Source organism: Marmota monax, unplaced genomic scaffold (assembly GCF_021218885.2).
Source record: "Marmota monax isolate L192 unplaced genomic scaffold, Marmota_monax_Labrador192_F-V1.1 WCK01_AAM20220418_F8-fsc00074, whole genome shotgun sequence".
NCBI classification, from domain to species: Eukaryota; Metazoa; Chordata; class Mammalia; order Rodentia; family Sciuridae; genus Marmota; species Marmota monax.
In genome coordinates, this window is record NW_026694232.1 from 5539277 (window position 1) to 5683455 (window position 144179).

The window sequence follows — 144179 nt, forward strand, 5'->3', positions numbered from 1 at the left end:
TTTCTGTATGTATATTGGGGAAAAAAGACTAGGAAGATTGTGCCTAAGTAATGATAACTACCTTTTACATTTTAGGAAGTCTTTTTCCCCTTTAAATATTTGTATTGTTTTATAATAAATGTTTATTATTTTAAAAAGAATAAAGTAACATTTGAGTGAAGATTTTATACAAGTACATTTGTCAAAACAATACTTAAATAACAAAAATGTTTCTATCTTATTATCATGTAATACTAAATATCAGGAAAGATATTGCTGAAATGTATACTCAGACTACTGAATTACCAAAGTAAAGAAGAAAAAATGAACTTGCACATTCTTTGATATTCAGGTCCTTCTGTTTGGGGGTACATTAAAAATCACTTGGTTAAGTTCAAATTTTTATATTACCTCACATTGAAATATCCTTTCCTTGCAAATCTCATTATCCTACCCTACTTACAAAATTGGCTGATTAACTATGAGAGGATTCAAACACAAAAGTCTTGCTACTTCTTAGAAATATTTTAATTACAGCATGCAAATCCTTGGGCTATACTGGGGCATTAGTACACTACAGGATTAATTTCAACCATTGCTACTGAGCATAAGAAAATTAATCTCTTTTGTGGTCAAGGTCAAAATTTGCTTTCTTGGAAATGTTATTTTTTTTAATACAATAAAACTGGTTATTCTTTCCTTAAGAGTTTCACTCTATAAAAAATATCTGCAACATATAAAAATCTCAGCACACAAAAGACATTTGTAAATCAGATAATCAGAAAACAGGAATTCATGAAAATAAATAGTTCACTAGATAGCTCAAATAAACTCATAAATTTTACTTGTAGAATTTATTCTACCTTATGTTAAAGAAAAACTATTTGCAAATGACCCATTTCTTCACTCCAGAATAAAATGTATTAAATTTGGTCATACTTTTAAGAAATTATATGAACTTGCACATTCTTTGATATTCAGGCACTTAATTGTGGGAGGCCACCTTATCACGTGACCAGCATTTTTCCTTTCCTGATTGGTTGAACCTCTGCTGGTCATCCCCCCCACACTCCAATGATCTGGCTACTCTTAAGTTGCTGAAGACGGTAGGCCCAATCTTGAGGGTAGAAATAATGCAACCAAATGTATCTTCATGCATGGGCGTGCCTTCCTACATTCCCAGGGATCAAGCTACGCTCACCTGTTCCTTTGTGATATTACCCCTTGCCCTGTTTGGGATAGAATGTTCCATGTAAATGTCCTTTGTGTGTCCTCTTCTCTTACTCTGCCCTTGGGTGTGGCCTTCCTAGATGTCAGTCAACCTGCTGAGAGCAGACATCATGAAGCTAGACTCAGCCCCTTAAAACCTGACCCCTTGCCTCATTTGAATGGCTTCTCCTCAATAAAAGGGGTCAATGCGCTCTCTCTCTTTCTGCGGACCCTTAAGGTCAGAGGACCCGTCACAGCACCCCCAAAGAAAAAGGTATTTCTGTCTCTTGTGTCGTTTTTTTGCACAGCCCAGTTCCCCTGGAGTGACCCCTGAGGGTTTTTGTCGCATGGAACACAACAAGTGGCATTCCTGGGTGGGCAGTTTTGAGTGTTTAAATCGCTGGGAACTCGACACTTAATGGTTGGGAAATGCAGATTTTATTTTCAACACATGACTACAGGTGACTTCTGGTGCCACACTTCCATCTGTATTATAGATCTGTTCCATTTTTAACAATTAGTACATATATCAACATGTTTTTCCCACTGAATTTGATGCTAGAATGCAAAGTTGATGTAATACTTCATTCATTCATTCAACAAATATTGAGCCCCTGTTATACATCTGGCACCTAACTGATAGGAAAACAACATTGCTCTCCTACATCTAGTGGTATGACACATACTAAAAAATTACAAATAAACTATTTTTTAAAATAATTCACCTCCTACATGGTGTAATAGCATAATTCTTCCTCTACAGCTCTGGATAAATAAAACAGCAATTATGTGAGGACTCTGAAAATTAAACATAAATGAATGGTTCACAGAAGGTAGTCAAAACTTTGGAGGTACAACCAGTAATTCCAATTTTGTCTATATTTTATTTTTTTAATCTTATGGTTTTTCCCCCCAGGAAAGGCCCTACTCACGGAACTGTGCAGCAGAGTAGCAGCATGGCGGGTAAGGGCAAAAACTACAATGGAAACACATCTTTCTGGAAAAATAGAACCAGGAAAAAGGGCCTCTAAGGTATGGAGAACTTCCAGAGGAAAGATCTGTAAAGGGGGAATCCCCTAATTCTGTATGGAAACCTTCACAAGTCTGGAGCTCACCCAGAGTTTGTAAATGTTGAACAAATCAGAAGAAATATAGCAAAGATTTTGAGACTTGAACTAAAATGTAAATTACAGCTCTAGTATCAGACTACCCTCTAAGTAACACATGCACAGGGCATGCCCAAAGCAGAATAGAAAAGGCATTGAAAACTGAAATGAGATCACAAGATTCACTCAATCATGTTGATTGCCTACTAAAACAAACAAACAAAACTTTAGCATTATCCAGACCACAAGAGGACCCAGAATGAAATCAACATTACATTCAAATTTTATAATCCAAAGTTACTTGACACATTAAAAGAACAAGAAAATGTGCTCAGTTCTAAAAAAACAAAAACAAACAACAACAACAACAAAAAAATAAACCACAATCAACACTTGCCAATACTGAGATGCCCCAATTGTTGACATTTTCAGAGAAAGACTATAACAGCTACTAACTGTGGTCTCTAAGGTAAAGTCTAACAAACCTCAAATGAATGGAAAATACATGTTTCCAGTACACACACACACAAAAAGAACAAAACACCCAACATCATCATTAAAACAAAACAAAACAAAAACAAACAAACAAAAAACCCTAGTTAAAAATCTAACTTAAAAATGAAGAATTGAAAAATAACTAATATTTTAAAGATACCTTGGTGGGTTCAGTAGCAAAACAGATACCAAGAGTCAGAAGTAAGTGACTTAGAAGATAGATTAACACAAAATATCCAGTAGAGACAGATATGAGGAACAATAAAGAGGAGAAAGTTGAAAAAAATTAACAGTGCTTTAGAGCCATGTAGGACAATATCAAAACATCTAATGTTTTGTCATTAGATTCCTGAAGAAAATTGGGGAAGAAAAAAATATTTGAAAAAATAATTGTTAAAAACTTTCCAAATTCGTTGAATTACATAAATTTATAAGCTCAGAAACTCAACAAATCCAAACAGAATAAATCATAGAAAATAACAACTAGGAATATAACCAAACCACTGAAAACCAAAAAAAATTTAAATCTTGAATTAATATAGAAAAAAAAACAAAAACTAATTGCATCCTATTTGAATGACCACAGACAGGTCCTGAAGATGATGAGGGAAAAGCGTTAAAGTACTGAGATAGAAAAGAAAAAAAAAATCCCTGCTACCCAGTCTTCTATAATCAGCTAAACTATCTCAGGAATTACAGTAAAATTAAAATGTTCTTAGAAAAATGAAAACTAATAAAATTTGTCAATGCTAAAGTTCTTCAGATTAAAGAGAAACGATAATAGAAAGAGTATAGCAAAGGAGTGGTAAGAGACAATGGAAAGCATATATGGTTGCAAGCATTCTTTTGACATTTTATTTGAAATTGTATAATATTAATACAAGTACACTTTGAACATTTATGTATAGTAGAACCCATGAAGCAACTACAGAAGGAGAAGGAGAAGAAGAAAGAGGAGGAGGAGAAATATGTCTATCTCCCCAAAAGACAATATATAAAGTGTTTAAAGTGTTTAAAAATGTTCAGCTATTTCGAAAGAAGGCAGAAAAGTAGGAACATTAAAACAAAAACATAGGGGACAAATAGAAATCAAATCACAAATAGTAAGCCTAAATCCTATACCAATAATTACAGTAAATGCAAATCATCTAAATACAGCAATTAAAAGGCAGAGATTGGAGGTTCTTTTAAAAAAGACAATATATGCTACCTCCAGGTAATCCATTTTAAATACACAAAAAAAGATAGGAGAAGATATAAAATGCAAACAAATCAAAAGAAAGCTGGAGTGGCTATTTAACATGAGACAAAGTTGATTTCAAAAGAAGGATAGAGAATGTGGCTCAGTGGTAGAGTGCTTGCCTAGCACACATAAGGCCTTGAGTTTCATCCTCAGCACCACAAAAAAAGAAAACGAGGAAAAAATTGCAAACATTTCTTAAAATATGATGAAACATGTAAGATCAACGATCACTAAAGAAGCTAAAGGCATAGACTGTGAATTAAGTAATAAATGCTATTCCCACACCAATAAATACTTTCATGTACTTTTTAAGAGGATGCATTCTATCCCGTGTTTACTCCTAGTCTGGAGGAAGGCACTGGTCTTGCATGGGCATGTGGGGAAGGCTCACTGGAATCCATATACAGGTGTGTAAATTTTTCTTCTTCGAGGGCATTTCTTTCTTGAATTTTCTTTACCTGCTCCCCTAAAGTATCATCCAATCATTTCAACTGCAAAACAACAGTAAATAACATATATACAATCTGTCAGTCATTGCTTCACAACAGGTATGCATTCCAAGAAATCTTTAGGCAATTTTCATGGTGTAAATACATAAGAGTGCATTTACAGAAACTAAGATGACTACGTCACTATATGATAAAAAAAAAATGTCATACATTCAAGTACCAGATATGGCACTTTCTGCTTTTAAGACATGATTTTATAGCAAAAATCATATAATCAGCATCATCTTACTTATTAAAAATAAAGTTTAGAAAGAAAAATTTCTTTGGCGCGAATTTTCCCCACCAAGCACTAGCTATTAATATTTCCTAGAACTTTGTGCTTGAAAACACTACCTTAAGATCCTAAGATTTATCTTGACTATCAATTCAATGTTGTTTTTAATTCTCTGCTCCTGAATAACACAATGTTCTGAAACTACTGAAAACACTAGGTCAAGAAAAATATCAAGAAACATAAAACCCTAGAGTGTGAGATGAAAACCAGTGCTTAGGAAGAAAGAAAAAACAGGAAATACAGAAATACACTCAAGTGAAACTATGACCACACAGAGGATTGGGTCTCATATAAGACTGGGTTACAGACATGTCGTGTTCAAGAAGACTGGTATTGGTCGTTTTGCTTCGGATGCTGAGTAGACTGTAACATCTCTAGAGAGGGACACTTCCAAATCCTATGGCCTTAAAAATTCAAGGGGGACGAGACGCGGGAGAACTTTTATCTCAGACTCCTGATCACCACTTCTACCCCTTTTCAAATACAATAAAAGACCACTAGAGGGAGAAAACTCAGAGAACAGGAGCCTTAGCAGTAACCTCAAAAGATTCCATTACTGTACTCTCACACAAAAAGAATGCTATGGTACGCAACACCGAGACACCAAACACCCAGAATCTAGTCTATAGCCAATATAGCTTTTCTGAAGCTTGTTGACTGTACGTGGAAAACAAACAAACAAAAATTTCTCTGAATAGTCAAGACGAGAATCCTAAAAATTAACTCAAATTAGGAGAAAAAAAGAGCGGGGGGCACAGTAGAGTCTTCCCAAAGCGAGTCAAAGGTTTGCAGAGGCCTGTGGCAGTGCGTTCTACCTTCGGGATAGGCTACAACCTAAACTAATGTTGGTAGAAGGACGCGCAGCAACTCTGTAATAAGCCTTCTTTACAGAATCGACAGTCACTTTTGGTTAGCCACTGACAGCGGAGGTTAGTCACCGCGGTCTCTTCGTTTTCCCCCAACTAATCTTTCCTCTATGGGCATAAAAGTGAATAAACGCACTCGCTCCCAATAATCCTTTCTATACCTCTACCATAGCCTGCCCGTCTCTTGTAGAAATAAATATATGACACATACGCTGTCCTAGGATGACACAACACCCTCACTACTGCAGAAGACCAAGCATCAACAGATACACGCCAAAAACCCAGCCCCACTGACACCCCCACTCCGGGCGGAAAAGCATAGCGCAGGCGCAGTAGCACGCTGTTGGACGCTTTGCCCACTTCCCCCGCCTCCTCGCCTCAATTTCACTTCCGTTCTGTTGCACATCTACTTCCGGGGCATTGCAGGCTCGGCCCCTCCTTAGCTCTAACCCTCTTCTGCCCGAGGGGGGGGAGTCGAGGGGGTGGGGAAGAGTTCGTTGTTTGTTTACACGATGTGAGCGGAAAAAGAAACCAATAAAGTTTATTCTGGAAACAAAAGGAAAAAAAAAACAGGGGCGACAGAGAAAGGAGACGGGGGCGGGGGCGTGTGGCGGGGGCTAGCGAGAATAGCGAGCAAGAAGGAGAAAGCGGCAGTTCCGGTGCCGCCGCTGAGGTCTCGGGCTGCTGCTACCGCGGCCGCTGGGGCTGGGGCTGGGGCCGCCGGCGAGGCAGGGCTCGGGCCCGGCCGGGCAGCTCCGGAGCGGCGGGGGAGAGGGGCCGGGAGGCGGGGGCCGTGCCGCCCGCTCTCCTCTCCCTCGGCGCCGCTGCCGCCGCCGACGCCGCCGTCGCCGCCGAGTGCGGGGCTGGGACCCGATGCGGTTAGAGCCGCGGAACCTGGAGGAGCCCCGAGCGTGAGTACAGCGCGGACTGGCTGGGAGTGGCGCGGTGGGGAAGGGGACCGGGTGAGTGCCGGGGACTCCTGGGCGCGCCCGCTGTGTTGGGCGGGGGCTACGGCCGGTCGTCTGCCAGCGTTGGCCCGCGGCAGAGTTCGTCTGCGATCGCCGCTCCCTCTGCCTCGTACGCCTCGCCTGCCCCTGGCCTCTCCCAGCTGCAGAGGCTAGGGCTCACCGCTGCCTCTCCTTTCTCCCTCCGGCCGCCGCCTCGCTCCTGGTTTCCTTCCTCTCCCATTTTTGGGGATGGGGCGGCTGGAGGCAGAGGAAGTGCACCCAGGGCCGCCGCCCCGGCCACAGTGGCTGGGTCTCGAGTGCCCCGCACGCCCACCCGGCCCGCGGGTGGCAGGGCTGCCGCGAGCACCGCGGCGTGAGGGAACTCTGAGCTCTTCAGAGGGGCTGTCACGCCCGAGTACTCTGGCCGCCCAGCCCGGCGACCCTGCATTCCCTCTTACTGGGTTTAAATCGCCCGGTAGGGGTATGGAAGGAAAACCTCTCCCCCCCACCTCACAGTTCCCCTCCCACCCTTCCTTTCGAGGTTGTTTTTTCCTTTTAACCAGTCAAACGTTTAGATCTTTCATTCATAGACCTGAGACATTGTCTCATGTGACTTGTGTCTTTACTAAGTCTTTTATGTGATGCCTGTTTCATAGCTCCTAAGTGGCTCAGAAAGATGGGGTAGCGCCCAGGATTGGGCTATGTAAACACCAGACGTTCAGCCAGTGTGTTTTGACCGCAGCTTGAGGGATTTATTTTAGGATGCTAGAGGAATAGTGGTGGTGGTGGCCAACCATGTTACTAGACTTGGGAATCGGAATCGAAAGCTATTTTCTTAGATGTCAGTAATTAGGGAACTGTTTACATAGTTATATAAAGGGTAAGGGGAGCACAACAAAAGGGGGCTTTGTAGAACAAGTCTGCATGTTCTTTAATGAATTAGAGTTGTGATTTCATCTTCGTGAAGCTTCCTCATTCCACCACTGCGCCTTTGTGCACATGCAGGGCATGGATTTGTGGGACAATGTTTTTGTATCATAGTTTGTGGAGGCCGGGTGGGAAAAACCCTAGAAAACTTGGGTAGGTAAATTTCAGGTAATCGGGTGATTTTTTTACTGCGACTTCTGAACCACTTTCGACAGTGTTGATCGTATGTTTTCGTGCTTAGAAACTATATTCTCTGGGTATTTGTTTACTTTGCACTGTACAGAATTCGTTTTTGTGTCAGACTGCGTATTCTAAGGAAGGTCCTGGAAAATACTTAAGATACCATGTTGCTAAATTAGTTTTGTTAATCAAAACACTTTGTGTTTTTAGTAATGGACCCTCAAAGAACTACAGTGTAAGATTTTGTTAGCATGACTGTATATGTAAATTTTAAAAAAATTTTAACTGAAGCATTGAATTCTGGTTGGTAGCATAGATCACCATCTAAACATCACATGTTCTGGAAAATTATAATTATCAGATTAACTGTTCTGCAGTATCATCAGTCAAAATTATCTAGAGAGCCGTGTGTGTGTGTGTGTGTGTGTGTGAGTGTGTGTGTGTGTCTCCTAGTGCACAAATGTGTGTTCAGTGTTTTTTGTTTTTGTTTTTTAAACTTATGGTTTGGGACAGTGTTTGGGGGGAAATAAATAACTTTACCCAAGTTACTTGTGCAGTTTTCAAAACAGAATGTTTTTCCATTAAAATTACAAAATTGGTGATTGAAAGAATGGTAGCATGACAAAATAGTAATAACAACATGATGGAAATAAGAAAATAATGAATGTTACCATTTTATAATCGATTAAGTATGAATTGAAAGGCAGTCCTACCAGTAGTAATTAAAGAATTTAAAATGAAACACATATAAATGCACAACAGTGATTTTATTTATCTAAAGTTTTTTTTTTTTTTTTTTTAATTAGGCTAATTGGATATAGCATTAAAGAAGTGCGGTTAAATACAAATAGTGTATGTAAACTGAAAATATACTCTATGAGAGTGTATATTCTCATGATATGTAATAGAAGAGCAGTGACTCTGCCTGGCTCTATGCATGGAACAGTCCTGGAGGCAGAGCTTCCTTCCTGTCAGGATAAACTCCTCTCCATCCCAAATCAGTATTCCTTTAAAAAAATAATAATAAAATAAAAAACACCTACATTTAGAAATAAAAAACTTATGTGATATAAAGTAGAGCATAATAACTTTTTTTTGCTTGAAAAGTTTACTTTGCAGCTTATTCCTCATTGTGCCCTTTACTAAATATTTTTAAACAATTGAGATTATCATGTAAAGGGCATTTGCTTTGTTGATCTGTTTATTTGAAGAGAGCTAACTTAGTCCCACTTGATCTTTTTAGCAACTAGAGTAGCATTAAAAGGATCAGTTCTCCATTTTATTTTTCTATAAATTCCAAAGTAGGGACAATTCTTCAAATGAAATGTGTTTCTTAAGCTTCATAAAAGATTTCATCTCCAGTGAAACTATGATCTTAAAATTTATTCTATTTTAGAATCATAAGTCTTTGGATATTGTGGCTTATATTTTATTAAAACAATTGTCAAATACTGTAAAACAGTTTTTTCTCTTGAGCTATATAACAATCCCATAGATGGGTATTACTATCCCTAGGAAATGATATTCTAATCTGATGTCGGACAATTAGCAGGTGACAGAATCATTGATAAAAGTAATGTTTTCTTACTCCTTTCATTCTGGTATAGTACCTCTAGTCAGCTCCAGCTCATTTTGAGAACTGGAGAAACCAGGACCCAGAGAGGTATAATTACTTAAGATCACCTTTTCTGTTTTGAAGTAATAAATATGCATATGTAATTCCCTTTATAGTTTAAGAGTGCTTTCCAATCCTAGCTATACATTAGAATCATCTTGGGAACTTTTAAAAAGAATACTAGAACCAGGTCATCCCTAGAAATTCTGATTTAATTGGTCTGAAAAGAAGTCCAGACATCTGTTTTGTTTGTTTTAAAGTTCTGGTAATTGTAATAGATTGTAAAGCCCTGTTATTCAAGGACCTATATATGATTTGGTTCTTGCTTCTCTCTCTAGTTTCCTTTTACCTTGCTACTCCCATGGCGCCCCTGGCCTTTGCATGTTTTCGTGTACAAATGTTTGTCATGTACATGTTAGTCATGTACAAATTTCCTGAAATATTTGTGCACTCAATTCTCCTTCCTTAACTATCTATCTGACTTCTACTCATCTTTCACATCTACTCTGAAAAATCCAGCCTGGGTTAAGTGTCCCTGCTTCCTGTTCCCATGGCGTCTTATACTCTCACTGTCATATCATTGACCTCACTGCATTGTAATTGCCCATTTATTTGTCTGTATCCTTCACTAAGCTGTAAATTCCATGACAGGGACTCCTTTCTATCTTATATGTGGCTGTATTTTTATAGCCAATCATGTCAGTACATTATAGGCTTTTGATTAAATAAATAAATATTTTGGAGACAAGATTTCTCTCTACAATATGTGATAATTCATAAGCATCAATTACATATTTATTCTTACCAAATACATTTAATATTTTTAGTCACTAAAATGTATAGCTTCAAATTGCCACACACATGAATTTCATTTGGAAACATTTGAGATGTTATAAATTATATCAAGAGTGACACTCTATCCCAGGCACAAATGCACACAGCCAAACACAAGAAGTGTTATTAGACACAGTACTGCACAGGAAATTGGGACATTTAAATTCAGATCCCCATTTCACATTGTGTCTTTGGCAAATCTCATCCTTTTCAGGCTTCATCCTCATTTGTAACATAAAGGGATTATACTAAAATGTTCCACTTGGTTCTAAAAGATCATGCCTTAAATTTCTGAGTACTAACAATATTAGCTTTGAAATCTGATATGCCTTAGTTCAAAATCTGGTCCTTAAACTTACTGGCAGGATTTCCTAATCTGTATAATGGGGGTAATTGCTACTCAATAATGTTATCATTGATGAATTAAATAAGATCAAGTTAGTTCTTGACCTGGATCAGGTACTTAGTAAGTGTTCATTTCTTTTCCCTTTAGGAGATGTGAAATATCATAAATAGGATTTAACTGGGATAAAAGATGATAGTTTATGTAATAAGTTCTGTTTTTCACCTTGCTAACTGCTAACACTGCAGGTGTGACTAGGGAGCAAAAACCACTTGGCTTTTGGTTTCATTTTCTTAGAACCCTATTCTATTGCCAGACACCCTGGTGTTGGTCATCTTGCTTAGGAAGTAATTAAACCTGGAAATTTGAACATGACAGGATAGCAAGTACCAAGCCGTTGATATATGTATATAATGGGGGAGAGGAGAATCTAAATTGATGACCTTATACCACCTCCAAAGATAAGTAAAATCATACTTGATCATTCAAAAGAAGGACACAGATTAAAGTGATTCATAAAAAAAGACCCAGAGACTGGTGAAATCTCTGTTTACCAAGCCTTAAAATTTGGATACCATTATTAAGTCATTTCCAAGCAATAAGGGAATATAGGAAAAAATGGTCTTCTGATTAGAGCCAGTTCCAGAAGATAGACACCAAAAGGGTTCCCATTGTCAGATTAGCAGTTGAAAGATATCAGCAAAATTGCTGAAATTTTTTTTCTATTTTCAAGCTATTCTTAGTTTTATATAGTGATTTTAGCCTTTATTTATTTGGTAATATTGAGAGCAATTTCACGTAGAGTGTATTTTTGCCTTGCTGAAGTTCTTTGTTATCAATATTATTTCTCTATAAATTAAAATTACTTGCCTGAGTTTCCCTTTAAATTTATGTGAAAAGTGAATTTTATTAACACCTTTTTGGAAAAATACTGAAATAAAAATTTAAAACCATGGGTAGGAGATACTGAAGTATTAGGATGTAAAAGAGAAATAGACAACATACAGTGAAGTATAAGGTTCCAATATGAAGACTGGAGGCTTCCATCAATCAAAATGGTCATTCGGGGCTGGGGCTGTAGCTCTGTGGTAGAGCACTTGCCTAGCATGTGTGAGGTACTGGATTTGATTCTCTGTACCACATATAAATTAATTAATTAAATTAAGGTCCATCAACTAAAAAAATGTTTTATAGCTATATTCCTTATTCACATTTAAACCTTTATTATGTGAAACAGTTGATCCTAATTAAGGAATTTTTAAGTGTTTTTCTTCCCCTCCCCACCTATATAGTTTAGGGAGTTTAAAGTTAAAATACTCCAATGAAGAGTTTGTAATAAAGTGGTGGCTTAGAGCTAGCCTTTTTTTTTTTTTTTTTTTTTGACCAAGGATAGAACCATTGAGCATTCAACCATTGAGCCACATCCCAGACCTATTTTGTATTCTATTTAGAGACAAGGTGTCACTGAGTTGCTTAGGGCCTTGCTAAATTGCTGAGCCTGGCTTTGAACTTGTGATCCTCTTGCCTCAGCCTCCCAGCCTCTGGGATTATAGACATGTGCCACCACGCCCATCTGGCTTGGAGCTATCTTTTTCCTCAAACTTAATATTTCTCTAAGTGAAGCTGTTTTTATTATTATTAGCCAGCTCATGTCTAAATACTTGAGACGAAATTCCAATCCCAGACTGCTACTTTGTGTGTGTAGAATATATTTAGCAAAAAACAAAGAAGTCAGCATTGTGACATGAAAAAAAAGCTGTATAGGATAGAATCATTGTGCTGTGATCATAACTCTTTCCTAACTCACCAGGAGTTAGAAAGATACAATGGTGTCTTATCAAGTACTGCAGAAATGTAGGGCAATTTTATAAAGGGGGTATTATACATAGATGTTTGAATGTTGTGTTCATTCTTATATTCTCAGCTCCTAGCATGGTACCTGAATATAAGCACTTTTTAATAAATTTATAATAGAATTCAAAATACTTTCCTTATATTTCTATCAGTAGCTATACACTTTTTAAAAATTGTAAAAAAAAAAAGGTAGTGAAAGATATATTGCTGCATACTAGTCTTAGTTGATTATTTATGAGTATAAATTTGAAGTATATAAGGAATGCTTTTCTATAAGTTGTTTACTAGTTGCATGTTTCTTTTGATATTTGGTAACTTTTTAAACTAAGATTTATAAGTGAAGGAGAGGCTGTGTGTTATGTTGAAAAGAACATTGTATCAGATATCAGACAGTGTGGATTCTGTATTAGGTTATTTACTAGCTATTTGGTCTTAGATCTTGACCTTGCAGGGCTTATTCCTCACCTACAAAATTTCTAAGGTTTTTTACAATTTCTAAACTCTATGAGACTTCTAGTATGTAAAGTCTGTTTCTGATTTCAGAGAATAAGCAAGCCACTCCCTGGAGGGAAGATAGTCTATATCAGTTTATTGTATTTTCAGAAGCTAAATTTTTTTTGTCCGCCTATTTGTACATTTTTGCATATTTTAAAGATTTTGTGTGAAATTCTATGTCAGACAAAGCTGATAATGGAAAAAAAATAGAATGAAAGCTTTTTTCTCTCTTTTTGAAACTATTAGTGACTTTGGAAAACCTAACGTTCTTCTGCAGGTATAGTCATTTTGCTTACTGGCACTGGGAACAGTCAAATGACTGACAACATTGAGAGTAGGTCATCACTCCCTCCACACTAGCTGCCAGGGTTATGAAGGTCAGCAGACCTGTCATAGCACCCTTAATAGCCACTGGACATCTTCCTTGTTAAAGACTTCTAGGAAAATATGTCCATAATTCCCTTGGTAATCTATTGTACCACACAGTTTTCAGAGAACGTGTTGCAATTTTAGAAACATAATTCCAGAGGCATAGTAAACTCTTTCTCTAGGTCTGTCCTCAGAAAAATGTATGTAAAGATGACAAAAATCATTGTCTTTGATCAAAAAGCATTGATGTTTATGCTGTTGATTTGTTGTTTTTATTATTGTTTAAATTACTTTCGACCTTTGAATATTTTTTTAACCAGCAAGCTGCTCAGGTAATGAGTTATTTTGAGTTATGTATTCATTTTTCAGCAAGCTAAGCAGATTTTTATGGCTTATTTTTCTTTTTTTTTTTTTTTTTTTTGAGAATTTTTAACATTTTGTTTTAGTTTTCGGCGGACACAACATCTTTGTTGGTATGTGGTGCTGAGGATCGAACCCGGGCCGCACGCATGCCAGGCAAGCGCGCTACCACTTGAGCCACATCCCCAGCCCGGCTTATTTTTCTTTGAGAGATCTTGCTTTTCTAAGTACTTTTCATGATGGACTTATTACAGTTCTAGACCTGAAAGTACTATTGTATTTCAAAACAACTGACTGCCATTAGCCTAAAAGTGAATTGTATTTTTTCCCTCTTAGGAAGTGAACTAGCTGGCAAGCTCAAAAACTTTGGAGTTTGTTTTTGTTTTGTTTGTTTGTTTGTTTTTGTTACTGGGGATTGAATCGGAGCTACTTCATTCAACCCTTTTTATTTATAGTTTGAGACAGGGTCTCTCCAATTTGCTTGGGGCCTTGCTAAGTTACTGATACTGGCCTTGAACTTGTGATACTCCTGCCACAGCCTCTCTAGCTGCTTGGATTATAAGCATGTGCCACCACCTACGTGCTGTAGTTTTTTGTTGTTGTTGCTTCTCAATCATCTAATCTATGAATATAGATTTATAGAATATATCATCAAATGTAAAATCAGCATTAATGGGAAAAATATTGAAATTGGGCACTACTTATAAACTTTAATCTGAAATGAAACCATACATGACAACAGAAAAAGAAAATAATTATATTTTGACACTTGTTATTTTTATGCTTATTAATAGCAATATCATTTTAAAGTTATTTTCCTTATGAAGGTTTTCTAAAAATCTAATGATTATTTGTACTTAAGACCCTCATAGGCACATCTTAAAGTATTTATGAAAGTAATGTTTGTATTCCTTTTTGTAACTATGTACTAGTTGTAAAAGTTGAATGTTACTTTTTAAAGCAGTATTTATACTTGTTTTGATAATAACAATGGTAGTAAGACTCAGTGATTTACAGTATTAGTATTTTATAGTGTGGAAATTGGTTAGTTGTTTTTTTCTTCATTAGAGATGACCAACTCCTAGCTTTCTTGGTTTATATTAACAGGACCCCAGATTTCCTCAAAATCATTTTGGATAGATCTAATGTATAGCTACAAACATACAGCTACATGTATTATGCTCTTCGCTTGTTGAGTATAAGTATCAGATACATAAGTTAGTACACTCTTACAAATATATTTTTCCCCCAACCAAAATTTTAGGGGCAAGTAGTCAGATAACAGGAAAGAATATTTGAAGTCTTACATAATCCACAAAGTACACTCAGTAGGCTTTTTAAATTTTCTTTTCCTTCTCCTAAATGTATATCAATGGTTAAGAGCATGTGCTCTGGAGCCAGACTATTGAGATTACTAGTTTCATAACTTTGTGCAGGTTATTTAACCTGTCTGGGTTAATTATTATCTGCGTGATGCATATTTTCTCATTTGTAAAAGAAAAGAATAATAACTAACTACATTATAATATTGTAATGATGTCTGAATAATACATGAAAGCATTTAGGACAGTGTCTGGTATGTAGTACTCAATAAATATTTTTAAACTCCTTGACAGTAAGAATTATGTCATATTCAACAATTTATTTTGGAGCTTTCACATTATATAGTAAATTGAATTCTATTTATTTTGAGAATTTAATAATGGATCCAGTATCTAGATAATGAATAATAAGGTTGCCTTCTGACAGGTTTAGAGTAGTCAGTCAGTTCTTCAGGGTTTTGTGTGTGAGTATGTTTGTAGTTATTGGTTTGTTTGTTTTGGTACTGGGGATTGAACCCATGGGTGCTTTATCACTGAGCTATGTCCCCAGCTCGCTTGCTTGCTCTCTCGCTCTTTCTTTCTTTCTTTCTTTCTTTTTAATATTTTGTTTTTAGCTGTAGATGGACACAATATCTTTATTTTTATTTATGTATTTTTATGTGGTGCTGAGGATTGAACCCAGGGCCTCATGCATGCTAGATAAGCATTCTACCACTGAGCTACAACGTCAGCCCCCAGCCCTTTTTCTTTCTTGAGACAGGGTCTCACTAAGTTTGAGACTAGCCTTTTGATCTCCTGAGTTGTAGGCATGCATCACTGTGCCTGGCTCTTTACACAGTTCTCTTAAAACTTTTAAAATTCATTTTAGCTCTGGGAATCTGAATTGGATTTCATACATAATACTTAGAAAAATTATCATTAGGAGATTTAACTTGATAGTAATGAAAAATTAATGGAAGGTATTAAGTAAAGGAGTGTGCATTTTTCACATCTATTCTGAGCTTCCTATGGTTTGATTTTTCTCTGTCTAGTCTTGAACTCTCAGAATCCCCAGCATATATCTTAATAATACTCTACCACTGGAGCAGTTCTTGTTTTGTGCTACTAGGTGTTTTCTTTTCCTTTCTTTGGGCACTAAAGACAATACTCATGTCATACTGTTGCACAGTAGGTGTATGATGTTGCTTTATACAGTTCTCATGTTCTTTTTAAAAGCTGCTTGTATTTATTTATTCCACTAGCTGTAAAGTCAATATTAAAGATTTTTACTTTAAGGTGTATATAATTTTGGTTGTTATACAGTGCATATTGACTGGACTGCATACAAATTTTACACTTCATTAATGTGAAAATAAGCAATGCAGCCATGAGTTTTGATTATTAACTTGAGTATAGCCTTTAAGTTTTTGCCTTTGATAACTAAAATAGCTTACTGGTGCCACTGATACAAGTTTCTATGGCATTGTTACCTGGTTTCAGTTCTGTTGTTGGTACTTTATGTAAATGAGACTATTAGCTCATATTTAAGTTTATGGTAAACACGTTTATTACATATATGAATATATATGACTATCATGTATGTGTGTATATGTATGTCTTCTTACCTTACACTTTTTAGCAGTTTTGGCTAGTGTTCTTTTGATGTTTTTTTTTTTTCAGGTATACATGACAGTACAATGTATTTTGACATATTATACAATTATGGAGTGTAACTGTTATATGTGTTATAAAATATACACACACACATATATATACATATATATACATACACATACACACACACACTTTTTTTTTTAGTTGTTTAGTTTTTTGGTGTTAAGTTGATGGACCTTTATTTTATTCATTAATTTATATGCAGCACTGAAAATCAAACCCAGTGCCTCACACATGCTAAGCAAGCACTCTATCACTGAACCACAATCCCAGCCCATAGATCTTATTCTTATAGTTGTACATGATGTGGCATTTCACTGGTTGTGAATTCATGTGTGAACGTAGAAAAGTTATATCTAGTTCATTCTACTGTCTTTTCTATTTCCATCCTCCCTCCCTTCCCTTCATTCCCCTTTGTCTAATACAATGAACTTCTGCTGCTCTCACCCTCCTTACTGTGTGTTAACATCCACATATCAGAACATTCAGACTTTGGTTTTGGGGGATTGGCTTATTACCCTTAGCATAAAAGTCTCCAGTTCCATCCATTTGCTGGCAAATGCTATAGTTTCATTGTTCTTTATGACTGAATAATAGTCTATTGTATATACATACCACTTTTTCTTTATCCCTTCATCTGTTGAAGAGCACCTAGGTTGGTTCCATAGCATAGCTATTGTGAATTGAGCTTCTATAAATATTGATGTGGCTTTGTCAGTGTACTATGCACTTTTCACATCCTTTGGTATAAAGTGAGGAGTGGGATGGTGGTTCCATTCCAGGTTTTCTAAGGAATCTCCATACTGCTTTCCAGTATAGTGGTTGCATCAATTTTCAGTCCTACCAGCAATGTATCAGTGAACCTTTTCCCACACAACCTTTTCCCACACATTTCACTTGTATTCTTGATAATTGCCATTCTGACTAGAGTGAGACAGAAACTCAATGTAGTTTTAATTTGCATTTTTCTAATGGCTAGAGATGTTGAACATTTTTTCATATATTTGTTGACCATTCATATTTCTTCTGTGAGGTGTCTTTTCAGTTCCTTTGCCCATTTATTGATTGGGTTATTTGTTTTTTTGGTGTTAAGTTTTTGAGTTCTTTGTATATCCTGGAGATTAGTGCTATATCTGAGTTGTTGGTGGCAAATATTTTTTTCTCATTCTGAAGGCTCTCTCTTTATGTTCTTGTTTCCTTTGCTGTGAAAAAGCTTTTTAGTTTCATCCCGTTTGTTAATTCTTGATTTAATTCTTGCACTCTAGTAGTGCTGTGGAAAAAGTCCATTCCTGAGCCAACATGATAGAGAATTGGGTCTGCTTTTTATTCTAGTAGGTGCAGGATCTCTGGTCTAATGCCTGTGTCCTTGATCCACTTTCAGTTGCTTTGTGCAGGGTGAGAGCTAGGGATTCAGTTTTAATCTACTACATATGGATTATCAATTTTCCCAGCACCATTTGTTGAAGAGGCTATCTTTTCTCCAGTGTATGTTTATGGCATCTTTGACTAGTATAAGATGACCGTATTTGTGTGGGTTTGTCTCTTTGCCTTCTGTTCCATTGGTATTCGTGTCCGTTTTGGTGCCAGTACCATACTGTTTTTGTTACTATATCTCTGTAATATAATTTAAAGTCTGGCATTGTGATGCCTCCTCTTATCATTTTTCTTGCTGAAGATTGCTTTGGCTATTCTAGGCCTCTTATTTTTCCAAATGAATTTTACAACTGCCTTTTCTATTTCTATGAGGAACATCATTGGAATTTTAATAGGAATTGCATTAAATCTGTATAGTACTTTTGGTAGTATGGCCATTTTGACAATATTAATTCTGCCTATCTAAGAACATGGGAGATCTTTTCATTTTCTAAGGTCTTCTTCAATTTCTTTCTTTAGTGTTTTGTTGTTTTCATTGTAGAGGTCTTTTACCTCTTTTGTTAGATTGATCCCCAAGTATTTTATTTATTTATTTATTTATTTTTGAGGCTATTGTGAATGGGATAGTTTTCCTGATTTCTCTTTCACCTGATTTGTCATTGGTGTGTAGGAATGCAATTGATTATGGGTGTTAATTTTATAACCTGCTACTTTGCTAAATTCATTTATGAGTTCTTGAAGCTTTCTGGTAGAGTTTTGGGGGTCTTGAAAATATGGAATCATCGGCAAATAGGGATAGTTTGAGCTCTTCTTTTCCTGTTCATATCCCTTTAATTTGTTTGTTGACAAATTTCTCTGGCTAAGGTTTCAAGCACTATGTTGAACAGGAGTGGTAAAAAAGGGCACCCCTGTATTGTTCCAGATTTTAGAGGGAATACTTTGGCTAATGTTCTTGATGTTCACAGTAACTCATTCTTCTCAAGTTCATGATCCCATAATATATATCTGTCATAATCCAGGATAATTATAAAACCCACAGGCTTTTAAAAACGATGTAAAATGTTTTTGTTATTACTTTACATGGAGATTGCTTCAGAAAGCATCAGTAGTTTTAGGCAATAATTGTTCAAAAATTTACATTGTTATCAAATAACAATGTAATTTATTTATTTTAAGTTGTTGATGGGTCTTGATTTTATTCATTTATTTATATGTGGTGCTGAAAATCGAACCCAGTGCCTCACCCATGCCAGGCAAGTGCTCTACCACTGAGCCACAACCCCAGCACCCATTGTTATTTGCTTTTTTTTTTAATATTTATTTATTTTTTTTGTTATCGGCAGACAGAACATCTTTGTTGGTATGTGGTGCTGAGGATCGAACCCGGGCCACACGCATGCCAGATGAGTGCACTACCGCTTGAGCCACATCCCCAGCCCTGTTATTTGCTTTTAAGAATGATTTTTATTAAGCATATTTCCAAATAAAACTATAGAATCTTATTGCATAATAAAACTATAGTGGTGCATGCCTGTAATCCCAGTGGCTTGGGAGGCTGGGGCAGGAGGATCACAAGTTCAAAGCCAGCCTCAGCAACTTAGCAAGACCCTGTCTCTGAATTAAAAAGGGAGGGAGCTGGGCATTTGGCTCAGTGGCTAAGCACCCCTGGCTTCAATGTCTGGTAACCACCCTATCCCCCCCCCACTCCTCCCCGCCCCCATAAAACCAAACTATAGAATTTTGTGTCCTCTTTCTGAGGTGGTATGCACAATAAAAAAATAACATGACTTTGGACTGCCCTAGTACTTATCAAGAGTTTTTTCCCATATTATGGAATTACGACTAACCTAGGCATTGAAGTTAGAAATTAATAACTTGCATTTGAACGTCATCACAAAGAATTATACCTAAAAAGCTATGTGAGAAAATTTTCTTGATTTTTCTGAATATATTACTGAGTATATTTTGAGTCCCCTCAAACCCAAACTTTAATATGAATCTGAGGAAGGGGAAATATCATGGGTATTTAAATTAAAGGATTATTTCCCTTACTCCTCATAATAATACTTGAAAACTCATGTAGTCTCTCCATTTCAAAGATTAGGAAACTGAAGTACCACATCAGTACATAGGAATCCCATCACATTTAATTTACAGGAAATCATCTGCATATACTCAAACATATGACAAAACAATAATTTAAGTATTATAATCACATTCTACTAGTGAGCTTTTGCTTCAAAGTAGACATGAATTTGCTGTCCCATCAGTTTGTCTTGTTGCCTAGGTATGAACATCTCACTGTGTTGAATGTGATTCTGTTACCAAGAATGTAATGTTCATACAACATGACCTCTGTTACACAGCCCAAAGTGCTCAAAGAAACAGCAGTTTGTTCCTGGAAGAGAAATTGCTATTTAGGCTTGCTCAGCCATTTTGTTTGTCTCCTAGGTGGCCTGCAGATATATGCCTCTAACAAGCTATCATCCGTGCATGTATATTCCCTTTGATACACACACCTTCACTCATGCATAAACCCACACCCTTTTAAATACATATATTTCATATACTTCACATGTAACTTTGTTGTTTTTAGATTGCTGTATATACATTGTGTCTTTGTACAAAATATTTGTGTACAAAGTAGTATTCAAAAACCTTATACATCTACTTTATGGGTGATTTAACAGATTTTTCAAGGAGAAAGTTGACCCTAAATATGCACCGACTGTATTTGCACAATCTCATTTCTAGAATGTAATACCCTGAAAATATCTCTTTTCAGTCACTAGCCATTCACTAACAAATTTTCAGGCTCCTAAAACAGAAGTAGTTTGGTCAGTGTCGCATAATTAGTAGACGGGTTAGTATTCTGGTTCTGGTCTAGAATCATAGCAAGTCTCATTAATACATCAAACCTTCCTTCCTCCCTCCCCCCATTTTGGAGAGATCATGTCTTCTTGGCCCCCTATCCATGTCTTTGATCAGGAAGCAAAAATGGCACATAGTAGCTTTTCTCTTTACAAAGGGAAGTTCTTGTCCACACAGTTTAGATAAGACATAAACTGGGTATATGTATGAAGGGAATGAATATCATCTAAGGAAGTGAGAATAACTTATAGATTTGTCACATTATTTACACTTTCTGTCTTTAGTATGTTTCTCTAGACAAAGGAATTAGCAGCACTGCACTCAGTGATTTCATATAATAAGTTCTGCCTGGTAATGTTGAGGGTTTTTTTTTTTTTTTTTTTTTTTAGCAAATCCATAAACTTAAGAATAGGCAGGAGAGAGAATCATAAATAATGGAAGGTCCAGTAGTCACCGGATGAGATGTTGTGAGATAGTTACGATTTCTAATATTCTATTTCCATTTTGTTATAATATGACTCAGGACTATTCCATCTGGGGAATGAAGCAGATTTTTCTAAAGTGCCTTTGAAATTTGGGCTGAGAAAATATTGTCGTTCTGTGTACATTTATATTTTTAAAAATAAGTAATTGAATTTATTCTATTTATTCAATATACCTCATGCTTGGCAGTATGCTAGACCCTTGATATATAATGATGAACAACACAAATATAGTCTGTGGATATAAGAATCAACATTTTCCTTGAAAAAAATCTGTTCAGTCACTCACAGCCAGGTATGGTGTTGTACACCTATAATAAAGTGACTCAGGAGGCTGAGGCAGGAGGATCACAAGTTCAGAGCCAGCCTCAGTGAGGCCCTAAGCAATTTAGTGAGATACTATCTCAAAATTTAAAAAAGGGCTAGGGACATGGCTCAGTTGTTAAGTGCCCCTGGGTTCAGTTCTTAGTACCATAAATAAATAAATAAATAAATAAATAAATAAATAAATAAGATAAAGTATTTTTAAGTCACTCACAAAAATTTTATATACAGTATTATACAGAAATGTTTTTGTACCAAGATATGTATACTTAACAATCTTAAACACGTAAGTTACCATTATACATTATATTCATGCACTGAAAAGGCACACTGTACCCCACAAATATGTACAGTCACCATGTGTCAATCAATTAAAAGTAAAGAATATACAGGCCTGTACTTCCATCAACTTGGGAGGCTGAGGCAGGAAGATCACAAGTTTGAAGTCAACTTCAGCAACTTATCTATATAGCTCAGGGGTAAAGCACCCCTTGATTCATTATCCAGTACCAAAACAATAAAGGGGAAGGAAGGATTATAGAAAAAATCATGATAAAGTTATATATACAATATGTAAAATAGTTATAGTATTTAAGAGGATGTGGGTTTCTGTGTGAGGTGTACATCTGTGTATCATAGAAAATACACATGAACAGAAACTAATTTGTGGTTATATTAAGCCATTTTTGCATTGTTAGTAAATTTTACTTGGTAATCATAAAATATACCCAATATACTATTGAATTATTTTTGCTCCTATTTTACTTAGAATTGCCATTTTGTGTGATCTAGGTACAGTTTGTATCAATACAGGAAGATATGAATTATAAAGAAGAGGAATACTGAAAAAAAAAACAATATAGTTCCCATTTTTGGCATAATATGATTGCCTTCCTAGAAAAACCAGGAAATTATTGGAGGGAATAAGAAAAAGTTTGAAAATCAGTAGTTCTCTTTTGATAGTAATAATTGATAGCAAATATAATAGAAAATCATTTATAACAGAATTTTTAAAATTATAGTGGTGAAGAATTCATGAATCTTTGTGAAGAAACCTAAAAATTTTTATTGGAACACTGTGGGTTAGGGAGAGGAATATCATGTCCCTGAATGGGAAATTCAAAATACCATTTTTTCTCATTAATTTACAAGTATATAACATAATTCTCTTTTTAAAAAATGTTTGAGAAATTAACAAGATAATTATTAATTTTGAGGGACTAAAACAGATGAAAGTGAGATAACTTTTGACTAAAAAACCAAGACCATTGACAGAAAACTCACCCTATAGCCCTGTCAAAAATCAAAATAGAATGTAAAATTAGAGTAAATAAGAGTTTGAGACTGGCATAAGCATTGATAGAAAAAATTGATAAAAGGGAATAGAGATCCTAGAAACAGAAACCCTGTATATGAGAAAAGTATCATAAGAAATCAGGAGGACAAGGGCATGGTGGTGCATGCCTATAATCCCAGTGACTCAGGAGGCTGAGACAGGAGGATCACAGTTAAAGCCATACTCAGCAATTTAGCGAGATCCTGTCTCAAAATTTAAAAAAACAAAAAAAAAGTGTGAGCATGTGGTTCAGTGGGTAAGTGTTTCAGGGTTCAATCCCTGGGACAGAAATAAAGAGGGAGGAAGGGAGAGTGGGAGGGAGGGAGGAATGGAGGAGAAAGAAAAGAAATGGGAGACTTAAAAATGTTTTGGGGGAGTGTCAGATATTTAGAAAAATGAAGTTACTTGAATCTTTATCTCATATACCAAAATAAAGTTTAGGTGGATTAAAGAGTCAAATGAAAAAGTAAATATCTTTATATTAGTGTTTTTAAAAGTTGGGAGTTATTTTGGGGTTTTTGTTGTTGTTGTTGTTGTGTGTGTGTGTGTGTGTGTGTGTATATATATATATATATTTTTTTAAATTTTGGTTCCAGGCATTGAACCTAGGGGTGCTTAACCACTGAGCCACATCCCCATCCTATTATTATTATTATTAATTTTGGGACAGGATCTTACTAAGTTGCTTAGAGCCTTGCTAAATTGCTTAGCCTAGCTTTGAGCTTGTGGTCCTCCTGCCTTAGCTTCCGAGTTGCTGGGATTATAGGCATGTGCCACCATGTCTGGCTCATTTTAAAAAGATATTTATCTGAATTGGAAGTACTTACAAGGGGAAATTTCATTGTATTTGCCTGTTAAAACAGTGACAGTCTCTTTTTGCACCCCCATGCAAATGAACAAATTAAAAGATGTGCAAAGCAGGATTAGAATTCGCATAAAAATGCAACAGACAGATGTTCATCTATAATTTTAAAGTATAACTACTTTCAGAAGTACCAGTTCTTTATAGACAAAAGAGCAAAAACTGAGAAGATGGGCTCATTTGCTAATGAGGAAATACCATCGTATAAGAAATGTTTTCTCCCCAACAGCTAATTAAAGAAGTAGAATTTTAAAATATATTGATATGATATTTTTACTTTTTGAATTACAAGAATATTTTTCTAATAGTGCTTACAATCAAAGAGTACCATGAAATGTGCTTGCTCATTTAATTCCATTGATTGCCTATATCGGTTCAACTCTTGGAAACCAAGTGGGCAATTTTTAGGCCTTTAAAACTAGCATACCTTTTGACCCAGTAATCCTATTTACATCATTATATAAGCAGTAATTTATGACTGCTTAAGTATTTAACACAGAAACTGTATTACATCTTCCATAGAACTAGGTAGTCATAGAAAATGTGTTTATGAAGCATTTACAATAATTTAAGGAAGTGTTTTTGAAGCGAAAAAAGGAAGATACCAAAATATATCCACTATATGAGTACAGCTATACAAAGGAAGAAACCAAAAAATATAAGCAGAAAAGAACTTTAAAAGAATATATCAAAAATGTTGATAATGGGGGGGGGCGGGGTGGGGTTGTGGCTCAGAGGAAAAGCTCTCACTTAGCATGTGTGGGGCACTGGGTTTGATCCTCAGCACCACATTAAAAAAAAAAAACTAAATAAAGGTATTGTGTCCACCTACGACTAAAAAGAATAAATGTTTAAAAAATGCTGATAATGGTTGTCTTAGGCATATTTTCACTCGGTTTTGTTCATTCATTTAATGTGCTGTATTTCCATTACATATAGGGCAGTCTTGTGCTCATAATAGGCACTTCAGTCAGCTTAAAGTGAATGAACTTCTATAACATTCATAGTTTACTTTCTCATTGAAAATAATACAGTATAATTTGCATCTGTTAAGTGTAATAAGTACTCTAGAAAGTAATCTTGCTAATAATACTTAACATTTAAATTTTGGTTTTGGAGTGTTTTCACAATCATCTCACCATTCCCGCCCCTTATTTATTTATTTATTTACTTTTTTCAAAGTGCTGAATATCAAACCCAGGGTCTTTCACTTGCTGGACAAGCATTCTATTCTTGTGCTGTAGCCCCACATTTTTTGTGACCTTTTTCTGTCCTAATATAACAACATCATTACTTACTTAAATTAGAAAATCCTGCTAATCTTGACTCTGTCTTCCTTGACTTGCCAAATCCAACTGATCACCAGATTTTAGGTATTCTTTCTTAAAAATGTCTCTTGATTTTATTTTTATCTTTTCTCATAATCACTCCCTTGGTTTAGTCCTTTCCTATATCACTGAAGTATCCCAACCAGTCTGTACACTTTGTTATCTCTTTTATACTTTTCACACTACTGCCAAAATTATTAGACAAGTAAATAGCTAGCAGAATTTTATGTACGTGCTGTAAGAAATAAGCTTTAAGAAAGAAAGCCAGGGAGAGACTAACATGGCTTCTATACTGTGCTACAGTGATCACTCTAAAAGACAAAATTGATCTGTTTAAAGCTTCTTAATTCCTTATGGCCTATATTGCTCCTTCTCAAACTTGGTATTTATGAGAATCACCTAGAGAACTTTTTAAAATACAAATTCCCTGGGTCCTAGAAATTCTAATTCAGTGGATCTGTAGCCTGAGAACCTGAATTTTAATAAGTGTTTCCTTTTATGATCTCAAGTACATGAGGACAAGTTGTTAGGGACACTGACCTTGGGATGAAGTGAATCCTGATTGATTTATTATAATGCCCCTCACAAATTGGCATCAGTCTACTTTTTTATAGTCATTTTCTGCACTTTCCTCTCACATAACACCATATAATCTAGCCACTGCGAACCACCTCAGACCCACCTAGATCTTTCAGAACTTCTGTCTGCTTAGAGACCCCTTTGCTATGGCTGTTCTTGCCCAGTAACTTGTTGACCTGGCAGCAAACACTCTTCAGTTTGTATGTGATCTGCGTAAGGTCTTCCTCTATACACTGACAGGCAGAGTCCATCTCTCCCTCCTCTGTCACCACTATTTATTACAAATACATGTGTTAAATTATGCTTACTTATTTACGTATTTTCCTCATGAGCCTGAGGGCCTCTTGATTGTGAGGGATGCTACTTTATTTATCTTAGACCTCTAGCATAAGCCTGGCATATAGTAACTGCGCAGTGAATATTTTTTCACGTGATTAGCAATTCAGTAAAGAAGGCAAGGGAGAAGTGAATTGTCTCATTTTCCATTGAGAACAGTGGGCTTTTGAGAAATTATGGATTTGTCAGGCGTTATCCAGCTTTTTTTTTTTTTTTTTAGATCTTTTCAGGAAATCTGTAATAGCACAATTACGCCCCTCTTTTTTTTTTTTTTAACATTTTGTGGCTCACATGTAACTGATCCATCATGTTTAAGGGAGAAGGTGTTTATTAAATTTTTTCATCATATTCACATTTTATAAATTAATGCCCATCCCTCCAGGACAAGAGCTGATTGCTGAATATTAAGCTGTGAGTATCTCACTTTCACATTCAACCTCCTGCATTCAGCTTTGTGCTGTTTATTTGTATCCTCTGCAGAAAACATATTGTGGGATGTCCACAAACACTTGTTTAATTAAATCAAACTGATACTTATATAGGGAACATTCGGCAACAAAACAAAAAGCTTTGTTATGTATAAGTATTCAGTTGGGTTTCCAAAGTAGTTTTGAAAGCTCAGTTTCCAAAGTTTAGATGTGGTTAGCCTTGCTGTAGACTTCTTTCTTAAGGTGTTGATGGAAGTCAGTGACCAGCTGCAAAGTTCGGATTCTGTATGCCATAGAATACATGTAGCTAGGGTTGAAACCAAATGTTAGCAATGAAATATTTAGTCCCAACTGTTCTTTTAAAAGAAACATTTTGGATAATTAGAGTCATCTTGTAATGTACTTATACCCAGCTGTCAGCTTTTTAATTTTTCTGCCAATATTTCTGGAACTGAAACCAAGAAAATGAAAGTTGGGGTGCCATGCTTTGAAATAAACTGAACACTTGGAAAACTGTTATATCTTAGAAGATTTCCAAAGTTCCTCAGTGCCTTTAAAGATTTTTCTCAAAAGTAGATATCTAATAATCATCCCCAATATTAAACTGAAATATATGCTTTAGTAAATGATAGCTTTTGAGAAGTAGAAAATTGCCTCTATTAGTAGTCACTAGACTTGAGGATTATTAAAGTAAATTTGAGCATTCTAATTCTAGTTTTGAAATTATCTGCTACTCTTTCTCAATTTTGTTACCATGTTTAATCAACATCTCACTGTCCCTTCTATTCTCCGTTTCTTTAGCTTTTGTTATCTTTCTACTTTCTACTTTTTCTACTTTTGTTATTTTTCTACTTTATATTCAATTTCATTTCCTGTCACATTGGCTTTCAGAAATATTCCTGATTTCTTACTGTCAAGTCTTCTCCCACCCTTCCACAAGAAGTATATCCTTTTTACATTGTCAAGTAACAATAACATTTACATTCTGTTGCATGCCCATACTGAAATCCTCTTATATTTTGACCATAGTAGGTGAATTTTAATAGTTGAAACTAATAGTATCCATATAATTATGAAAACTTGTTTCACTTTACAACCAAGTGAACTGTTGTGGTTAGAATTCTTTGAATCCATGTTCAGCATCACAAAAAATATTCTTAGCACTCAGGTCACATGGTTTTGTCTTTTCATATACTCCAGATATTTCTCAAAATTGTGCTGTTTTCTTCATTTTAGGTAGGATTTTACTATATATTTCTTGTTGTTTCCTCCTGACTTTTTAATTGTCTTCCTTTTTTTCCTATTGTGAGATCCTTCACATCCTTAGTGCTGTCAACTCCTCAGTTCTTTCATCTGTTGCTTAGAATCTGTTGAATTATTTTTCCTGAACACTTTCTAGTTTGGCCACAGATTTTGGTTTCTAGTTTGGGCTTATTACTTTTTATGATTAATCAATGTAAAACTATTCAAGGATTGCCTTTTCTAAATTATTTACTTGTGTTATTTGGCCATTGGGCCAGTATGTGATATTTTTCTCTTGCTTGACTCACCTTTACTAATAATTATTCAATTAAGTGCTTTAGAATTGGATCTGGGAAAGTAAAGCTTTGAGAACCTAATTGCCTGGAAATATCTTTACCCTTTTTTTTTCATTTTACATGATAGTTTCCAGGGTGTGAAATTCCTGGTCAATTATTTTCCAACAGATTTTCATTACTGCATAGTTTTGTACTTCTGTTATTGATGAGATTAGTGTTGTTGGTCTGATGATTTGTTCCTTTGCTTTTTACCTATTCCCTATCCCCTGAATATTTTTAGGCTCTTTCTCATTTATTGTTCTGTATAGATTCTTCTTTTTCTTAGCATTCTTCTTAGTGGCCCTTTGATCCTGAACATGTCTCTTCGACTCTGAAATGTTTTTCTTTATGTCTTTAATGTCCCTTCTTCCATTTTTTTCTTATTTCATAACTCCAGGAAATATAAGGACTTGGTTATTGGACCTTCATGATTCATCACAGCCTTTTCCTGATCGTTTTCTTTGCTTATTAGCAGGTTGTGTGTGTGTGTGTGTGTGTGTGTCTAATTTTACAAATCTGGTAGGTGACATGCTATATCATTTAATTTGAATTTTGATTATGAATAAAGATTTGCAGTTTTTTAATTTATTATTTTTTATTTTATTTGTTCTAACTAGTTATTATATGACAGCAGAGTGCATTTCATTTCATTGTACACAAATGGAGCACAACTTTTCATTACTCTGGTTGTACACGATGTTGAGTCACACTATTTGTGCAATCATACATGTACCTAAGGTAATGATGTTCTTCTCATTCCACATCTTTAAAGTGTGCAGTTTTGGGGGCTGGGGCTGGGGCTCAGAAGTAGTGCACTTGCCTGGCATGTATGAGGCACTGGGTTCACTTATCAGCACTGTGTACGTATAAATACAAAAAATAAAGGTCTATCAACAATTTAAAAAATTTTTTTAAAAAGATGTGCAGTTTTTAATTGGTCATTTACATTACTTTTTCTATGAATTCTCAATTCATGTGCTTTTTTTAAAAATTGTAGGTAGACACAATAACCTTTATTTTTTTATTTTTATGTGATGCTGAGGATCAAAACCAATACCTCCACATGCTAGGCAGGCACTCTAACACTGAGCCACAATCCCAGCTCCTATTTTGTGCATTTTTAATTAGGTCCTTACTATTTACTCAGTAGAGATTTCTCCCTTCATAAGTGAACATGAGGATCACACAATTTTTACTAGTTCATTTTCTGGTTTTGTCTATGATAGTTTCCCCTTACATACAGGAGTTCTTATTGTATAGTTGCATTTATCAGTCTTCTTTTTACTGCATTGTTACTTAGAAAGGACTTTTTCATACATTATGAAAAGAATCATCTCATATTTTCTTATAGAATTTTTATGAATTTGCTTTTATGTAGTTTTATCATATTAAGTAGGCTTTAGTTTCATGTATAAATTAAAAACCCACCCTTACATTTTAAGTGTCTAGCTATTCTAAAAGGTATTTTTCCTGTTGATTTGAAGTTACCTTTATCATATATGTGTCTGTTTTTAAATTTTCTGTTGTAGTTTACTAAGCTGATATTTCATAAGCTGTATCTTATCATTGTACTTATTTTAGTTTTATGATATGTTTTAATATCTGTTAGGACTAGACCTTTCTCTTCCCCTACTTACTCCCTTACTCTAATTTTTCTTGGGTTTCCTGCAGATTTTTTAACATTATAGTCAGCATGTTTAATTCTACACATATGAAACACAAACACACTGGAATTTTATTGGGATTATATCAACTGTATAGGTCATATAAAGAAGTATTGAATCTTTGTGAGTGTATATCTTTCTGCCAAGAATGTGGTATTTTTTTTTCATTTCTTCAAGTATTGTTACTTGGGAATATTTACAAATTTTCTTTGTTTATCTTAAAGCTTAAATTTTAATTTTTTTTCTTTATGTGACTAGTTAGTTCTACCAGGACCATCTATTAAATAATCCTTTTACCCCAATTAGAGATTTGTAGGATTTTTCACTATACAAAATTGTATCAACAACTTGAGTCCATATCTGAACTTAGTTTTATTTCCTGGATCTGCATGGGTCAATACTATGCTGTTCTTTATTAAATAAGGCCTTAAGATCTATTAAAGCTAGCTTTTTCTCATTAGTCTTCATTAAAACGTTCAGTATATTAAAAGTTATTATGAAACTCCTTGCATTGTTTTAGAAGCTGACAGAGACCATATATACACTCAGAAAGAAAACCACAAACCAGTCTCACTTAAAATATTTGTTAGTCTAGATTAAATATTAGCTAATAGATTTCGTATGAACACACACACACACACACCCCACAACCAAATGGTATTTACTCTAGAAATACAATGGTATTTTAATATTAGGAAATCTGTAAAAGACATATTCTCTTCTCCCACACACAGTCTTAGTAAAATAAGAATAGCTATTTTTTTTGACATATTAATTAACAGACATCCCAAATCAGAAAATTTAAACAGGTTAAATAATGAAAGACCCGCATTCTTATTAATATCATGAATAATGCTAAGAATAATCAGTATACAGTGCTAATACAGTTAAATAAGAGAAAATAGTCTAATAAAAAATCATGATTTGCAAATTTTGCATTCCATATCCATTTTTATTTGTCCTGACTGCCTACTTACCTCCTTCCCAAAGTGAAATCAATATTATTAACCTGACTAATTTTAGGAGAAAAAGTGTGAAGGAGGTGTAGGAATATATATTTATTTACATATACTTTTTAAGCCAGATTCTTAATTTTTATTTATTATATCTAATTTAAAATATCATCTGAGTCTGTAATTATATTCCCCTAATATATTCTTTTTCTTTCATCATCAAAATAAATGTGTCTTCCAGTTTTGTTTTGTTTTTTAAATACTTTTAGTTGTAGATGGACATGATACCTTTATTTTACTTATTTATTTATTTATGGTGCCAGAATTGAACCCAGTGCCTCACGTGTGTTAGGCAAGCGCTTCACCACTGAGCTACAACCCCAGCCTCCATCTTTTACTTTTGACAGTGTGAGGAGGTTGGGTGGTTCCATTCTTCAGAAAGCAAACATCATACTACTGGAGTAGTCAAAATAATACTGTGTGTATGTCTGAAGATAAAGAGAGACATTTCAAAATCATAAAGAAATAGCAAACCAGGAAAATGTAAAAACTGTAAGTGTACTTAATAGAGGCATTAAATACATGAAAACAAAACTGATAGAATTGAAAGGGGAAATAGCCTATTCAACATTTTTACTCCTTTCTCAACAGCTAATAGAATAAGTAGACAAAAAAAATATGATACAGAAGACTTAAATAAGGCAGTCAACCAATTCAACATAATTGACATCATCAGAATACCTAGCAGCAGTAGAATAGACATTCTTCTTAAGTGCGTTTGAAATCCATCAGGATGGGCAGAATAATGGCCCTCAAAAATTAAACGTGTTAATAAATATGAAAGATATGAAATAATGCTCAGTGTTCTGTAACTACAAAGTAGTTAAGTATCATTAATGGAAAGAAATAAGGAAAATTTTAAAATGTAGATATTAAACTATATATTTTTGAGTAACCATGTGAGTTCAAAAGGAATTCACTGGAGAAAGTAGAAAATATTTTTAGCCGAAGGAAAATGAAAATGGAACATATCAGAATATTTGGTATGTATCTAAAGCAGTGCCAAGGAAGAAATACAAAGCATTAAATGCTTATACTAGCCTAAAATCAATAATTTAAGCTACCTTGTGAAACTAAAAGAGAGAAAAGTAAACCTAAAGTAAGTAGGAAAAAATAATAATAAAGATCATTACAGAAATCAAGGAAATATGAAAAATCAATAAAACTAAACACTGGTTCTTTGAAAAGTTTAATGAAATTGATAAACCTGTGGCTAAAATGATTTTAAAAAAGAGAAATGGACTAGGGATGTAATTCAGTGGTAGAACACTTGCCTAGTATGCATGAAACCCTGTGATTGACCCGCAGAAGGGGAAGGGGGTGGAGAGAAAGAAAAAGATGTAAATTAATAGTAGTAGGAATGAGGGGCTGGGGCTGGGGCTCAGTGGTAGAGTGGTTGCCTTGCCTTGCTGGAGGCACGGGGTTGGACCCTCAGCACCACATAAAATAACTAAAGTAAATAATTTGGTGTTTAAAAAAAAATAGTAGGAATGAAATAATGAATATCATTGTATATGTATTAGGTACTGAAAGAATAAGAAAAGAGTATTATGAGCAACTTTACAATAACCAGTTTGACAACTTAGATGAAATGGACAAATTCCTTGAAAAACACAAATTACTGACATAGACTCCAAAGGAAATATAGAATCTAAATAGAACTATATAGAGAAAATAAATTGAATTAGTACATAAATCCTTCCAACATAGAAAATTCGGCTCCTAGTGGCTAGTTAGTAATTTCATCAAACACTAAAGGAAGAAAAAAAGTACAAATTTTCAGAAAATACAGAAGGAAGAATATTACAGTTCAGTTTATGAGGCTAGTATTACCAGATTCCAAATCCAAAACAAAGGCATCACAAGAAAAGAAAGCTAGTATCTTGTATTCCTCATGAAAATACACACCAAAAAAAATTACTCATAAATTAACACAATTTAGCAGAATAGTATCAAAAAGGTAATACATCATGACCAAGTGGAATTTGTTCTAGTAATGCAAGGCTAATGTAATTTTAAAAAATCAATTCAGTGAAATATACTGTTCTAGTAAGATAAAGTTGAAAAACCACATGATCATCTCAGTAGAGGTAGAAAAAGTATTTGATGAAACTCAACATAATAAGTAGAAACTCTAAGCAAATTAGGAATTGAAGGTAACTTCGTCAGTCTGAGAATGGATGTCTGAAAAAATCAACTAACCATTCATGGTGAATGGTTTTATGCTTTTCCATTTTAGATCAAGATCAAGGCTAGGATGTTTGTTCTTATCCTTATAATGAACATCCTATCCTAGAAATTTCTAGACAGTGCATTAAGAAAAAGAAAGAACATGCAGAATGGAAAGAAGAAGTAAAACTAAACAGATGGCATGTAAATAAATAAAAAATTCTCAAGAATTGAAATACCCCCCCCAAAAAAAACACCTACTAGAATAAGTGAAGTTAGCAAGACCATAGGATAAAAATAATAATTCTGTATTCTAACATTGAACAATTCAAAAATTAAAAACAGAGTCATTCACAATATTACAAATGAAATAGTTAGAAATAAATTTATCAAGATATGCAAAACCTGTACACTGAAAACTATAAAATATTGCTGATAGAAATTAAGTACCATGTTTGTGAATAGTGCTAGAATGGCCAGTCTCATGAACTCAATCTATAGAATCAGTGTAATCTTATTAAAATCTTGTTTGTTTTTTTTAAAGATGTTGACAAGTGGGTTTCTAAAAGTCAAAGATATAGCCATAAAAAAAATTAAACTAAAAAATCTGAAGACTTATAGTTCCTGATGTTTTAGAATTGTTGTACAATTCACATCATCAAAATAGCACAGTATTAGTATAAGGATAGACTTTTATAGGTGAATGGGAAAAAAATTTGAGAGTCTCAAAAATAGAACTATACTTAATGTAGTAATGTTTTTTTTTTTTTTTCATTTTGTTTCTTCCTTTGGACAATTGGTACATCCCATATGTCTTTTCCCTATAATTTTTTTTTTTACCATACGATTTTTTTTTAGTCATACATGACAGCAGAATGTATTTTGACATACCCTATAATATTAATGAAATATGGCATAATAATTTTCTTACTGAACATTTTGCTTTGTATACTTGTTACTTTATTTGCTAATAAAAAACACATAAGTAATCTAAGGTATTTAGTAATTTTTGACAAAGGTGTCGAAGTAATAAAATGGCAGAAAGAATAGCCTTTTCAAAAAGTAGTGCTAGAATAATTGGCTATCCACATGAAGAAATTTTTAAGAAGATCCTGATGCTGTCTCAACAACAAGCCTGAAAAAATCATTCAAAATGTGGCTGGGCACCAGTGGTGTACATCTGTAATTCAGTGGTCCAAGTCTGAGGCCAGCCTCTGCAACTTAGCGAGGGCTTAAGCAACTTAGGGAGAACCTGTCTCAAAATAAAAAATAGCAAGGGCTGGAGATGTTGTTCAGTGGTTAAGCATCCCTGGGTTCAATCCCTGGTACCAAAACATAAAATAAACTTGATTTTTGTGATGGTTTGTGCAACTGTATACATTTATCATAATTCATCAAACTGAATTTTAAATTATATCTCAAGTAAGACTGAAATAAAAAACAATATAGGCAAGTAGTTTTAAGTCAGGACCGAAAGTTTAATTAAAACAGTAGTTCATTACTGCACTTCCCCCCTAACTTGCCTTTCTTCAGGAAAAACACTTTCAACTACTTTAGCAGCTACTTCTGGTGTTACCTCCTTAAAATAATGGACACGCTGCTCTCTGTTGGTCCACATTATCCATTAGTTGCTTCTTATTTCACAGTTTCAACTCATTTCTATATCTTCCTTTGTCTTTTTTTTTTTAAATTTTTTATTGTTGGCTGTTCAAAACCATAGTTCTTGATATATCATATTTCACAATTTGATTCAAGTGGGTTATGAGCTCCCATTTTTACCCCATATACAGATTGCAGAATCACATCAGTTACACATCCATTGATTTACATATTGCCATACTAGTGTCTGTTGTATTCTGCTGCCTTTCCTATCCTCTACTATCCCCCCTCCCCTCCCCTCCCCTCCCCTCTTCTCTCTCTGCCCCCTCTACTGACATTCGTTTGTCCCCCTTATATTATTTTTCCCCTTCCCCTCACTTCCTCTTGTATGTACTTTTGTATAACTCTGAGGGTCTCTTCCTTTGTCTTATCATCCTGATATATTTAATCATTATTGATTGGTTAAATCAGATTTAGCAGGAGGTTTTGTTATGTTTTTCTTTTTTTGTTTGCTTGTTTTCTGCTGTAGCTGGGTATTGATGCCATTGAACTACATCCCCAGCCTTTTTAATTTTCATTTTGAAACAGTCTCTGGCAAGTTGCCCTGGCTGACTTGGAACTTTCGATTCTCCAGAGTAGTAGTGGGTCTACAGGTATGTGTTTCACCCAGCTTAGATTTTGTGTTTTCATTATTATGACCATATGCTATGAAGTAAATACTGCTTAGGCTTATATTTTTTGTTACAACTTGACAATTAAATAATTGCCTCATCTTAAAATTTTGCCTAGTTACCATTGCAATTTGAATGTCTTCCCATAGGCTTTTAATCCATCTTTATCTTCTCAGTAACTGTCACCTGTGAGATAAACCAGTTCTTTTTTTTTCCTGAGGTATCCTTGCTGGTACCTCAGTTTTCATGATTCCTCTCTAGGTCGTTTTATAGCTGTTACCTTAGACTTGTCTTTGATCTCATCCTGAAACTTCCTTATACCTACTTCCCGTGTAAAGAAGCTTTGATTCCTGTGCCCTATACCTTCATTTTACAGGAGCATTTCCTGTAGTTGCTTTCTGTAATGAGATAACTGGGAAAGTAAATTTTTGAGATGTTTACATACCTTAATATGTCATTTTCTACTCTGATAATTATATGACACTTTGTAAAATTCTAAGTTGAAAGTCATTTTTACTAAAAATTTTTAGAGTATTGTTTGCTTGGTGTCTTCAGGCTTCCTGTTTTGCTTTTTAATGGTTCAGTGCCATTCTGGTTCCTGATCTTTTATTTTTGTATTTCTTTTTTTCTGTCTAGAAGTGATTTTTTTTTTTTCTCCCTTCATGCCTGGCGTTTGAAAATTTTATGGTAGTGTACCTTGATGTGCGTCTTTTTTAAGATTTATTGTGCTGTGTATTCAGTTAAGTCCTTTCTGGACACTTGATCTTTAATTCCTGGAAGTTTTCTAGCTTTTTTTTTTTTTTTTAAGAATTTTCCCCACTCTATTTTAATCCTTCTTTCTAGAACTACTAATTAGATATTAGACTTTCTGGTCTAATATCTAATATCTAATAAAAACTAATTAGATATTAGACTTTTTTTCTGATTTTTACCTTTCCCTCCTATTACTCATCTCTTTCTTTTTATTCTGACATCTGGAAAATTGCTTTGTCTTTACCTTCAAACTTGGATTACATTTTTTTTTTTACATTTTATTCTGTTTGTTTTTGTTGGTTTCTTAAGAATGCAGTATTTTCTCTTAAAGTGTATTTAATATTACAGTTTCTTTGACATTCCCTCTTTATCATCTTTCTCTCTTAGCTAGTACTTGTGTTTTGTTTAGTCTCAGACTTTAATATTGGAAATTTTCTTCAAATGCATTAAGATGCTTAGTTTTCATTCATATTTGAAAGGCAGTAATAGATGATTAAAAACTCTTGATTTGGGGTCAGAGTTCTTGTCTATTGGTGAACTATGCCATCTGAAATCCCTAACTGTCATGATCCTTCTCTCTAGGTTGGTTAGTTTGGGATCCCCTTCTGAAGAAAATCTGGTCTCCAGTGTGGGCTCCTTATGTTTTAGAGCTAGCCTGAAGAAAATAAAGGGGGGGGGGGGGGCGAGGCGGTGGTCAGATCTCACTGGATTTCCATATAATCCTCTGGTTTTAGTTACAACTTTACCTGTGCCTACTTCTATGCCTATTAAAGTTCAAAGCCTCTTGGGTTTAGTGTTTCCAGAAGTTGTGCACATTAATTTCTAATTTCTGCAGGGCTGGGAAGTCTTTAACTATACCAACTGGAATTAGAGACCTGGAATTCCATTGTGCTACCACCTCTCTAGAGACCTAGAATTCTAATCATTCTAGGAATCTCCCAGTCCTAACTCTTTTGGAGTTTTGTGACAATTTACATTCTTCTTATCTACAAGCACTTAAATTTTAGTATTCTTAATCTCTGCTCAGTGATTTTTTTTCATCCACTGTCTCATCCTGCCTCCATATATTATGGCTTAAGGATTATAGGTTTTTCACTTCGTCAGAAAAGGTGTTTTTCTTTTTCTCATCCTCCTTGTTTAGAAATAATTGAGGACACAAAAGTCTTTATTCCGGTATTTTAGAACCAAAGGTCTTTTTAAAACTTTTTTTTTTAACACACTGTTGTACAGCTTTTCCCCATCTCCTAACTGTGTCTTAGAGATGTGTTTCTGTCAGTACATTCTTTTTAACAGCTATATTATTCTACAGAATGCTTTGCTTTCATTTATGCAATCATTTCTCTTAGGAATATTCTTGAGTTTAAACTAAATGTTTAAAAGTTTAACTTTATGAAAGTTAGTTCTCCAAAGGGCTTACTTTTTTTCAATCCAACCAGTAGTGAGAGTTCCAGTTGCTCTACATCCTCATAAATATTTAGTGGTATCAGTTTTTTTCTTTTAAACTTTAGCTATTCTATTGGTATCTCACTATGTAATGAGAGTCACAACTTTACCTATATCTACTTGTGTTGGTGGATATTTTGGTTGTTTCTACTTTTTGTTTTCATGAATATTGCAGAAGTGAACATTCTTTAGCCTAATTTTTTATTAATTTTTACAAATATACCCATAAGGCTTTACTTCTAGGACTAAGATCAGCTAAGTCTAAGAATAAGTGTATTTAATTTTTGAATCATATTGTCAAATTGTCTCTCCAAAAGTTTACATCCTCGCCAATGATCTGAAAGACCTATCTTTGCAATGACTGGTTTTCATCAAGCTTAAATTGTTTTTTTCAATCAGATAGGGAGAAAATGGGACTCAGACATTGTTTTTATTTGTATACTTTGTTATTTTCCTAGGCTTATTGTCTACTTAAGCTTTTTTCCCTGAAAATTGTGTGTTTGTAACCTTTTTACTCTTGCTAATTTGTCTGAGCTATTTGTAAATTACAAAAATTAGCCCTTTGCCACATAGGTTACAAATATTTCTTCCCAGTTTGCCAGTCTAATTTAGTTTATGGTACTTTTTCCAGACCAGAATCTTCAACATTTATTGATAAGGTTAAAAAATCATTTTCTGTATTGCTTCTTTATATTATAGCATTAATATATAAAGCACAATTTTCCTTTTTATGAAGAATAATCAATTACAAGGTACAAAAGAAGAACCCAGGGCTGGGGCTGGGGCTCAGAGTTAGGGTGCTTGCCCAGCATACCTGAGGCACTGGGTTTAATCCTCAGCACCACATAAAATAAAATAAAGATATCATGCCCACCTATAACTAAAAAATAAATATTAAAAAAAACCCAGTCACCAAATTAATAAAAGAAATCAGTTATATAGAAATAAATTTAAGTCATAATAGAACTTATGTGAAGAAATCTTTTTAAACTACTAAGAAGGAAAATTTTCTTGGATAGGACATAAAATATCTAAACAAAAGAAATTTTGATATGTAGGATTTACTCAAAATTAATACATTTTGCTCATCAGAAGATAGTATTAGGAAATGAAATGCCTTAGAATGGAGGGAAATTATTCGTACTTATAATAATTGATGTCCAAAATGTATAATGAACCTTTGAAATCAACATTTTTTAAATGAACTAGGTAATAAAAAATAATGAGAAGACTCAGATGTTTCACAGAAGATGTACAAAAGACCTATAAGCACTTGAAAATATTTCAAAATTATTAGTCATCAGTATGTAAATCATAACCATAATGAGGGCAGAGAGGGTAGCTAAGGGTAGAGTATGTGCCTACAATTCAGTTTCCATCACCAAAAAACCAACAAAACACCAATGAACTCTAATTACATAGTGAGACATCAATAGAATAGCTAAAGTTTAAAAGAAAAAAACTAATACCACTAAATATTTATGAGGATGCAGAGCAATTGGAACTCTCATTACTGGTTGGATTGCAAAACAGTAAGCCCTTTGGAGAACTAATTTTCATAAAGTTAAACATAACATTTAGTTTAAACTAGAGAACATTCCTAAGTTTGCTGGTTTCCTAAGAGGACTCATAAATATGTTTTTATGACTTACTATATCAAAAGGATACAGAGCACAGTCAGCAAAGGCAAAAGGTAAGTGAAGGAAAATCCAGGGGAACTAAACACAAGTTTCCAAGGGTCCTTTGCCAGTGAACTCATGCTTAATTCCTCTAGCAAATAATTTGACAACCACCTGTGAAATATTACATAAGTAAAGCAGAAAAGCTCATTAGAGATTCAGTATCCAGGGATTTTTCTGAGGCCAGATCACACCCTCTCCCTGGCACAAACCCAAAATTCCAGACTCCCTAAACAAAAGCAGGTATTTAGCATAAATCACATTTTTGTCATATATCATTGAGCAACTCTTACCAGACTGGGGGTGGGGTGGGGGAAGAAATCATCCCCAAATCCAAAATTCAAGTTTCCAGACACTAAGGCCAGTCTTGCAATTAGACTTTTTTCAGGATATAACCAGTTCTTTTAAAGAATGTTAACTTGTTTCTGAACATCTTACAACCCAGTATTTGTCTCCCTAAGTATTTATCAAGAGTATTCACCTAAAAGAATTTCTTTTAAATGTAAAAATGTTAATAGCCAAAGCTGAAAACCGCCCATATCTTGGACAACTAGAGGTTGAATAAACAATTTCTTGTATATTTTGGAATACTACTTAGCAATTAAAAAGAAGTAATTACCTGAATGGAGATGTAATATGGCTGTAGAATTTCCTACCATGTGTGAGCACCTGAGTTCCAACCTCAGCACCAAAAAAAAAAGTTAAAAGAACTAACTGTTGACAAAACTGACAGATTAAAGACATGAATGTAGTCACAGCATCACAAAAGAAAGTAAACAAAAACAACATACCAAGCAAAAGAAACCAAACACAAGAGTGTACATTATGTGCCTCAATTTATATTAAAGAGTCAGCAGACTAATATGTAATTATAGAAACAAAAATTTATTTGGGGAGGGGGTGACAGAAATTAATTGGAGAAGGGCACCAGGGAGGGAATGTTCTAGGGTAATAGAAATGGAATGTGTGTTTTGTGGTGCTTTTATAGGTACAAAAAGTTGTCAAAATCAAAGTATGTTCAGTTCATTAGATGTTAACTAAGTATAGTTTTTTAAAATAGCTATGAAAGAACACTGAAAATAGGTAAGTGGATATACTAACTTGGCTAGGAAAATATCTAGCACAGATGTCAGTTTTCTTTAAATTAGTATAAAGTGTACTCAGTCAAAATACTACAAGCTTTGCATTTAACCAAGTGAATTTAACCAAGTGTCTCTGAAGTTCATCTGGAAAGATAAGCCAAATTTAATGAGACTGAAGGGACCTTAGAGAAGGCATTAGAACTGAATTTAAAGGGTAAGTATGACTGAAATGGCAGCAAATAGAAATAGAGGTAAAAAAAAGAACATGGATTCTGTTTACCCCCGACCCACCCAAAAAAATCCATTAAAATTTGAGCTTAGTGGGAAAAAATAGAACATAATTAAAATGGTTGCTGAGACTGAATGTGAGGCATATTCTAGATTTTAAGAGATTGACCATACTGATTGAGTTGAGTATTGGTATAAGTAGGTATGTGTTTTAGGTCATCAATTCTAGTGACACTGTGGGTAATAAAATGGGGAATGGGAAAAATGAACATCGTCTGCTTTTCAGGCTTTTGGCATAGTTCTTACTTCTCATTTAATATGTGGTGCCCTTCTCATTCACTACCTGTCAGAAATCCTTTTCATTCATTCAAAGTGTATCTCACCCTTTCTTTTCCATCACCCACCCCTCCACCTAAGTTACCAGTATCTTATAGAAAGCAATTTGCTTACTGAATACTTTATAGGTCATTTTTTCCATATCAGAGCTTGTTAAGTGAGGTCCAATAGTGATAGAGTGGGAGGAAAAAATGATGAATTTAAGAATGACAACGAGTGGAAGTGATATCACACAAGAGTTGAAAATGCTAAAGGTTCTAATCTTGAGAACTGAGAAAGATGATTTCATGGAGAATGTCCACATCTGAGTACTCAAGCGGAGTAAGAAGTATCAACAAAATAAATAATTAAAGGAGGTCTTAACATTATTGATTATTTTGACTTTTTTAATTGGGAAAATTTGAAGTAGGAGCTATAATTAAACCATTTACAACATCAATATTTCCTTAGTTTAGTAACAAGATATCTTTAAGATGAAATATAAATATGAATCTAAGAACTTTTGTTGGTTGGTTGCTTGGTTGGTTGGTTTCTTACTTGGTGCTGAGGATTGAACACAGAACTTCTCATACTAGTAAGTCATGTTCTACCACTGATCTGTACTCAAATCCCTGAGTCTTGAGAACTTTTTAAACACTTAACATTATGGAAATAAATATCCACTTTTAGAATGATCTCTATGCAATTATTACAATGATTTTGTAATAGATGCTCAAATAGGGAGGGAAAGATCAGGGTGAAGGTTGGCCTGAGAAAATGATATCCTGACAGGACAGAACAAAAGAGCAGTACTGAAATAATTAGACTAAAGGTTGTTTTCCTGTCACCACACACCAGATATGGAGAGTAGTAAAAGCAGACAGATGGACAATTCTGCTAGTTTTGGAATGTGTGAAAAAAGAAAAGAAACATTCTGTTCCTTTTACTTAAAAAAGGAATTCCTAGGCTAAATTGCTGGTCTCAGTACTAAGTTTCATATTCTGACCAAAGAAACATTTTTTTTACCCTGGGGATAATGATTCATGCTCTTCTCAGAATTTTGCTTTTGTGGATACTAAAATATAGTCATAAGTACTGCACTGTTAGTTGGAGCTAATGATATTATTGAGTATTCTAGTGATGGTTAGGAATGTTAGTATTGTAAACCCAGTTGTAACAAAGGAACCAAGCACATCTTAGTTAACTGATTCTAGGAGATGAAAAAGTACATTTTTTTTAAAAAAAAGCTAATTACTATAATTTGGTAGATTATTCAATGAAACTAGGACCTCTAATTACATTTTTAAAAAATACTTTATCATTTTGATAGGTTGGTGTCAAAAGGCAAATCTTCTTCCAATATTGGATGGGGTTGGTTTTGTTTTGTTTTGGTGGTGCTAGGGATTGAGCCCAGGGCCTCATGCCAGGCAAGCTACTTCACTGCTGAGCTACATGCCCAAATCTCTCAACTTCCAGTATTGACAATGTAGATACCTTTTCCCCCTGGGCCTTTTTTTTCCCCCTTACATCTCTCAAAATTAGTATGAGATTTTAAGAAATAGAGGTTTTAATGTGCTTTTTATGGACCATAATAAGTCACTCTTCGCTCAGAATTTTCACCATGTCAGGATATTGACATCACATGTTCATCTACATAATTACTGTTATTGGACACATACACAAAAGGCTTTGTTAATGTCCCTTATAATGTCTTTCTCCAACATAGGTACTTTCCCTTATATCTTCACTTGAATCTTTGCAGTCACTGCCTTTTCTTGGGTTATCTTGTTAGCCTCTCTATAGCCAGAGCTTAGAACTTCAGCTCTTGAAGTTCCCATTTTCAAAGTTCCTTACATCTCCCTTTGTGCCTTTTTCAATTTTAGCAAAAGTTAGCTGATGGATCATAATATGTGAAGCAATTGGAAAAATAGCCTAAAGACATGTTGATAAGTTTTATAAGGAAGCAGTTCATGTAAGTAATTTTTTGACTCTATGCTTTTGGGTTGTCAACTGTTGGACTATAACACATCATTAAATAAAAACAGAAATATACTACTTACTTAGCACTTAAGTTGTTGTTTTTACTCAGTTACACTCATTTCAGTTCCTCATTCTCACTGTGTTCTTTTTTAAGGTACAGTATCTATAATTTCCATAAGATTTGGTACATTCTACTATAACAAGCATGAGTAAACAGTAAATGTTTGAAAAGGCAAAGTAAAGAAAATCTAATATGTCTCTCATGTTTAAAGGGATTCTGAAGTACCTCACCCATAGTGCATTGTCTTTAAAAGTCTGATTTTTTAAAATATCTGTTCTTAACATGATTCCATATTGTTGTTGCTATCATTCATAGAACTCCTCTTCATATCTTGGCTGGGTGATGCTTGTGCTAAAATTATGCTGCCCTCTGTCTAATGACACTTCTGGGAGATCTTTCTTCCTTCGCTTGCCAAACAGCTATCCTCCATTACCTCAAGTTTTACTTTAGTGAAGTGCCTTTTTTCATAAGAAGAATGATTTAATCAGTATTAAAGTTGGTCAGTAATTGGTGACAATAGAGTTTTTCATTATTAGTAATACTGGGCTCTTCTGTTACTAATAGAAAAGGGGGCAGTTGGCAAGCATTTAAATCAGAATATGATGTTATTATTTGATCTTTGTCATTTAAAAAGTATTTTTTTAAATAAAGTTTCAGTATATTTCATGTCTTTTATCCAGTGATATAACATACCTCTTGAAATGTATTTTTATCTATGGGTAGATACAGGACATATTCACTGAGCAAATAATACAACATTTTGTATTCATTAGAATATAATTTGAAGAAAATGGAACATTCTTGATGTGAGCTCCTAATGGGTTTATGTCATTAAGTAAAAACTGGAAAAAAACTTGTTTGGGCCAATTAAAATAGACATTAAGTGCTCAGCTTAAGTAAAATGAAGTTTCAATGCACTATATATTTTGTGCTTTGTATCTTTTGTAAGAATGGCAATAAATGTAGTAGGTATAGTATAAGAGGAGAGGATAATAAGAGATTACAATAATAGCCTTTAAGAAAGGAAATCAGTTCAAGGACATAAGCTGAGATTGTGATATGGGGCAAAAGATAACAGCAAGGATAGATAAATAATTAGACAAGAATGTAGGGGACCTAAATATCGATATGGTAAATAAAGATACTCAGTACATTTACAGCCACGTTTTTTCAAGGCTAGAATCTAATCCTGGTTGTGTATTAAATACTTTGTAATCTAAAATGTGTCCTAGGATGCTGAATACTCTGTTGCTTAATTATGTAATGCAGGTACATCAAGGACTATGCCTTGGGATGAATGAAACTAAAAGTAAGTTCCTAGTATTTTGATACAAATTCAGTAGATAGTGTCTGAAAACAGGTTTGTTTTCAGGCAGTGTTTACTAAAATTGAAATGACAACAGAAAACTGGCATGACTCCTCCCTGTGCAGTATTGGTAATACATGTTCAAGAAGTACTTCACATTTTAAGCTAATCTTTTTATTTGATTCACTTACCAGCAGGTGGTTGCAAAGCAAATTGATGTAGTCCATTTACACCTCCTCCTTAACCTGTCAGTATTGGCAGAATCACCACCTTGATCACAGCAGCACAGTTCAGACCTTGTCATTTGATTTTGAAAATATTGTCCTTGCAACAGCCAATTAGGGCAATGATATATAAATCTTTGCTTTGCTCATTATTTGTGCCTTGGAGTATATAATCATAGACAGAGACACTGATAGCTGCCATTCTGTGACACTTGGCCTCAGGAAATAGGGAACTCTATTGGAAACAGTAGACCAATAGAGTTTTATGACTGGTCCCTGCTTCTCTTCTCCCAAAGTGTTTTGGCCTTCTGACAGATATTACAGGTAAATCCTGTAAGTCTGAAATGTTGACTTAGTAAACAAAAGTGAAATAATAGTCCAAAACAAAAGAGATTTTCTGTGAAATATCTGGATGCAAATAGGTAAATATATTGTGTGTACTAGAGCCATCAATCAAAGGAGCTAGCTCTATTGAACCAGACTAGACTGAAAATCTTCTGTGGTTACAAAACAAACTGTAATATGCAAGGAAGATAGAGTCACAGGTTCTACTGAGAAACCTATAGCTGACCCAGGTTTCCCTTTGCTAGGATGGCAGCATAAGACTGATATGCCAGAGAGTCTTTTCTTCATTATCAAGATCATAAGGTTAATCAGTGGGATGCAGGCAAATTTTAATGCATGTAGATACTAGTGTATCAGAAGAAATGGTACTTGAATATGAGTCACAGTACAGACTGAACTATGTCCTCATGCCATGACGTAACAAAAATAAGGCAACCATTTTTGATGAAGAGAGACTAAGGGAACAGTTTGAAACAGAGGAAGACTTTGAAAATGACCGTGTTCTTCCTCAGTGCAACTAAGGATGATGTATCACTGATCTGTATGTAGACCACTAACTCTAGTTAGACCACTTTGGCTTAGGACAAATATACGTTGGGTTAGTATACATTGTTCTATTTGCTACTGAATACTAAGTTCATATTATTAATTCTAGGGGTTTCCAAAGTGTTTTTAGGATCGTTTGGTATGCATTTGCTGTAGGTGGTGTTAAAGATGTTAAAGCTGAAGCACTGGTTACACTCTGTGGAATGGTTAGCTTTTGCTATAAAGAAGAATCAAAGAATTAGAGCCAAAATATTATATTAGAATAACAAAGTCAGAATATTGATGTATTTTTCCATTTGAAGTATTAGTCATTCTTCTAGTCTGTATTTTAAAATCATAATTTACCAAATACTGTCATCTTGACCTGCAAATGTAAATGGGGTGTCTAGAGTTCCCTGATTTACCATTTATTTCTGACTGCCTGTTCTTAGTTTTATGTGAAACTATGATAAACTGCCTTGTCTCAGGAAAATGAGAAAAGAAATATTTACTAGAAAACTTTTATAACTATGAAATTGTATGTTTTAAACTATATAATATTATGAAGTATCTTGTATTTTCCACATTGTAGAACTACGTTTGTTTTTCCTCATATTCCTTTTTAACCTTTACTAATGTTTAATCTCCAAGAAATTTTGGTTCTACAATTACACACTAAAATTTGAATTTTTAAAGACCAAGTTAAGAAAAATAGTGATTACATAATTAAAGATTTTGTATGTTTTTTTGTGTGTCTATATAAAATTTTAAATTCATGATTTATCTAATAACCTGTAATCAAGTGTTTGTTAATGGCTCTTTACTCATTTTATTCTGCTGTTCTCACTGGTTTCTTTTAAGCCACCTTGTTTACATTCACTGATAATCAAAAGTCTACATTGTTACAGACATTACTCACCTAGGTCTTAATTATCTGTCATTATTTTTAAAAAAATTCATTAGCACAGATCCTCCCTAAACCCATTTATGAGCCTCATATTAGGGAACCTTTGTCTTAACATGATGCAGTAAATTATTGGAGTGTGTTTTCATAATACCTTTCATAGCACTGTGAATATGAATTTAACAGTGAAAATAAACTGCAACTCTTACTAAAGGAATTTGAATTTTCTACATACTAGCCATAAGAACTTGATTTTCTACTGTAGGGTTGTAAAGGTCTTTCTGTCTCATTGAAGGCATGAGTTAAATCTGTTTTCCTCATGGTTGATTTGTAAAGGTCAGTGAAGGACAGCACTTTGAAAGAAATGGATAATATGCATCCTTCCAGAGCTAGTGTATATTACAGCTGTCCCTTTGGACTTACTCCAACAACAGCTCAGTGACTCTTGGAAAAGAATTTTAGAGGCCCTAACAGGGGCTTAGAAAATTGTACTGAAGGACACTTGTTTCCCATGTATCTCCACAGTAGTGAAATTTGTTTAAAATTATGCTTCTTATCTCCCAAATCCAATTGGTCTCATTATTTTTTATTTTTCTTTGCAAGGTATCTTCATCCATTTATGTCTTGCTATTCCTATTACTGCCTCTTTCTTCAGGCCTTTGTTGCATTTTCCCCTGGGATAATTTCAACAATTTAATTTTCTACTTTCTCTTCTATGCTCTTAAAATTTTAGTATACACCTCCCCTATCCTGTTTTATACATATATGAATTCAGGTTGTAGTCGGAAGTCAAAAGTGAAGGTAAGAACATTTTGGTAAGAACGTGGTAGGCTACAGTAGAAATACCCCATAAAAGGCTATATATAATAACATTAAGAAAAGGAGTAACTTATTCTAGAAATATTTTAAGTAAGAGTAATCAGACCATTGAATTATTAATCCAGGTATTAATAACATAGTTTCTGTAGCAAATATAGAGGAAAGTTTTTGTTCTCCTGCTCTAAAGATTCACTTGGCAATTTAAAAATTAACTAAAGCTTATTTTTATTTTTTATCAAGTAAAAAGACACAACTGAGATATAAAACCAAGTATTAATTTTTCCTATTGATCTGAGAATGAGGGCAGAAAGTATCTCCTCAACATTTATCTAAATATGAAAAAAAATCAGAAACAAGTATTTGTTTAAACAAATTTGTTTAAAAAAAAACATTTAAGCAACTTCTGTATTTGTGAAACATTGATATCTAGAAAACACAAGCTGATTGTTTTAGCCAGTTGTGACCGGTTGAGTTGATTAGGCTACCAATTGAGTCAGCTAGATATGTCCCCTAAACATGCAGATATAGGCTTCAAAATAGCCTTTTTATTTTTAATGACTTTATGGTGCAGATACAATAGTGATGTTTTAGAAACATAACTTTTAAATGTACTTCTGAAGTGAGAAAAGTCTCTGCTATCTTAGACTACCTTTATACGACCTTATAATCTTCAGACAGAAGCATATCCAGTGATGGCAGAAATGATGATCTAAGCTGTCTTGCTTGAATTATGGTCAAAGGAATTAGGGGTGAAAAAGAGCCAGGGAAAATTCTAACAACTGTCAAGTATGTAATGAGATAGAAAAAACAGAATTGAGGGAATGAAGACGATAATTTAGGAGTAATAATATTAGGAAGAAATTTAGAAGTACTTCAGAAAAGTTTGATATCTAAAGGAGCTCCCAGCACTTAGTACCCGATTAATTGATATGTGAGGTACTTTCAAGATTTTAACTTTCTGCCTTAAAATTAATGCTTTTCTTTTCCTTCTCCTTCTACAAAACTTAGGTCAAAAATGTAGACTTGTTATTGCAAAGAGAAAGGATTAGGGATGACTTCTTAGCCAGTGTACGTTTAGAAAATTCTCCATTTGACATCAAGTAATTCTGATATCTTTTTAGGGATCAGCAAACTTTTTTTCTATGAAAGGTAGACAACAGTATATGGTCTCTATAGCATCTGCTTATTCCACTGTTACAGTGCAAAAGCATCATTGGCAGTGTGTGAAAAAAGTTTGTTGACTGTGTGTATATATGTGTGTGTCCCAGTGAAACTTTATTTACAGAAGCAAGTGGTAAGCTGAATTTGACCTGCAGGTCATATTTTGACCACCTTTGCCTTAAATGATGAAGTCTAGAAATAGACTTCTAATACAAATGGAGAAAGGCTATCAATTTAGTGATTAAAAATCAAGCTGTCAAGATGTTGGTCTTGACCTGAGAGTGCACATCAATGTATAAAATACTTGGATTGCATATTGCATTAAGAAACCTTCCATTATAAAAGTCAAGTGACAGTGGATAATCTGAGACTATTTTCTACTCTTCATGTCTGCCATTTGTTTTATTTTATAGAGTCTACTCCATCTGAGTAGTACTGTCCACCCTTCTGAGACTACATACTCAACCATTTCCAAGAAATAAATATAGGATCAAGCCTTGTAACACCAGAATAAAAAAGGAAACAAACATCTCTCATTATCGAGGCATCTTGTCACATATTTTGTGCTCTTAGGTGGTATGGCAGAGTCTCACATCTAGTTATTTCTCTTGTTGGTCTTTAATGTATAAACTCTTATGCAGAGGTGTTCAAGTGTTGATGATGACCAGATATAAGTAATGGAAGGAGATGCTGCAAGTATTCAGGCAAACTGGCCTCAACTGAGAAGTGACCATTGACTGCTAGAAAGAAAGGAAATAGGGAACATTTTTTAAAGCACCGTATTCACCCTGGGGTCATTGGTTTTAGGGCCAGAAGGACACTCCTTTACCCCGTGTCTCATAATCATGAAGAGTTTTGTTATATTGAAAAGAGCATGGTAATTGCTATTTATAATGAGGACTGTAACTTATAAAAGAGTAAATTGTGAATTATGTGTACTTCAAAGAAAATAAGAATGAACTAATTGAAACAATTATTTAGATAATATAGAAAATTAGGATAAGCAAAACCAATTTATTTCTTGAGTTCTGGATAGTTGTGATTTGTTAGTATATGAATATTTAGTCCTGGAATTATGAACCAATATAGTGGATGCTTGATTTTTAATGTTTTAGTAAGTACATCTTTAATTCTTTGACCTCAAACCTCCCAGTTATCTAGATTAGTATTTCAAAAATTAATTTTATAATGATGTATTCTCTTCTGTTGCTGTTCAGTAAATCTTTTATAAATAGAATAATATGCATTTAAATTTGTGAATTCCATCTTCTCTATCAGCATTAATTTTTCAATAGTCTAATTTAGGTCTTTTTATTTTAAATGTTACATACTCAGATTTTAATTTTAGGGAGTTTTCTCTAAATTTAGAGAACTGAGAACATATAGTTATTATACTACATTAATTTTTATAACCTATATCTGAAAAGCAATTTTTAAAGAAATCTGAGAAAATTTTAAAATCATGGGAAAATGTAATCTTTTTGCTTTTTTAAAAAATACTTTGGCTCCGGCAGTGGTGCACACCTGTAATCCCAGTAGCTCAGGAGGCTGAGGCAGGAGGATCACAACGTCAAAACCAGCCTCAACAATTTAGTGATGCCCTAAGCCACTTAGCAAAACCCTTTCTCAAAATTAAAAATAAAAACCAGCTGGGGATGTGGCCCAGTGGTTAAGTGCCCCTGGGTTCAATTCCTGGTATCAAAAAAATAAAAATACTTTGGAGACTCTTTTTGACTCTTTTGTATGGTACCTCCTAAATAGTGTACATCATAAAATTCAAACTCTCCAACATGGTTTTAGTATCTGTCCCCTACCTGCCTTTCACCCCTCCTTCCTTGTCACATACCCCACCTGTTTCCATGAACTTTAGACTCAAGTAGTTAAAAAAAATAGTTTATATTGCTAGTAACAGGCTGCATTCTTCTTTATGGTTTGTGACTGCACACTCAACTCTGGCAGCCATCTCGCTTGCCCTCCAGATCTAGCATTCCCACATTCAAGCCACTCCTGCCCTGTAAAATTCTGTAATCTGTAATGTTGTACTGAAACTTTACGCTCTGAAGCTACCCCTAACCTACTCAGGCTTTTCCATAATTCATATTCTATCTTGTAACAGTTACCACATGGTTAAAATTGTTTCCAGTAAACCATGAGTCTCTAAACAACAGAAAAGAACATATCTTCTTTACCTTTAATATTATACTTAGCCTAGAGCCTGGCATAAGTGGTCCTTCTCAAAAAGAGATGGAGGGAGTAGGATGCAAAAGGAGAGAAGAGATTCCTCACACCAAGCTGTAGCTAGCTGTACTATTTAGGAACCTGGGAAACTGGAAGCAGCTGTAAAAGCATCATGTCTGAGCCACTCTATATTTACTATTCCAGGCCTGTGTGCAAACCTTGCATGACCAGTGCTACCTTCAAGTACTAACATCTGAAACCAACATTGCTTTATGCAGCTCCTTCACTAGCATCCCCTAGTGAAAGAACCCAGCCTCTTTTTCCTATCTCCACCTGGTGCTAGCTCTGAATAATTCATAATAGCTTTAAAAGATAATGTTGATATTCAGGTTTGTTAATAATATTTAGTATTTATTGAGTGCTTACTCTGTGCTGATGAAAAACACAATATGATAAATGTGTTTTTCATATTACCTCACCTAATCCTCAGTGGTCCAGTGAAGTAGATGCTTATTATCTCAATTTAACAAGTGGAGGATGAGTTTCAATAAAATGAACTAAACCTCCCAGTGCCACACTGCAATTAACTAAGGAAACTAAAATTTGAATCTAGTGAAATTTAGGGCCCATTCTCTTATTTACCACCATTGATTTACCCAGCCATAACTAAACTCCAGATAGTATCATGGTTATAGTAGATGCTTTAAACTCATCCAGACATGGATTCAAAGTCTATTTTCCGGTGGCAAATAATTTCATTTCACTCACCTTCAATTTCCTCATAAGTAAAATGGTAATATCCCTAAAAGGGGTATTACCTGACTAAGTGCATGGTACATACTAAATAATAAAATGTTAGGGATTGTAGCTTAATGTTAGAGAGTTTGGCTAGTATGCATGCGGCCCTGGGTTCAAAAAAAGTTAGCTCTATTTGCCTTTTCTATATTTATGTATGCAAGCTCTGAGGTAATGGTTTGTACAATGTAAGGCTTGGCACAAGAAGGCAAATAACCATTAGACAAGTAAGAAATTTAATATACTCTGTCTTTTACATAATTATTTCCATAATGACCAACAGTGCTTGCCTTTTGTGATCTCCAAATGTTTTATAGCTGTGATCGTATTTATTCTCTTTATGAAAAGGGTACATCTTGAGTATTTAAGACCTTTACGATGTTAGGGTAGAAAATCAAGTACTCATGGTTATTATGTGGAAAATTCAGGTTGCAATTCATTTTCACTATTAAATTAATATTCATAGTGCTGTGAAAGGTATTATGATGACAAATATGCTATAGTAGAATAAAATCAATAATCTATCCTAGATAAAAAACAGGTGAGACTCTCTGGGTATGAAATAGTTGCCCCAGTAGTTCTATAACATAAACTTCTTAGCACTATTCAACAAAGAAAACCATAAACACAGCTGCTATTTTGGTGTGGCTTGTGGTTTGGGATTTGTTTTTTATTTGAACTTCTTTATGCAGGCAGATCATCATTTAAAAGTAGTCATTTGGCATTTTCCCTTGCATTCTTGAAATTTTTTATGTTTTAAAAAGCTTAGTTCAAGTCTCTTCTGAAATTGTGCACACAGATTGATCCATCTGGTCTTTTTACTAACCAGTGAGGTTTCTTTAATTTAAGAGGAAATTATTATAAAAATCCTGTCACTTCACTGGATTTTTTGTGTAAGTTTGAAGAAGAATATTTTCAACGATCAAAAAATAATTTTCTTATATTCATCATTGTCTTTTCAGTTAATCTTGCTTAACAGAGGTGGGAAGACAGCTAGAAAGTTCTGCTATTCCAACTCCTCACCCCCTTCATCTTATTCATGTTACAACTTTGAAACATATCATAATTACTTGTTTGCAAGTGAATATTGGCATAGCTGAAATGGCTGATCAAATTAGGGACTATTGCTCTCTTTAGATTACACTGACTGTGAGGAGGAAGATGGATTGTAGGAGTGAACAAAAATGCACATAGACCCTTGCTGTGATCCAGACAAGAAATAGTGGTGGCCCAACCCAGGGTACTCAGAATGGTAATGAAGAAATATAGACAAATTAAAGAGAATTTATTGATGGGTTAGATATTAATAGGTATGGTATTGGGGAGTCAGGGATTGCAGGTTTCTGGATTGCATTATCCTTCTCAATGCTTTTTCATTTTGTTTGCCCAACTCCTGCTTATCCCTAAAGAATTTAGTTCATGTGTTACTTTCTGTGAGAGTGCTTCCTGCCCCAACCTCCATTGAGTTGAACGACCACACTGTGTTTTTATACAATCTGGCACTTCTCCGTGATAGCATGTATTCTGTTGTGTAACTATGAGTTTACCCCACAGACAACATACACATAACCTTTATACTCTTGACTTTGGTTATCTCTTGCTTGACTTTTGTTGTACCCTTATAGTTTAACTTACCTAATAAAGGAAAACATAAATATAAACAGCAAGAAATAAACTTAAGTTTTGTGGGTTTTGATTATCTCTCTCAAAAGAACCCTAAGATTGTTGAAGTCTAAGAATATAAGGGCCTTCAAGTTATAATAGCACTTAATAGTTTTTAAAATCATACGAGTTCTTCACACAGGTGGTAGGAACTGACAGAGTCATGGGTCATAGAATAATTCATTTCAATCAGAGAGAAGTATTAGGACTGAGATATTTGGGAAAGTGTGTGCATCATTGCAAATTCATCATCATACTTCAAGGAAAATAAATTGATTATACTTTATTGGGAATATATACCTATATCATACTTTAAAAAATAGAATGGTATATCACCTAGACAAGAATCAGTGCTCTCTAGTAAAAAGGAAGAAATTACAGATTGATTTAAAAAAGAAAGAGAGCTGGGTGGGCATGGTGGCCTCAGAAGGCAGAGGCAAGAGGATTGCCAGTTGGAGGCCACCCTCATCAATTTAGCAACACACTGTCTCAAAAAGGACTAAGAATGTAGCTCTATGGTAGAACACCCCTGAGTTCAATCCCCAGGTTGGGGGAGGAAGGAGGGACAAAGAGAGAAAAGAAGAAAGAAAGACCATATAATTTTTTATTACTGCAGATTGAGGTCTGTAAGAGTGGGAAAAGGAAAAGAATTTGACTTCTGTAGGCTTTACTTACTTTTTTAAAGTTAGAGCAATGGATCTATGACCTAAAAAAAAAAGATTCTTTCTGGTCCAAATTCTGATGTTCCATAAAATAACACCAAGTGATAAAGGTGTTAATAGGTGATGGGAATTTGGGCTTGAATTACAACTTACTTTGCATTCTTCCCATGGCCTCAACACTGTCCTCCTCAAATATAATGTTTTTTAAATGACTTTATTAGATTTAACTAAATACAAGTGGTTTTTATGACTTCTGTTGAAATCTGTTCTTTAAGCCCTAATTTAGGGCAACAGTCTTGATTAAAATATTTAAGATTAATTAATACTTTACCTATTCAGTTCAATCTATAAAAAATGTGAATTTTTGCATTTAGCAATACTGTAACAGTATTTCTCTACAGTTGTTTCTCTTTTAACAGAAGTTTTCCTTCTTTCATTTAGGTTTTTGCTTTGGAACAGCCATACATCTAATTTCTTAAAGTAGTTTTATATGTAAAACTTGTAAAGGATCATAACAATGCCTCCACGACCATCATCAGGTGAACTGTGGGGCATCCACTTGATGCCCCCAAGAATCCTAGTAGAATGTTTACTACCAAATGGAATGATAGTGACTTTAGAATGCCTCCGTGAGGCTACATTAATAACTATAAAGCATGAACTATTTAAAGAAGCAAGAAAATACCCTCTCTATCAACTTCTTCAAGATGAATCTTCTTACATTTTCGTAAGTGTTACCCAAGAAGCAGAAAGGGAAGAATTTTTTGATGAAACAAGACGACTTTGTGACCTTCGGCTTTTTCAACCCTTTTTAAAAGTTATTGAACCAGTAGGCAACCGTGAAGAAAAGATCCTCAATCGAGAAATTGGTATGGTATAATTTTCAACTAGATGGCATTGTCATCCTATTCTAAAATGCAAATAACTGTGGAGCCTAACCATTGTATCATTATTGAAATATCTTTGTCTGAACCAGTATCTGTATAATCTTAAATAAATAGCTTTCTCTATAAAAAAAATCTTTTAAAATCTGAAGTATTTTTGACTATTGAGCTATAGAACTATTTTTAACACCTTGATATTCTTTAAAGTTTTATTTATGAAATACCATTTATAGGAGGACTTAAGATTTGTTATATCCCAGTACAGTATTGTGTTGTTTTTCTAAAATAATTGGCATAGATATCAATATATTTATATGTATGCATATATATATAATATATTTATATATTAAAAACATTAGGGATTTTATTGGCTATTGCTTTATGTATTCATCACAGATTTTTTTTAACCAAGACAAATTCAATTCTTTTGTGACTTTTCTAATCTATATAGTCCCTGTTTGTAAGAAACCTGTTTATACTGTGTGCTTAATAAAATGTTGCATCCTTTATATAATATTTCCAAGGTTTTGTTATCGGTATGCCAGTGTGTGAATTTGATATGGTTAAAGATCCAGAAGTACAGGACTTCCGAAGAAATATTCTGAATGTTTGTAAAGAAGCTGTGGATCTTAGGGATCTCAATTCACCTCATAGTAGAGCAATGTATGTGTATCCTCCAAATGTGGAATCTTCACCAGAACTGCCAAAGCACATATATAATAAATTAGATAAAGGTAAGATAATTTTTGGTCTACTGTAATTGTTACTAGAGCTAAATCTTCTACCGATGTCTTTATTTCTTCTATACAGTCCTTTTTTTTTTTTTTTTTAAACCTAGTTAGATAATAAACTTCTTGAAGGAAGGGATTTCTTGTACTGACAAGATATACTTGAGTACTAAATATATAACTTGTGTACAGTAAAAATTTATTGATTGAATGAATTGTATGGATATGATGCTGATCTGTTGGTGAATTTTCATCTCATTGAAACTGAAGAACTTTGAATTTTATATTCACTGTTTTTTAGAGTACTAACAGAATTAGAGCTGATTATCTTTTGATAGATAAAAGCAGGTATAACTAGAAACTTAATAAAAAAAACTTTACACATTCTCATCATCATGTATTATATATACAAAGAAAAAAATTTAATATGAAGCACAATAATTAAGTCTGATCATAGTGATTGATAGGTGTACTGGACATTTAATGAACCCGTTTCTAGAATTAAGTGAACATGAAAATATGCAAGCTGTTTTAGAAATAAGTATTCTATCAGATAAATAATTGTTTTTCAAGGTAACAAAGTAAAAGTTAAGTTTGAAGTCATAGAATACCTTGCATGCTTTTATTAATGTAAAATTCTATTAGTAGAGTTAATTTAAGACATCTTATTTCTGTCTCACCCATATTATTCAAAGTAGTTTATTGCAGTGTAGCATAAGATCTTTCAAAATTCTTTTCTCCTGTAGCAAACTTTGTAAAATAGAGTGCTCTTTTCACTTGAAAATTTTCACCATATAGGAGAGTTGAAAAGTTGGACTCCGAACATAGCTCTCATATTTTTAATCTTTCCATTTTCACATATTTTTCGGGGGGTAGGAGAGTACCTCCTGACTTAACTTTATCTTACGATCTTTCCTCCCTTATCTTTTCCAACACTCTAATTCAGCATCTATAAGTCAGTTGTGCCATTCTTTCTTTACTTCCCATAGTCTTTCACTTTAGGAACTATTCTTCACAGGGATTGAACCCTTGTCAGGCAGTTTAAAATATAAATTACCTTAGACTTCGGTACTTGTGACCCAGTAGTTCCCGCTTTGCATGCTTGCTTTGAACAGAAGTCATGATCCTGGTCTGGCAACCTGATCATACATGAACATTTTTTTGTTTCTAACAGATATTTACCTGTATTTAATTAGAATGATTAGAAATCATATATGATTATGTTTAGAGTAATGGATAGTACATACTTGAAATTTGTCTCTTGAAAAATGAAATAGACATGATGATTGCATCTAATAATGTTTTCCTGTTACAGGACAAATAATAGTGGTGATTTGGGTAATAGTTTCGCCAAATAATGACAAGCAGAAGTATACTCTAAAAATCAACCATGACTGTGTGCCAGAACAAGTAATTGCTGAGGCAATCAGGAAAAAAACTCGAAGTATGTTGCTATCCTCTGAGCAACTAAAACTCTGTGTTTTAGAATATCAGGGCAAATATATTTTAAAAGTGTGTGGATGTGATGAATACTTTCTAGAAAAATATCCTCTGAGTCAGTATAAGGTGAGTAACAAGTTTCAAAAATATTGATTTTAAATTTAAAAAGTAATCACAGAAGAATTGGCTTCTTCTTTTTTTAAAGGCATACCTCTTGAAAATTAGATAATAATAAATATTGGAAAATATCATTTGTAAGTTTAATTTTTATACTATAATTATTTAACAGAATGAAAATTTTGGTGGTTACCTGACCTCAAAATATGAAGTATTTTATAATTTTTATCCTCTCCCAAGTAATGGCAGTAGAATATAATTAAAATAGATATTTCGGGAAAATAATTCCATGATCTACTATTAAGATGTATTAGTAATATGTCCCTACCCTTTCTGTTTATTAAGAAATAACTAGAGAAGCACATACCAAGTACTGATTTATAGTCCCAAGCAAAACATGGTTCTAGCCTTCAAGTTACTTATGGTCTAGTGGGGATTATAAGTAAGAAAATAGGCTATTATAATATGTGTACCATAGCATTTATATTAAAAATTTCTATCCTAACTACCATTTCAATTTAGTATCCTACTAATATTTGGGAGTTAGGTGCTACAACCTAACTGCATTTAATTCCCCAATGTTAATATTTTAAATGTTACAAATAAGTAACTGGAAAGAAATGTGGTCTACAATGTTTGATTTTTTTAATCACTTTTGCAAATCAGTATGTAAATTCTCATAATACTCTTGCATATTGCTTTTAAAATGGAAAACCTTACAGGAAATGGCTTCTTTCCTCTTTTCTTAATCTCTTACAGTACATAAGAAGCTGTATAATGCTTGGGAGGATGCCCAATTTGATGCTGATGGCTAAAGAAAGCCTGTACTCTCAACTGCCAATGGACTGTTTTACAATGCCATCTTATTCTAGACGCATCTCCACAGCTACACCATATATGAATGGAGAAACATCTACCAAATCCCTTTGGGTTATAAATAGCGCACTCAGAATAAAAATTCTTTGTGCAACCTATGTAAATGTAAATATTCGAGACATTGATAAGGTAAGGTCAAAGGCTGATGTTATTATTTTATACAAGTAATTTTATATAAAGTTTTTTATTGAACTATACAAATAGCCTGTTGACCTACAGTATGTTTTCAGATGACTAGAGGAAAAAAAACACTCAAATCTCAGAAAATAAAAATATATAATGAATTCTGTTTGAGTTTCCATCTACTCAGTTTTTGCATATCTCTCAGTCCTAAGTCTATAATTCTAAAATTGATAATTCTGAATTCTTAAAACCAAAAGTTTTATAGAACTAGTTTAGCAATAAAATTTAATCCAACCTAAAGTAAATCTTCTTATAGTCACTATTAATCCCACTTAGTGCCTAGTGTGGTAATTAACATATGGCTGCAATCCCAGTAACTTTAGATGCTGAGGCAAGAGGATTGTAAGTTCAAGGCCAGCCTCAGCAATTTAGTGAGACCCTGTCTCAAAATAAAAATACGTAAATAGCAACCATCAAAGATGTAGCTCCATGGTAAAATGCCCCCGAGTTTAATCTCCAGTACCAAAATGATCTCACTTTGTGTGAATATTCATGTGGTTTATTACAAAACATGTCTTTATAGGGTGCTGCTCCAGCTACCAAAGGTTTTAAGAAATACCTAATGGATACACCAATTTCTCTTTCTAAAGTACAACAACTCTGAATTAACATATCTAGCTAAAAGTGACTATGGGTCTTAGTAGCCTGATGTCTCCATCATTATTAATGGATGAAAACAACAGCAAACTTTGATCAATCTGTATTAGTATTAATTTCTACATGTGAAGAAAAGGAGAACAGAAAAGCTTTATCTGAATACAAATTTTTATACATACTTATTTTCTTCCCCCCCTCCCCCACAGATTTATGTTAGAACAGGTATCTACCATGGAGGAGAACCCTTATGTGACAATGTGAACACTCAGAGAGTTCCTTGTTCCAATCCCAGGTAAGGGAATATTTGTGTATATTTCCAAAGTCACAATAGTATTTAGCAAGGTGATCAATAAAGTGAAATATTTTACATCATTAGTTTTATGCAAATAGTATCAATTGAATATATACATACAGAACATAAAGACTTTTTGTCAAATGAGTATCGCTTATAGGATCACTTTATTGATTCTAAAATTTCAGTCAAAGGAATTTTCTGATTTTCTTTTCCCATTGTTTCAAGGAGAAAACAGAATATGATTACTGTTAAGTCCTGATGATTCTCCACATTAGATCAAAAACTCAGCATTTTATTTTCTTATCTCCTTTGCCATTTATGAGAAGAAATGAGAGTTGGCAAATAATTCCAGAGCCAGAATACTCTGAGGCAGTTTTCTTCAGATCAGTCCTAAGAATAGATATTTATGCATTCAGTTAAAGGGTCTTTGAGAACAAACCAGTTTCTTAAAGGGAGAGTTATTGGAAATATTTTAAATTATTAGTGCCAAGATGTATTGAAGAAATAAAAGGTAGTATAGTTTAAAAGCTTATCATCCTTTTATTTGTCTGTTTTATAGAGTTTGGAAATAACAGTGTACCCCTAAATATAATAGTAGTAATATTTTAAGAGAACTCAAATTGGCACTGAAGACAGATTAAAGAGGATATTATAGAATAGCAATAGCACTAGCAAGTAACTACTCCAGAAGTACATCTCATAATGAGTTTAGACTTGAGTTCTAGAAAAATAAAAGAGAAAATTCCAATCTTGTAATTAAGTAATCTTTAAAAGCCCAGGTGACATTTAAAGAGATAGTAGTCATCTTTACTAGAGGGAATAGATGTAGTTCCTCACCCTACCTGGACTATTATAGTCAAAAAATACATTATTCAGGTTAGAAGGTACACTGTAGCAACAGACACCACAGGATCTTTACAAATTTCTGCTACAACAGTAGTTAATTTCCTATACATACTGCATGTCTGTCACAGGTTGGATGGAATTGTTATGAGAATAGAAAAATAGTGTTTTGAGGAAATAATGGCCAGAATATTTCCAAATTTGGTGAAAACTGTTAAATTTACCCATCTAAAGAGCTCAACAAGCTCCAAGCAAAGACCCCTAAATACAGTAACCCAAGGTACATTTATCCTAGTTATTTCAAGTACCAAAAATAAAGGTTAGTAAAATTAAAGGCAGGTTTACTTAATATAATATGATTAAAATGTTGAAATTTTAGCAAATTAAAGTAGGTATTTAGAAAGGGCTATATTTGATTATCTTTTCTTCAAGAATTCTCTAGTCTAAAAGGTAAAATCCCAATGGAAGTACTGAGAAATTTTAAGTAAAAATTTTTTTAACTTTTTTGTTTACAAAAACAAAAAAAGCAGAGGTATATGAACTTATTAGAAAGCAGATACTTAATGATTTCTTCATAAACGTACTAGTTATCCCTCAAAATTAGAATCAATTTAGACTGTATATATAAAACCATTTTCTAAAAATAAAGAAAGTGATTTGTATGTATTGAATTTGGTTTATGTGTGTTGTGGAACGGATGGACTCTAGAAGAATAGAAAAATGTATTTTATTCTATTAGCATAGTGCTAAAACTAGATTTCGAGGCCATAACTCTCTTAGAAAATGTATAGAATACTCCCCATTAATTTATGAGCAATTCTAGGAATTTAGAAGTGATAAAAAAATCATATGTGAATTTAAGTAGATATGCCTTTAATTTTTCTTAAATATTATGGACTTTCTAAGTCCCACATTTCTTCTTCCTGTATTTCTGTAGTAGTATGTATGTATGTATGTATGTATGTATGTATGTATTTATTTGCCTTTAGAATTCTTGCATTTTAAATGTAAGTCTTCTACTATAAATGGATGATTTTGGTGGGGAGCGGGTACTGAGGCTTTGACCCAGGGATGTCTACCACTGAGCTACATTCCCCAGCCCTTCTTATATTTTTATTTTGAGATAGAATCTTCACTAAGTTGCTTAGGGCCAGCCTCAAACTTGCAGACCTCCTGCCTCAGCCTATCTAGCACCTGAACTTTTATCATGGACCAATGTGCTGTTTTAATCCCTTCATTCAAATTATGTCATTTAATTTTATTAGATAGATACTATTATTGGTTTCATTTCACAGATAAGGCAAAAAACAAGGCTCACACATTCGGTGGAACAGTAGAAATAAGGTCGTCTTCTAGGCAGTCTTGATTTTCAAGTACATATACTTTCCCCATTGCTTTTAAAATATTTTTTTTTTAAATCTACTTATTATACATGGGTCTTTACAAAAATGTTTACCAAATATAGACATAATTTCATTCATAACATCCAGTAAATTAAGAGAATTTGTTTTGAGTCATTTTTACCTTGTTATTTTTTATAGTGGTTTTTTCTTTCCATTTTATGAATATTAAGTTTTATTACTTCTTGTGAAATTATTATTTTAAAATTCAAATATGTTCTTCTCTGTATTCTTCATCTTATTTATATACTGACTTATTTAGACCAGTAGGTTATTTTGTATAAAACTACATTATGCATAAAAGTAATTAAATACAACTATAATCATACTAATAAATTCTTGTTTTGTCTAATTTCTTTCTATTTGATTTTTACAAGCAAAACTTGGATTTTTTACTGAAGTATAGCACATAAACATGCATGAAAGTATACAAATCAGAATTGTGTAGTTCAATGAATTATCATACTATAAATATCATATTCACTATACTGGTCAAAAAAACAAAACATTTACTAGCACCTGAGAAACCCTTCCTCAATATATTTATTGACTTTCTATCCTTCCCAAAGGTAACCTTGACTTCCCTGACTTCTACCAATTTAGGGTTAGTTTTGCTTATTTTCCAGTTTTGTATAAGTGCTATTCTTTTGTGTCTAGCTTCTCTTACCCATTAATTGTAGGATTTCATCCATTTTGTTCGTAACTGTTGTTCCATTTTTTTAATGCCATATAATATTCTATTATGTGAATATAAAAATTTATTCTACTGTAAAAACATTTGGGTTATTTGCAGTTTGAGTATTATAAATTATTTTTCTGTAAACATTCTGTGCACAAATAGACACATTTCTATGGTTTCATTCTTAGAAGTAGAAATGGTTCATTGGGTGTATGTATGTTCACTATTAATAGATTATGCTTTCAAACTTGGTTGTAGCAAATTTTACCCCAACTCTTAGTATGTAGGATTTCTTATTAGTACTTCACCATCCCATAGTATCATGAGTCTTCATAGTTTTAGGCATTCTCATGTATAATGATGTCTCCATAAGATTTTAGTTTTCACTTTGTGTATGACAAATAATATTGACTACTTTTTCATGTTTATTGGCCATTTAAATATAATCTCACAGAGTGCCTATTCCAATCACTTTCCTATTTTTTGTTTGGTTTTTCTTTTTCTTGATGCTCTGTAGGAGTCATTTATATATTTTGGATAAAACTTTTTGGTAAATTTTATTTTTCTTTAAAATTTTACAAAGGTGGAATGAATGGCTGAATTATGATATATACATTCCTGATCTTCCTCGTGCTGCTCGACTTTGCCTTTCCATTTGCTCTGTTAAAGGCCGAAAGGGTGCTAAAGAGGTAAAGTATTTCAGAAGGAACAATTAATTATGTTTACCTCCAAAAGCTCCTAATTATACCTCTGATGGAATAACATTATATAAAATTAGAATTTTTCATTTTTAAAAAATCAATAAATCAAACCTATTGTAAGACATTAATAAATGGATCATAGAAAAATAACTTGGGGTTCCTGCAGTGGCGGGAGGGAGCCCTGTGGAGGCACCCTCCCGAGGCACCACTGCCCATGCTGACCACCCAGCCCTCCTGCTGCTGATGTCATGAGTAATACCACAGTGCCCAATGCTCCCCAGGCCAACAGTGACTCCATGGTGGGCTATGTGTTGGGGCCTTTCTTCCTCATCACCCTGGTCGGGGTGGTGGTGGCTGTGGTAATGTATGTGCAGAAGAAAAAGCGGGTGGACCGGCTCCGCCATCACCTGCTACCCATGTACAGCTACAACCCTGCTGAGGAGCTGCACGAGGCTGAGCAGGAGCTCCTCTCTGACGTGGGAGACCCTAAGGTTGTACATGGCTGGCAGAGTGGCTACCAGCACAAGCGGATGCCCTTGCTTGATGTCAAGACATGACCTGGTTCCAGGCCCTGACCTCCAGCCTTGAGAGTCCTGCAGGCTCCTGTGGTCTTCACCCCACCCCACTGCTCCATCATCTTGCTCCCTTTAGACCCTCTGCCCTTTGTGGGCTGACCCCACCCACCCCCAGGCACTGACAGATCTCATTTTGGGGGTACTGTGGCTGGGAACAGCTTTGCTTTCTCTAACCTGCCTGAACTGGGCCTTGGCACAAACCCCCAGGAGGGATTTGGAATTGTTTCCATGGTTACAGGACCCACATGTATAGTATTCAGTATATATATTTTGTAAATAAAATGTTTTGTGGCTAGGGGAAAAAAAAAAAATAACTTGGGAGAGCTTTAGAAATTTATTTATGATGGATAAATATATCCTGAGTTCATATTGATATAATTTTTAAATACACAAAGTGACTAAATAATAGTGACTGAATCCAAATAATTGTATCATGCCTCCTGGATCATATTTCCTATTTATAATTTTTAAAAACATAATTTCAGTGGGAAAGGAGGAAATAAAACACAAATGGGAAAAAGGAAAGAAATTGCTTAAATTTTGAAAAAACAATATGATTTTCATATTTCTGTTATAGAGACAGCCGTTAAGATCTCTTTTCCAGGGGAAAAAATGTTTTGAGATTCACTTTATAATTTAATCTGTAGAATAGTGAATATTTTTTTTCTTTTTTAGGAACACTGTCCATTGGCCTGGGGAAATATAAACTTGTTTGATTATACTGACACCCTAGTATCAGGAAAAATGGCTTTGAATCTTTGGCCAGTACCTCATGGATTAGAAGATCTGCTGAACCCTATTGGTGTTACTGGGTCAAATCCAAATAAAGTAAGCTTTTGTTATAAATTAGATGGTTTTCTTTTTTTTTTAAATGCAGTAAAACACAATATTTATGTGCATGTATAGATACATATATTCTCACACATATATACATAACTAATTTTTATTCCATCTCTTAGGAAACTCCATGCTTAGAGTTGGAATTTGATTGGTTCAGCAGTGTGGTAAAGTTTCCAGATATGTCAGTGATTGAAGAACATGCCAATTGGTCTGTATCCCGAGAAGCAGGATTTAGTTATTCCCATGCAGGACTGGTAAGGGAAATAATTGAGTGTTTTAAGTAATTCCTTGTTAATATAACTTAGCATACTTATATCATTTTCTGCAAATATGTGTACATATTCTTTGTGTAGACAAGGTTTTATAAATTTTAGTTATACTAACAAATACTATTGTGCTCTAGAACAATATTACAATAGAGTAAAATTTTCTTCATGTTGATATTTTTCCTGCAGCTCTGTTTCCTCTATTCAGAGCCCTATCCCTCCTTCATTTGTTTAATAAATATTATTGAATGCCAACTCTGTGTAAAGCACTGGAATAGGCAGAGGTAAAGTTGTAAACTAAACAGACCCCATTAAGTATTTAGTCTAATATTAAACAGACATAAGTAGAAGTATAAGATTAAAATTTATGGTAAGCAGCATGAAGGAATAAAACAGAAGTATGATAACAAAAAACAAGGGTTGCGCTGGGGATGTGGCTCAAGCGGCAGGGCGCTCTCCTGGCCTGCGTGCGGCCCGGGTTCGATCCTCAGCACCACATACAAACAAAGATGTTGTGTCCGCCGAAAACTAAAATATAAATATTAAAAATTCTCTCTCTCTCTCTCTCTCTCTCTCTCAAAACAAAAACCAAGGGTTGAACAAGGGAAAGGCTAATGTTTATTGGGTTCAAAAAAGATCCCTGAGATAGTAGCCTTGAAGTTGAGACTAAGGTTTAAATACTTTGTTAGTTGAGCTTGGAAGCACAGGAAATAGCAAATCTTCACCACATTAGTCCTCGTTCTCCAGAAAAGAATGATTATAAAGTAAGTGGAACTTAAATATTGATCCAGTTGTTTAATCTTGGCCATAACTTTGAAACCACAAGATAACTGCATTCAAGGACCATTAACTGTCCCTTATTTCTCAAGGGCAAAGGTGTTAGGGTGAGAGGAGATATTTTTGTTCGTTGGTGTCTCTTTCTCCCATTTTCCAAATTTATCACTTTTTTTTTAAGCCTTGTTGTAGGTTATAGATAGACCAGCCAATGAATAATGGGCCAAGAGGTCCTGAAATATGCCCATCCTGGGCACAGTAACAGCAGCACAAAGATGCACACTTTATCAGTTTATATCTCTGGTCCTAGTAAGGAGTTGATTAATTGCTCTTGTAAACTAAGTATTATATCTTTCCTGTATACATGATTTAAAAGATATGAGTTTCTTTTTTTAGAAGTTATAACTATTTATAAGGATTGATATTTTGTGTCTTGTATTCTTGCTTACTAGAATTTCTCTTTTTAAAAAGTGCTTATTTTTATAATAGAATTAAACCTACTCTTTTCATTTACCATTTGGATCTGTTGGAAATTTTAATTATGTTTCAGAAAATGTTTTACTATTTCATCATCCTAGGAATTACTTCATCCTTATTCATTATTTTCATTTATGCTAAAAAAGACTAAAAGATATGAAAATACAGAAGGATATAATAGCATAGAAAGATAATACAGTAGTGATATAAATTATAACTATTATATAAAATAGACCCTTCTGTTTTCTTATGGCTTTGCCCAATGTCTTGCAGCATCTTTTTCATAGGTGTAAATCTATAGACATTGTCTTTGTAGGATTTTTGTTCATTCGTGGTTTTTTATGCTTTCATTGCACATAAATTTTCACTTTCCACCCACAATGACAAAATTAAAGAAAAAAATATTCACGATTACTAGATAAATCATAATAGGAATGTAGAGACAGACAGTAGGACTCTATAGTACTATTTTTTAACCTCAGTCCTACATTTTAGACCAAATAATTCTTTGTTGTGGGAGCTATTCTGTGTATTATAGTATGGACAGCAGTGTCACTGGCCTCTGCCCTACTAGACACCAGCAGCATCACCACACCTAGTTGTGGCAATCAAACATGTCTCCAGACCTTACTAAAGGTCCCTGGGAGGTAGGGAGTTCAAAATCACCCCAATTGAAAAATACCTCTCTAGACTCTAATTATAATGGCTAAGTTTATCATATAAATGAAATGTCAGATGACAGTATCCTACGTGAATTTTCTCAAATTCAAGGCAATAATGAATAAACAATGTATTTTTAAGCACAAAAAGGAAGTTTGATATTCACATTCCATTATTATTCACTGATAATGATTTAATCTCAATATTCTGTGACAAGAATCTAAACAGCCTTATATTTTGCATTATTATTTTTATCTTTTATGATGTTGAATACCAAAATTTACTTGAAACGCTTTCTAATTGGACAAATGCAGAAGGCAGGTGACTAGAAGGAAAAGGGTAATGTAAAAATTTTAAAAGTTCCTTGAATTGATCATTCTGATGATATTTATAAGTAATTATTTTGCAATTATTGAGCAGAGATGACCAACTTCTTCAACAAAATTACAAGCCATCAGTGTTCAGTGATTTTCATTTTGACAGTGTTGTTTATATAATTTGACAAAGTTGTATTTCAAAACAAGGAAAATGTGGATAAAAATGGATAAAATATTAAATTGTTTTTATCATCACTACAAATTATTTTGTATTAAAAATATAAACAAAAATAAGTAAATAAAATAATCCCTTGGATGCAGATGATAAGTGGAAATGATGACTTTTCCTAGTAAGTTGAGGGTTAAATAGTGTCCCTTGCCTGAATTATTGTCAGTAGTCTCCTAACTTCCACACAGTGGCCAAAATAATCTTTATGAAACATAAATTAAATTATAGCTTTTATAACTTAAATAGCTGTCAATAAAAATAAAATCCAAGCTGTTTAGCCAGAACCATATATTTCACATGCTGTGAACTCCACCTTCTATCTGTCTGAGTCTCCCTCATTTATTAGACGCTAAGCTTACTGGCTTTCTCCCAGTTCTTCTATCAAACCATTCCTCATTCCCTCCTTGGGGCCTTTGCACTGTTTCCTCCATCTACAATTGTCTTCCTGATCAAACGTGGACAGTTTCTTTTTGTCATTTGAATCACAAATCAAATATTATGTTCTATTTGAAATACACAGTCAACAGTAGCTACTCTGTAATTCTGTTATATAACTCGGCATACTTACATCAAGTATACAATATTTTTTCTTTTCTATTTATTTGATTTCCCACTTGAATGGAGGCTCTGTTAGTGCAGGGTCTTTTACTGTTTTCTAACTCCAGCAACAAGAACAGGACAAAGCACATAGTACATATTTAGTAAATGCTTGTTGAATAAATATGTGCAAATAGTATTTTTTCACACTGTTGAATAAATCAACAAGGTAAATACATAAAAAGCCATGTATCATGAATTTCTGCTTTCATTTATAGCTTTGGAAATTACTGTGGAGTGTATATTTGTTTTGAGCAATATACTAATGATATGTATTCATAATTATTAATTATCCAGTTAATATATTTTTATGTAAAGAAAACAAATACGTTACTTGGAATTATACAAAAAGTTACATTATTTTCTTTCCTGACATTCATTGTACAGTATTTTAAGAGGGTATTTCATCTCCCTTTTTCTCTTACTTATTTTTACTTTTTATATTTGAAAGCTTTGCAGCAATTAAGGGTATGCTCAGGCAAGAAACATAAAAAAAAAAGTTTACATTTTTATTTTATTATTATACTGTTTCTTATTCTTTTTTACCAGAAATATTAGATTAGTTCATCGAATGCTACTAGGAGACCTCATCAGGAAAAAGGCTGAATGGTTCACTACTATACCCTAGTATTTGGTCTTCCTTACTAACTTTGGCAGTTATTGTTCTAATTGTGATTGGTGGTAATATTAACCATGTTAAGTGACTGCATTTGTTCCACAAATACTGTCTTAGATTGGTTCTTCCCTGTTGCTGAAAATGCCGTGTTTGGGGTGAAGAAATTTTTAGTAGTTAATAAGCAGTGTAAAGTTTATTGAAAATTAATTTGCTTTTTGGGGGGATCATTAATGAATAAAGCAAAGAAAATCATCTAAGATATTGCTTTATTTTACAGAGTAACAGACTAGCTAGAGATAATGAATTAAGAGAAAATGACAAAGAACAACTCCGAGCAATTTGTACACGAGATCCTCTATCTGAAATCACTGAGCAAGAGAAAGATTTTCTATGGAGCCACAGGTAAATATTAAGATGGAGTTTCTCTGTTTTTTTTTTTTCTTTTATTACAGAAGACAGGACTGACTTTGGTTGATCTTGCTATATTTTTATCATACTTAGTACAAAATAAAGCATACATAATTTTTTTATGATTTTGAATTTTTTTAAACTTATGGGTATACATATTGTACTTACAGAAAAACATGCTATGTTAATACTTATTGTGGACTTTGAAGGCTTTTAAAACTTAAAAAATTCTTTATTGGCTCTGGAAATTGAATAAGGCCCTATATATGCTAAGCTTGTATTCTACCACTCAACTAACTCCTCAGGGCATTTTTTAAACTTTTAACTGACTTTCCTAGGGGTTTTTAAAATTCAAGGAAGAAAATAGTTGTGATTTCGTTGGTGTAGATATTATGATTTTCAGGAATTTACTTTTCATTGTTTTTTTTCTTGAAGTCCTCAAAGTAATAGTGTAATACCTTATTTTCATGTAGGCAGAAATTACCTTGCTACATGTAAGTGACGTTGATTTATTTAACTGAAGCAGTTGCAGTGAATTTCTGCAGAAAGTACATTAAAACATATTTTGTCTAGTAACCTCAACAGAAGTGGTAACTCTGTGGTTCAAGTTGTATAAGTAGGTGAATATGAGTGATCTAAAGAGTGATAACACATATACTTAATTTTTCTTAAATGTCAGCTAAATGTAAGTACTATCCCATTTGGATTTCCTTTTGTCTTTGCCATTTTTATCATGTCTAAGTATGTAAGTAAATATGTATACAATTATCGTGTTAAACACTAGTTTCTTTTGATTTTAAAAAGGTATAGTAGTAATAATAAGTTTGGAACTTAAAGATTGAAGAGTTAGACACCTAGGCCTTTTGAATAACATAGAAGAACGTTTTTTTATTTTGTTTTGTTTTTCCCGACAGACACTATTGCGTAACTATACCTGAAATTCTACCCAAATTGCTTCTGTCTGTTAAATGGAATTCTAGAGATGAAGTAGCCCAGGTAAATGCATATTTGAGGTTATTAAATAAATGTTGCACAAAATTGGTTTATTACTCAAATTGTTTTCTTTCAAAAAAACTACATAAATTTAAGAGATGAAATGGACAATTGGTTAGTTATGGTATATAGTGGAGAAAAAAACACTATTCACATTATTTTCACAAATAAAACTTGCTAGAACTGAAAATTTTAAGCAAGTTTTAAGGTTTTTTATCTAAATGAACCCTAAAATCAACAACTAGGTAGTGTTGAAGAAAGTTTATTCACAATTATCCTTACTTTTAAAATATGATATATTTATTGTCTTTCTCATACACAGATGTACTGCTTAGTAAAAGATTGGCCTCCAATCAAGCCTGAACAGGCAATGGAGCTTCTGGACTGTAATTACCCAGATCCTATGGTTCGAGGTTTTGCTGTTCGATGCTTAGAAAAATATTTAACAGATGACAAACTTTCTCAGTACCTGATTCAGCTAGTACAGGTAAAATAGAAAATAATGTTTTATTCTAAAACTATGCAATTTCCAAAATTACTGTATCAACTAGTTTTATGCTTTTAAAACAAATTCATTTTATTACCAATAGTATGTACTTTGTTTCTAAAATTTTTTCTTTAAATCCAGCTATGCAGAAACAGACCCTGATTCATTTGAGTTTTTGTTTGTTCTTTTAATTAACTAGGTCCTGAAATATGAGCAATATTTGGATAACCTGCTTGTGAGATTTTTACTCAAGAAAGCATTGACAAATCAAAGGATTGGGCACTTTTTCTTTTGGCACTTAAAGTAAGTCAGATTATTTCTCCACTGAATTCTTTCACTGTTTGTTACTTGTTTTCTATATATTTATATATTATACATCTAATAGATGTATAAATATGTATTACTAATGCACTTTTAGTTTTGGGTGGAATCATTTTCTATACTGAAAATGTATTACAGCAGTAATGAACTCTTCAACCTTTTCTCTTTGAAATTAAACAGTAAAAGTCAAAACTGAATTTTTTACATGAATGAAAGCTAAAATATTTTTTAAGGTTTTGATTCTACTTTAAGTAAAATTTGCTAGATGCAGATTATTGTTTCTATAGGTTTCACTCTATTATAAATTAAAATATTCCAAAATAAATAAAAATCTTAACTTGGAATTCAGAACAATAATGTTTCTTGCTAGAATATAAGCAAGAATAACAGGGCTGGGTTTACGGCTCAGTGGAAGCGTGCTCGCCTAGCACATGCAAGGACCTGGGTTCAATCCTCAGCACCACATAAAAATAAATAAATAAAATAAAGTTACTTTGTCCAACTACAACTAAAAAATTTTAAAAAATTAAAAAATATTTTTGCAGAAGGCAGTGTATTTTGTACTCAAAGTTAGAGTTCATGAGCCATATTCTTTTAAATAAACTTAAATCTATGTCTAATGTGATTTTTTTAAGTGTTCGAATAAAAAAATGGGACCTAGACACTAGGTTAGAAATAACTTAAATTTGAGACAGTGTAGAAAAGTGTGAATTATGTGCCAGAAAAGTCAAAGTACTCACTGAACTCTTGTATTTTGTTATTTCTGATCATTTTATTATTTTTTTGTTTCAGTTTCTTTTTTTGTGTTTTTATGTCTTTTGCTGAGATTGGTGAATGAAAAGTAGTTTAAAATAAACCTAAAAAATGGTTGTTTATTAAATGACATGTTCAGGAACTACCTGAAACTTGATTATATTTTTTAAATGATAAGATTTTAAATCATTTTATTGTGAGTAGGATTGTAACATTTATTGGACTTGCAAAATGGGTTTCCTTATTTTTTAAGTTTATATATACTAATTTAATGCACACACATATATGTACATATATATAATTTTTTTTCATTCTTCTTTTAGATCTGAGATGCACAATAAAACAGTTAGTCAGAGGTTTGGCCTGCTTTTAGAGTCCTACTGTCGTGCATGTGGGATGTATTTGAAGCACCTGAATAGGCAAGTTGAGGCTATGGAAAAGCTCATTAACTTAACTGATATTCTCAAACAAGAAAAAAAGGATGAAACACAAAAGGTGTGTGACTTTAATTTGTTTTTGAAACTTGAAATTTTCATTGCAGTGTGTTAGGGTGGTTCAGAAACTTAGTGCATCTGTAGATTATGGTCCTTGGCATCAAGCCAGCTAGGATTTAAATCCAGATTCCACTCTCTCTCTGCTATGTAATGTTAAATAATGTTGCATACATTATTTAGGCTCCTAAGATTTCATTTTGCTCATCTGTAAAATGGGAGTATTATTGAATCATAAGGTTGTTGTGAGAACTAAACTATATGCTCTATGCAAAGTACCCATTATAGTTCCTAGAACCTGAGGTGCCCAATAAATGTAAGTCCCTCTTTTTTCCTTCCTTTCTTTTTATATATTCCTACGTATTTAAAATTATTCTTCCATTTATTATCTTAAAAATGACTCTGAAAATGAGTGGAAAGAAGTGAGTTTTGGCATTTTTAAGTTTTAAATGGACTCAAAGCCGCTCAGCAAATATGTCACATACATTAATCATCTGCACCCTGTCTTAGTGTAGCTAAGGAATATGAAATGAAAAGGTTTTTCATGACCTTTTCCTATTCTCTATTCTTTGTTCAATCTAATCTATCACATCCTGCAGTGAAAAGTGAAATCATTCTTCACCTCTATCGAAGTTGGGGTTGGAGTTAGGGTTAATCCCCTTTATTAGCAAGTCCCCAAAGGGCAGAGAACGTAAATGAATGGGTTTTTCCAATATCTTCATCAATATTACTGGAAGGAGAAAACAATTTTAAAAGAAAGTTGCTGTATTGAAAGTTACTATATTAATCTAAATATCATGTAGCATATAACTTAATTGATTTTGTTGAAGTTCTGGTATATAAGTTCAAATATTAGTATATTAGAAAATAATTGTACTATTTCTGATGCTGCAATTTATAGATGAGGGACTGGACTGATTTGTAAGTACAAAATATATTTATACATTGTGTAACTGAGCTAAGAGGAAAGAAAATAGGTCTTAGATATATTTATAAATACAGGCATTTATTTTGTACTAGAGTTTTCTTATCAAAAATTGGTAATGATACAATAGCTTAGAAACATGAAATTCATTACCTTGTATCATTATTGCCTTAAATGAGTTTGTAATAAGTAACTAAAATTGCAGTTCCAGAAACAAAATAGTTTCAAAATAGCAATGAGTGATAAGGTATGGGAAACACAGTGCTAGCTAGCAATAGAGTTGGCAGTGATGGAAAAAGAAATATCTTTACATTAGCAGTAGCTGTCTATTTTGTGATGAATAGATTTTCCAGCTATTTACGTATATATAGTAAGAAGGAAAAAACTTTAAAATTGCAGCATGAAAATTAATTTATTATGAATTCCTAGCTCCTAACATCTTTTTCCTAGCACACACTTAATGTTTTTTATATAAAATATATTTTAAGGTAAAAATATTGGAATTAAAACAAAGTTGCTGATTAATCTGTTAGATGAAGGCTTCCTGAAATAAAATGCCATGTATTACATGATAACTGAGCAGTTTGTACTCTGGGTTGAAAGGATTAAAAAATGATATTTCTTTCTAGATACATACTAGAACCTGAGTATAGTATGAGACTCCACGTAGCAAAAGTTTTTACAACTTCAAGTTTGTTTTAGCATCACTAGACCTTTTTTCACCCAACAGAGAGCATGAATGTAATGTTTTCTAAAAAGCCTAAAAGAAAGAATATTAAGCTAAGGTAGCATGATCTCCTCCTCTAGAAGAAGGGGCAGCAAATTTTTTTTTTCTTAAAGGGCCAGATAATAAGTATTTTAGATTTTGCAAGCCACATGGTCTGGTCTTAACTATTCAACTCTGCTATTCCAGTGTGAGGGCAGCTGATGTGTGATGAATGGGCATGGCTATATTCTAATGCAATTTGATTTACAAAATGTGGCAGCTGATCTGTAGGCAGTGGTTGACTAACTATGCTCTGGAGCCAAAGCATTGCCACTGTCACACACAGAGTTCATCCTCTCAAGGGAAGGGTGCAAGTGCTGCCACTCTTTTCTCTCTCCCTGAGTTACGCTACTCTGTGTCATAGAAATCCTTTTCATTATAATGAAGCCAGTCCAGAGCATGGATTCAAAGACTATGCAATACCGAATTTTCAGTGTAAGACGAGATTAGAAGTTATTTCACCTTTACAAACTTAGTTTCTAAATTTGATTATGCTTTTTTTTTTTTTTGGGTCAGGTACAGATGAAGTTTTTAGTTGAGCAAATGAGGCAACCAGATTTCATGGATGCTCTACAAGGCTTTCTGTCTCCTTTAAACCCTGCTCATCAACTAGGAAATCTCCGGTAAGATGCTTTGTTGGAAATTTTATTGATATATTTGAATAAGTACTTTTTGGATAAAATTTTGAGAAAAGTCAAAATGTCCCATAAAATAAGAATGTCCAATTATATACTCTTCCTTTCCCATTTCCCACCCTGAAAAATAGAAATAGTAAAATTATCTTAAATTAGAACTGCATTTATTAGAATAAATTTTTACTACTTTAATAATAAAGTTCAAGGCCTTCTGTGTTAGAATTTCTGGTATCATAGTTAAGAAATTGAATGTAATATCTGTAAAATTAATGTCTCCCTGTATTGATTGAAAATTCATAATTACATAAACATTTAAAAGTATTTTTCTTTGTATGTCTTAGGAATGACTTCATAATTAAAACTTAAGAAATTTTAAATTTTTTATATTTCAAAAAGTTATACTAGATACATCTTTTAAAGTAAATTTGAGAGTTAAAAGAATAATGAAGCTAAGGTGTACTAGTAAAGTGTTTTAATGATTTCAAAGGCTTGAGGAGTGTCGAATTATGTCCTCTGCAAAAAGGCCACTGTGGTTGAATTGGGAGAACCCAGACATCATGTCGGAGTTACTGTTTCAGAACAATGAGATCATCTTTAAAAATGGAGATGGTAAGGAAAAGTATTAATGAGTTTATCATGTATGAATTTAGCTATCTTTTTATGCACAAAGTATTTATGAACCATGAAAATTATTTTTCAGATACACATGTGATAAAATATAGAATATTGAGCAGATCTTCTAACTTTCGTAATATATATAAAGAAATTCAGGAAACGTGACCTCAAGTATGATAATTTGATGTGCAGATGACTTAGAACATAGGGAAACAAATGCTTTTTCTCAGCTCCCTTTTTCTGCCTAAAGGTGGATCCTTCAAAAGGAACTCATTGGTCATGAATCTTATCAACCAATGAAGATCAGCTGGAGGTTGATCCCTACAGTTCTAAGTATGTGTAAACATTAAAAAAGAAGAAGTAGTTTTGCTCCACTAGACACGTTTTCTTGTTAATGATTATATATGTCTAGAGGAGCTAAAAATGGCTTGCCTAACCTTTCTACATTCCTGCACTAGGCTTCAAATTAAATCAACATAAAACAGATTAACAAGAAAAAATATTTAGTTATGTATACCATTACACAAAATATGAACTTGAAAAAGAATCTGATGAATGAAACTTATGAGCATCCTGAGCAACAGAAAGGAATAGGAGGTTGGGGTGTCCACACAGTTATGGGAGGGTAGGAGAGCAAAGGTATTATGAATAAAGGTTGTCTTGATAGGCAGATTAAAAAAAAAAATCTCTGTTAAAAAAAAAAAAGTAATTTCAGAGTAACCCTCAGAAGAACAGGTGGTAGTCTATCTAGGCTTGTTGTCAACCTCTAGTTGTTCCCCTGGTTGAGGTGGCATTTTTTGAACCCCTTTAGAATCAGAAGTCCTGAAATCATTTTGGCATTTGCTGAACCATCATTTGAATGAATGGTGTGAGTGTGCATTTATTAAATGACAATTCTACTTTGATTCAAGTGGGTTATGAACTCCCATTTTTACCCCGTATACAGATTGCAGAATCACATCAGTTAACACATCCATTGATTTACATATTGCCATACTAGTGTCTGTTGTATTCTGCTGCCTTTCCTATCCTCTACTATCCCCCCTCCCCTCCCCTCCCCTCCCCTCTTCTCTCTCTACCCCCTCTACTGTCATTCATTTCTCCCCCTTGTATTATTTTCCCCTTTCCCCTCACTTCCTCTTGTATGTAATTTTGTATAACCCTGATGGTCTCCTTCCATTTCCATGCAATTTCCCTTCTCTCTCCCTTTCCCTCCCACCTCTCATCCCAGTTTAATGTTAATCTTCTTCTCATGCTCTTCGTCCCTACTCTGTTCTTAGTTACTCTCCTTACATCAAAGAAGACATTTGGCATTTGTTTTTTAGGGATTGGCTAGCTTCACTTAGCATAATCTTTTACTGGGTAAAAATGGGAGTTCATAACCCACTTGAATCAAAGTGTGAAATATGATATATCAAGAACTATGTAATGTTTTGAACAACCAACAATAAAAAATTTAAAAAAAAAAAGAAATGTATTATGAAAATAAATGGGTTTTAGAAGTTTGGACAAAAAAAAAAAGAAAAAGAAAATAAATAAATAAAAATAAATGACAATTCTATGTGGTAGTCCGAGGGATTATAGCAGTAAGCAAAACAGAGTCCCTGCCCTTTTAGAGTTTACAGTCTTAACAGAAAAAAGGGACATTAATAATAAATAATTACAAAAATAAAATTGCAACCATGGTACAAAGAAAAAGTGTAGTCTGCTAAGAATATAAAGAATGTCCCTAATTATGTAGGCTGTAGGGGGAAATGGAAAGATTATAAAGGGCTTTGCATTGTGAAATACAATTCAGTGGTGAATTCTGTTATCTCCGTACTTTAATGTAAACATGTTCATGTTTAAGGATTTGCAAAAATATTTTAAATATGTTTAAGATTTTTGTGAAATATCTGCTCACTTATTCTGTTATACAAATATAGTAATGCAGGTACTTTGGAAGTGAGTTAAAGATTCAAAATATTGCTGTCTTATAAGTTATTTTGAAAAGTAAATGTAGCTCTTTGTTTTCCATGTGAAAACAATATAATACCCTCATTTCTACTGATAGCTTTAAGTGGTGAAACATATAATTTGAATTTCAGATTTACGGCAAGATATGCTAACACTTCAAATTATTCGAATTATGGAAAACATCTGGCAAAATCAAGGTCTTGATCTTCGGTAGGTAATCAGTAAGATAACCTGTATGTTAACTTGGGGAAAATACTAATAAATATTAATAATAGGACGATATATACACATACATATGTAGTAGTAATTAATGGGTTGATTATGCTTTGGTACTTTTGTTTGTCCTCTTACATGACTTAGACCAATTGATGATATTTCATCAAAGTAAGAACCATTTCTAATAAAGCTAGTAAAGACTCTGCAGTTGTCCCTGGAAGGTCATCATTATGAAAAGGAAATAGGTGACACAAAAGCCCCCTCTTTTTATTCAGAAGTTGAGTTTAAATTTTCTAATCTTGAATCAGTTTTTCAACAAAGTTTTTGAAACCGACTAAAGTTTTTACCAGTTTATTGGTTTCTGTCCAACTTTCCACAATTATCAGATTATCTCCAAATTTTGTCATGCTTCATAAAGTGGGCATGAACCAAGTCTAGCTGTAACAACATGATAGATGAGATAGAAATAGCCAGTAATTCCAAATGAGGGCTTGTATATCTCTAATAGATAAGAGTAGCTAGTAAATAAAAGAGTATAAGTAACAAATAATAGTAATACCCTTTTATTTGCAAAAAAGAAAATGGACATTTCAAGTAACCTGCTGAGGCACAAAATTAAGTCATCAATTTTGATTCTTAACTCTTTTTTTTTTACTTACTAGTTCTTTTTAGTTATACGTGACAGTATAATCCATTTTGATACAATTATACAAGCATGGAATATATTTTATTCTATTTAGAGTTCCGTTCTTATGGATGTATGTGCTGGTGGGATTTACTGATTCATTGCTTTCCTTTCCAAAGATAATTAATGTTATATGAATCACATTTCCTTTTTGATAATAATTTCCTGTGTCATGAAAGATGCCACCAGTACCACAACTCTCAGTAACAAAGAGTATAAAAAGAATGCAGAGCTTCAAAGAGTAAAGGATCTAAGTAATTATCTCTGGTAATTATCACACTTAATTGTAAATTAGTAATTGCAAGAAAAGAAATTATAGTTATTTAAAATACGAAGGAGTTTTCATTTATAATATTTTCTGAATACTTAAGTGAAATTTTTATTTGAAGTTTAATTTTAGTTAAAATTTAATTTAAGTAAAATAGCATTTTTACTTGGCAAAAGTATAATTCAGATTTAGGTTTCTTATCACTCTGCTTTTCATATAGCAAGAATTATAGGATAATTTGTCTCATTTAAACTATGAGCATGTTCAACGGTAATAAAATAAAAACATGAAATAAGATAAAATGTGCTGGAGAACAACCTTGAAAAAAAGTCCGTATTTACCAGGGCAGGTAGAAAAAAAGATTCCATAGAGAAGTGGTCAAAGGGTACCAGAATAAATGATTCATAGTTCCCAAAAGAAGGAAGAGATTGACAAACCATTTGCAGTGCCATGTACTCCAAGGATTTAGAAAACAAGGACTAAGAAAAAAAAAAAACTGGATTTGATGACTTATGGTTAACTTTAAGAAGAGTTTACAGTAGAATGGTAGACATAGAAGCTAGGTGACAGGAATTAAAGTGAGAAAATGAAAATAAGTGTAGACTATTTTAGGAAGTTAAAAAAAGAAAAAGGAGGAAGAGACAGTAGCTTTATGAGACCAGCAGAGCAAAGAAAACCATACTTTGATACTTTATGTAACAATTTGTATGTTTTTTTCATTATTGTTTTTAAGCCTTCATGTCTTTACCCTTGACTACATGTATTTACTATTTGATATTCTTTTTCTCTGCTTAATATTTGATATAATAAAACAGGAAGTACCCAAAAAGCACTACTGCAACATGGCAAAATGATAGTTATATCAAGGAAACACATTTGTGGGATTGAGCTGTGAACTAAACTAAACTACTAGCTCCTTTTTTCTTGGAATACTATTTTAATTAAAAGAAATAATGATTAAAAAAAACTGTGGTTATTCAGACATGAGTATTTGGCAGACATTTTCTTGAAAATGAACAATATGTGGCTATCTCTTCAAATAAACCAACTATGACAATATTTATTGCCAAGGATAAAATTTGAGCTTTCAGTCACCAATTAGAATTTTGGAAAACTTAATATTCACCACTGAACTTAATTTGTCCTCAAATTTAAAGACTTTTAATTGAAAGTCTGTGATAATATTAACAATTATGAGTTTTTAGTATGGTATAATGAAAAATACCAACATTTAGAAGATGTACATAACTCATTAAATTAATATCTTCCAAATGACCATTGCAGGATACCCATTAAAAACAAGATAAACAAATCAGTTTTAATAAAGCAGTATGAAAAGTTTGTTGATCTGTCTCAGATTCCGTATTGCAACTTGAGACACTATCTTGTGTCCAGTTTTAGAATAGTCTCTAAGAAAAATATCTGCTATTATCTGAGAAGACTATGACAATCTCCTTTTTTCAACTACCTATTTGTATGATGCCAGATTTTCTTTACGTACCTCAATTAAAATACCTTACATAGGTTGGTTACAGAAGCATGTATGAAAATCTGGCTGTCTATAAAACCAGACATTAAAAATTCTTGAAGACATATATTGTTCTTTTCACTATTTTTTTTTTTTTTAATATGGAGGGAGATATTTGGGTTTTGTGGGATTTTAGTTTCCGATTTGTTTTTTTGCTACCAGGATTGAATGTACGGGTACTTAATCACTGATCCATATCCCCAGCTCCCCGCACCCCCCCCCCTTTTTTTCCCTAATGTATGTATGTATGTATTTTTTGAGACTGGTGTCACTAAGTTGCTGAGGGCCTCACTAAGTTGCTGAGGCTGGCTTTGAATTGCCATCCTCATACCTCAGCCTTCCCAGCCCGTGGGATTGCAACACTGTACCTGGCAATACAGGGTTTTTTGTTTCATAAAAGATATTATTTATATTGACACATGATGTTTTGTTTTTAGATGAATTAATAAAATGTGGTCAGTTTTTTTTGATCATTTCTCATATGGAATATTTTCTCTCCTGCCCCCATAAATACATTCTTAAGATTTTACTCCAATTTATTCTCTTATTTTATGATTTTTTTTTAATCACTGTTGAGCATGCTTGTAGTTTAAAGAATCCTAATGGCTTGATTTTAAATGAAATTAATAAATGCTTTTATTTTTATTTTGTTTTAATTTCTAATATCAAGAGATGTAAACCTCATAAATAAAAGTTCCTTGGGGTCCCCAGTAATTTTTACAAGTATAATGGAGTCCTGAGACAAAAACATGGGAACTGCTGCCCTAAAGCTTTACTTAAATGGAAATTAAACATCATTAAATTTATCCATATTTTAAAGTCATAAATGTTTATATTTTATTTCTATAATTTCTGAGTAATGTTTTTCTGATACTACAATAAGTGCTTTCTCAATTGAAGTCTGTAGTAAATAATTATATAATTTTGTGGATTTTCTAGAAATATGTTTTTTTAGAAAAAAGACTTTGACAGTATAATTCAAATTTACAAATGGAATATTCATGATTTGTCATATTAAAATATTTGCTGTACTAAAATTCCATTATTTAATTGTAAATGTGTTTCTCTTTTTTCAGAATGTTACCTTATGGTTGTCTGTCAATTGGTGACTGTGTAGGACTTATTGAGGTGGTAAGAAATTCTCACACTATCATGCAAATTCAGTGCAAAGGTGGCCTGAAAGGCGCACTGCAGTTCAACAGCCACACACTACATCAGTGGCTCAAAGATAAGAACAAAGGAGAAATGTGAGTGTTTTTATTCCTTTTTACTATGTTAAGTAAATTTTTGTTAGATGAGTCTCTTAGTGGTTGAATATATTCCTCTGAGTTAAACCAGAAGAAACAATTATACTTATTTCAGGTAAAAATATGCTCAACTTTTGAAATATTTGTGGTTTTTTGGGCTTAAATGATCAGACTGCTTATAATTTGATAAAATTATGTACATTCAACTAAGTAAAAGTGTTCTTATTGTTTATCCTTTTTTAGCACAAATTCAGATTTTTACTTCTAATTCATTGTTAATGATTAGAAAAAAATAAGTTTAATGACATAAGTATTTTTTTCACTACGGTAGGAATTATGCTTTGATAAGCAACATCTAGAAATTTCCGTAGAAACTCTTGAAAACTTCACATTTTCGAAATTCCTTAGATCTTTGGACATAAGTATTTCTTCCTTAATGTCAGTGATTGTTTCATTGTTTAGATAAAAATTTAATATTTTCCGTTTGGCCTTGATCACTTTGTTTTCCACACCACTCCTGAGGTGTTTATCTCTTCTATATAGATATGATGCAGCCATAGACCTGTTTACACGTTCATGTGCTGGATATTGTGTGGCTACCTTCATTTTGGGAATTGGAGATCGGCACAATAGTAACATCATGGTGAAAGATGATGGACAAGTAATGACTTTTTCTTTTTAAAATATTTTGATGTTCTTAAGCTAAATTTATTAATTCAAGATATTGTATTTCAGCATGTGTTGACCTATAACATAATTTCTTATTTTTGAAAGCTGTTTCATATAGATTTTGGACACTTTTTGGATCACAAGAAGAAAAAATTTGGTTATAAACGAGAACGTGTACCCTTCGTTTTGACACAAGATTTCTTAATTGTGATTAGTAAAGGAGCTCAAGAATGTACAAAGACCAGAGAATTTGAGAGGTAAGCTCAAGAAATTAAAAGCTCAAGATAAAGAGTTCTTGCTGCTCTATCAGAAATAATTAATATTGTTCAGGTAATTTAAGTAACAAATGTTATTTAGCAAAAATTGAATGATGCTGTGAAGAATGAAAATGAAAGGCAGTTTAATTTATTGAGCTAATTAAGACCTAAAAGGAAAATAATTTCTAAACTTCATAACACATTCAAAGTTTTTACTTACTGCTCTTTAAATAATTGGACTCCATCTTCTCTGTATTGGCAAATAATAAATAGTGCTTAAAACATTTTTAGTCATATAAGTTGAAAAGTCAAATTAACTATAACTACCATGCGTATTCATAATTTTTCTTACCACCTATGATACATCATTTGTCTTAGACCTTAAATTACTTTTTTAAAATTCTGCTTTATTTACAACTCTGTCTCTTGACCCTAGCTGAAATCCTAAAAGCTTTAGTATGAACCAGTTCTTATATATTAATAAATATTTATTAAGCTCCCAACGTGCCAGACATTGGTCTTTGTGTTTGTGATAAAACAATAAACAAAGTTTTTATCCTCATTGAGTTTACTTTCTAGTGGGGTAAAGGAAATAGAAAAGTGCTGACAAGGGGAGTGGGGAGAGGAGGGCTATTTGTCCAAGTAAGCCTCTCTGAGTGACATTTGAGCAGAGATCTGAAAGTATTAATACCATTTGCATCATACTGACTGAACTGTTTTTACTGCTTATAGGTTTCAGGAGATGTGTTACAAGGCTTATCTAGCTATTCGACAGCATGCCAATCTCTTCATTAATCTTTTCTCAATGATGCTTGGCTCTGGAATGCCAGAACTACAGTCTTTTGATGACATTGCATATATTCGAAAGACCCTAGCCTTAGATAAAACTGAGCAAGAGGCTTTGGAATATTTCATGAAACAAATGAATGATGCACACCATGGTGGCTGGACAACAAAAATGGATTGGATCTTCCACACAATTAAGCAGCATGCATTGAACTGAAAGGATAACTAAGAAACTGAAAGCCTAATATCTGGATTCTACACTGCACTGTTAATAACTATCAGCAGGCAAAGACTGATTGCATAGGAATTGCACAATCCATGAACAGCATTAGAATTTACAGCAAGAACAGAAATAAAATAGTATATAATTTAAATAATGTAATGCAAACAGGGTTTGATAGCACTAAACTAGTTCGTTTCAAAATTAAGCTTTAGAATAATGCGCAATTTCATGTTATGCCTTAAGTCCAAAAAAAAAAAAAAGGTAAACTTTGAAGATTGTTTGTATCTTTTTTTAAAAAACAAAACAAAACAAAACTCCCCAAAATATATAGCAATGATGGAGAAAGAAAAAGAATGATGTTCTACTTATCTTGCAAATGTTCTGTTTTGAAATGTGGATACAACAAAGGCTGTTATTGCATTAGGGCTAAGTAAACTAGAGCTTATGTTAAATTATGTAAGATTGGAAAAGAATGAAAATTTCTTTTTTTTTTTCCCCATTGCTGATCAATTTGCAATTTGAAATGGATTTTTGGACTCCTTGTTTAATGAAGAAAAAATGCTTTGGGTGGAAGGGACTCTTGCGATTTCATCAGAGACTTTTTCTTTTTAATAAATCAAACCTTTTGATGATTTGGGGTCTTATCTGCACAGTTTTGGAAGCAGTCACAAATGAGACCTGTTATAAGGTAGTGTTTTTGTTGTTTTTTTCTTTTTCTTTTTCTTTTTTTTTTTTTTGTCTTGTTTTTTTTGTTTTTTCATTGTTTTTTTCTGAACAGTATTTACAAGGATCTGACTCTTATTTCCTAGGGAAATTCTGGACTCCCACAAAGTAAGATAATCATCATAGAAAAAGAATGAGCAAGAATAGTATTTGTTCCAGAATTGTACAGTGTTCACCTTAAGTTGATTTTTTTTTCCTCCTTTTGCAATTGAACTGAATACATTTTTCATGCATGTTTTCCAGAAAATAGAAGTGAGTATTAATGTTATTAAAAAGATTATTTTTTTTATTAAAGGCTATTTATATTATAGAAACTATCATTAATATATATTCTTTATTTACATAATCTGTCCCATAGTCATGCATTGTTTTGCACCCCAAATTTTTATTGTTAGTAGCAGCATGGTTAGCTTTTCTCTTGGTCTGTAGACGAGGCTCAGGCACTCTCTCATTAATACTAATTCCCAATGTATAACTACTTAAAGAAAACAGATTGAACTTCACCCTTTTTCCCTTTTATTTCTTTCTGTTTTCACATGAATCCCTCATCTTCCACCCTTTTATAGTTAAGAGTGGTTCAATCATATGAAATAAGTTACCAGAATTAACACAATTTAGGCTATCGTCCTGATTACATAAACCCCTCTACTGAGGTATGCTCATGAATAATACTTTAGAATATGAAAGAATAGAAACCATGAACTTTTTTACCTTTTTAAGCTGTTTATCCATATTTCAATGATAAAAATAGGACGTTAAACTATTTTTAAGATCGTTTCCCAGTGATCAGGTCTCACTTTAACCTCATTAAATCTCATTTGAGCACAGGACACATTCTAAAACTTTTTTTTTTTTTTAAACAATCACCAAGATGTAGGAACTAATGCTAGTCATCACTCTGGAATCTGATGTTTTACTCAGTATTTGAAATGAATGATTAATGTCCTAGGAGATAGCTTTAGCAAATGTCCAGGTGCCACACACACACACACAAAAAAAAAAAATAGTGCAATAATTTACTGACAGTTTTCTAGATTAGGCATATTATTGGAGAACAACTTTATAAAGAGTGCACATTGAATACTCTAGTAAAACAGCATCACTTTAAAAATATTCGTCTACTAAATCAGATACTTATAGTAAAAGTCTTGAATAGTGAACAAGGGACTCTAATACAAATATTCTTAGTATCTGGCTGTTTTAGAACCCTTAAAGGGCATAATTATTGAAGATTTAGGTACTTCATTAAAGCATGTATATAATATTGCCAAGAAGAAAAATAAATTTCAAAATTAGAATTTATTTCTATAAACTGTCTTGGAATAGTTAAGCAGAATTTAAGCTCTGTTTTAAGCAGGAAACCAGATATATTCTTTTGCAGATACAAAATATTTCATAACTTATTTAAACTTCACAATTACATTTTGTGTTGTTTAGCTTATATGCAGTTGATAAATACTAACATCCCATCCTTTTCTATATCAGGGATTGATTATAGGAAAACTCAGTGAAATGGTACAAATCTGAAAATTTGATGGTGGAAACTGAAGAATTAACAGAGAACTGTGTTTTACCCAAGTGCCAAAAAAGCCTTGAGCCTCCTTGCACAAAATTTATGATTTCTCCCTTTTTTCACAGTAGTTCCTATCATTACCCCTCTTTCCCCCAGAACCTCTCCATCATAAAAACACAAGCCCACATAGCTTACTTCATCATTTACATTTATTTTCAAAAATTACTACAACCAAATTAATTCTGTTTGGAGAAGTATAGACAAATTCTGTAAAGAATATAGATTAAGTGATCTAACTAAAAAGAAAGGAGGACAGGAAGTGTTCAGAAAGGCAAGACCAAAAATCAAAAGCTGCATGGGGTGACGAGATCTATTTCCAGGTACTTCAATATCAGAGAGCAGTTGTCATAGATTGGTCAGATCCTAGAGCTGACAATCCTTGTCATTGAATGTGATGTAACTGACTATTGGCTCTACAGTTTCCTTAAGTCACTTGAGAAGTACTCCTTCAATAATTATTTTGGAGGGGAACAAAGCTCCTCTAAAGAAAAAAAAAACTAACTTTAAATACATTGTAGCAAGAAATAATCAATTGTTTGAAAATCATGCTTTAACTTTTTACCATATTCTCAGCTATACAAAAACTTTTTTTTAGGATTTTTAGACTGCTGTTAATTTAAATCTGTTAATCTTATTGTGGGATTTGGTTTTTTAAAAAAGATGTTTCTAATTGGATTTTTTAAAAGAAGAGTGTAATTTGGTTGCTATTTTATGATAGAACCTAAGCCTTTTGTGGTTCTTAGTGTCCTCTGTAAAACTTAGTGTCAAAGTAATCAACTTCAAGTTTTTTCCCTTATATTCTGCTTTATATTACAAGCCCATTAGGAAATGGGAACCTGGTGAATATATAATGAATTGTAAAATATTTTAATGTGTAACTTTTTCAACTGTGAAACTATGACTATTGGTTTTTTGATGAAAACAGCTGCTGATAAAGTATTTTGTGTTAAGTGTAGTTCTTATTAATCAGGAAAATGATGGCTTGATTAGACTGTGTATACCCTCTTGGAGTTTATTTTAAATGAATTGGTAATTTTCATATAGGTAAAACACAGTCCATCTGTGTTCTTTTTCCATCAAAAACTGAGTGGTTTAGCATTATAAGAAAAACTGTGAGCAGCCTATTTTAAAGGCACTATGGAAATGTCACAGCACATGAACTTGGATTTGTTCTTTACATAATGATTTTGTAAATCCGTTTAACTCATATTTGGATCAATAGTCCATGCTTACCATCTCTTTGAAGAAATTTAATATCCAGCAGTATGTTAAAGTTAGGATGTGAACTTATCTGAGTATCATAAATTCTTGTTTCTGTGTCTGCACAAGCCACAGATCTGGGCTGGACCCACACACTCAGAGTCCACCTTAAAAAACTATTTTGATGTCAAAGACATCACTAAACTATTCAGTTTAAAGGCAATATGTGGTGTTAAAAGATTGTGGTGCTTCTCCTATTTATTTAAAGACAACTTTCATACTTCAGATGTTTTTGAGAAGAGGGAGGGGGCAGAACAAGGAGATGTTTAAATGAATTACATTCTTTATATATCTACCCTGTCTGGATGGGGCATATCTAACAGAAGGCTGAAAGTTGTGAGAATATATGTGCAAACCATCAGGGAATCAACTCTTCATTGAGGATGGGATTGTGAAGGCCGAATTATAAAATTCAGCACTGGCAGTATCCTCAGATAATAATTCTTGGTGACAAAATAACAACAGCTGGGCTGTTTTTTAAAGTAAAACACAAAACCATTTTAATTATTACATTAAAAATTGTAAATATATCTTATGTGCCATGGCCTGGGAAGCCTGTTTTCTTTTCTTGTAAAAAAAAAAAAAAATTATTTCCACTCTCTGAAAATATTATGGGATTTAACTCAAGATAACTATGGTCCCAATAAAATTGGATGGGTAACTCTACCTCAGAAGGTTAATGGCAAAAAAAAATTAGATGAGTCACAAATCAATACTTCAGGCTCCTATGTTACAGAAGTTTTGCAAAGCACTGTGTTTATGAAGTCAGAACTTATAAAGTCAGAATTGGCATACCTTTGGTGCAGGAAACATTAAGGAAAGATGTTAGCTAAAATTTAATCATTGTTTAGCCATGTAGAGAAGGCTATAGTGTGAGGAGGTTCATGGTCCTAGGTTCTTGATTTGGCATTTTATGTTTATTTTGTTCTCTTTTCTTCTTTATTCATGAATTTGGTATATGTTTTTTTGTACACATTTCTGTTTGCAAACACTGCTAGACCTAGTCAAGAGGGATCTTTCATAAAAGATGTAAACAAATACATGGTTCTGAATTTCGGAAGAGTTTAAAGTTTATTAGGAGTCTCCCAAGATGATATATTAAATAACCGTATTTATCTCATTCAAGTCCTGCACTTGTTTTGCACTTCTTCCTTACTAGTGCAGTGCCACTCCTTCTTCTTGGTTTTACATATGTTCCTCTTCCAGCCATGATAGTTAGCAGAAAGCAGAAGGTGTGAGCCATAGGGATATTTTCTGACTTGATTTTTACATGACTGCATGTAAGAGGCTTTAGTGGGGAAGTTGGGAGTAAAATTAGTCCATTGTATGTATAACATAGTTAGACTTAACTGGATTTTACTACCAACAGTAGACTCCATTCTTCATGTTGGTAAGTACAGAAAAAAAGTATTAATATACATTTGATAAGACAAGTAAAGTCAGTGAATTTTATCTGCAACCTCATTTTATCTGTCACTACAATAATTTTGTGGCAGAACCAGGTATATTTTTGGTTATTGTTATTTTATTGATCCTTTTAGGTTATTAAGGAGGGAGAAAACCTTGAGTGTTTCATATTAAAATCTCTTTAATAAAACTAAACTTCTTAATTCTAGTACAGATTTCCAAATGTGGTCACAATCTGTTAATTTCATAAGAAAAAGTCCTTCATCAGATTTTAATTTATGCCCTTAGAGTAGATTGAGAACTTGGCCTTTTTCTGACTCTAAAAATCTTTTTGGCTATGGAACCCAAGCTTTAAATTGCAGTTAATGGTTTCAGTCTTTGGACATAAATTTGGTTAAATAAAATGTTAAAGAATATGTCCTTTTGAAACATAACACCTTAGTGTCTTGGGAAATGTAATACTACCAGAAGACTACTGACACATCAAATGTTTATCTTAGATTCCTCAACAAGGAGCTCAAACCACCTTTTTAGCCCCATTAATTATAGCAAGTCTGTTTCTCTATATTTTGTTCATTTAATGAATTGAAGTCCTGTGGTATATTGCATTAGTTCGGAGACAGATGTTTTTAGTGTCCCTTTAACAATGGCCCAAAAAGTATTTGACACAGCAAGATGCATGTGTTATTATATCAAGAATATAGGATAATATAGTATCACTAAATTTAAGACCTCTTCCCAGTCTTGCTGTTCATAGCAGGAAGTTTGGCCTGTGACTGCACTTATTGTTTGTGCTCATCAGAAACTGTCAATGTCTGCTTTTCTTTAACTTTGCAGTCTGTAACATCACGCTGTTTATTAAAAAAAAAAAAATTACCTTGATTTGTGTCCAAACAATCTTTAGTGTATTATGTAAACAAAGAGCTGTGATAATTCTATCTTGCCATTTCTTTTGAAAAGCAAACCAGTGTTGCTAATAATCAAAATTTAGCTGAATTTGATTGAAAACCTGAAACTATTATGCCTTAAAAACCAATTTTTCTAACCTGGTAAAGTGATAAATATTAGAGAAATGTATGTTTAGATATTAACTTCCTTTAACCATAAATAATTTTATACTTCTTCTTTAAGCAGACATATATGTATGTACACACAGGTATGAATGTATGTATGTATATATATATAGGTAGATGGACTTTTTTCTTCAACAGTTGAAGACCAGAACTTAAAAGTGAAGTTAGAAACAAGCTAGTTTTGCTTTCCGTTATCATTAAACATTGCAAAGGGTAAGTCTGGGCTTTTCTTTGACCAGTAATGCACATGGGCATTAATATTTAGTATTTATAAGCATTTAAGCATATCATTGTTTAAATTCTATTGATTTGCCAAACGGTTTTAACTTTTAAGTGACTTTGCTCTCCAAATATAATGTCTGTCTTTCCTGGGATGAACCAAGTAACCACATCTGAATGAAAAACAATAATTGAAGCATATGCTTTGGGTTTCAAATTGGTAGTTTTGAATTTTTTTTAGAAAAAAATCACAAGAATTGCACATTGTTGAGGCGAAAGCCAAATTTATTAAGAAATAGAGATGCAACCTTCATTTAAGAAAACTACAGAATTTTCTTTTACAGAATGATTTAAAATAGACATGCATACATATACTTTATTTCAGGGAAGTCTTTGGTATACAGAATGATTTTGTCATAACTTTAAACCACAAGTTCTGAACCTTAAATGTGTGTCACATTTAGCCAAGAGAATGGGGTGGGGGCAGAGGAATTCTCTCTGGCAGCACTCTTCCCTACCCTCTATATCCATTGTCCAATGAAAAGTACCAAGGCTGACTATAGGAACTCAAGGGTTTTTTTTTGTTGTTGCTTGTTTGTTTGTTTTTAGCTACAAACATTTTTGAGCACCACTACTCGATGTCAGAAACTAAGCTTTGTGTTTCATTGACTCTACCTTGTTTATGCCTTAAAAACATGAAGACATTATCCCTGTTGTGTACATGAGAACTCAGAGGTTGAGACAGCTTTTCAGATTTGCCCCAGAATATGCATCTAAAAAGTTGTTTGGTAGCCTACAAACTGAAATGAATCCTACTCTGAGACATGTTCTCTCTACCATTCCATACAAAAAAGAAGGTGAAACATCCAAGATCATTTGTTACTGGTCAAGTCAACATTGCTCTGTTAAATTCAGTTTATTTACTAGTTTGTGGCTTGAAATTAATTGGTAAAAGGCATTAAACTGATTCAGAATCAGGAGTTTAGAGTTTGATTACATCTACACATAAAAGTTGCTTCAAAAATCTGACTTGTGGGCTGGGATGGAGCTCAGTGGTAAAGCGCCTGCCTAGCACACATGGGGCTCTAAGTTCAACCCCCAGCACCACTAATAATACTAAAAGTCTTATTCTGTTGTCTATTATTTAAGACTTTTTGATAAAATTTTAAAGATATTTTGAGGCACACTGGAAAATCAAATTCTTTTTTTTTTTAATTGTAGATGGACACAAAGCTTTTGTTTATTTTTATGTGGTGCTGAGAATCGAACACCGTGCCTCACACGTGCCAGGCAAGTGCTCTACTGCTGAGCTACAACTCCAACCCACAAGCAAATTCTTTTCAACTCAATCTGGAAAGCACTTGTGGGAAGAATCTTGTGACACCATTAAAGTACAGACAACTGCTAACTAGCCCTGCATCGCTTTCCTGCAGTGTGGATTATCTGAAGTAGACGTTGAAATCCAATACAGCTTCTCTTCACTTTACATTTCTAGTCATTTCTCCTACTCCTGTCAGAATGTGCACAGAGTAAAGTGAGCTAATGAAAAGCATAATAAACTAGAAAAAAATGTTGTGGTACATGGCAAGGTTAAATATAATTAAACTTAGCTCTCTGGAAAGCTTTCCTCTTTTATCATGAATGGTGAAAAAAACTAAAAAATGGTAGGTCCACAGTTTATTAACCATGATACATTTTTTTTTAAACCAGGGATTAAGCCTGAAAAGGTTTACCTATTAAGCTACATCCCCATCCCTTTTTATATTTTATTTAGAGACAAGGTCTCGCTGAGTTGCTTAGGGCCTTGCTAAGTTGCTGAAGCTGGCTTTGAACTCATGATCATCCTGCCTCACCTTCAAGGATCACAAGCATGCACTACCACACCCAGCTAATTTTTTGTTGTTGTTGATGGACCTTTATTTAATTTATTTGTATGTGGTGCTGAGAATCAAACCCAGTGCCTCACGTATGCTAGGCAAGTGCTCTACCACTGAGCCCAACACCAGCCCCTCATTTTTGTCTTTCTATAAAGAATGAACTATTCTTTGCCATGTTTTTTTTTTTTTTTTTTTTTTTTTTTTTTTGGTACTGGGAATTGAACCCAGAGACACTTAACCACTGAGCCATATCCCCAGGCTTTTTATTTCTTATTTTAAGACAGGGTCTCGCAAAGTTGCTGAGGCTAGCCTTGAACTTGTGATACTCCTGCCTGGGCCTCCTTAGTCACTGGGACTGCAGGTGTGCATCACCACACACCACTAAGGATTTTTTTTTTTGGTAGAAAAATTATTGCGTGAACTATACTGCATAGAGTTAGGCTGACAGTCAAGTGCTCAGTAGATACCTTGGTCATTTGTTTCCATACTGACAAATTCTAGCAAGGGCTAAACTTAGATACTAAGAATAGCTACCTTGAACTCATTTTGCCCTGTATGCTTCCTTGGCTCTTATGTGGAAGGAGGTTTGGAGTAGAAAGGAGGTGAGTCTGTACATATTTACAGAATGAATAAATTACACAATGAAGCTTTTAAAAAAATGTTTCCCACATAAAAATGCAATGTGTAACTTTGGGTGGTTAGACTAATTGGCAGGCAACCATACTTAGGTCTTCAACTGCAGAAATTTCACTGTGTGAGGCCAGCGCTTTACTTTGGCCACTGTCTTAACATCTCTCTGCTCCTTCCTTTGCTCCTCCCCAAACTCCACAATTGGATTTGCTGCTGTCCTATAGAGTGTACTCTGCCACTTGCCTGATCTCTGACTGAAGTGCTGTATTTTCCACACTGTAGGGACAGGCACTGTGTCAGTCTCACCATGCCAACAATCAGGGCACCACCTAGCAAAGTCAGTGAGGGCCAGAATAAACAATGGAAGACAACCATGTGGTTGTACTTTTTTATAAGAATGACATCTTCAGATTGTCCATCTGGATAGTAGAAACATGAAAACGGGGTTCCATTTTTGTGATCGAAGAATTCCTTTATGTCCATGGCACTGTTGAGCAAATGGTTCCTATCTCGATGGCACTTAGGTGTATAAAAACACTAGGAATATGGAGGAGAAAAAAGACAAGGACACTGTCATTAATACCAAGCAACAGCTTCAATTCTAAAGTAACTTCAGGCTTAAGCTTGTAGTGAAAAATTTCAGTCTTAGAAAGTGGTTAAATATTACATAGTTCATAGGGAAAGGTTGACAGGAGATTACAGTGAAATGGCCATTTCCCAGTGCTAAGAAAAAAAGTTTAAAGTTCATTACCATATCCATTAGGAACTTAGGGGACTGTGTTAGGGACTAAAAATGTTTGAGACCTTAAAAATTATTGCATCCAAAATAGAAAACAACTCATCAGATTGAAATTAGTGCTTTAAGACATCAAAATGTAAATGTCAATCTAATGCAACTTTTATAATTAAGTGTATATATAAATTTTAAGTCTTTTTAAGTGGTTGTATAAGTTATTAAAAGTATAACAATCCATTAAATTTAATAAGAAATCTTGTTTGACTGACTTAAGGTCAACCTTGAGTACATTTTAACATTTGTTGATGAGAGTGTGAGCTCCCCATGTAAGACTGCCTACTGAAAACTGCTCAGCCTACGAATTTCAGATACCAAAACTGGAATAATGCCTCTCCTTTCTGTATACCCTATTTGTCCTCCAAGAATTCTGTAAGCTTCATTTATCCTGATTTGACCACTTTGGAAATGTTTGCTTGAAGGAAACAGATTTTTCTCTACAGATGGCTCTAGGTTCTGCACCCTGCTAGGACAGTCTGTCATGAAAGGGTGGTTGTTCTAAGAAATCTATTACATGAACTTTACATTACCTTGGAATTGATCTGAACAGCCTCTTCATTATAATGCAGCAGAGCTTTCTGACCTGAATGGGTAAGGTTCACAAACACCTGAAGACATGGGTACTTCCCCTGGCCTTGGCAGTCCATGCCACAGCTGAAAGCACAGTCCAACCAGTCCTCCATGATGTGCGTGTGGATGGTAGTGCAGTTCGACTCTTTGCGCTGAGTGCTTCAATATGAAAAAATAAATACTCATCTACTAGGAATTTTAGTTTCATATTTCTAATGTAGTAGCCCAAGGCACTTGTCTATTTAAAGGTTATGATGCAGGATCATTACAGAAGCCACGTAATGATCAAGGAGGAGAGTGTAGAGGACGTAGAGATGGGATAAACAGCAGCAGATGGCCCAGTTCCATCTCAATTCTGATCCTACTGACATTTCTCACTATGCCAACCCTAAGATCCCCTTAGATCAATGGTTTTCAAAGCTCAGAATTACCTGAATGTGTATGGTAGAATTTGTGTACTCCAGGGCTACACTCCCAGAGATTCTGTCTTAATAGGTCTGAGGCCCAGGAGTCTGTGTATTTAACAGTATTTAAGATACAAGTATTTGGAGAAATAGACTAAGTAGTGTTACCCTAAGTGCTGTGTCACCAAGATTCACACTGTACACCCACTAGTTGTCCTCATAACTGCCTTTGGAAGAGTCAGCTATAAGGCTTAGTCAACATAACCTGCAGAAAGTTCTGCTAACAAGACATTTCCATATACCCACTCTGCTTCCAAACAAACAGCCAAATGCAAGCATACAAGGAATATGTATTATAATACCTACCACATTTTTGTTCTCTGAAGTTCTTTTAAAGTCAGGAACTACATCTTGTTCATCTTTATGTCTCTTAAAGTGTAAGGCATAATGCCTCTCCCATCCTAAATGCTCCATGAGGATTGTACTTGAAAAATAGTCTTTGAGAATTTGCACATGTACTACATACACAAAATGTCTTAGGTGCTATGGAAGTGGTAGGTAGATAAAGTCCCTGCCCTGAAGATTTTGTAGTAGTATTGAGAAAAGATCTATACAGATAAAATAATTAGAGAACAAGAGAGAGTAAATGAGACCAAGAGGAAATGCTGGAATTGTGTGGGACCAGCTCGTCATGCAGCCTCACACATCTAGGTGGGTCTCTGTTTATTTCCTCTTGCCTGAAACAAGAAGTTAGATTAGCAAGCCTTAAAGTCAGAATGCTTGAAATGCATTGTTTAGTTAGATTCATATCACACTTCTTAATACCATTGACCATAAATAATCATTTTTCTTTATTAATATAATAAACTGGAGACACACTATGCAGTTTAACCTGGCTGACCTCCAGGGGCTATGGAAGTGGTAGGTAAATAAAGTCCCTGCCCCTCCAGAATAAAAACCCCTAGAAGTGGGGCAGTGAGAGCAGTGTCGGGGTGCTGTGACATAAAGGTGTTCAGGGCACTTAGCCTGCTTTTGCTGGTTTCTAAGAGGGAGGACAATGAAGCCCAGGAGCCAGGACTTCAGCAGCCTCCTGAAAGTGTTCCAGAAAATGTTCTCTTCTGGAACATCTAGAAGGGAATGCATCCCAGCCAAAGCCTTGGTGTTAGCCCTGTGACACCTGAGTCTGACTTCTGACCTACAGAGATGTGAGATGATCAATTTGTGTTAAGTTAACCAAGCTTATGGTAACTTGTTACAGCGACAACAGAAAACTAATACACTCAAAATACTGCAAACCGTAAAAAAAAAAAAAAAAAAAAAATGGAGGTAGACCTAGAAAATTTGTTGGGCAAGTGAAAATCAAAAATAGCAAATAAAGTTCTTTTATAGGTTTAGCTCTGGCCTGCTGCTTCACTAAATTAACCTATCTACTTAACCTAGGCATCTTGGGATGCTTTCTTATCTCTTAGAACCTAAGTTCTCTACAGCTGGAGCAAATACAAACAATATGATTTGAATCTCCCCTTGAAAAGTTCAAAAAGCTCTGCTATAAAGAGTACGACATTCTGTCCTACACACAAGAGCCAGGTTAGAACCTCTCAACTGGAACCAAGAACATATTTTTGGGCAGGGGCCACGGGACTAGGGATTGAACTCAGAGGTACTTGACCACTGAGCCACATCCCCAGCCCTATTTTGTATTTTTTTTAGAGACAGGGTCTCACTGAGTTGCTAAGCACCTTGCTTTTGCTGAATCTGGCTTTGAACTCACAATCCTCCTGCCTCAGCCTCCCAAGTTGCTGGGATTACAGGCATGCACCACTGCACCCAGCTTGAACCAAGGACATATTTAGGACTAAAAAGTAAACACATTCTTTCAATAGCATTGTGGGTGTATTTGTCTGCAGCTGTGACAAAAATCTATCATCACTGGTGGGAAAATGAGGGATCAAGATCATGAGGATGGGTAAGAACTACCAAAGTCTTCCTAACTACCATATTTTCTGGAGCAGAACTCTTCGAGATGGCACAAGATGAGAGATATGAACTCATTGCCCTTAAGCATTCACTTTATTACTTTAACCAAACAATTTCCAGAAATACTTAGAAAAGTAAACCTTAAATATGAGCAACAGTTTGGTGCCAGATTACAGGAGGTATCCTCAACCCATCTCCCAAATAGATCACATTTTTAAAACTAATCTGGTCTGCCTGTGTGTGCATATTCATTCTCTCTCTCTCTCTCTCTCTCTCTCTCTCTCTCTCTCTCTCACACACACACACACACACACACGCACACTTACACAGATTCATTCAAATATGTAGATATATGTAATTCAGTTAATTTTTAAAATAGATGAGAAAAAATGGAGTAACAGGAAAAGGAGGAGAGAAAACAATAAAGTCAGAATTGAGGTACAAGCATCAAACCGAAAACCATCAGCGATCCCTTCTAGTTATAAGAACTGAGCTCTGAGCTTCCTAGCAGCCAGCTAGATGTATGATTCCTGGCTTCTACTGAATAAAAGTGAGCTGGTTGATTAGGAACAGAACCAGTTCTTCTGGTCCTAATGTCAGAGAGAAAATTCCTTGGAATACTTATAATAGCAGCACCATATGTTTAGTGGATGGTGCCCTCTGCCTTTTCCCCTATCACTGGTCACTCAGGAATGGGAGGAGATGAATCTGGAAAAAAAAACACACAAGTAGGCCACTCACTCCCTCTCCCTCATTGGACTCCTAGGCCTTCTTTTCCCATTCTCCCTGGGCCTTCATTGCCCTTTCAATGTCCAAAGTAAAAGCATCCTTTGCTTTTACATGCATTTAATGGGAAGCAAGTTTAAAGAAAGGAAACTAATATTTATTGAGCAACTATTATGGAGTTGGATAGAGATTGTCAAATTCAAAAAACTTTCATTGTTTCCACAGGGAAGGATTAATATTTCCCATTTCCCTGAGAAATGACATTTTTAAATGGAGAATTTGTGACTTAAATAAATATCTAAGTTGTAGATTATGTTTGGAGGTGTATGGAAATGAGAGATTGAGTAGGGGAAGGATATCTTCCACATTCTTACCACTTTATTCCCCAAACCCAGCAGTTTTCCCGCAGAAAGAGAAGGAAAAGTAATTGCACCTTCAGAAGAGCAGAAACTGGAGAAACCTACGCCAGCCTTCCCAGCTTTACCACTGTGCCTGGGTAGGATCTGAATTGTAAACTCAGGATCTCTGACTCCGATTCTTACCTGAGCATGAAAGGCTTTAGGATGGTTATTCCAAGCAAGAAGAACATTAGGATGGAGAAGCCCATCATTGCATACCCTAGCAACATGGCTCTGTCCTCTCCAGCACTGGAGGGCAGCTTCCTGTGCACCTCTGGTGGGTCTCCGTCCTTATAGTCTTTATATCTCTTCTTCACCGAGGTAGGAAAGGCTGTCCTTTGGAGGAAATGATGGGGGAGATTGAGACAAGCTCAGAAACAAGTGGCATTTACCAACATAGGGAGTAGGAGGATAATCCCATTTGCAACCCCTGAAGGCTATGAACAGGTTCAATGCAACACAACAAGATTCCCCTTTCAGAGCTTAGTGGGAAGTCCATCTAAATAAGCTTTGATGGTGTTCTAGGATATATTTTTAAAGATATAGTAACAAACAGGTCTGAGTAACGTGGTCTGGTAAACGGCTTTAGGGAATCTATGTAATCAATGACTAGTAAAGAATTACCTAAAAGTATTTTTTCTAATTTTGTTTTATATGAATAAGTGTTATAAACTAATTTATCTTTCAGGGATATTGCACATCCTTTCTGAAAATATTTTTTACATTCTCTTATGGATTCTGTCTGGTAAGAATGACTGAGAAGCTTCACTTTTGGAATTAAGAGCATCCTGAAACAGCAGGGTTTGTCTTATTCTTTCATATTCGCATGTGGGCAAGGCAGCACCCCACCAACTGCACTCCCAGACCCATGGCTCAGCCGACTATGATTTATGAAGTTGTCCCTGCTGTCTTCTCCTGTCCACTTCTCCTCTCCATCTGCTCGCTGCTCTGCATAAGTGTCCCTGAGTTTCTTCTCTCTGCTCTGCCTGAGAGCCTGCTGCAACAAAGGATGTGATAAATTACTTCACAGTGGGGTGTCTAGTGAACGGTAAAGTCCAACACAAAGGTCACAAACTGGTGGCCCATGGACAGCATCCAGCCTATGGATATATTTTATTTGGCCTTCTCTCTGGATTCTTTTATTTATTTATTTATTTATTTACTTATTTATTTTAATGTGGGATTAGTTGCTAACACTTTAAAATCATGAGATTGCCCATGAAAATGCTGATTTCTGACTTTTGAAAAACATCACAAGCTACATTCCTACATTCAAACAGTTGAGGCCGGGCCAACCAGTGGCTGCCCTGTGGGCAGACTGTATTCTCCAGTTTGCTACAGTCCCAGAATTTCACATGATAGTGTCACTAATTTGCCATCCCCTGCTCAGTAGCCATTTGAGTCCTAGGGATGGTTCTATTTTAAGAGGCTTTATGAATTGATAAACCAAATAAATGCTTATAATTGTAAAAACTTAGGCTCCATAAAGCTGCCTGAAAACCTTACTAAATTTTGAAGCCAAACAAAAACCTTATCAAGGTTTTTTTTCCCAAAAAAATTATATTTCATATTTTATTCCATGTCCTTGCCCTTTCCTCTCCTTCACCCCTGCAGCATGTTCAGCCTCTAAACAGAGCAAGAGGAATGTCAGGCAATCCAAGGTGCCTTGGGAGCCCCCACGGGGGAGCAGTTGCTTCTAAAGATTGCCACTTTGGAGGATAAAGAACTTTATAACCTCCTTTGATACTTCATTTATCCTCTATCCTTCTACTCTGAGAGAATGGACACAGAAAAAAAAACCTTCATAAAATTTGAGACAGAATATTTTTGATTTATCAGCAAATCCAATATCTTAGGGAAAGAGTTTTAGCCCTAAGGTAAAGTTTGGGTATTTTCTGTAGTTTCCAGTACCAAACACCCTGCATGTTCCCTTTGCTCTGACGGTGGACATCAATTGCTCTGTGTCATAAGGTATGTGGAGATTTATTGCAAGATACCCTTGGAATCCATGGATGAAGAGGCCTATAATGAGGCCTCCTGGCATTTCTAATACATTCACTAAATATGCCCAATTATAGTGGTGTGTTGCAGGGAACTGGCATAACCTGTTAGATTCTGATCTAAGGTAGAAATCAGAACTGCTAGGACACTACAACTGCTTTCCTATTTTCAATATTTCTGTCTACTTTGTTCTAAGGCTTTCTGAAAAATTGGCAACCTCATAAATCCCTTGTAAAGAAGTTATATCATGTTGTGGGGAAGGGGTATCATAAAGTAGTCATTAAAAATGAACACATATGCTAAAGATAGTGGCTGTAAACCTGTAATAGCAGCTACTTTTGGGGCTGAGGCAGGAGGATCATGAGCTCAAAGCCAGCCTGGGCAACTTAGAAAGATCCTGTCTCACAATACAAAATAAAAAGGACTGGGATGTGGCTCTGTGGTAAATAAAGGAAAGGGGGAGGGAAGGATAGGATTACATAAAGATAAAGGTAAGATCAGTAATTAGAAGAAGGAGATCAAGAGACAGAGTGGAGGGATGGGTAAGGGAGGGGCAATGCAGAAAGAATTAAAAAAAAATCATGTTATGTGCATATATAAATACACAACGGGAACTTTACCTTTATGCATAGGCAGAAAGAACAGATCAAATATAAATTAATAGATGAGCAAAAGGCAGTCTAATAGAGAAACGAGAATGGGGGAGTACAAAAGTGGGGGATCAAAAACTGAAATCAAATTCCATACATATATGAACCTGTCAGGATGAACCCAAATACTCTGTATGACTATAAATCTCTAACAAAGAAAAAAAGAACCCTTGGGTTCCATTTCTAGTACTGAAATAAATAAATAAATATGGTTTTTTAAAAATTAAGTTAAATCTGTATCTAACATTTAAAGAGTAATATTAAATATTAAAGAGTAATAGACTCTAAAATATGAATAAGCTAATATTAAATGAAACCAAATTCTAGTAATGAAAACTAAAGGAGTTGAAAGTAAAAACTTTGTGGATATATTTAATAGTTAATTAGATACATCTGAAAAGATCATTAGTAAACAGAAAATGGATCTGAAAAACAGCAGAAGTGTAATTCACAGGGATTTTTAAGTGGAAAATATGGAAGGAAGGTTAGGAGACATAGAAGACAGGTTGAAAAATGCCTTACATTATAGCTGTTCAGAATTCCAGAAGAAGATAAGTTAGAAGCAATATTTTAAAGAGAAAGTAAAATTTCAGAACTAACAAAAGACCCAGTCCACAGATTCCAGGAGCCCTGTGGCATAAAATAAAAAGAAATTCACACCTAGACAGAGTCACAGATATATTGCACTCTTACAAAAATGGGGGGGGGGGCGGCGATACTTAACAGAAGCCAGAGAAAAAGACAGTATGATTTCAAAGGACTGATGAGCTGAGAGCTTACTTCTCTATAACAAGAATCCAAGCCAGAGGACAGGAATGTTGTCAATACACTGAGACAGAGTAACTACAAGTTTCTATACCCAGCAAAAGAATTTCTCAAGCCCAAGTGTGAAATAAAAAATTTCAGACACCCACGAAACTGAGTTTGCCCTCCTAGACTCTAAAGGAAAAGGTCAAGTATTTACTCTAAGCTGAAGGAGTTGAAAGTAAAAACAGTTCTGTCCAGGAGGCAGAACTGAGATTTCATCAGAAATGAAGAGCAAATACAGGAATAAGTAAGTAAAGACATTGACTCTAAAAAATAATAATATTCTTTAGTTTTATTACTATGGAAATGTTTTGGACACTTAAAATACATGACAAGAGCATATAATTTGGAGGGGGTAACAATGCTAAAGTGTTCTAAGTGGCTAGAAGTTGGGTGGGTGGAGATAAAGATATTGAATTTACTTTGATAAGTTCTGGTCTGCATATTAAATTTCTGGAGTAGCCCCTAAAAGAATAGAAATAGGAGACATAATTTCCAAATTATTAGAAGGGGAGAAATCAATCCAAAAGAAAGCAAAAAGGAAGAAAAATCTCTCATGGAAAAGGCAGGACAAATAACACAAATAACCTGATAGAATAATGTTATTCTATCAGTATATCAGAAATTATACAAAATCTAAGAAGATTAAAAGATGTTAAAAGATGAAGATTGTCAGACTAGATTTAAATGTTTATATTTTTACAAAAGACACATCTGTGTATTCACAGATACAGAAAAGCTGAGATTCAATACACAAAGTGTAACAAAAAGCAAGCCGATATGAACCTTAAGATTAAAGGCTTTGTTAGAAGTAACGATAGTAACATTGATTAAAAAAACTTTGATTCACCTGGAAGATATAACAATTCTAATTTGTATATACCTAATAGCATCACCTCATTGACAGAACTATAAGAAGAAATAGACAAAATCCACTGTCAGATTATGAGATATTTTTATACACTCTTTCATTGTAATTGAGTAATTGATAGCTCAATCAGAGAAGTCAATAAGGAAAGAGGTCTGAGCAAAGTAATTAACAAGCCTTACCTACATAATAGATATTACTGTCCCCTGTAGAATGCAGTCTTCTCAAGCACATAGGAAACATTTATGAGACCTGACCACAAACTTAGCTGTAAAGAAAGTCTCAAAAACTAGCAAAGGATTCATGAGAGCAACATGCTTTTGTATGCTCATTGTATGAAACTCAGAAAATATAAGTCTAAGAAAGAGGAAAAACTAACCCCACAATCCTTTAGAGGTAATTCCTGCTCATTTGCTAGGTTATTCCTACCTTTTTCTATATTGTTTCAAATGAATGCAGTCACACTAGATAGAGTTTAGGGGTTTTAATCTTATTCACTTGTTTCCCATGTCATTAGTTATTCTTTGTAGCTATTCTATTGGATACACAATATTCTATCAGGTGGATATTCCATAATTTCTTTAACCATGTCTTCATTGTTGGATATTATTACATTGTTTCCAGTTCTCAGAGACCACAAACAGCCCTATAATTAACTTTGTGATGTTTACCAACACCTTTCATCCAAGGATCTCAAAGCACTTACAAATGATCTAATTCTCTCTCAAGTCAGTGATATCAGGGAAGGCAGTTTTACTTCTTTGTGCTAGTAATACATCTCCATTTCTAACCAAGGTATTTCCTGGAAATGTTTAGTCATAGTCAAGGCAGTGTCCACCCTGCTGGTCCTCTGCATAGCAGGTAGGACCGACTTTCCCACCAGACCTGAGCACAGCACAGTGCATTCTGGCTCAGCCTGAGGCAAACTCAATGACAAAGCTCGAACACGCTCATCTGGGTGTGAGCAGGACAGAAGCCAGCAGCCTCTCCCTCCAACACTGAAACTTGTGCAAGAAGTGTTCCTTAGAAACATGCTGTGGCTCATCAAACTTCATAATTCACCCAGTACTTACTTCACATGCGTATGTAACTCCTAAGCATGGGGTACATTAAATTAATATCTCCCTGTAATTTGTTTTTGTTGCAGAGGAGACTTTAGCAATTACTGTTACCCTTCCATCCTTTAATGACAAAATTATTTAACAACTTCTTTTGAAACAGCAAAGGAGGTTGAGTAAAGTCAACATGGTTCATCAAGTTCATCAAGAGGAAAGAGCAATCATTCAATTGTGAGTTTCGGAAAAGAAAATGAGATGCTACCTTGCTTTGGAGTTAATATGACTCTCTTTATATCTAGTTAATTGGGCTGTGAACAGGGCATTAAAAACTTGTTTTCTTGCATGTTTGCGTTTGATCATTTGCCATGCAGTGATTCACTTTAATTGTCTACTCATAAAAGCATTTGTTCATTCCTAGGAGAGAAGAATCGCTTTCTCCTCCATGCTCTGACCGTTCCTTCATCCCCAGACCTCACCCAAATCCCTATATCTCCCTCTTCTCCTGTTTTTTCTCCCTCAAATATCCACCAGCGTAGCTAGAAGATAGTGGTGTAGATAAATGTGATGACATTGCAATCTTCAGTGCTTCCACTTTTTAAGCTCCAACTCCACTTGAACCTCTAACAAGGTCATCCAACTTTTCAGATAGTGGACTTGGTTGTGACTAGTACCCCTCCCAAGAAAATGCTGGCATGCTTTTACTCTCCTTGTTTGAAAACCCTCAGGCATTGCTCCTCTCTGTTTTGGTGACCACTGCTGACTGCCTCACCACTCCAACCCCAGGGTAGTGGGGAGTGCCACTTCCCTAAGGGCTCTCAGCTCCTCTGCTCATCATTCCCCTGGGGAGAAAGGGGTGCAGAAAAATGATTGATCTTACTTCCCCTTTAAGGAGTGGAAGAGGGTGGCTAATAACAATAGCTAAAATGTACACAAAATCTGATGATCTAGTTTAGAATGCTCGGAGAGTAGATCACTGTGCTAGGGCATGTGGGCTCTCTTCCTATCTCCATTTCAGAGATAAGAGATGGAGACAAGTTAAGTCACTTGCCCAGAGCCATACACCTAGTTAAGTGGAGCTGGGCACTGAATCCAAACAGTGACTGGAAGGACTCACAAATAGGACCAAAATACTGGTGTCATTTCCTCATTCCTTCATTCAACCAAGAGATATTGACTGCGCACTAACTATGTGCTGGGCCATATTCTAGTTCTGGGATCCAGAGGGGGAGTTATTGGTCTCCAATAACTTGAAAGCTAGGGAGGAATTCAACCAGAAAGGATGCAGCCTATGATGTCAGCATTGCTGGGGAAGCCTCAGAGGTACCCTGAGAGGCATGGCAGGTGGGCGTTTTCAAAGCACAAACACCAAACCCAACCCCCAAATTTATTACAGCCAGTGGCTCACACCTGTAATCCCAGTAGCTCTGGAGGCTGAGACAGGAGGATTGAGATTCAAAGCCAGCCTCAGCAAAAACGAGGCATTAAGCAACTCGCTGAGACCCTGTGTCTAAATAAAATACAACATAGGGCTGGGGATGTGGCTCAGGGGTTGAGGGCTCCTGAGTTCAATCCCCAGTACAAAAAAAAAATATTATAGCCCCCCTTTTAACAATTTCTTCCATAAGATGCCCGTTATAGGCTGAGAGAGTCTGGTGGTAACTTACCTCCCCTGGCACCTCCGGCTGCCCTGGAGTGTAATTTGAACGGGGATGCTGAAGGGCTGCATGAGGCCAGGGGGCTGGCCAAAATGAACTCCCTTCACCTGAGTCATGCCCTCTGAGGGCACAAGAAGGGTGAAGCCTAAGCATCAACGGAAGTGGAGTCCCAAAGGGAGTCCCCAACCCCCAGCTTAGCAACAGCCATCAGAAGCCCTGGGCTTCCAGAGTTGCCAGCCTGCTAGAACTTTCCTGGAGAGGTGGGAACTCGGGGCAGCCTGGCCCGCGCAGCTCTGCAGATTCTGGCAAGGTGACGCAGTCACCCCTAGATGCTCAAAAAGAACATGCTTGGTTTTCTACAGACTTCTCCCCACCGGTGCCTGGTGCCTGCCTCCACCTTGTCACTGGTGTTTCCGCTTCGCCAACTGGGTACATCGTCATAGAGACCAAAACACTTGTGGAAAGTTCTGAGACCCAAGGGGCCCTATATAATTGGTGAGGGACATACTCCGTTCAAGGTTTATAAGAAGAGGAAATCTTTGGCTTTGGCCACGTTTCCTTTTTTCACAAACTGTCTTAGCATGCAGGCTTAGAGAATGTTTTTTCCAGTTAATTGCATGTTCTAGTTAAGAGAATCTGCTTTTATACCATAGGTGACTTCCCCAAGTTTCAAGACTCAAAAAGCTATAAAATAATTTGCTATTAAAACTATCTCAAGGTCTAAAAAAGCACTATATGAAACATCATTTTATCTTTGATGATTTAATAGGCATTTGAGGCTGGGCATAGTGGCACACGCCTGTAATCCCAGAGGCTAGGGAGGCTGAGGCAGAGGATCATAAGTTCAAAGCCAGCCTCAGTAACAGTGAGATGCTGAACAATTTAGGGAGGCCCTGTCTCTAAATAAAATAGAAAATAGGGCCGGGGATGTGGCTTAGTGGTAGAGTGCCCCTGAGTTCAATCCCTGGCGTGAACATACACACACACACACACACAAAAAAAAAAAGCATTTGAGGATCTTTTCATACTCCCAAATTATGAATGTTAATTACCATTACACAGCGTTGTTTCCTGAGATGTGGATGATAAGAGTGTCAAATAAACTTTTGCTCTGTTTGATTTTTTGTTTTGTTTTGTCTGGCTTTGTTTTTTGAACCTAGGGGTGCTCTACCACTGAACTGTATCCCCAACCCTTAGTATTTTTTATTTTGAATCAGGGTCTAAGTTGCTGAGGCTGGCCTTGAACTTGTAATCCTTCTCCCTCAGCCTCTCAAGCCACTGAAATTACAGGCATGTGTCTGGTTTGAGGTATTTTTGAATCAAGGCAAAATTATCTTAACATTCTCCAAAATTTTGGTGCAAACAAGAACATGAGCATAATCTCATATGTAAATAAAGCTATATAAACTGTTACTTGAAGACATTTTAACATCATTTAATGAAAAATATTTATTTGTATATTTCTAATTTGTGTAATTATTCTGTTAAGAGTTGTGGACTAGATCCTCTGTAAGATATTAGTTTTTAAAGAACTGAAGCAATTTAGAATAAAAACTGATAGCAACTAGAGTTTTTTCTTCTGCCTGGTACTTCCACCTAAGCCCTTATATATGACAGCTTTTCTTGTTTAGATTTAGATGTGCTTATAAATTTTCCTGAAACATGAAACAACTCCCTGGGAAGAAGTGAATGATTTGCTGCTACTTTTAGGTAACTGAGTCAAACTCAGAAATATGGTAATTTTTTCAGCCAAAGAGAACCTTTCTTTTTTTTTTCTTTTTCTTTCCTTCAGAGGGGCTGTGACCTAGACAAAGCTGGTCCCAAACTTCAGAGCTGAAGCAATCCCCTGCCTCAGCCTCCTGAGTGGCCAGGACTACAGGAGTACCCTACCATACCCCTTTCTTTGTACCCAGATCTTGTACCTGCCTTTATAGGAACCTCCAAGTCATTCCTTTCTTAAAGCTCTAGTTCCTTTGAAAGAAATAGTCATGCACAATCTTTAAAAATTCATTGTAAAGTGGTATGAGAAAACAAAGTAAGTTTTAAAAAATCACTTTTACTCCTAATTTACAAGTTCAGATGGGTCCTGATGGATTCTTTTTGGATCCTGACGAGTGTGGGCCTAGTTATTTCATGGATGTAGTTGTCACAACTGGCTGTCTGAAACTGACCTCAAATCTAGCTGTGTATGGTTCTGTCTTTTCTTTCTTTCTTTTTTTCTTTTCTTTTTTTTTTTTTTTGCTACTGGGAATTGAACCCAGGGAAAGTTACCACTGAGCTACACTCTCAGCCCTTTTTCCTTTTTATTTTCAATTTTGAGACAGGGTCTTACCAAGCTGCTGGGGATCTAGCTAAGTTTCTAAGACTTACCTCCAATTTGCCATCTTCCTTCCTCAGCCTCCCCAGTTGCTGTGATTACAGGAATGCACCACCATGCCCAGCTCCCCTCTTCCTTTTAAAATACGTCAAGATAATGAGAAGGGTTAACATCACCCCTTGTCCTTTGACTGTTTTCCTTCACTTGGTAACGTCTGGCCACTCTGTTCACCAGTGTACACCTACTCCCCTCTCAACCCATATCAAAGCCCACTCCACACACATACTTCATCCAGGACTCTTGGCCCATGTCGAGAGAAGAACCCAGAGCAGTGGGTATGAATTGAAATCCCCATGTGTCTGTTTGGCAACACAGCAAGGCTAAGCCAGATAGAGTGTAGTGATGAGAGACACCTGGCCCTCCCATCAGGATTCCTGGTCCCCAAGAGTCTCTCCTGAGCTCCCAGCCTCCTCCTTCTTCTGATTCACTGGCAACCACATCCTGCTCCATAAAACAACAACAATAAGTCATCTGTCAACCCACGATGTGGGTCTCTAGCCCTGAAACTTTGAGTACTAGGTTCAAATCCAAGCTTTGTAACTTCAAGTAACCCTTTAAAAATTTTCTGCCCTGGTTTTCTTCAGTTAAAAGGGAGGAAATAAAAACTCAGCATGAGCCATATGAGTACGCTAAGTCCAAGTGTCCATAAACTGTTGTGAAATCTATATATGAAAGCAGCTATTATTGCACAATGCTGTCATGGTGGAGTCCTGGCTCCAAAGTCCCAGTCATTTATTTTGCAGTTAATAGATGCCTTTCTCAAGGGAAGAAAAGGACTCTCTCTCCTTTTCACCATGATGAAGAAACTACTTCCTCATTCTTTTTCCATTATCTCAGTTGCATGCTACTTATTATAGCTAAGAATTCTTTTGTAGCTGAACTTCTCCGTGTTCATGAAAACTATGTCTGTTTTCACATTGAGAGATGCACAAGTCATTTATATCCTAAAAAGTATGCAACAACTCATGGTCTCTGTTGTTTGTGTGTAAGGGAACAAATTAACCCTAACTGTACAGTCATCAGGATGGGGAATTTTTGCTGATGCAAGCAACAATTTAAACTGTCAAAAGTAAAGTTAAGCGGGGTACTGGAGTGCATGCCTGTAATCCCAGTGGCTCAAGAGATTAAGACAGGAAGATTGCAAGTTCAAAATCAGCCTAAGCAACTTAGCAAGGCCCTAGGTAACTTAGTACGACTCTGTCTCAAAATAAAAAATAAAAGGACTGGGAATGTGGCTTAGTGGTTATGGGTCCCTGAGTTCATCCCTAGTACCAAAAAAAATAAAGTTCATATCTGATTTTACATTCTCTTTGTAGGAAAATAACAACAAAAAGGAAGTATGGTTTAGGCCACACACTCCTGAAATCTTAGCTGGGACTTCCCTTTCCGTTATCCTAATCGTTATCTTCAGCCATCTTTGTTCATCGAATGGGCACTTGACCCTGAGAACTAGGCCCACATCTGAGATACCAGCATCACCTCTCTGTAGATGTTTTTCCCTCTGAGTAAAACTAATGGCTAACATTTATTAAGCACTTAGTATTAGCCTAGCACAGTTCAAGGTTATCCATCCATTCATTAATTATGGGAGCCTTTTCTAGAGCACAGAGCTATGCTGACTCATACCACCTCATGAGTAGCAGGGAACGGGACCTATCCTGGCAAGCAGACAACTCAATGGACAATTGAAGCAGAAATTAATAAAAATGATAAACTAAATTGTTAGATATATTAACAGTCCTCAATTTATGATCTTGTTTGAAATCCACTGTGACCAAGTTTTCACAAGTGGCTCTGGGTACAGACATTTTATAATATTATAAGCCAAATTATATTTGGTTTGAATATGTGGTGTCTCCCAAAAGCTGTGATAATGCAAGTGTGATAATGTGTGATAATGCAAGACCAGTAAAAGGTGAAATGATTGTAGTAAGAGAGTAGTAACATATCAGTGGATAATCCACTGTTGTGGATTAACTGGGTGGTAACTGTAGGCAGATAGGATAGGGTTAGAGGAGGTAAGTCATTGTGGCCTGGCTTTAGGGTATATGTTTTGTCCCTGGTGAGCCATGCTCTCTCTGCTTACTGGCTGTCATGTCCTGAGCTGTTTTCCTCTACCACATACTTCTGCCATGATGTTCTGCCTCAACTTGGACCCAGAGCTATGGAGTCAGCCCACCATAGACTGAAACTCTGAAACCATGAAACAAAATAAACTTTTCCTCTTCTACATTGTTCTTGTCAGGACTTTTGGTGATAGCAGTGAAAAGCTGACTAAAATAAGGTAATTTTTCACTGCATAAGTGGTACTGAAATCCAAGTTTGACCTATTAAATACAGACTCCTAGGCCCGATCTCTAGTGTTGATAAAATAATTTGCATGTAGGACCCAAACCTAATTGTTAAAAGTCCTTAATACAAGTGGTCTGCATTAGGGTTCCCTAGAGGAACAGAATCAACAGAAAATATAAATATAAAAAGTGGATTTATTAGGTTGGCTTATGCAACCAGAAGCTGGATAGTCCACAATGGCCATCTGCAAGCTGGAGAGCTGGAAGAACCAGTAGCTATAGTCCAAGAGGCTGAAGCCTCAAAAGAAGAGGGATCAATGATGCTACCCTAGTCTGAGACTGAAGGCTTCTAGAGAATCACTGGCAGAGTGCACTTTGAAAGAGTGAAGAAGTGAGAGTCTGATATCCTCGGAGGGTCTCAGCAGCAATCAAGAACCCATTCAAGAAGAATCAGCTTTTTTCTAGGGCTGCTCCCTTGTTCTTTCCATTTTTATTCCATCCAAGCCATCATCCTATTAGACAGTGCTTCGATCCCACATGCCAATCATTCCTGGACACACCCTCATCAACATGACCATAAACCTCTTAATTATCAGCTTATCTGAATCAAATCAAGTTGACGATTCAAATTGATCATTACCTGGTCCTATATTTAGACTTTGAGAAACACTGGGTCACATGCAGTTAATAGGCTTTGGAGACCTGACCTTGGACACCTGAACACCATTTCTGATTCCAGATATTCCTACCTCTCTGGAACTCAGTTTATTCCTTTGTGCAATATAGAAGTTGCAGAAGATGATTTAATAGGCTTTAAGTCTACCTTTAAGATCCAGTGAAGAATCTGAACCCATATTTGTTTGCAAGGAATAAGCATCTTTTCTTTAGTAACTTCGATGTGCAAAAACTTTCCCCTCCGCTCTGAGTGGTGGTTCTCAGCTAGCAAGAGGAGCAAAGAATCCAACCACTACACCTCAGCCTCACTTTCCTAGACAAGTAGTAATAACTTTAGTGCCCTGAGCAACTATGTGCCAGGCATGGTGCTCAGTGCTCTGGGAACATTATATTCTTTAGCCATATAACCCAAGGATGTGGATACTGTACTCATTCTGCAGATGATGACACAGAGAACCAAAGAGGCTGAGTTATTGCCCTAATTAAACAGCAACAATGGGTAGGGTTCAGTACCACAGAACATATCAGATTCAAAAGCCCCTGCTTAGGCCAGGGGTTTTGGCACACACCTGTAGTCCCAGGAGGTTGAGGCAGGAAGATCAATTGAACCCAGAAGTAAGAGGATCATCTGGGAGACATAGAGATGCTGTCTCTTAAGAAAGAAAGAGAGAAAGGAAGAAAGAAGGAAGGAAGGAAGGAAGGAAGGAAGGGAGGGAGGGAGGGAGGGAGGGAGGGAGGGAGGATGGACTGACTTTAATATTCTACCTCTTTACTTGGTAGCTTAGGATATGTGTCTTACTCTCAAGGAACCTGCCCTTTTATCCCCAGAATGTTGCTGGCCAGGTCTTCATATCAATGAAAGCATTCATAACTTTTGAGAAGTCTGGATGTCTTGATTACTAGATACATCTATTTAGATAAATTTAGATAAATTCTTGTTTCTGACTGGATGAAGTCCCCATTTCTTGGCAAGTGATATCTGGACATCCATTCTAAGGCATCCTTAAAAACTGTAGAGTAACTCCTGTTAACAAGAACCCCAATAATCTGAATTCTCCATCAACTGAAGTTGTTTTATTTTATTTTTTATTTTTATTTAGCTTATGAGGAGAAAAAGATGAATAACAGCAAAAGGAGTTTACATCAGGTACCTAATTTTTAAATTAAGTATTTCCATGGACTGAAACTCTGAAACCATGAACCAAAATAAACTTTTCCTCTTCTGGAGGTCAGCAGTGAACAGTTAATTCTCCTGTTTCAGGTAAAACCAACTGGTGGTCAGTTTGCTTCTGACCCATGGCAGACACCTTTGTGTCTCAGTTGGCTAGCTCCATGAGGGACGAAATTGTGTTTTATTCCCTAAGGTATCACCAGCTTCTACACTAGTGCCTAGCATAGTTGCTCAGTAAATAGTCCTTGATGATTAAACAAGCTAGACACTGCCTCAAAAATTATTCCGCACATAGCATTAATCCACTTCCAACAAGGGGTAGCTTGAAAGATCTTCCTCTTTTATCTGCCACCTATGAGGATCTGGCCAAGCAGTGAGCTTCTCTCCTGACTGAGTTCCCTTTAATGGTTGTCAAAGGGGATGGTGCTACCCCCTAGTGGGCATTTTGGAAATCTGTGGAGTGCTTGTTGGATGTCACCATGATCAGAGGGGCACTGCCACATTTAAGGAGTGTGGAGTGAGATGTGATAGGCCTGCAGTTTGCCAGGAAGCCCTAAGAATTGCCCGAGTGCCATGGAGCTTTAGGTGTCCCACCGGAAGTTCATGGAGATGCAAGAGCTGTTCATCGAGTAGGGGGTGTGTGTAGTTCAGTAAAGTGCATTGGATAGATGTGATTCCCCAGAGAAAGAGAAAGAAAGGAGGGGAGAAAGGAAAGGCTATTTATACTGATCCGAGCTAAAGCCTAACACCATCTTACATATACACACAGGGAAATTATGTTTGAGTATCTTTTGCTTTTTTGCAATATCCACTAATTTCTCCCAAATTTCTGCTGTGTAAACTCAGAAATTTGCACTCTATTTAGTGCAAAACATTGATGAAAAGTTCTTCACTATTTTAGGAAACCACATCCCCATCAGCAAATTTCTTCATGGTATTTGAGTTGCCAATACAATAACACACACCCAAATCAGCTGTTTTCTGCTGTCACACACAGCACTCGCTCATTTAGATGTTAACATCTGAGTATTTTATTATATTACTCTTGTATTCACATGGAGAATTACGTATTTAATGAAAATTTCTTTAACTTAAATTTTTCCTACATCTTACAATTGGACATTACAAAGGTAGGTTACACTGCCTATGAACTTCATTTCAGAATATTAGTGTAATTGCTAATCGGGAATAAGGCATTGGACCCTACTGTTTTGATGACTGAGAAAGTGGACAATTATGTTTCAGAATTTTTTTCAAAAGCTTGATTCATCATTTTCTTAGACATTTTTTTTCTCCCAGTACCAGAGATTGAACCCAAAGCCTCATACATATTAGGCAAGTGCTCTGTCACTGGGCTATATATATCCTCAGTCCTTTCTGAATTTTATTTTGAGCAGAATCTCACAAATTTGCCCAGATTGGCCTCAAACTTGCAGTGCTCCTTGCCTCAGCCTCCTGAGTGGCTGGAATTGCAGGTGTGAGCCACGGCACCCAGCTCTTCTTAGGCTTTTTGATACAGTATGTCAGCATCTTTCTTGAGCCAAATGGGACATGTCTACTCAAGTGGCTCCATCATCTCAGTTGGCTCATTTGTGGTGTTGTGGGGTAGATTTCAACACTGCAGAAACCCACACAATTCCTTCTCTGAAAACACCCAGACATGTTTCTGAGTTCATGTGCCTTGCTTTTCCCATCCCCACCATCATGCACCATTATCTATGTGTCCATTTCCCTGGTCTCACAGGACCTGCCATACGGTAGGCTCAAAATAAAGGCATGAATGAAGAAATGGCCCCTGAAGGAATTTGTGCCGGAGATAATGGAGGGAAAAGAACAGAAGTAGGGAAGCAAAACAAGCAGGGAGGTTGTCTGCATTTGCATCCAAAGATGATTTAAACAAAAAATATTGCTTTTGTTCATCAAATATCAGGAGCATTTGGAACATTTGATGTGCTATGAACATTGTCTTCTTTTTTTTTTTTTTTTTTTGATACAGAGGCTTGAATCTAGAGGCACTTTCCCACTGAGCTACATCTCCAGCTCTTTTATGTATTTTTTCTGGACACAGGGTCTCGCTAAGTTGCTCAGAGCCTCACTAAGTTGCTGAGGTTGGCTTCGAATTTGGGATCCTCCTGCCTCAGCCTCCCAAGCTGCTGGGATTACTGGTGTGAGCTACTTCAGCATCCCTCCACTCTCCGGAAATGTTCCTTTTATCTGGTGGCCTCTGCATCTGCACCACCCCGCCCTTCATCCCCATTCCCTCCCAGAGGAAAGGGTTTCCCTGCTTTTCAGGAAGCATTTTCATCCGTTTGCTCCCCTCCCTTCCCAAATCTGCAAGACCTACATCTTCCCTTCTCCCTATCAAAACAACTGCACTACCCCTCTCTGCTCACATCAAATTGAGGATTGGGAAGTCTGGTTTACGGTATGGGCTTAACGAATGTTAAATTGAGCACTCCAAGAGTGTGTGTGTGTGCACACGTGCGTGGACATGTAATCTTCATTTACTGTTTCATTCGGCTTTTCCAGCTACCAGCTAAAGGAATGAAAATAATATTATTTCTGTGTTACAATAAGGAATCTGGGAGACTGAGAAACTTTTCCAAATCCTACAGCTAATAGAAGGGTCAGGGTCCAGCCAGCTCCCCTGTGGCTGCCCCCCCAGAAAACAGCTATGGGTTTTGGCTTCTATTTCCCCCATTTTCTGTCTCCTAAAATCCAAGTGGCCTAACTTCACAAAATTGCTTTTTGTGAAGTTAACAACCTGCCAATAATCTATCTATTCTACTAATTTTAATAGAAATTTTAAATTACGAATTTCAAATTATTTTGTTTTTAATTCACTAATCACCTCTACCAATGGTTCTCAATCTTAGCTACATCTAGATCGCCCGTGGACTTTTTTAAATTTGCACTTTATTTTTAATAGATGATACTTAGCCATGGTCCATGGTTCTGTAATGAAGACTCTTCCTTCTGTCCTTGTCACCCAGCCACTTACCCCCTCCCAAGAGACAATCAGTGTCAGTCACCAGTTTTATGTGTGACTGGAGTTTTTTTTAAAATATAAATTGTTCTCTAGGAAGCTTAGATTTAGTAGGTCAGTATTTTGGAAAGCAAATGTAATCATTATACACTAGCAAAATTGAGATCCCTAAACTGTATCTGAAGCCGTTTTTTAATGACTTGGCTCGTAAGGTAAATGTGCTCTATCATTTGGAAAAATGAAACCTCCCTCAATCTCTCTCCAGCAGAGAACCCTTCAGTGGCTCCTCATGATCCTCAGCAATCTTGCCAAAACTGCCACAGAACTGAACGGATATCCTCTGAATGGGTTTCTATGGTCAAATCCACTTGGGAAATGTCCTATTACAATGTCCAGCAAGAGGAAATGCAAAAGGCACATTAGCATATGCCCCACTTAGCCTCAGCTGAATCCAGTGAGGATTGGGAAGTCTGGTTTACGGTATGGGCTTAACGAATGTTAATTACTGTTCTTATTTATCACTCTGTCCTATGTCGTTTAATACCCTGCAGTTTCCTTTCTGGGACTTTTCTCACTTGCAGTCACCCAGTAAATTGTGGGCAATCATTTGTGTAGTTCTTTCTTTCCAGATTGGCCTGCAAGCGCTACAGGTATGAAACAGTGTCTATTTGTTCTCCAGTTTATTCCCCTGCCTAACACAGAACAATGCTCAGTGCTGCATAAAATATATAGCAACCAGCCAGGCACAGTGGCACATGCCTATAATCCCAGTGTCTCAGGAGGCTAAAGCAGGAGGATCACAATTTCAAGTACAACCTGGGCAATTTAGTGAGATTCCAAGCAACTTAGCAAAACCCTATCTCAAAATAAAAAGGACTAGGGATGTAACACAGAGATAGAGTGGCCCTGAGCACACTCTCCAAATTGCAAAATAAATAAATAAAAATAACTTTTTAAAAAAGTAGATACCTATTAAACATTATTAATGTCTTTTAAATTAGTGTTTCCCAAATTTGATTAACTAAAAAGCCTCTCATTTCACACAAGAGAAATTATCACACAGCACAAGTATTCCTTACTTGGATGCTGAATTTTATCAAATACTTTTTCTGTACTGATTGAGATGATCATGCGGTTTTTGTTCTTTATTCTTTATAAAATATTACACTAATTAATTTGCACATGTTGAACCATCCTTGTATCCCAGAGATAAATCCCAGTCAATCGTTTTTTTAAAACTTGTATTTATTTATTTTTATGTGACGCTGAGGCTCAAACCCAGTGCCTCAACGTGCTAGGCAAACACCCTACCACTGAGCCACAACCCCAGCCCCCCCAAGTCAATTATTTTTAATGTAGTGCTAAATTTCATTTGCTAGTATTTTGTTGAGGATTTTTGTATTATGTCCATCAGAGATATCAACTTATAGTTATTTGGGTTTTTGTTTCTTTGTTTTGTAATGTCTTTATCTGGCTTTGGTATTAGAGTGATGCAGGTCCCATATGATGGATTTGGAAATGTTCCCTCTTTTCCAATTTTTTGGAGAATTTAAAAAGGATTATTTTTTATGTGCTTGTCATCTGGTCCTCAGATTTTCTTTGTTAGAAATTTTTTGATTATTAATGCAATCTCTATATTTGCTATTGGTCTGTTCAGATTTTCTATTTCTCCATGATTCAGACTAGATTGGTTTATGGCTCTAAATTTATTCATTTCTTCTAGGTATTTAATTTGTTATTCATAATAGTGTCTTATAATTCTTTTTATTTATGTGGCATTAGTTGTAATGTTTTCTGTCTTTTTTCTTTTTCCCCCTGGTACTAGAGATTGAACCCAGGGATATTTTTACACAGAGCTACATTCCCAGCTACATTAGGTTTTATTTTGAGATAAGGTCTCACTAAGTTGCTAAGAGTCTCCTCAAGTTGCAGAAGCAGGCCTCAAATTTGAAATTCTCATACCTCAGCCTCCTCAGCCATTGAGATTAAAAGCATGCACCACCACACCCAGCTTTCTCTTTTATTTCTCATTTTATTTGCATCTTCTCGTTTTTTTTAGTTAAGACTTGCATATTTTATTTAACCTTAAAAAACTCAATTTATTGATTGTTTTAATTTTCTATCCTTTATTTCTGTTTTTAATCTGTTTTACTTCTTCCCTCTGCTAACCCAACCCCTCAACAACTAGGTATAAAAGACATTTATGTCAACATAATAAAGACCATATATGAAAAGCCCACCATAACATCATACTCAACAGTGAAAAACTGAAAGCTTTTCCTCTAAGATCAGAATAAATCAAGGGTGCCCATTCTTGCCACTTACATTCAACATTACAGATGTCCTAACCAGAGTAATTAGTTAAAAGAAATAAATAAAAGACATCAAATTAGGAAAGGAAGAAGATAAAATGTCTCTGTTTGTAGAAGACATAACCTTATATATAGAAAACTCTTCATATGCCACTCAAAAACTATTATAACTAAAAAACAAATGATGAATAAAGGATACCAAATCAACATACAAGAATCAGTTGCATTTCTATGCACTAATGATTTAGATCTGGAATATCTGAACCATCTGGAATATCCCTAAAAGCTCATGTGTTGAAAGAATTGTCCCCACTGTGGCAAGGTGAGGAGTTGTCACTTTCAGAAAATGATTGGATTGTGAGGACCATAACCTCATCAGTGAATTAATCCATTTGATGGATTAATAATTTGAGTTTACTACTGGGTGATAGCCATAGGCAGGTGGGGTGTAATTGGAGGAAGTAGGTCACTGGAAGATTGGCCCTTGGTGACTATATCTGATCCTGGCCTCTTCCTGTGTGTTTCTCTTTCTCTCTCTCTCTCCCCTTCCCAGCTGCCAAGAGCTAAGTAGCTATCCCCCACCACCCCCTTCCATCATGATATTTCTGCCTTGGAGCCAGGTAGACATGGACTGAATCCTTCAAAAATGGGAGCCAAAATAAATGCTAAGTTGTTCGTATCGGGGATTTTGGTCACAGTGATTAAAAAGGTGACTAACACGCTGTCCAAAAAGAAAAAAAAATTAAAATATTTTATTTACAATATCAAAGAGAATAAGTATACACAAGAAAATATTACTCAGCCTTAAAGAAGAATGAAATTATAGCATTTACAGGTAAATGGATGGAGCTGGAGATTATCATGCTAAGCAAAATAAGCCAGTCCCAAAAACAAAAGGCTGAATGTTTTCTCTGATATGCATATGCTAATTTACAATGGGGGAGGACGTGCTAGGGAAAAATAGAAGTACTTTGGATTAGGCAAAGAGGAGTGAAGTGTTGGGAGAGATCCAGTAATAGGAAGAACAATAGAATAAACCAGACATTATTACCCTGTGTACATATATGATTACAAGGACCAGTGTGATTCTACAACATGTGCAATCAGAAGAATGAGAAGTTATACTCCATTTATGTATGATGTGTCAAAATGCATTCTACTATCATGTATAATTAATTAGAAAAAAAATATTTTTCAAAGTAATAATAAATAAAAGAACTGGATCAGGGAAAAAAGAGAGAATAAAATATTTATGAACAAAATTGTGAAAGCCTATATGCTAAAAACTATAAAGTATGGATGAAAGACACAAATAAACATTAAGATGGGGCTGGGGATGTGGCTCAAGCGGTAGCGCGCTCGCCTGGCATGCGTGCGGCCCGGGTTCGATCCTCAGCACCACATACAAACGAAGATGTTGTGTCCACCGAAACCCAAAAAGTAAATATTAAAATTCTCTGTCTCTCCCTCACTCTCTCTTAAAAAATAAAATAAAATAACATTAAGATATCCTATGTTCATGGATTGGAAGACTTAAGATGGTTTAAATGTCTCTACTACCTAAAGTAATTGACAGATTAAATGAAATCCCTATCAAAATCTCAGGGATTTTTTTTTTACAAGAACAGGAAAAAAAATCCAACATTTATATGGAAACAGAGACTCTGAACAACCAAAAAATATAGATAGATAGATAGATAGATAAGAAAAATGCTGGAAACATCACATTTTCTAATTTTAACATACATTAAAAATCTGTAGTCACTAAAATAATGTAATCCTGGTGTAAAACTAAACATGTGGATCAATAAATAAACAATAAATCATCCTATAAACAGTATTGACAAATTGAGTCCATAAACAAACCCACATATATATATAATCAACTGAGCTTTGACAAGGGTGTCAAGAACACACAAGGGGGGCTGGGGATACAGCTCAGTGACAAACTGTTCACCCAACATGTGTGAAGCCCTGAATTCCAACCCCAGTGCACATGTATGCACACATAGACACCACACACACAATTACTGAAACAATATATGACGAAAGAAGAATCTTTTCAACAAATGATGCTGGGAAAACTGGATGCCCATATGCAAATAATAATAATAATAATAATAAGTGCTTATCTTATACTATACACAAAAATTAAAATGAAGAAAAAAATTAAACATAGGGGCTAGAACCATAAGCTCCTTAGAAGAAAACACAGGGGAAACTTCATGGCATTGGTCTTGGTGATGATTTCTTGAGTGTGACACCAAAATCACAGGCAACAAAGTTAAAAAAGAAAGAAAGAAAAAAGACTACATTAAACTAAAAAGCTTTCCCTCAGCAAAGGGTACAATCAACAAAGTGAAAAGACAAACTACAGAATGGAGAAAGCATGCTTGATAGCCAAAATAGATAAAGAACTCCTACAATTCAATAGATACAGAATTTTTAATAATTTAATTTTAAAGTGAGCAAAGGAATTAAATAGACATTTCTCCAAAGACGACATATAGATGGCCAAGAAGTTTATGAAATGATGTTCAACATCATTGTCATAGAAATGCAACTCAAAACCATAATGCAATATCACCTCACTCCTATTAAGATCACTATTGTCTTAAAAAAAAAAAAAAACGATCACTATTGTCTTAGCTCATTTTTTGTTGCTATAACAAAATACTCGAGACTAGATAAGTCATAAAAAAAAATAAACTTATTTGGCTTACAGTTCTGGGATCAGGGAAGTTCAGAATCAGGCCACCGTATCTAGCAAGGACCTCATGCTGCATCATAACATGGCATTAACTGGAAAAAGCTTATGTCAAAGGGGCAAGAGGGCACACACAGAATAGGCCAAAACACCAGGGAGTAACCTTGCTTTATGAAAACTCACTTTGTGGTAACCAATCCAGTCACCTGAGACCCAACTCATTCTCCCACCACCTAATCCAGTCTTGAGAGAAACTAACTCCGTCTCTGGAGAAAGAAAGATATTATCAATAACAGTAGTGAGCCCAAGACCCAGTCTTCTCCCCAAAGCTCCACCTCTGGACACTGCTTCATTGAGGAATCAAGTCTTAACATGAGTTTTGACATGGAAAAACCACCACCAAACCAGAAGCAGCTATTATTAAAAAAAAAAAAAAAAAAAACAAGAAACCGTAAGTGCCAAGGTGTGGTGCGTGTAGGGGGCTGGGTGTGTGGAGAAATCAGAACCCTTGTTCACAGTTGCTGGAGGTAAATTGGTGTAGCCACTATGGAAAAGAGTATAAAAATTCCTCAATTAAAATTATGACTACCACATGATCCAGCCATACCCTTTCTGAGAATTTTTACCCCAAAGAATCAAAATCAGGATTTTAAACAGTTATCACTCTCATCTCACTGTGGCCCTGTCCCTAACACCAAGATGTGGAAACAACCTAAAGCCATCAACAGATGTGATCAAATCATGGGACCCTGAGCACAAGTCCCAGCACAAAAGTGAAAAGAAGGGAGAGAAGAGAGGAAGAAAGGAAAATGAAGAAAACATGGTATCTACATACAAAGGAATGTCATTCAGCTTTCAAAAATCAGGAAATTCTGTACTATGCCACAACATGGGTAAGCCTAGAAGACATTATGTCTAGTGAGATAAGGTCACAGGAGCTCACAGAATGCACGATTTCGGTAATTATACTTAATGTGAAGTAGCTAAAAGAGTCAGATTCATAAAACAGAGAGCAAGATGATGGTTGTCGGAATCCAGAGAGAGGGGAAACAGTGAGGGCTGCAATCAACACATATGAAGTTCCACTTACCGCGATGAATAAATTCTGGAGATCTGATGTACAACAGCGTGCCTATACTTATGCTTAACAATACTGTATTATATACATAAATTTGTAAAGAGGTGATCTCAAGTTAAGCATCTGTGGGTGTATGTAGCTCCATGGTAGAATATGTGCCTAGCCTGCGCAAGGCCCTGGGTTCAATTCCTAGCCCTGGAAACAATTTAAAAAACGATAATAATTAGCCGGGTGCCGTGGCACACATCTGTAATTCCACCAGCTTGGGAATCTGAGGCAGGAGAATCACAAAGTTCAAAGCCAGCCTCAGCAACTTGGCAAGGTCCTAAGTAACTCAGTGAGACCCTGAATACAAAAAAGGGCTGGGGATGTGGCTCAGTAGTTAAGTGCCCCTGAGTTCAATCCCTGGTACAAATAACAACAACAACAACAATAATAATAATAGAAATACAGCTCAAGTTAAGTGTCAAAACACACACACACACACACACACACACACATTTTGGAAAACACTGATCCGCAGTTTAAAAATCAAGTTCCTTACGGGGCCCAGATATCTCTCCTGCCATCACTTCTGTCCACATCACATGAGTGTCTTTTTTCCTTCCTGTCTTTTGTCCTTGCTGTCCCCTGCCTGCTACCGTCTCCTTCATCGCAGCTTCTATTCAGTCTCCAAGGCTTCGCTCTACCATGGCCTTCATCAAACTGGTCTGAAATCATCTGCCCCCTCGTCTTGCACAGCCCTTGGACTCTCAGCTCCTCAAGGACAAGGACGTTATCCTACTCATCCTTGTCCTCAGCTCCTAGCGCAAGGCCTGAATTGCAATACACAACTTAGAAATGGTTGCTGAATACACAACTAATTTTCTTTCCAGATTAATATCTCATCTCAGGGATGACATTGCATGAAATTCCCAAGTGAATTACGTCTTTGGATCTCAAATCTCTGACAACACAGTGGGCTGAGGGATGTGCAGAAGAAAACCACTAATGAATTGAAAGTGAAGGGAGTGAGCCTGAGTTAACCCTCATGGTCTGCGTCATTAAATCTACACTCTGGCAAGATGAGGTAGGTGCCCCCTCACCAGCACATGCACTTTCATAATGAATGAGGCTGCTTTCACAAGAGCGCATGACTGTGCTCAGGTTAGATGACTGTAAAGTTGTCCAAGGGCTGAGAGTATCAGAACAGTGAATCTGGAGTTACCCTGAGTGACTCAGGACACGAAACGCTTTAGATTTCTATCCTAGTGAATGTGGGCTTGAGAATAGGCAAATGGCTCAGATGAACTTAAGAACATGACGCAAAAATGACGACAAGAGCAGATGATTAGCCAAAGTTTCAAAGGCTTCTTTCTTCGGTCGCATGGCTTTTGGATAAACGGCTATTCGTTCATTTTACTATTGCATCACTCAGTGTGACCTATATGTCTTGCATACCAGACTTATATTTTTAGTTTACTAATGCACTCGACTAATACAGCCCCACGCAAATAACTGGAAATAACTGTCACATCAGAGGCCCAAAGATAAACTCAGCAGAACTCTCACTGGCAAAAGCTCATAGTCTAATAGGAGAGAAAACCAGTAAAGCAAACAAAAAAGCAATATTAGGTGACAAGTGGATAATTAAATGTTGGAAGGAAATGTTACCAGAGCAAGAAAGAAAGGATACCTGTTACTGCTTTGGGGGTCAGAGCAAGGGATGATTTTTTTGAGACGACATGTCTCCTGAGCTAAATCTAGGAGCTTACTCAATAGACAAGGTGGAGAATCTGGCAGGGGGAGCTAGACCACTCCCTGTGGTCCAATTCAGTCTGCTCAAAACCCATCACGTTCTCTCCCCCCCGGGGTTAGACCAGACATGATGTGGTCCCAGCCATCCAGATCACTCAGGAAGATTGCATAAATAGCTTATCGAGCACAGGCTATGTGTCAGGCCCTTTTTAGATCCTCCAATAGAACAGTAGACATAAATAGAGAGGTTCCTGCCTTTCCGTCGCTTTCATTCTATTGAGAAGAGAGGTAAGAAACAGAACGCAAACAAATAAGTCCACAGGCATTAGTGTGATGAAGAGAGAGAACTGGAGTGATGATATGGAACTCATGGAATTCGACAGTTAAACTGGGACCTGAGGGTGAGGAAAAGCCAACCAAGGCAGGGAGCAGAACGCTACAGTCACGGGGGTGGCCACTGTAAAGGCTCTGAGGTGGCAATGAGTTTGGCCATCGAGGGGGACAAGAAGTAGACCTGATGACTTCAGCAAAACCACCCCTGCAGGAGGAAGGTCTGAGTCTCAAAGGAGGCAAGACCAGCGGCCCCCAGCCACCAGGAGTCCAGCAGTGGCACTCTGCATCACCCAAGCTGTGGCTAATGATGGGACTCAGGGTGAGAGCTGTTTGGCTATGTGAGGTCTGGCCCTGGCCCACATGCCAGAAGGCCAGGCAGAAGGAGGTTGCAAGAGTCCCAGGGTCTGACTACGGCACCGGTCCTCAAAGCAGCACTGGAGTGAAGACGGGAGTCTGAGACAGCTTACTGGGAGCTGGAACCCAGGCCACCTAAGCACCAGGACTCACTCTCAGTGACACCCAGCTGGATCTGACTTGGCAGCAAGGAATCTAGGAACTGGAGGAACTCGGAGAAGACATCAAACCCAGACCCCTAGATGGCTGCAAAAGCTAGATGTAGCTGTGCCACTGGGTTCCAGGTCTAGGAGGAGTCGCACAAGTTGGGGCAGGGGTTATTGCTTAGGCCCCAATGGGACTGGCTCAGGACCTGAAGTGAGGTGGAGGATTGGGAGGATGCACCTGCGAAGCAGAGAATCAGCTCTGCCTGCGTTCTCCATCTTTGTTAATGTGAGCAGGATCCACCCTGTCAGTCACCCAAGCTGGAAGGCTGAGTCACATGGCTCCTTCCCTGCCACCTCCACCCACCATCAGTGAGTCACTACAGTCTGCTGATAAGTCCTCTGAACCCTCTCTGCAACCTGGGCCCTCCCCATCCACACTGGAGCTGCCTGCTCTAGCTTAGCCTCTTCCTCTCTAGGGTATGGTGGAAAAATTTGAAGACTATAGCATCAACCCACCTGGGTTCGAGTGTTGCTTCCTCTCCTTGCTAGGTGTGTGGTGTGGGGTTATCTCTGTAGCCTCTCTGTACCTAAGCTTCTTTTTTATTTATTTATTTTTTTAGTTGGAGTTGGACACAATACCTTTAGTTTTATTTATTTTTATGTGGTGCTGAGGATCGAACCCAGTGTCTCGCACGTGCTATGTGAGTGCTCTACCGCTGAGCCACAACCCCAGCCTCTGTACCTAAGCTTCTTCACCCATAAAATGAGAAATCCACAAACATCATGGAGTTATTAGAATTTATAGAAAACTGGGAGCAGCAGTGCATACCTGTAATCTCAGCAACTCAGGAGGCTGAAGCGGGAGGATGGCAAGTTGGAGGTCAGCCTCAGCAACTTTGCAAGACCCTGTCTCAAAATAAAAAATGAAAAGGGTTGGGGAAGTACCCTGGTGATAGAGCATGCCTGTGTTCAATCCTCAATACCGAAAACAAAAAGGATTTCTGAAAGAATTTTGTAAAGTCAAGAATACTATGCAAAGTAGGTGTCTGTAACCAGCATAAATGTATGTTTCTTTAGGCCTCAATATAATGTCAAATAAAAAAGGAAACAAAGCCAACCTGAGATGATTGAAACAACAAATGGAAGCTTTTGTTAAAGTCTCTCATTTTCTGTTCTGGCTGGCTGACTGGCTTTTGCTCTCCCTTCTGCTCAGGCCTGGCCTTCTCCAAGCTCCACCCTCCACCACACTCCCTTCTGGTCCTACATCTGTCTCCAGGGGCAAAGCACATGGCTCAGGCCTGGTCATCCAGCAGCAGGCTACTTTGGTCTTGCATGTGATTCAGGGTAGGCATGGGACTGATGTAAAGCCCATGAGACATGAAGGATTTTTTTTTTTTTTTCTGAAGTTGTAGGAAGAGCAACACTCTTTTTCCACTGGACTTGAAACTGAGATCTGAGCTCCAAACATCTGGGAACCTCATGTTAGCAAAGAATGTAGCCAATGTAAGAGACGGCAGAGTCCAACGCTGAACACATAACGGACTCAGATCTTGTTGCCTCACAGCCTACATCAAACTGTACCTGAGTCAAGATGGTCAAGCAATATTTTAGTTACAGGGGCTGTATATTCCTTCTTTTGCTTTAAATATTTGTGCCTTACTTTTTTTCTTTCTCCTTTTTGCAGCACTGGGGATTCAATCCAGCAGTATTCTGACACTGAGCTACATCCTTAGCCCTTTTTATAATTTTGAGATTCCTGAGTAGCTGGGATGTCAAACACATCCCAGCCACACACTGAGCTTCTGTTAAAATATATATATATATATATATTTTTTTTTTTTTAAATGTGGTGCTGAGAATTGAACCCAGTGCCTCATATATGCTAGGCAAGCACTCCACCACTGAGCTACAACCCCAGCCCCCTTCTGTTACTTTTAACAAGTGAGTTCTAAGTGATTAGTGTTGAATGGGGTAAAGGAGGAAATTCCCATTTTGTCTCTCCTTCTGCACAATCTCACATAGTACTGATGGTACTCCCAACCTCCCTGTTATCTCTTGTACACTGACCCCAATTCAGGCTTCCCTCTCTGAACACCCTGTCACCAGAGATACCTGCCATGCTGGAGATGGGTGCCCTGCCCGTGCTAGACAGGTGCTCTACATCTGAGCTCCATCCCCAGCCACAAAAAAAAATTCACTTTGCATCCTCCTCTTCTTCCAAATCTTCTATTGGTCTGTCACACCGATCAGCACAGGGTTATGGGCTTAGCACTGCTAAGACCAAACCTTCCTTAGAGAACAAGAGTTGGTAGAAGGCTAGGACAATGGAGATTTTAGTATTTTTAATCTTGCCACATGCTGTTTTAGTAAAACATAACCGGAACTAAGTTATATAAGTACTAAAAATGTTCATACCATGGTATTGGCATCAAAACAGACATGGAGACCAGTGGAACAAAATAGAAGACTCAGAGACACAGTCATATAAATAAAGTTATTTCATCCTAGACAAAGGTGCCATATACATACATTGGAGAAAAGATAGCCTTTTCAACAAATGGTGTTGGGAAAACTAGAAATCTATGTGTAATAAAATAAAATTAGAACCCTATTTCTCACCCTGGACAAAACTCAACTCAAAGTGAAACAAGGACCTAGGTATTAGATCAGAGACCCTGCACTTACTAGAATAAAAAGTAGTCTCAACTCTCCAACATGTCAATTTGGGAACCAAATTCCTTAACAAGACTCCTAAAGCACAAGAAGTAAAATCAAGAATCAATAAATGAGATGGTATCAAACTGAAAAGCTTTTTCACAGGAAAAGAAACACTCAATAATGTGAACAGGCAGTGTACAGATTGGGAGAAAATCTTTACCACCAGTACCTCAAATAAGGCATCTATCTTCAGGATATACAAAGAACCAAAAAAACTTTAACACCAGAAGAATAAATAACCCAATCAATAAATGGGCAAAGGAGCTGAACAAACAGTTTACAGAAGAAGAAATACAAATGGTCAAAAAATGTATGAAAAAAATGTTCAACATCTCTAGCTGTTAGAGAAATGCACATTAAAACTACACTGAGATTCCGTCTCACTTCAGTCTGAATGGCAGTTATAAAGAATACAAGTAACAATAAATATTGGTGAGGATGTGGGGAGCAAGGTACTCTCATACATTGCTGGTGGGACTGCAAATTGATGCAAACAATATGGAAAGCAGTCTGGAGATTCTTTAGGAAACTTGAAAAGGAACAATAAGTTGACCCAGTTATCCCACTCCTTGTTCTATTCCCAAAGGACTTCAAAACAGCACACTACAGTGATACAGCCACATCATGTTTACAGCAGCTCAACTCACAATAGCCCAGCTATGGAAGCAACCTAGGTATCCTTCAATGAATGAATGGATAAAGAAAATATGGTGTGTGTGTGTGTGTATGTGTGTGTGTATATATTATGGTATATATATTATGGTATATATATAAAATATGGTATACACACACACACACACACACACAATGGAATATTACTCAGCCATAAAGAAGAATAAAATTATGGCATTTGACGGTAAATGGATGGAAGTGGAGACTAACATGCTAAGTAAAATAATCCAATCCCCCAAAACCAAAGGATATTGTTTTCTCTGATTTGCAGATGCTAACCCAAAACAAAGGAGGTCAGGGAAGGGAATAATAGAAATCCATTGGACTAGACAAAGGGAAAGAAGGGAAGGGAGAGGGAAGGGAATAGGAAAGACAGTAGAATTAATTGGACATAACTTTCCTAGCATTGTATTAGTATACATAACCAGTGTAACTCTGCATCATGTACAACCACAAGAGTGGAGACCTAAATAGAATGAATTATAATTTATGTATGTATATTGTCAGATCAGGCTAGGCAGGCAGCGACCAAAGGAGGCAGATTTAAAAGGGCCGTTGACCAGGCTTTATTGAGATATCACTCCCGGATGGAACTTGCTCAGACCCACAGAGGGGACAGGGGAAGGGTCTGAGGAGAAACTGCGTGGAAGCTCGACCGGCCTGGACTTTTATGGGGCTTACAGCAGGAAGGGAGGGGCTTGGGACAGGAAAAGGTGTTTCTAGGGTCCCTTTTCCCCTTGGAGTCGGTCAGGGGAGTTGGCTGAACTCCAGGATTGGCCAAGGGGTCCTGCTGATTGACAGGCATTAGTCAGGAGATCTGGCTGATTGACAGGCATTTCCCATGGCATCTGATTGATGTTCCTTTCCCATCGCGGGCTGCTTTGTTCTAAGTAGCCACTAAGTCGCCACCAAGTCGCCCCCACCGACCTAACATACATTCTGCCAAAATACATTTTACTGTCATGTATAACTAAAAATAAAAATATTTTAAAAATAAAAGAAGGAAAAGTTCATGCCAGAAAAGCAGGTCACTTTCAATAATTCGACACAGACACGACCCACTGGCTACTGTTCTAGGCATTTGGAGAGCTCAGGACCCATGACCTGCAGGAGCTGGTCATCTTTTGTAGACAATAAAACACAAAACAAATCAACAAATATTATTAAATACTCACTCATTCTGGGTACTGAGCAAAGTCTTCTTTCATTTATTTTTTTTTCATATATCCTTTTCATTTAAGTTAGTTGATTTTTTAAACTGGGCATTGAACCCAGGACACTCCACCACCACCCAGCCCCTTTTATTTTGAGACAAGTTCTCCCTACATTGTTGAGGGTCTCACGAAGTTGCTGGGGCTGGCTTTGAATTTGCAATCCTCCTGCCTCAGCCTTTCCAACCACTGGGATTACAAGCATGTGGCACTGCACCCAGCCAAAGCCTTATTTTTAAAAATATGATTTTATTTGTATTCACTTGGTTATCATTTTTGGAGCCAGCTGCATCAAAAAAAAAAAAAACATAACATTTAAAATGCATTTATTAGGGCTGGGGATGTGGCTCAAGCGGTAGCGCGCTCGCCTGGCATGCGTGCGGCCCTCAGCACCACATACAAACAAAGATGTTGTGTCTGCTGAAAACTAAAAAATAAATGTTAAAACTCTTTCTCTCTCTCCCTCTCTCACTCTCTCTTTTAAAAAAATAAATAAATAAAATGCATTTATTAAATAAAAATAATTTCATGCAACATGTGATTAATTTTTATATTGGTGCTTTAGCATGTGAGTGCCAGAAGACACTAGAGGTAAAAGAGAATTAAAGAAGTTTACCAAAGCCACAGAAACCCAGAAAGTTAAAAAATTTTTTAATTTAATTTTAAAAAAGCAGGATAAGATAAAATATGAGGGATTTATTTGGTGAGATCGTTTGCAGGCTGTGGTGATTACAACTCTCATCCGGATGTCATTTTTCCCTCCTCTTTTGGTTCCTTTAGAGAAACTCCTTCCTAGTCCCATGTGTCCTAGGGACCTTTGAGCTGTAGGTCCCTGGCATCCCCACCACAGGTAGGAGCACTGGACACAGACTGCACAGTTCACCTGTGTCACCCCCACGGCAGTGGGGTCTGCTTCAAAAGTAAACTCATGGTCCAAATGGAGCAAATGAGAATTTTCTCCAAAAGTAATAGAAGGGGACAATTTTTCACTCAAGATGGCTAAGCTAGAGAATTTGGTGGAGGGCTACTATTACCCATCTTGCCTATCACATGAGGGGCACTTGCCTTTAGAACAAGGCAAGAGGAAAAAAGGACAAGAGGTAAAAAGGAAGAGAGAAACATATTGAGGATGACAATGTGTGAAACCCTAGATCCAGCTGTGCCTGAAGCCAATCACGCCTAAATGTACTTCCCTACTGAAGCTAGATTTAAAGTTAGGTAGTCAGTGTAGTTAGGTAAATCGGTTCTAATATCGAGTGAGATCTAAAATGGAGGCCATGCTGAGAATGAATTCCGGGAAAAGCTGAACAACTCTTAGAATGTTAATGAAGTCCTAGAAAAGCCCAAGGCCAGAGCCCATCCCAAAGAAGTGTTAATGAATAGCCCCCAGCAAACTTGAAGATGCTGACTCAAAGTCCTTCCTGCCCAGATTACTTCTTTGGCCCACCTGTGTCCCACCCCTCGGGTCTTCCCACCTACATTCCATCACTGAAAGAACTATAAAAAGGGGAGACAACCGCACTTCCACGCATTCCACCTCTTGGGTCCCCTTCTTCCTCCTGGAGAAGTCTTTTCTGCTGTCCTTTAATAAACTTCTATTTTCCACTCTGACCTTGCCTCAGCGGGCTTCTCTGGTGTTATTCTTCAACACTGGGGAAGCAAGGACTCGTCACCGGTTGACAGTGGTAACACTACCATGTGAATAAATAAATTGCCAGAAAAGCAGGTCACTGTTAGATGGAGTTGGGTTTCTATTAACGGAAATAGTTGTCTCTGAAATAGTCCATTCCTGAACCACTTAGATTTAAAAACAAAAGTTCACCAAAATATTAAATATTCCTATTTTCTGCCTTTTTTTTTTTACAGAAAATCTGACCCAGTCACATATAGTCGTCCCCGCTTATCCACAGAGACTGCATCCTAAGACCTCCAGTAGAAGCATGGAACCAGATTGTCCTAAACCTTATGCATGTACTTTTTCTTATGCATACATAGATAAAGTTTATCAATTAGGAACAGTAAGAGATTAAAAACAGTAGGTAATAAAAGAACAATTATAGTGCCATACTGTAATAAAGTGCTATGAATGAAGTCTCTGTCTCTCTCTCAAAATATCTTCCTGTGCTGTACTCACCCTTCCTATGATGTTGGGAGAGGACACGTGCCTACAAGATAAAATGAGATGGATGACGTAAGCACTGTGATGTGGTGTTCAGCTACCACGTTAGGGTAACCCAAACACAAATTCTGCCATTCCATGTAGTCAATCTGATAACCAAGATGGTTACAAACTAACAAGTAGGTACACTGCACAAAGGGATGATTCAGTCCCAGGCAGGACAGAGCAAGAAGACACAAGATTTCATCACAGTACTCAGAACTGTGCACAATCTAAAATGTAGCCATTGTTTATTTCTGGAATTTTCCATTCAATATTTTCAGGTCATTGTTGACTGCAGGTAACTGAAACCGGAAAGCAAAGCCACAGATAAGAGGGTACCGTTGCACTCATAAAGATGATAAAGGAAACCATGTCCATCGATTTACTCTAAGTGATCTAGAAAGAAGCAAAAGGGCAGAAAATCAAATTTGCTCTCTGTGCCAATTATTAATCATAAGTCGAAGCAACTGGTATGCCTGAATAGAAGTTATTAATCATAATTAATTATGAATTATTAACCATGCATTGAAGCCAACTATCTGGCAATATTGGCAGTTAAATTGTCAGACATCCATTAACTTTTGGCAACAAGGAAACAGGCCTCCCTCTGAGGACCTGTTTATTCCCAGAGCACAGCTTTGCAGCCACATGGCACAAACGATCAGCAACTTCATGGATTACCCCATCTGACCTGTCCAAGCTGAACTAGCTAGGCCATGTTTGCCTGCTAAGATACAGAAGAAAAGCAGCAAAGGAAGTTTTATAAGTCATAAGCCTGAACCAGATTCTAAATGACAAAAGCAAGGATCAATGTATCCTTTTCTAAAATTATATTTTATTATGTGGTCTGTCAATTTTTAATCCTTTATTAGTAACCTTGATTTATTTCTACTGGCTCCTCAGGAAGTCAACACTAGAAGCTTCCATGAGGTGTCAAGTATAAAGCAGCAGACAAACCATGGTTGTGCACACCTGTAATCCCCGCAGCTCAGGAAGCTGAGGCAGGAGGATTGCGAGTTCAAAGCCAGCCTCAGCCATTTAGCAAAGTGCTTAGCAACTCAGCGAGACCCTGTTTCTAAATAAGATATAAAAAAGGCTGAGGATGTGGCTCCGTGGTTAAAGCACCCCTGGGTTCAATCCTCAGTACCAAAAAAAAAAAAAAAAAAAAGCAGCAGACAGACTGTTCCAAGGAGAACAACAGCCTCTTTTCTCCATGAAATTGTCACCAAGAGTTGGCTGAGCCTCTTGACTTAATGTAAATTTTGGCATTACAGGATGACATTAATGAAATATATTCATGACCTTTATTCTTTTGCATCTGTAGGTGTGGTCTTGAGACACACAGCTCTCAGTGACCCCAGACAGGGAGAAGTAGAGGTAGGATTTTTATAATAGGTGTGCTAATATTCAGTCTTTGACAGCCAAACTTGTGATCTGGGAGTCTGAAGCAACACAATGGAATTTGAAAGCTAGGCTTCGTCAAAAGCAAGAGATTTTCAACATGACTTTAGGTCAACCATAACCCTTCAGAAGCAGATCAGGCAAACTCCAGCCTAGGACCTCCATTTCTTCAGAGCTGTAAGGAGGATGTGTCCAACTGCCCTCCCACCCCACCCCAGGGGCAAATAAGGCCTCAGCCCAAGGTGAAAGGAAAGAATGAAAACTCCTAAGGCCACTCCAAACTTGGCCCACAGTGAGTGCTCATAAAACGATTTCTCCACTGGAAGTAGAAAACCCAGGTTTGAGGGCACAGTCAGGGGGCTTTCCTTTCCTGGTTCCATTAGTATTCTGGGATAGATTTCTCGTTGGTGAAATATGCATTCAAGAAATGAGAAGAATCCAAGACAGATAACCAACCACAATCCCACTCCTCAGGCTCCATAGTTTGCATTCGGGAAATCAGTTGAATTCATTTCCATTTTGTGCACATACTGTGAATCTGCTTCTGGTTAGAATTGCTGCAGCTGTGACCCAACTCAATTATATTTATTCTGAAGATATAAACTTGATTTCTTTTTGAGAGCCACATCTGTGACACTGAAAATGAAGCCAGAAGATCACTGAGTTATTCTTTAGCATCGAAAGTGGGTCAAACATAGACCAAACCAGCCTTCCACACCAGTTACCACACCCTACAAGACTACAGCAGCAGGAAGCAGGCTGAATGTTCCCAGCCCCCTTCACATAATGGGCTACTATGAACTTACCTCCCCAGAAGTTTTGCTGGATACAAAAGAAATATCAATAACATAAATCTATTGAGCTGGGGATATGGCTTAATGGTATAGGGCTTGCCTAGCATCCCCAAAAGCACACACACACACACACACACACACACACACACACAAAAAAAAAAAAAAGATCCAAAAGAGCCTTTGGACTCTTTTTTGGCTGGGAGTGTAGCTTAGCTGTAGAACGTTTGCCTAGCATAGCTTCAATTCCCAGCAAATAAACAAACAAATAAATAAATAAACAAATCTATTAAAATCAAAGGTCCTTCAGAATGAATAGGGGAGATTCTCATACTAATAGGATAATTGACTAGATGAAAAGATTCACTGATTAAAAAGATAAGTTGGGTGGGGTGGTACTTGCTTGTAATCCCAGCAGCTCAGGAGCCTGAGGCAGGAAGGTCCCAAGTTTGGGGCCAGCCTAGGCAACTTAGTGAGGCCCTATGTCAAAATAAAAAATAAAAATAAAAAGACTGGAATGTAGCTCAGTAGTATAGCACCTTGGATTCAATCCCCAGTACTACCCCCCCCCAAAAAAAAAGAAAAAGAAAGAAAGGAAGAAAAGAGAAAAAATACAACTCAACTCAAAATAAATTGTAAGGCCAGTGTCATTCATTCAAAAATATTTATTGGATCAATGTCAGGATAAAAGAAAAGCAGTCTCCTTATGGCCCAGTCCAGCCCATCCCCAGGCAGAGCTGCTGCAGAGGGTAGCTCAGGCAGTACACCCCTGCCTCCAAGTCACTACTCACACCAGCTACCATGTGCATGGTGACCCCAGGAGTTTGTAATATTGTGGTTCTGCCAGAGGATCCATATTCCTGCCAGTGACAGAGCTATAAAGAAATAATTAAGTGGGATGGTGCAGGAATACAGGTATGTGCAAAGAGTTGCAGGAAGCTGGGCAAGTAATAAAACCCTAGAGCTCTATCCATCCTGCTTAACATCCATAGCTTTCTTCAGGCTGAGGGAGCCGCAGATCCAGGGTTCAGCTGTCTGCTGTCACTTCTGCTTGCAATGTTCCTGTGTAGCAGAAGCACTTTTGGAAAGCAGTTACCACTAGATCAAAGCAAGATTTCATACCTACCAGGCTTGCTCCCAAAACACAGATCCCAGGTGGTTGAGAGGTGGCTATTGTGGCACTGGCCACAGATGCTCCACAGTCCCTTGAGCAGTTGGTGCAGAAATCCACAAGGGTTGGTTTTTTTCCTTTTGCTTTTTCTTCCCAGGAACTTGAAGTTGATTGGCTTGGTGTTAAATAGGAAAACCAAATGATGGTCAAATGTGTATTAATTTCTTTATTCCTTTGGTGATTTCTTCTCATGTTCTAAGGAGAACCTTTGTGCCAAGTTCATCAGGGTCTTTTGAGCATCTCTGTTCTGGAGGGGGCTGAGGACATCGATGGCTTCAGGTGCCTTAGTTGATCCTTATGAGACACACAGAGGAGTCCCACCTCAGTGACCCAGTGGAGTGCAGAACTGAAACTAGTGCCCTCTGGGATAAGGTCATATTAGTGTCAGAGGAAAAATGGAACAGTAAAGGGAAGGAAAAACATGAGCTACAGGAATAGAAAGCGGGCGTCTGGACAAGCCCAGGGCCAAACCTGCACACGGCTAGTGGACATGACAAGCCAGATGTCCCCTCGACCTCCTAAACCTCTTCTCACCTTGGCTCTTCCTAAGGGCTGGTGCTTGTGCTAAAAGCCTCATGTCCTGGTTTCCTTTCTTGATTCTCATGGGTATTAGAAACCACAATCAGAGAAGTGGGAAAGTTGGGGAAAACTTATTTTAACATGGTCACAGGCAATTTGGCACCTTACACATGCTTTTTTCTTTCTTTCTTTCCTTCCTTCCTTTCTTTCTCTCTCTTTCTTTCTTCCTTTCTTCCTTTCTTTCTTTCTTTTCCCAGTGCTGAGGATAGAACCCAGTGTTACAGGTCTGGGATCTGCCAGAAAACTGAAGCAGCACAGCGACTCTTCCCCCACTGCAAACCCCAGTTCTTACAGTAAAATCAGAAAGATTTCAGATATGTCACTCAGAATGACAGGCATAAGTTTACTAGAAGGAGAAAAGGGAGAGAGTGGGTTCCTCTCAGAGAAGAAAGGGAAGATGTACCTCTCCTGCCCTCCAATTTTATTGGGATCCCAGGGAGATTTCCAGCAACGCCTACCCAGGTCCATCTCTTGACTTTTAACTGACAGTGGGATGACATCAGATTTTCAAATCCCCACTAACACTCAACTCTAGGCCACTTTGGCCCATACTGACTGGTTCTAATTAGAACTAGTGGGGATATAGCTCAGCTGGTAGAGTGCTTGCCTCACATGCACAAGGCCTCGGGTTCAATCCCTAGCACTGCAAAAAAAAAAAAAAAAAGGTAATTAGAATTAGTTCTTACAGATTTTTATGGTTAGAGTGAATTATCCTATTTCTCTGTGTTTTGGGATCTGCTCTATGAAATGTTCCCAAGTCCTGTCCCCCCTACCCCCACCCCACCCACCCCACCCCCCCTTCAGGGTAACTTGTGTTCTTATCATGAGCAGTTTGACATTTCAGGCCTGCAGATAACAGGTAGTTTACTGAGGAATGTAACATATCCTGTTGACTTAAGCCAGGCAGGGCTGCAGGTAAATTGCTTTTTAAAAAAAGAAAGCAGTGGGCCCAGTTAATAGAATTATTCCCTTGTTCTCACCACTCACACCCCTATCACAGAAACTTGTATGCACATACTAAGCACACGCTCTGTCACTGAGCTACATCCCCAGCCCTGCACACTATGAAGTTAATGTGTATCTTTTTTATTTCTCAGATGAGGAAACTGAGGCCCAGTGAGATTAAGCCATTTGCCCAGAACTACACTGCTAGAAGGGTAGGTGGTTATGATTTGCATTTTCTACTTTGAAAATTCATGATCAAAACCACTCAGAGAATCAGGCACAGTGGTACATTTCTGTAATTCCAGAGACTCAAGAGGCTGAGGCAGGAGGATCACAAATTCGGGGAGAAGCTCAGTGTTAAAGCACCCCTGAATTCAATCCCCAGTATGGGAGAGGGAATGGGCAAACCACTCAGAGATGAACTTTATTGTTGGAAGATGCATTGAGATAATCTAGCTTGTCACTATTCAATAGAATACAATGTGGGCCACATCATTGAAATTTTTCTAGTAACCATATTTTTTAAAAGTTAAAATGGAGGGCTGAGGTTGTAGCTCAGTGGTAAAGTGCTTTCCTCAGCACCACATAAAAGTAAAGATACTGTGTGTTCACATATAACTAAATAAAAGTTTTTTTAAAAAGTTAAAATGGAACAGGTAAATTTAATTTTAATAGCATTTTATTTAAGCCAATAGACATATTTAATGTCTTTACATGTTTAAACCAATTTAAACATGTAATCAATACAAAAAAATTAATGAAATTGTTTATAAACAAACTGGCATTCTGTCTGTAAGATTTGGTATACATTTTACACTCCCAACACATCTCAGTAAGGACACTAAATTGCCAACAGTTGAAATGAAATGTACGCCTACCAAAGTTCATTTTTGTTTTTGTATTTGGTTGTGGTTTTTGAGGTGTTGGGGATTGAACCAAGGACCTCATGCATGCTGGGCAAACGCTGTACCTCTGATCCACATCCCCACCCCCCCAAAAAAAATTAACTTGTGTGTGAAGAAAATACGTTACACTGCTCAAGTTTTCTAATTTTTAATTTATTAAGAGGAAATCAAATATAAAATTTGGTTCCTCCTCAATGGCACTAGCCACCTTTCCAGTGCACAATGATCACCTGTGGCTGGTGGCTACTATGAGTAGTGTAGATCTAGTTCAAACTCCATAGATGTACAAAGAAACAGAAGCCCAGGGAGCTAAATGACTTTTCTCAGGGTTGTTGTCAGTTGGCTTTGAGCCAGAATGAACCCAAGCTTTCTAACTTTGACTTTTTCCCCTGCCCCATCGGTCATGAGGCACTGTGGAACTGATGGGTTGCTGCAGTTGATTTGCTCCCATTTTTGGGGTCATCCCTCAAATCGGCCACATTTCCATCCAAGCCCTTTCAGTCTGCAAAAGTCAGCCACTGAGCTCTCCAAAGCCAAGTTCCACATGGTCCTGTTCACTGAGAAAACAATTTCTTTTTGAAGCATATGACTATATGAGTCAAAGTTAGTCATTTCACACTATTTATTTCCATTAATACAATTTGATGTTATATACCAAGATTTTAAAATATAACTCCATCTTCCAACAGGAAGAATATGGTAAATTTCTCCTATTAACATTATTTTATAGGTAAAATGATGAGATGCTAAGAAATTGGATGATTTACATAAGATTATATAAGGCTTCAGAAACAGACTCAGGTGAAAACACTTTCTATTCCTATTCTGGGTCTGTCTCTCTAATTCATAGCACTTCTCTCCAATTTATCTCCATTTCCCGGGTGAGAAATGGGTCTTAATTTATAGTAGAAAAGATTGATGTGTGATAATAGTCTAATAGTTGAGATTTTTATTATTCCAACAGAACTCAAGGTAAAACTAATATTTTAATCCAAAATAACATATATATTGATAATAAGGTAATACACAAATAATACCAAGGACATCAGATATATCACTGTCTCTATAGACTAATTTTTCAGATTGATTTGTAGAGACCAGATAATAAGACACCCATCAATGGCAATGCTGTGGAGGTTTAGGTTGCCCTGAAATTGATTTATGTCTCACCATGTCTTGGATCTTCTTCTTATAGACAAAGGCAGGACTGTATATTACTCTTAGATGATTATAGCCATGGACTCCTTGGCCTTGAAATTTATATATAAGGGACCCAGAGAGAACATCATTCTTCAGAAAGCAGAGATGCCAAAGTTTTTCTGCTGAATCAGGGAACTCAGACAGTAATCCTTAGGGCTGAGAGAGATGAAAATAAAGGGAAATGAGATACCCCATAACAATGCCTTTGAAAAAAATAACCTGAAAAAGGAATGCAACTTTTTTCTCTTCTGGGTTTTGGTTTTTAAGATCAAACTGTTCCTCTACTGATAAATGAATAAAATTCTGTCTATTGGAAATATCCACATAGCGTTCTTATTCTGTTCTTCTACCACAAGTGAAGGCCTTCAATATCCAAAGATGGCAATCTTGTTCCCCTCTCCAAAGATTTCTCTCAGTTCCCGCAACTCTTCTTTATAGGATTGACTCTTGCATCCTGTCAACATGAACAAGTTCTATTATGTACCAAGTGACATACTCTGCACTGAGAACACAAAGATAAATACAAATACACTTCCCACCTGATTTCCAACAGGAAAAGAAGAAAAGAAAGAAAGAAAGAAAAAGAAAACTGCAAAGTATGTATTTATTTTCACTGAATTGAATTAGAATTCCTGGTAAACTATTTCAAAGTAATGTGATGTTCATTAATCTGAGAATCTTTTTTGTAAAGAGCATATTTGAGGCATTTCTAAGTCAGGGGATGTTACAAAATAGAAGAGGGAAATACAGGCAATTTTTGCCCGTAACAACTAAGATGTTCCCTTTAAATGTATTGCTTGTGATCTATGGCTATAAAATTATTTTCATGCTCATTAGTTACTTATGGGCACTATCTTCTAAGAGGCAGAACTTGTGCATCTTTTCCCCTGAAAAGCCATAGACATGATCAAATTAAATCAGTGTCAATGTTTGTACTTGGATGTGTTCACATCGTAATAAGCATTATTTTTTTTAATTCACCTTACAGATTGACTTGCAAAACATTGTACATATTTAATGCATATAATTCAATGAGTTTAGGGACAAGATCCATTTGTGAAAACATCACCACCATGAAGACCACAGACATTCACCACTTCCCAAAGTTTCCTCCCACCCCACCCCTATTATTGTTATTATTATTATTACTGTGTTAAGAACACTAAACCCTCTTAGCAAAAAAAAAATAGTATATAATACAATATTGTTATCCACCAACACTTTGCTGTGCAATAGAACTCTAGAACTCATTTATCTTGCATAACTCAAACTTTGTACTTTTTAAGCATCATCTTGGCTTTCTTCTATTACCAGGCTATTAATATTCAACTCTCATCAATGTTCCCCTAAGTCATTTGTTCACTCATTTATTCAGTGCCTACCAGGGACCAGGCACTGCTCAAGCCTCTGGAAAAACAGTATCATATGTAAGAGACCAGAGAATCACTGCCCAGTGGATCAGATTAAATGCTGTAATTTGAGCTGGGTGTGGTGGCGCCCCCCTGTGGTTCCAGCACTCTGGGCAGAGGCAGGAGGAACACTTGAGCACAGGAGTTGGAGACCAGGCTAGGCAACATTGTGAGACCCTGTTTCAAAAAAAACAACTATAAGGGCTGGGGCTAAGGCTCAGTGGTAAAGTACTTGCCTCACACAGATGAGGCACTGGGTTCGATCCTCAGCACCACATAAAAATAAATAAATAAAGATATTGTGTCCATCCACAACTAAAAAAATCTTAAAAAAAAAAAAAAACAAACAATAATTCCAGAGGCTGAAGATGTGGTGGTAAAGCATAAACTTGCTATGTGCCAGGCCCTGAGTTCAATCCCCAGCACCATAAAAAATAAATAAAAAGCTGTAATTCCAGTTGTGTTTGGGATATTATAATGCTTTGCCAAATTCCGACCAGCTCAAGTGTTATTAAAAGGAAAAGAAAAATAGAAAATTCAGGATTAGTCCTCTTTGTAGAAAAAGTGTTCAGAGATTAATTATCGGTCACGATATTGCTGAGTCAGTCTGTCGGCTCTTCTGAAACAACATTTAAAGACATGCAGAGATGCCCCCGCAGCTTACTTTTTGGAAACTGCAATTAACTTTCTCCTACTTTCCTCTCTGTCCTCCACTTCATCTTTATTTAAGGGAAGGGAAGATGTATTCCTAAAGGGGATTGTTCAGAGAATCCAATTCTCATTGGGCTCATTTCCAAGTTAACAGTAATTTCCAGATGAGCTAATGGGTCTAATGGGAATTTGAAAATTTTCAAAGCACTGATTGAAAGGGACTCACTAGTTTAGGGGTTTGATTAACCCCTGTTCTACTCTGCTTCTTGGTAATAATTAACCCAAGGCCTTGTGCAAGAAATGGACAGTCTTTAATGCCCTCCATTAAATGATCTCCTGATATCAGGTTTTTCTTTATCTTTGTGTGCCTTCCTTTGATGGCACTTATGTCTGAAAAGTCACATATCTAGGCTCGAGGACAGAAGACTCATGAACACCTGAAAGGGAGGACCCACTGAATGCAACCTTCTCCTCCAATAAAACCTACACTGCATTTAGCAATGACCACAGAACTCCACTCTCCATCAACACCCACCTTTATAACTGTTTCGAGATCAAGAGAATTTACCAAGGAAAAGGCCTGATGAGTTAATTTGACCTTCACAAATTGCCCTTAGCAAACTTGTTCTGGTTTCTTTCCCTTTGCCCAGCATTCTAAATTCTAAAGAAAAGCCACACCTAAAAGATATTAACGACTAGAGCTGGCCATCACAGGAAAAAGCAACAAGAGATATATGAGTCATAAGACCTAATCAGTAATCTTTCTTTTTAGATTTACAGAACCCAGAACATCTGGTGACTGTCAGATAATGTCAAAATGTGCATCAAAGAAATGCACCGGGATTAATGATTACTGGGGCACCCACCGCCTGACAGGGCTAAAAATACACTTCCTTAAATTTCCTGTATAAGCTATTTGCTTGTGGTTAGCTAAGAAGGCCCTTTAGGACAATCCCTTTAGAGTCTGCCGTCTTCCAATCGGCTAGCTCATTGCAGTAAACTTTTTTCTCTACCATCACCTGTCTCTCCGGCTTTGATCCTGAGGTGAGTGGACTGAGACTTTATGTGGTAACAGGCATACAATCCAATACAAAAATCCCTAAGACTTGAACAGCTACTTCACAAAACAGGAAACTCCACTTGCCAGTGAGAGGGACTAAATCTCAGTTCGGTATGGTGAACATACCTCTGGTCCCAATTATTCAGGAGGCTGAGGAGAGAGGACTGCTTGAGTGAACAAGTTGGTGATCAGCTTGGGCAACACAGGTAGATCCCATTTAAAAAGAAAAACAAAAAGAAGCCAGGCACAATGGCACATGTCTATAAACTCAGTGACTCGGGAAGCTGGGGCAGGAGGATTGCAAGCTTAAAGACAGCCTCAGCATTTTAGGGAGGCCCCAAGCAACTTAGTGAGATCCTGTCTCAAAATAAAAAAAATAAAAACAAAAAAAGGCTGTGAGGGGTGGGATTGTGGCTCAGCAGAAGATCACTTGTCTAGCATATGCGAGGCCCTGGGTTGGATCCTCTGCACCACATAAAAATAAATAAACAAAATAAAGGTATTGTGTCCAACTACTTCTAAAAAATAAATATTTTTTTTTAAAAAGGCTGTGAATGTGGTTCAGTGGTTAAGCACTCCTGGGTTCCATCTTTGGCACCAAAATAAACAAACAAAACAACAACAACAACAACAAAAAACACAACTAAGCCTCATTAGTTATCATAGAAATGCAAATCACAAATACAATGATATAGCATTATACCTACACCTGAATAACCACAATAAAAATGGCGGGGGAGTAAATGCCAAATGTTGGTAAAAATTAGGAGAAAGTGGAATTCTTATACAGATTATAGGCTGGTGAGATTATAGGCTGGTGAGATTGTAAACTGGGGGGTGGGGGGGAAACACTTTGGAAAACAGTTTGGTAGCACCTGAATAAAGCTGAGGATGTGCATACCCAGTGACAACAGTTGTGTTCCAGGCGTCTCCTACAGAAATGTAACTACATACACATCAGAATACATGTATGAAAAGGTGCACAGGAAGCCTTCCATTCTCAGTAAGATAGATAAAAAATTATAGTATATTCATGCAGGAATATCGTTCAACAATAAAACCAATATAACTTCAGTTACATGCAACAAGATGAGTAACTCATTTAACCAAGTTAAGCCAAAAAAACAAAGACACAAAAGTATATATACAATATGATTAATATAATGTTTGAAAACAGACAAAAGCAATGGAAATATTGTTTAAGGATGTACACCAATGTGGTAAAACTATAAAATATATATAAAAAAAAAATTGGGGCTGGGATTGTGGCTCAGCAGTAGAGCACTCACCTAGCCTGTGTGAGGCCCTGGCCCTGGGTTCAATCCTCAGCACCACATAAAAATAAATAAATAAAATAAAGATATAAAAGAATAAAAGTGAAAAAAAATTTAAAGGCCAGAAAATGATTAACAGAAGGATAAAAGTCACCTCAGGGGAGGGAATAGGGATTTTTTGATGGAGGAGGAGAGAATACTAGAGATTGAACACAGGGATGTTGCTAGCCATCCCTGGGCTGTGTGTGTGAGCTATGCTCATTTGAGCGCATGAGGGGACTGGCCTGTTGTATGTGTGCCTTTTCGCTGGCTCTGCCTTTGATCCCACACTGTACCTGAGATGGGTTTGGCTTTCCAAGATGTCAGTCAATCTGCTGACCACAAGACATCAACAAGCAAGACTCCACCCTTCTAAATCCAATTTCTTGCCTTATTTGGGTGGAATATTCTATGAATGGCTTCTTCCCAATAAATAGGGGGGGTTCAGGTGTGCTCCTTCTCTTGCTGGCCTCTTGCTTCTTGCCTCCCTGGCTCTCTGTGCCCTCCAGCGTGGGAGCTTGATTCTTGAGGTTGCAGAGCCATCCTGAACCCCGAAAACAGTATTTTCTGTGTTTGTGTGTTTTTTTCTATGGCAGCCCAATCCACCCAGAATGACCCTGATTCCGTCACTTATTGCAACACAGGGGTACTTTACCACTGATCTACCCCCCAACCTTTTTAAAATTTTTAAGTTTTGGAACCAGGTCTGGATAAAATGCTTAGGGTCTCCCTAAGTTGCTGAGGCTGGTTTTGAACTAGCAACTCTCCTGCCTCAATCTCCTGAGCTGCTGGGATTATAGGCATGTGCCACCCTGTCTCGCTGTTTTGTTGGAAATTTGACAAGGAATCTCAAATAAAACTTTAAAGCTGGGAAGCCAAACCAAGGCAGGTTTCAAGCTCTGTCTGTAGTACCCAGTATATTGAGGTTTCTGGACCTTCCAGGCAATGACAGTTTTCACTCACTGTCAAGTCTGGGTGCTTGCAGCCAGGTATCCTATGTGCATTCTTAACTATGGCATCCTGGGCAAAGCCAATGTTTCCAACTGAATCCATTATTAAAAGAACAGATTTTTATTGGAGTTATGCAAATAACCATATTACCATAAAAATAATAATGCTCACATACAGTTTACAAAATCTGGAGGCATCAGGTAGGGAGAAAAAGTTAAATATTTCAACTTTTGTCTTATAAAAGTACACTTGTCTAGATTGCTGTACACTATAGTGTTTTTTGTTTGTTTGTTTTTAAGTTTCCTTAAACCTGGAAAACAGAAAATTAAAAGAACCAACAATGTTTCAAAGTCATGAAAACCCATAACTTTCTTTTTATTAATTCTTTTAAGTCTCTTTCGATTACTTCTTGTTCTGCCTGATGGGTTAGCAGTTTCACAAGCTCATCAGTTTCTTCATTAGAGTTCTGGAAGATTCTTATCCAGTTCAATGGCATGGTCTGAAGTTGCCAGAAATCAGCACTTCACATTTCTTTTTTTCTTTTTTCTTTTTTTATATTTTTTTTAGTTGTAGATTGTCACAATGTCTTTATTTTTATGTGGTGCTGAGGATCAAACCCAGGGTCTCACGTGTGTGAGGCAAGCACTCTGCCACTGAGCTACAACCCCAGCACAGCATTTGTCATGTTTCTTTTCATTCTTTCTGTGAATCTGCTCGAAGACACAGCACTTTATGATTGCTGTTTTTTCCAAAAAACTTCCAGAAAGGCTTGAGAAAAAGGCAATTTAACCATGAGCAAGATGTGTTAGCTTTCTGTCACTGTACAAACCCATGAGATAATCACCTTATAAAGATAAAAAGTTGAGTGGGGTTCCTGCAATCCCTTTCAAGGGCACCCCCTGCAGTGATGATTTCTACCACCTTCCAATTCTTCCAAACCTCTAATACACAGGACTTTGGAGGACATTCCAGAAGGAAACAATAGCACAAGACTTAAAATAGCATTGGTAAAGATCTGATATCACCTGTAATCCCAGCAGCTCAGGAGGCAGATATAGTGAGTTCAAAGCCAGTCTAAGCAATGGCAAGGTAGTAAGCAACTCAGTGAGACCCTGTCTCTAAATAAAATATAAAATAAGGCTGGCAATGTGGCTCAGTAGTTGAGTGCCCACAAGTTAAAAAAAAAAAAAACTGATATCAGTTCACAATTCACAAAGAAATGTGGTTATTCTGTGGCATATGATAATTCTAACATTAGAATTATGACTGATAACATATACCAAAACACATCAGATTTCTGAGAATCCCATATAATTTTGGAACACATTTTTGTTTTAAATATTAACTTTATTTTTTAGTTGTTGATGGTCTTTATTTATTTATTTATTTATTCATTTATATGCGGTGCTGAGAAACCCAATGCCTCTCACATGCTAGGTAAGCATTCCACCACTGAGCCACAAACCCAGCCCCTTAGAACACATATTAATCACTCATACAAGTATAACTTAAAGGTTAGCCATCTTTTTTCTTTTCTTTTCCTTTTCCATTTTTTTTTCTTTTGTGGTGCTGGAGATTGAACCCAGGGTCTTACAACTCAGCCCACCCAAAGCTATCTCCAAGCACTCTGTCACTGAGCTACACCCCTAACCTTTTAAAATTTTTTTTAAATTTTGAGACTGAGTTGTCCAGATGAGGCTCAAACTTATGATCCTTCTGCCTCAGCCTCCAGAGTAACTGTCATTACAGACTTGTGCTACTGAGCCTGGCTAGACATTTCTTACTTGACAATGATTTCCACATAATTTAACAAATTAAAATAAGCCTAATATGTCTCTCTTGGATTTCCAGGGAATTATCTGGAAATCCAAAAGTTAGTTCAAGATAAAAAGACTTACTTTTAGAACTTGATTTGGGGTATTTTGTCAAACATATCAAAAAAATTTAAAACCCTTGATCTATACAGGACCACAGATCATTATGAAATAAAGCCAAAATGACAAAACAAATTCAAGGGCACAAAGTACAAGAAATTATCACAGAATGTTTTCTAAGCCAGTTATTTAAAGAGTAAAGAAAAATCTCTTGCAATTCTCATTAAAAGCAGATCAATACCTTAAGAAAATCTTGTTTTGGCTGGGCATGATGGCACACACCTATAATCCCAGTTACTGGGAAAGCTGAGACAGGAGAATTGCAAGTTCAAGGTCATCCTGGGCAATTTAGTGAGATTTTGTTCGATCTCCAGCACCACAAAAAATAAATAAATTTAAAAAAAAAATTATAAGAGGTGACAGTATAGTTCAGTGGTAGAGCACCTCTGTGTTCTGTAGCCAACACAGCAGCCAAAAAAAAAAAAAAAAAGGCTAGCTATCATAATTTTTTAAAATTTTCTTTTGAAAACAAAACCAAGCTAAAACTGCATGAGTCAGCCTTATTCTCACAATGCCTAATCTCTTAACCTGGGTACCTGTTATATTAGTGTTGGTCTTATAAATATTTGTTAAATTGTGCAAATAGATTGATATATATTTATAAAGAAATATGCAATCTTTTACAATAAAAATGTTTTAAAAGAGTGGGAGAAGCTAAGTAACACCATTGATCACCTTCCCCAGCCTCTCACGACCATCATTTCTTCCTATGTTTTTTTATTTTGAATATTATTTCTTGTCTGAGAAGTGCTTTCTTTGAGAAGGCATAAGAACTTTAGAGATGATTTTTATTTCAGAGATTCCCTATCCATGAATGGAAAAGCAGAAGAAAAGAGGGCTCCACAGAACAATATAAGGAATTCTGTTACTGTGAAGTTTGAACATTCTAATGCTAATTTTACTGTAAAGTCTGTGACTGTATTCTCCCAGTTTCCATCACTTAGCAGAAAGAGAAAATAGCAATTGCCTTCTTCACCAAGGTGGACAGGGAGAGCTTGTATGTGGAGCACTGAGGGCATATAAGACTTTATTCAAATTTTGGTGTATGAAAGCAAACAAAGAGAATGACTGTGGCAGAATAGGAAACTATGTAGGAACAAAAAAAGACGCAGGCTTTTGGCATAGCTCTGTTTTAGGTTCATTCTTTTTTAAAAAAAATGCAAAATGTGTTAACAGACATACACATTCTGCCTCTTCATTTCATGTCAGCCTAACTATGAATCTATCTGATTTTGAATGTGACTGCAAAAACTATATCACCATTTCTGCATGAGTCTTCCACTTGGTATGCAAAAAAAAAAAAAAAAACTCAGAGCTTTGTCGTTGATGTCTAGATACCTTTCATTTTGTTTATAAAATAAGATACAACATAATGGCATAATTTGGCATGAACATACTTTATATACAGAGTTATGAAAAATTGTGCTGTGAATGGATAATTATGAATGTAATGCATTCCACTATTGTCATGTATGTAAGAAATAAATTTAAAAAATATACAACAGCATGGCATGATAATTAATAATATAAAGCAATCAATGTTGAGTGTCAAATAATGACAGTATCAAAATTAATTGTCTTATTCACCAGAAGTCTCTAATAGTTATGCTTCAGTGTGGAAACCTTGCCAATTTAATGTTCATTTCATGAAAGATTGCCCACTAAATAGAAGGACAGTGGGTTAAATATATTCCCTTGGTAATCACACTAAGGAAGCATATGTCCTTCAACATTTGGTTTGTTGATTTATATGTCTGAGTAAGAGCCAGCAACTTAAGTGACACCTGGAAGCCTATTAGATAGAAACTCAAGCACTGCCCCAGAATGACCAAGTTGGAATCTGCATTTTCACAAGATCCCCAGTGATCCATAGAATACTAAGGTCTGTGAAGCACTGGCCTCTCCAGTAGATTAGCAGTTCACATTTCTTTTCCAGAAGGAAGTTGAGACTCCCATTTGCTAATTTCATTCTTACCCCAATAAAAAATTAAACAAAGGAAATCATTCATTTTTTAAAAACTTGCAAAACGAAATCACAAAGTTGAAAAATTCATAAATTTATATCAGTGACTCCAGTAAGCCATGGTTTGTTTATTCAACAAACATTGACTAGACAAAAGTAGGCAAAAAAAGTAGGCATTCCTGTATATCAGTGACAAACCCTCTGAAAGGGAAGTCAGGATAACCACCCCATTCACAATATCCTCAAAAAAAAAAAAAATTGGGAATCAACCTAACAAAAGAGGTGAAAGACCTTTACAACGAAAACTACAGAACACTAAAGAGGGAAATAGAAGAAGACCTTAGAAGATGGAAAGATATACCTTGCTCATGGATAGGCAGAATTAATATCACTAAAATGGCCATACTACCAAAAGTACTCTACAGGTTTAATGCAATGCTAATCAAAATCCCAATGGCATTCCTCGAAGAAATAGAAAAAGCAATCATGAAATTCATCTGGAGAAATAAAAGACCCAGAATAGCTAAAGCAATTCTAAGCAGGAAGAGTGAAACAGGTGATATAGCGATACCAGATTTCAAACTATACTACAGAGCAATACTAACAAAAACAGCATGGTACTGGTACCAAAACAGGCGAGTAGACAAATGGTACAGAATAGAGGACACAG

At 35.8% G+C, this 144179-nt stretch overlaps 3 protein-coding genes across 5 annotated transcripts; 2 read left to right on the forward strand and 1 right to left on the reverse strand.

The window, feature by feature from the left end:
- Window positions 1-6436: 6436 nt before the first annotated feature.
- Window positions 6437-84873, forward strand: Pik3ca (phosphatidylinositol-4,5-bisphosphate 3-kinase catalytic subunit alpha). 2 transcript variants are annotated; one of them, XM_046466857.2, is made up of 21 exons: window positions 6437-6592; window positions 53757-54184; window positions 54724-54933; window positions 56243-56493; window positions 57244-57489; window positions 58347-58432; window positions 61941-62046; window positions 63309-63461; window positions 63593-63727; window positions 67687-67811; window positions 68732-68813; window positions 69133-69297; window positions 69497-69600; window positions 70695-70866; window positions 73070-73176; window positions 73676-73797; window positions 75891-75969; window positions 79533-79703; window positions 80247-80364; window positions 80478-80629; window positions 81362-84873. In XM_046466857.2, exons 2-21 carry the CDS (start codon window positions 53833-53835, stop codon window positions 81630-81632), a joined length of 3207 nt encoding a protein of 1068 aa, XP_046322813.1. In that variant the 5' UTR covers window positions 6437-6592; window positions 53757-53832; the 3' UTR covers window positions 81633-84873. The 2 variants fall into 2 exon arrangements, with proteins under 2 accessions (XP_046322813.1, XP_046322814.1); XM_046466858.2 differs by lacking the exon at window positions 6437-6592 and adding an exon at window positions 40060-42665.
- Window positions 62194-62928, forward strand: LOC124108380 (small integral membrane protein 29-like). Its single transcript, XM_046466861.2, has one exon. It carries the CDS (start codon window positions 62307-62309, stop codon window positions 62613-62615), a length of 309 nt encoding a protein of 102 aa, XP_046322817.1. The 5' UTR covers window positions 62194-62306; the 3' UTR covers window positions 62616-62928.
- A 2510-nt stretch (window positions 84874-87383) lies between the features above and the next one.
- Window positions 87384-102378, reverse strand: Kcnmb3 (potassium calcium-activated channel subfamily M regulatory beta subunit 3). 2 transcript variants are annotated; one of them, XM_046466860.2, is made up of 4 exons: window positions 102317-102378; window positions 95413-95604; window positions 91724-91922; window positions 87384-87452 (listed from the first exon to the last, which is right to left on the reverse strand). In XM_046466860.2, exons 1-4 carry the CDS (start codon window positions 102376-102378, stop codon window positions 87384-87386), a joined length of 522 nt encoding a protein of 173 aa, XP_046322816.1. The 2 variants fall into 2 exon arrangements, with proteins under 2 accessions (XP_046322816.1, XP_046322815.1); XM_046466859.2 differs by lacking the exon at window positions 87384-87452 and adding an exon at window positions 90275-90937.
- Window positions 102379-144179: the final 41801 nt, after the last annotated feature.

Excerpts from the sequence above, each read along its gene's own strand:
- LOC124108380 (XM_046466861.2), top strand. The coding sequence starts at position 62,307 with ATGAGTAATACCACAGTGCCCAATGCTCCCCAGGCCAACAGTGACTCC.
- Kcnmb3 (XM_046466859.2), bottom strand. The coding sequence starts at position 102,378 with ATGCAGCCCTTCAGCATCCCCGTTCAAATTACACTCCAGGGCAGCCGG. Across the intron at positions 91,923-95,412 it reads CTAAAGCCTTTCATGCTCAG|CACTCAGCGCAAAGAGTCGA; the intron begins GTAAGAATCGGA and ends TTCATATTGAAG. Across the intron at positions 90,938-91,723 it reads CTGTTCAGATCAATTCCAAG|TGTTTTTATACACCTAAGTG; the intron begins GTAATGTAAAGT and ends CCATATTCCTAG.
- Pik3ca (XM_046466857.2), top strand. The coding sequence starts at position 53,833 with ATGCCTCCACGACCATCATCAGGTGAACTGTGGGGCATCCACTTGATG. Across the intron at positions 54,185-54,723 it reads GATCCTCAATCGAGAAATTG|GTTTTGTTATCGGTATGCCA; the intron begins GTATGGTATAAT and ends AATATTTCCAAG. Across the intron at positions 80,365-80,477 it reads TGGTGAAAGATGATGGACAA|CTGTTTCATATAGATTTTGG; the intron begins GTAATGACTTTT and ends TATTTTTGAAAG.